The 108,111-nt window shown below is 46.3% G+C and overlaps 1 protein-coding gene and 1 long non-coding RNA gene across 11 annotated transcripts; one reads left to right on the top strand and one right to left on the bottom strand.

Moving 5' to 3' along the window:
• Positions 1-5,450: 5,450 nt before the first annotated feature.
• On the bottom strand, positions 5,451-105,013 carry FRMD4B (FERM domain containing 4B). Of its 10 annotated transcripts, none has more exons than XM_085516230.1 (24): positions 97,168-97,247; positions 57,460-57,525; positions 56,869-56,963; positions 55,850-55,942; positions 52,067-52,151; positions 42,628-42,684; positions 41,638-41,660; positions 30,529-30,612; positions 29,322-29,387; positions 28,316-28,373; positions 27,303-27,389; positions 18,288-18,364; positions 17,835-17,973; positions 17,210-17,351; positions 16,381-16,514; positions 16,177-16,296; positions 14,835-15,063; positions 12,990-13,046; positions 11,552-11,699; positions 10,614-10,739; positions 9,050-9,855; positions 8,382-8,514; positions 7,741-8,009; positions 5,451-7,118 (listed from the first exon to the last, which is right to left on the bottom strand). In XM_085516230.1, exons 2-23 carry the CDS (start codon positions 57,523-57,525, stop codon positions 7,742-7,744), a joined length of 3,093 nt encoding a protein of 1,030 aa, XP_085372356.1. In that variant the 5' UTR covers positions 97,168-97,247; the 3' UTR covers positions 5,451-7,118; position 7,741. The 10 variants fall into 10 exon arrangements, with proteins under 10 accessions (XP_085372356.1, XP_085372359.1, XP_085372360.1 ...); XM_085516232.1 differs by lacking the exon at positions 97,168-97,247 and adding an exon at positions 103,436-104,699 and having other exon boundaries at positions 6,914-7,118; XM_085516231.1 differs by lacking the exon at positions 97,168-97,247 and adding an exon at positions 80,237-80,483 and having other exon boundaries at positions 6,914-7,118.
• LOC146758344 (uncharacterized) lies at positions 37,138-39,224 on the top strand. The gene is made up of 2 exons (XR_014934561.1): positions 37,138-37,272; positions 38,509-39,224. It is a non-coding gene; the product is annotated as an uncharacterized LOC146758344 (long non-coding RNA).
• Positions 105,014-108,111: the final 3,098 nt, after the last annotated feature.

Here is a 108,111-nt window from a genome sequence, read left to right as displayed (position 1 = left end):
GAAGAGGCAGCCAGTGGTCAACATAAAATACTTTGCATCCATCTGGGGATGGATCCATCCCCTCTCCCAGCAGTGAGGGTTTCCCAGCACATCACATCCTGCCCAGCAGTGATGCAATGCCCCGCTATGTACATCCCCACTGGCCTTTCTCTATCATGGATGTTACTCATACTGTCACCAGATATTGGCTGAAAAACACATTTCAGGTTTATTCTTTTCCTACTTTTAACTGTCATTTCAAGGGCCATCAAGTCAAGTTTTCACTTTATGACTGTGAAAGCATCTTTCACAGGAAAGAAGCCACAGGTGAGAAGCTGTGAAACCAAAGTCCCAGTGGGTTGGAGCCCAGTCCCAGTCATGCTCTACTGGAATCTGGCAGTAGAAAAAGCACATCTGCAAGATAGGGCCTTGTGTTGCTGAGTTCTGTAACGAGAACCATGGTGTTCAAAGCCCTATTAACCTCAACTAAAAAGCCATAAACCACAGGTTGGTACATCACTGCAAGGAATTAAAAAATCCATGAATCAAATAAACGGTAAATGTCAAAATAAAAATAAACCAAGCCAAGTACAAAATGCTTCTGTTTGCCCCTTCAGTATTTCAGGGGCCATCCTTATTTTATATTATGCAGTAGCAAGCACAACAGCAGACCCACACATCAATCTATCTGCTCTGCAGCTCTAACCCCAGCAAGTGCTGTCCATAATAGAGTCCATAAATGGTTTCCTGATGTTATCAAATAAATCAGTGCGCTCCAGTAGCCGGTATGTTATTCTCCCAAACGATGCTGTTTGGGTCACAGAAGCTGTCTATTCAGTGGTTACAAATCGCTTGCTAATTTCTTGAGTGTAAATAAAGCCCCTGGTCACCTTCTTGTATTTCCACAATCTGCAGCCAGGCCCATCTTGGGTCCTGGTCTTGCCAGATCTGCTGAGTTAAGTAGGGTCAGCCCATGAAGGCCTCTTGAGATGGAAAATAGGGATACTGAGAACACTGATAAGGATTTAAAAAGCAAGCTTTCTTCTAAGCAGAAATATATCATTTGTCAATACTGCTGCTAGGAAACACTACACTTTTGGGAGCGGTGCCTTCTCCATTGGGCACGGGGCACAGGCTGCTCGGTGACACCTCTCCCAGTGGCACAGGTGCTAATCCCACAGATTTCTAAAGTGGGTATCACATTTTGCCTACTTTAGGTCTCCTCCATAAATTACACTGAGTACGGGATCCACTTCCTTTTCTAACACATTGCTTAGTGTTTTGGTGTACTGGAAACAGCACGCTAAAGCAACAGAAGACACCCTTCAGACTGAAACCATTCTTAAGGCCAAATCTAGAAGTTCTTTACAAGGTAAAACCCAACTCCTCTTCCCAATAACATTTTGCAGGCATTTCCATGAGAGCTGTCTAAAACCTTCCCTAGTGCCATCACAGTGGATGAAAGAGGAAGCTACTTCCAACAGTAGCACTCATCATTTCATGCCAATTTGACACTTGCTGGGGATTCCCAGCACTAATGAGCTGCTGCGTGAGAGGTAGGGATGTCAGAAGTGTTAAATAAAAGGAATGAACTCTTACCGTGATGATAGAAAAATAAATAAATAAAAGAAGCCTGCACTTTTAATGAACCATTCATACTTCCTGCTTACCATTCCTAAGACAAGTAATTACATGTGGATGCATTCTTGCATGAAACTTAGATTCCAGTGCAGGATGGTTCTACTTAAACAGCTTTTCTCTCTTGTGCACGTTCTTTGATGCTTCCAGACAAGCTTTCTCGAAAGCAAAAGGGTTGACAAGTTTTTAACTACCAAGACAGGTTGACTCCGGTGTCATGACTTGACACTAAGCAGGCCACCAAGCCGTGCTTCAAGTGCCTCAAATTTATTCTGTATTTAAGGTAATCGATGGCACACGTGCTGATGCCAAATACTTGAGAGGAATTTCTCTAATGCTGGCTGCCATTTTTTTGGTAATAAAGCCCATGTATTTATTTCCCTTTGCTACTGATCCATGCCATTTCCCAGTGCCAAGGCATTAAGTGGAAAACAGTCAGAGAATGTGCCCATGTAACATAACCATGCATTGCTTTTAAGAAACTCATAAGCTCGACGGGGCAGTCTAAAATTGACCAACAGAGGCATACACCAAGAATGTGCAGCAATCCCTGTAACGCAATATGGGGATTATAAGGGGTCAGATGATGAACAATAACAACCGCTGAGTAATGAGAGCGATCGTGGAGAGAAACCCTGTGAGAAAGTCACCAGGGAGAAAAAAACACCTGCACACCTCCAAGTGGCTACAGATACATGGTTAGACTGAGTTTGCTGCATAAATACGGCAGCAATGTCTGGCTTTTGAGGCATGTGCCCCAACTGCTTGAGGGGGAGCTGTGAAGTGGTGCTCTGGGGCAAAGTATGGGGACAGAGACCTGTTGTGGAGAGGCCTGGCTGCCACAATCTATCCCAATACGTAACCAGAAAGATTTATGTATTTATTTTGCAGTTCCCACTTTCAGATAAGGTTGAGAGCGGCTGAACCAAGCCGTTATTGTGCCATAGGACAGCACCAGTGCCATCACCCATGATTCTTATTTGCAGGGAAATGAAAATGAGATCTTGAGCAGAGGGGAAGGTGAGTGCAGGGCAAGCTGGGCCATGCCAGGAAATGAAAAGGGCAAATTTCAGCTCGAAGCAGGTCCCCAGCACCCCACAATGACACCTGCAAGGCAAGGAAGCGCCATCACGTCCGACACCAGCTCACATTGGGGACGAAGAAATCATCAGTTGCTGCTTCCTGACCCATGCCAGCTATTTGAAACCATTTGACAATAACCTGTCCAATCCCCATGGGCAGCAAGGAGAGGTCCATACAGGCTGTTGGTCCCAAGAAGGTGATGTGCTCTGCACCACCATCAATGCTATCACATCTCACGTCCTTTCCACCTTTGTGTGGCAGAGCCTCAAGAGCAACAACAGCAACAAAAGCCCAACCCTATAACAAGCAGATAAAATTAAGTTTTACAGTATCTTCTGCCTTCTTTGCCAAATGTATAATTTACCTCCAAATGGTGCATGTGAGGGCTGTCTGATCAAAACCATGATAACAAAGCACAAAGGGCTTTTGGACAAGTAACACCATCCTCACAACCTTCCAAATGAGTGAAGCTGAACTGCTGAATTCAACACAAACCAGACAATGAAAAGAATCAATGAGCCAGCAGATCAGCTATCAGAATCGGGAGTCCTTCAGGGTAGCAATGTCACCCTTTGCTTCAAACACAGGGGTGTATCTGGATTTCATGGCAATCAAACCTATTGCAGCCTCGTGCTCTGTATCACCCTGCCACCAAAACGTGCCCAGGGGAAGTGCTGCTGGGGCTACGTGATGGGTTCTGCACATGTCCTGCCCTAACCTCTGGCCAGGAACAGGTGGAAGGCTGCTTCTTGAGTTACTCCAGCTGAGCCCCTGCTGGCTGCAAACCCTTCTCCGCCTGCAGCTTGTTGATGGCACCCCAACCACGAACTAGAAACTGAGACTTGTGCCTGCTGCTGAGCCCTGGGAGAGGGTACACATCTCTCAGAAGTCAAGGGCTTGCTGAGGGATTTATGGTGACATGGATAACGAAGCTGGATGGAAGACAAGGAACTTCTCCTTGGCTAAGGATTCATCACTCTTTGACAACAATCCTACTGCCTCCATGTCCCCCCTGTGCTACCAGCACCAAACACTGCTTACACCATCCCTTCTTCCAAGCAGGGAATGTCACAGAAGCTTTACTTTCAGCACTGGGGCTTCGGGATAATGGTTTCCAATGACAAATCCTACCCTGGGACATAACCCACGTGGTCCCAAACCCACATCCAACAGCTGAAAAGTAAAGGTCTGGCAGGAGCAGTGCACCAGGGTGTCACCATCTGCATCCACTGGTGTCACAGTAGTGCTTGGAGAGTGGTTTTGACAAGCTCAGCTGGGCTTGTGCCTGAAAATGCAGATGGAAGCCAGGCGCAGCCATCCACACCCTGGCTGCATGTACTGTGCCAGGACAGAACCCATCATCCCATCAGTCCAGGCACCATCCATATCTGCACTTACCCCACTTACACTGAAGCAAACGTTACATGGTTTCCAATGAAAGCTGCATGAAGTGGCACAAGTTGGGCTGTATCCAGATTAGAGCCTTTGCCCTATGCCAGCTCCAGTGCACTGTGAATGAGCACACGGGACTGTTTATGCCTTTGCATATTTACAGAATAAAACAAGAACAATGGGGGGAAAAAAAAAAAGTCTTCCCTCAAACAGCTGCAACGAGTGCCCCAAACAATCTGAAAGCCACCAGGAAATTTGTTTACAGCAAGATAAGGACATCTCTTAGGACATGAAGTCCCCCCACCCCCCAAAACAGAACGAACCCGAGACCACCACGGTGTCTGTTAGTCTTTCACCTCGACGTGTCACGCTGTTCGAGTCCTGGCTTTGTTCCGGATGGCAGCAAACACCAATTCCAAAGGACACCGGAGCTGGGAAGGCTCCTCTCCTCAGAGGCACTGGCTGGTCGCTAGGTGTCCCTGCTCACCCTGCTGGAGAAAGCCTGCAGTAAAGTTTCACCAGCTGAGGCAGCACGTCAAACAAAGCCCGGGTCATTTGAACAAATGCGAGAAGTTATAACCACATCATCGTTACCTTTTCAGATGTGTTATACGAACCTGGTGCCACAATAGCCGTGCACCTAAGCAGCATGACAGAGCTCAGCAGGCTGGGAAGTCTGCTGGCCCAAAGGGGTGCAAGGCAGCAGAACCAGGCTGCCTGCTGGCCAGAAAGCACTCAGGGCTGGTCCCCCAGTTGCTGAAATCCAGCCTTGGAGGTTTTGTGCTCCATGGACGGTGCATGGACTCCATTTGAAGCCACCCACAATCCCCACATTCTCAATACATCCATTCCAAGTCACCCCAGACCATCCCAATCTCAGCGAAACAATGGCAGCAGCTGGGTGCCAGCCCTATGCCAACATCAGGCTAAGCAGAGCCCTGAGCAGGAAGGGAAAGGCCCACAAAAAATTCAATGGCTACAGCACTGAAATAAAGGAACGTAAACAATGCTTGAAACAGGGAGCAGATCTTGTCACACAACTTGTTTCCTTTTTTAAAAGAAAACCCTTTGTGAGTGCTGATGAATTGCCAGAGCACATGGACAGCATTTGTTCTGCACGGGGTAATGGATCCCAAGCCATGCAGCTGCCTGCTGCAAGCATCCACTCAGTGAGCTACGTTTGCCAACAGAAAAGGCTTCAGAACTACCTGGAGAAATGGAGCAATAGGACATGATGGGCTATCAGACCAGGCTGACTCATTCTTGTACTCCCAAAGCTGGATATACCACACACTGCACTCTCCCAAGCACTCAAGCAGAGACACCCCAAAGAGAAAACAGGAGAGATGCCCACGAGGTTTTGGTAGCACACTTTGCAGTTTATTGACCTATACAAAATAATAGGTCTAGAAATCCGTAAGTAGTAAAAGAATAAGCAAAAAAGAGCTTTTGTATTTCTAGAAGGCTATACAAATATGTAAAACCAAGGAAATAAGTTATTTTTTTATCTTGTTGGGTTGGGTTTTTTTTGTTATTGTTGTTCATTTAAATCCCAATTGCGACTCTAATACAAACGACTAAGTACCAGCTTAACAAGTGTGTCCTTCTGTATATATTACATGCTCTGGAATATTGGTAAAAAACGTCAAAAAAGTGTATCAGAAACCTTTTCTATTCACAATATGAACAGGGAGTTACTTATCCTTTGTATAAAAGAAAGAAGAGCACCATCGTATGGGGTCCTGAAGCACACACAGCTGAGACATGAGCGAGATTTTACAGTATGCAGATGAGTCGTCAATCACACAAGTGAACCCACGCTAACTTGTTCCTACAGGTGGATGATATGAGGTAGGTTTATCCCTCTCTCAGACCAAGACTGCAGTCACACTTTTTCCTAGACACGTGGCTTGGTTAAAATGCTGTTCTGTCACTTGGTGACTCCGCAGCACAGCAGGCAGTGCAGGTGAGCGCGGTGCAACGCTAATGCCCTCTGTTGTAAGGCACCCACTGGGCTGGCTGTGTTCGCATCCACCCTACAATACTGGCCATTATGTCACGTTACTCCTGTGCCAGGCAGAGCTTCCCATTTCCATCCTTTATTTGTTATGGCAGAGCAATACGGAGCTGCCACCCAGGAATGATGGGGTCCGCCTGCCCCCAGACAGTAAGGTTGTACCATGGAGAGGTCAGACAGTGAGGCTGTTTGTGACACTTCATCATGGAGAGGAGCAGACTCCTCTGCTTCCCAAACCCACAACCCAGAGTTTTAGGTGACATATTGTGACAGCTAATTGTTTTCAACCCAGAACTCCTTTGAGGTGCTAACAATCACTCTTAACAACACCCCCAAAACAGATACATCCATTCAAACCTCTGTAACAACAATAAAAATCCAACCTTCCTTCAAGTAATGTTCCAATACTGATCAAATCACCCTTTGCCTCATTCACACACACAGAATCAATCCTTCATCAGCTTATGAAAGTCCTTCTAGGACCCTCACAAGCCACGGTGGAAGAAATTCCCATTTGTTCTTCAGAATTGTGCTCCTAGAATTCCTGCCTTTTCCATGAGTTTCCTTTTCACATTAATTTTCTCTGAGGTTTGCTTTCAGCACCTTCCAACCTCTCCACAAAAGTGCTCGCTGACCATAAATACCCCAACCAAGTGCTGCATCTTGTCCTAGATCCAGTTGTGGCTTGTCCTTGCTTGTGGAGTCGATGTGGATTCAGAAAGAAACGCCGTTCTTGGTAAGACTTTGTTATTTTGCTACAATCCCTCTGAGTGCTGAGTTTCAACGTTCCTGGCGACATTGGTCTGGAAGGTGCACCCGAGATCTCCTTCGGAGTAACAGCATTTTGTGCAAGGCACGCAAGGGTACAAATGCGGGGCTGTAGGTGGTCTACACGAGCGTCCCAGGCTTGGAATCCTCATGCCAGAACAACCTCTGCTCGCTGCTGTGCAAGTCTTCCTCCAGCTGGTTCTCCTCATCACCGCCCAGCTGGCTGGGCTCTGGGTACACTCTGTAAGAGATAGGGCACCAGAGATAAACAGGAGCTCCCATTCTTCCCACAGCCCCAAGCGCCCACCGCCTCAGTGCAATGGGCACATGATGACCCCATAGGCTGGAAGGAGCTGTGGATGCTGCGAGTGCACCCTGGCAACATCTGGATCCAAATGCAAACCCTGGGCTTGGTGCTAGTTGTGTGCAACAGGAGAGCTCCTGCTCAATGTTGTCAGGAATATGAAACATATTGATTGCTTGATTGCCATAATCACGTTGAAATAGAAAAAAAACACTCACAGATTAATGATTGGCCAAATGATTCAGAACATGGAAAATGAATAGAAAAAAAAACTCCACTCAGAAAAAGCTGCCAAGATACACAGATTATAGAAAGTTAAGTAATTAGTACCAACAGCACTCTTAAATACTACTGTTATAGATCTCTTAAATCACTGCAGTAGAAACAAGGCATTCAGTTTAGCAACAGGGATCCAGCAGAAGCCTTTGCATCTTTCCTTACTCTTTAGCTTCTTCCTAAACAAACAGACAAACAAGGCGGTCCTTTCCTGCCAGGCAGCCTGGCACACAAGCACAAACCACAACCCCTGGTACCGGGCACACACATGCGCAGTACTTACACTACAGTTGGCTGTGCTTAGCATGGGGGCACTGAGACATGGCAGCATCTGTGCCACTTCTGGGACAGGCAACTGCTGTTCTCCTGGGTGATGGCTGATGTGCAAGCAGCGGGGCAGAGCGAAACCACAAAGCAGGAGCAGCAAGAGTCCTGCATGCATTTCTGTAACGCCCCAGCGGGATCCTGGTCTCCCTGCAGTCCTCAGGAAAGCCCCTGCACCCAGGGAGGCTGCAAGCAGCAGCAAGTCGTGCCGAGGTTGGTGGCTGAGCTCTGCCAAGCAAGAGGCGCTTGGTTTATTAATGGGCTGATCGATAGTGGCGTTGCCTTGGAGCAGCAGCACGCAGGTGTGTGGCTGAAGGGAGGTGAGCAGGGTGTTGTGCCCAGCTCCACTGCTGCCCTGCTGCGAGCATGAGGCTTTGGCTGCATCAGCTGGGAAGCTCATCCATTCCCATGCCTTATCCCCCCCTTCCCTGAAGGCTGCTGGAACAGTTAGACTGATCTATGCCAACAAGAAGGCTCCCTCTTAAAGGCAATTCTATAAGCGCTCCTTATCCCAGCCCTCTGAAAGCAAGCTGCTTGCTTCAGATGTTTCAGTAGCCTATGAAATGGAGGAGGAGCAGAAAATCTCAGCCTTTTACTCACCTGCTCTGCAGAGGAAGGTTGCCATAAGCATTTCCATAACAGCTGGCAAGAGAAGAATGAGATAACGTATCATAATCTGAAAGTCCCAGTGTGAGTGGGTTCCGCCAGTTCCCAGCAGTGTTTGCAGAAGATGCTGGAATGAAACATAAAAAATGGTACCGCTGTTTAGATCTTGCTGCAGCCCAAGGAGGTGAGAAAAATTACACAGTTCTCATTACTGATCTCTATGCTTTTTTGTTGGATACAAACAAAATACTGTCTACCTACAAGCACCACAGGGAGCAGAACAGTGTGCAGGCAATACTCCAAGTGAGAGAATCTCTCTTTAACAGACTGTTCACTGGTGCTGACTGAACTGTATTTTGGACAGTGTGACAGCAGCTGCATGTGTATGGCATACAGGTGGGTGCATTGCTTCTACCTGGTAGACATTCCTGCTCAAAACATGTGGCTCTCTATGCCTCTTCAGGTTATTATGCTTACAAAGAGTAAAATCAGAGAAGGCAACAAGCAAGTAATATTCTTCCCGAGCACAGAACAAAAGGAACAAAAATCCTGTTGAGTTCCTTATCTATCTTTCAGCCTCACTTATATCATTCATTACAGGATGAATGTGATGAACAGAAAAGCTGTAAAGAACATTTAGCATTGAACTAATGAGACATTACCCGAAGAGAAAGATGACACCCGACTGCTGGGAGAGCATGGCACCTGCAGACCAGCAAAGCCCAAACTCCTTTGAGACCCTCTGTCAGACTCAAAGCCTGCCTGCAGGCAATGACCCTGCTCCTTTTGACTGGAGGCACGCTGGTACCAACCACGGAGATGCTCTGCTACTAAGGCCTTGTGAATGTTTTTGGTTATATGCTCCGTTTTAGCAACTTGCTTCCTTGGAAGCCGTAGGGTTGCGTATGGGTTGTGTGGTACTCTGTCCACTTCGTCCTCATTGTAAGACCTGAATTCCCTGTAACGGTCGTATCCATAATGCGCCGATGAGCGATACGAAGGATTGACACTGTACTGTCCCTCTGTATCGCTCTCATAAACGTATCCTCCGTTGTAATAAACATCAGATTCAGTGTATGGGGAATATCCAGATATATAGTAGCTGGAGGAAGGCTGCTCCTGGCTTTTGTGATAGACACCATTCCGGACGTCCTTCTGGGCAAGATTTGGCATACTTCCTGAACCTGCAGCAGAAATGTGCTGTTTCTTTGACCGTCTTCGTCCCCTGGTCCTGTTGTCGAGTGTCTGAGTAGTGTAATATAGTTTGGGTGTAGGTGTCACACAGTAATATTCGGTGCTCGACTGGCTGGTGTAGGATGACCCATCATCAAGGATCTCAGTGCTGCTGCTTCTCTGGGACTTTGTGAGGGAGAAGGCAGTCTTCTCAGCAGGAACCTCGGACAGCAGGTGGGTCTGGGACTCCAGGCTGCCACTGCGCTGCCTACAGTGGTGTGGGGAAACATCTGGCCTGCAACAACACAGAGGTAGGTTGGTTAAATGTAGTCATGAGCAGGCAGAGAGCTGGAGAGTGCAAATGTGGACAAACCAGGCATGCTTCCTCCCCAGCCAAAGCAAAAAAATAAACCAGTATTTCCTTTTTACATAGAATTCAGCTTGGCTGAATTTTCCATTTGCTGCAGCGACAAGAGATTTTTCAGATAAAAGTTATGGTGAGCAAGGCAACCTGTGAGAGTGACAGATGCAGCAAAGCTCACAGCATCTCGTCTTGCAGTGACTTACAGGAGGGAGCTCACAGTTGAAATATGTAGCATCTACAGTATGTAACATCCAGCCAAGCAGCTGAGCGAGGATGGGAGCATGGGAAGGTGGGTTTCCTGCAGCTCTGCATCCCACAGCTGTGTTACCTCAGCTAAACAAACCATGAGGTATTTAGAGCATCTCTTCTTCGCACAGTAAGGGCAGTAATCTGGACCTCTCTCCTCCATCAGGTCTCTTACTTTTCAGGAGGCTCAGAGGACACGAATCCACAGATAATATCTGTAAGCACGCACACAGCTCCCATCTCACCCCTATATTGCAGGCAGACTCCCACTTGCGCAGCAGTGCATGCTGCTATTTCTGCTGCTGCCCAGTGTTTACACTCTTGTAAATGCTCTCACGTGCACGTCACAAAGCTGGTGCAGCACTGTGCCAGCAGATGATGGCTGATAGCAACCCAGTGCCCCACATATCCAGATGAGACATTCAGACAGCCTGGCCCCTTACTGTAAGTGGCTGCTACTGTAGGCATTGCGCGTGAGCACAGGTGTTGTAGGCATGCTTCTTCCTCCATGGGATGGGGCTGCTCGTTCCAGGGTGCGGTAAGGACTGCTGTGAGTGGAAAGTGGGTCCCTGCAGTGAAGCATACAAAGTTCCAGTTAGGTTAAGCACAATGCAAGTCACACAGACCGAGACTATGTGCACTCTGTCTTAAAGAGAAGGGAGAAAAACAATCTGAAGGCTTCATAAAAGACACAGAAACAAAGAGATCAGTGGGAATCCTTATAATGAGAATGACCAGCACTGAATCTGACCCACACAGCATGATCCCACAGCTGAGCTATTGCTCAAATGTGTTCCACGGAGCTGTTCCCCTGCATACAACTGCACAAATCCTATAAATCCATATAGGAACCTGAGCCACTCGCTGCAGCTGGCACTGGTGCTGGCACATGGCTCACATCCCAGTAATTCTCCTATTTTTAGACAAACTGCTTCTCAAGCCCCGGGTGAATTCTGTGTGTTGTAACAATGTACCTGCTGAAATACTGATAGGATCAGGAGGGATGGGTATGGTTTGGTGTTATCTGAAGCAATTACAGTCACCAGGAAAAAGACAAGTTGTTTAACACAGAAAACAAACCACAAAAATAGAGACAGAGAGTGAAAGTAATGGTGGGCAATTCCTTAAGCACAACCCTTCCCACTGCATTTCTCACCTGACTCACAAAGACAGCACTCCCCTGTTGTTTAACAGACCCTGATGACTACCCCTACACACATGTATTACTAAGCAGCAAATTAAATGCTTATCACCAAACTCTTAAACCACGAGAGAATCGTGGAAGCAGCAGCAACTCTGAGAGTCTGTAATAACAAATGTTTGACACAGACAGGACCAAGCTCTCATGCTGAGAGCCCAGCAGAGCTGAGATGCGCAGTACCTGGAATGCCTTGATTCCAAGAGCTGCTCATTCATGGATGACTTTCTGAGATGAACTCTCTCCAGCCCAAGAGACTTTGGTGGAAGCAGCCTTGGGGAAAGCTGTGCAGAACTGGTTCGTTGTGCTGGCACACTGAGGGATTCACTGCCTGTTGGAAAAGAATACGTGTTCAGTTAAGCAAAATCCATGCTATTTTTGCCCTACAGGGAAATCTGCAGCCATTGAGCAGAAACTTTGTGCCATGTAGACCAAGGAAGGAGCTGTGCCTCCAGGAAGCTGCAGCACAGCTGCCTGTACCATACTTTCCTGGCAGGACATTGTGGAGGCTCATGCAGGTCTCACAGCCCTGACTGCTGCCAAGGTTCCTGCTCAGTGCTGTGCAGGACCACCAAGTGGGAGCCCTTTGTGCAAGTGCCTGTTCTGCAGCTCTGTCTATCCCAGAGCAGAGCTGGCACATTCAGCCACACCACAGCCAGTTTTTCTCCCTCACCATTCAGCACTTCACTTAAAAATGACATTTTAAGGATTAGTTTAGCTACAACCTGAAAGGGACTGACTTCAAAAGCAACTGAATGAGCACTGACAGACAAATTTGGCTGAAGGCAGTTGGAAAGACATTGGGTTGATCCTTGTTCTCGCTTTGCTTAAGGCAAAATCCGGCAAAATCCCATTAGAGCCAAAAGGAAACTACAGCTAACACAGGTAAATGCAGGACAAGTATCACAGAGAACGCGTTCCCAAACTGAAACCTCAGCTCTACTTCTGCAAGCAGAAATCAGGTGCAACTCCTTTTTATAGAGCCAGATGGGTTGTACAAGTCTAAAACTGGGACAAGCGAGATCAGAATCAGGCCCGAACTGAAAAGTGAGTAATAATTTAGATAATGTTTGTCCCTGGATGATGATTATCCAGCCAAGGGAGAGGCAAGCCAAGTCCTTTCCACCTTGTGGAACAGGGTGTGAATGTGTGTCTGTGGGTGTGTGCGTGAAATGAGTAAGCTGAGCAAACACCAAACCCATGCAAGATGCAGCTCACTAGGTAACACTGAAACGTAAACAGATCATTGCTGTCTCTGACTCTTCCACTTATAGTGAGTTTTAGTAGCTCTGAGGACAGAAGGGCTGGGCAGTTACTCCCAGCTCCCACCTCCCCCAGCCGCTCATACACCTCCGGTCAGGTCCCAGGGACAAAGCATCTATTGGAAATTCACAGCAGCTGATCTCAGTACAACCAGATGCCTTCCCTGAAGATGACTCAAATCAGCCCACAGAGCAGAACCTTTCAATAAGTAACTCATTATGAACACCAACTCCTGACTAAGCTCTTTTTTCCTTCGCTGCAATTTGTCATTGGAAGACAATAAAACGGCAGCCTAAAGGGTGTTAAGTCAATGAGTATCTCCAAACAGGCAGAAGGAAAAAAAGGATAATCAACGTACCGTCATCATAGGTTGTTGTATCAGAGAGAGAGCTGCTCTCGGATGGAATTATATCATCTGTGAATGAAAACAAGCACTTTAAGAACACTCAACATTAATTTCAGAATATCACATTTAGTTTATTTTCTAAAGTTCCAGAGCCAACTGGTATCCACAATGCTGCAACCAAACCATTTCAGACTTCAACAGCCCAAAGACAGCCCTGCTTTGCTTTCCTCTCAGGACCTATTTGTTCCTATTGCAGTTCTGCAGGCTACCTATATCATTATCAAAGCAGATTTTTTCAGCTGTGGTGGGAATCGGGCCAAGATTCAGAAAGGTGTTTTCCATTCAGCTTGTAAGAGATCTCACAGGAGCCTACACAGACATGTAGATCTTGGCTGCTAGCATCTAATCTCCCTGAGTACACCTGAAATCCCACCAGGTAGGTCCTAAACACCTTTTGAAATTTGGCATTACATTCATCTGTGTGCAAATCCTGCTTCAATTCAATTACTATGAACTCAGGAAACTTGTGCTGATTTCAATCACACGCAGGAGCTCTGAATTCAAATCCCAAACCTGTGCAATTCCCTGTAAAAGGGGAAGAAACTCTCTGAAGGAAAGGAAAGGGAGAGGAGAATGTGGAGAGCAGGGGACAGCCCTGTGTGTCCTTTGCCTCCCATCCCTGGGGGCCTGGGATGGAAACAACTATGGTGTGATTCAATAAATCAGTGTTACCATTCAGTGCGTCATTTCCAAGCCAGACCTAAACTTTACAGCTACAAGAAACATCGCTGCCAAGCTTTGTGCAACCCTCAAGCCCAGAATACCATCAGTGATAGCAAAAAGGTTGCACATAAAATCAGGTACTGAAGTTGAAGCAAGACAGAGCTGCTTCTGGTGGAGTGAATGCACTGTGCTGCAGGAGTTGCAAAGCAAAGGAATACAGCTAACCTACTGCTGGAGCAAGACCCAAGGAACCTAGTCCTTTCTGTGCCCCCCTTCTCAGATGGCAAACAAGGATGCCAAGCATCAGTTATTGCAAAAGAATGGGTTAAATGGTGCTTGTCTAAAGACCAAGCATGTCCAACTTTGAAGTTCCTTGTTTGCACAATGGCAGAGAAAGCTCCATGCAGCAAACAGCAGCAGGTATGCATGAATGTTGTCTGCGCTCCTGCTGGCCTTCAGCAGCTTACCCTGCTGTTATTGCACATCATGAGCACCAGGTAATGCAGGACCTCCCACACTTAGTGCCCAGATCAGTGAGCAATAGCTGGAAAAACAGATGTTTTCTTCACTTCCGTCAATCAGGAACGAGAAGGGCCACATTAAAGAGTAATCATCCTCTCAGGATTATCGCCTTGTGATGATGGACAGCCCGGCACTGCTGCATTGCGTGCTGGCTGAGGACACACACTGAGCTCTCAGTAAGAGAGGTACAGTGAAGGCAGGAAAACTCACACAGTCTGGTTGTGCCAGAACTGCAGCATTGCAGAAACAAAGGGAGAGACCTCATGTGTGGCAGCTCAGCAATACACCTGTATCCAATGCACTACAAACTGGGACACCACACCAGTTTCAGCAGCAATGCTCCTGCCAGCCTTCTATCTATAGCACTGCTGGCCTGCACTCTGTGCTGCTACATGCCTGCACTTGTGCCCAGAACAGCAGCTAATCTGCCCTCAGCCTATGAACAAGTGCTTATTGTAGCAGATACAGCAATTACATCTCGCTTTCTTACTTAACTGCCTCAGAGAAGATAAAAATCATATAGAGAGATGTAAACAAAACATGTCAATGAGCCAAATATGACTTCTTTTTTTTTCCTGTTTTCATCAGAGCGCGGGGAATTCTCTTGTTTACCTGGCAGAGTAAGAGTTGATTTCTGGGTTGGCTTTTTGCCACACTTGATCCTGTATTCATTGATGGAGTTTTCTATCTCTTGAAGCTTTTTGACAGCATCAGCATACTCCTGTTTTCTTTTCTTCTTCACATTTTTGCAGAGGTCTGGCTCGCTGGCAAGTTTCTTTGCAGCTTCTACCAGCTTCTGCTGTATGATAAAATTGCTCTCCAGTTCCTGCAAAGTGGGATCCTGCAGATTTGAGAGATGAGTTATTCAGATGAGGTTACACAAAAGGCAATCTGGTTTTGCAGTAACAAAGCGGGATCTCGAGCACTAACCACAGAAACACCAAAGCTTATACATGAGAATCTCAGCACTGGAAAACTTCAGATCCTCTGTCTGTGACTTAAGATCACGAGATCTCTAGAGAGAGACCCGAGGTTCTCAAGGCTGAGTGGCTGAAGGTGCACACCTGACTTTTAGGGTAGCCCCACCTGTTACACAGGCAGCTCACAGACCTCCTGCTTTGAGGCAAAGCCTGAAAACATCTCTTTGAATTCTCTACATTAGAGAAAATAAGAATTTCCATCACCATACCTACATAACAGGGAGACTGGAGATTTAATGAGTTGTTTGTAAACACTTGTGAGAGGTTCAATAAGAGAGAAGCAGAGAAGTGGCACATTATTAAATCTGGTCAGCAGGACTTGGTTTCAGTTGCACATAAGCAGTTTGCTGCAGACAGAGGTTATGCCAGTACTACAGGAGACATGGCCAAGAGTTTGGGGTGAAAGATGAATGCAAAGTGCTCAACATCTGCTATTTGGAAGATACAGCCAGATAGGAAATATCTCAAGGAATGAGGGGAAATAATGCATGTCCAGAAACAACATACACCTGAATTAGCATAGCTCCTGAGTCAGGCTCTGCCAGCAAAATCCACATTAGCTTCTTGAGCAATATAGAGAGAGCTTCTACTTAGGTGGAACTTGCATTAAGCCAGAGATAAATCTCCTCCTGCTGTCATCTGTCACCCAGCTATGCTTACAAAGGGGACAACACACCTCTGTCATGCTCTGGGTTCAAACACAAGCTCTGTACGAAACAAACCAATGCTCGTGAGGAGGAAAACTCGCAGCCATAGGTTGCCAAATGGCATTATCAGTCTGCTCTTTTCCACTTAACAGCAACCTTTACATTAAGATATAAGTAACGCAGCCAAACCAGGGTTCAGGTTAGAGGGCTTTAAGGCTGAAATAAGGGCAGCACCTGTCTAAATCCCCTCAGCATAGGCACGCAACTAGCATTGGCCACCGGTCCGACCACCCCACCTCTGCTGTGCAAACAAGCCACAGCTCTCACCTCCTCAGTAGGGAGCAGGTTGTCATCCAGCTTGAAGGCTGTGCCGACACGTCTTCTGACCTGGGGAGGTTCCTCTCCAGCGCTCAGAGGATACTCCTTTGGCATCTTGCCTGTCAGCTCCTAAGGAACAGAGAGGGCTCTATGTGAAGGCCCAGTAGGCAAGAAGGGCTCTCACCCACCTCCATTCCCAGGTGCAGCTCTCACCGCCTCACGCAGGCAGATTTTCTTCAGTTCTTCAACTTTCTGGAGTAGTTTTTCCTGAAGGAGTTTCTCTTTTTTCTTTAGCTCCATAATTTTCTCCTTCTTTTGTTCTTCGCTGACCTCTGAATCCTGAGAGCCTGAAGAAAACATTCCTTGTATTAGAGAATTTGCAGGTAAAAGTCATTTCATTCTGTCCTACAACAAAGGACCAGGCAGGTGAACTGAGATCTCCCCAAAGCTGGCTGACCCAGTAACACTGCGTCACCTTTGAGGCAAAACCTCCAGCCCTTGTGCCACCCGGGACACAGGCTCTTAGGAAATCCACGCTCCCTCAAACCCCCAGCAACTGCATGTAAGCCTCAAGTATACAACCTGAAAACCCACTATCCATAACATTAGGATTAGCATTATGGATATCTATGATACCTGATACAAGCAGTGATGCTCCTTGCTTGGGTTTCAGCTTCAGGCGAGGAAGTTCAGGAGCATTCAACTCCTAGGGCAGGTGCTTGAAGCCTGCCTGAATTAAACTGCCCTCAAACCCAGATGAGACATCTAGTCACCCAAGGACAGACTAACCAGTAAACTGATGGCAAGTTACTTATGGATCAAGACTACGCTGTTGCTTATCTGCCTTCAGCATATTTTTATTTCTTTGTTAGTTATAGCAGGAGAGGAAACAGCGTATGATAACAACAGATGTTACCATCTCATATGTAAACTCATGCGTGCTGTCACAGTTTTGCTGTATTTATAGTCAGCTGGACTCACTGTCCCTTCCTACACACACAAACTCTGATGTATTCATGGCCTTGCATTTACACAGTGTTACCTGATGAGATTAAGCTGCCATTGCTGGCCATAATCAGCTGATTTTTTGCCTCCAGAGTCACCAGCTTTGAAACCTTTGGTGTTCCCATCTCTGTCAAATCCATGGCGATATCATCCAAACTTCTGGCTGAAGGAATTTTTGCCTGAAGGAGTTAAAAAAATAAAATAAAATCAAGTTACTTCTAATTAATTTCAGAACACAAGGTCACAGAAGATGTCATTTCACACCTCATCCTCCACAAAACCAAGGCCTAACACAATGCCCTCACACAAGAGCTGATTGCCCCAGCACTCCTCCAACCTGGCCCCCAACCTGCCTCTAAATCCCTTCTCTATTTGCACCCTGCTCAAAATGAACGTGAGAAGAGACAAAAGGAAAAAGGTAAATTAAACACTGAGACGTGGGAATTCCCTTTGCTATGATTACAGTTCCACAGCTCTTAATTGGAGGCAGGCCCAAATGGATCCAATAACAATCCCGTAGCTGATAATCTGCTCAAAAAGCAGATGAAAATTATTTGTGTTTTTTCTCCGGAGAGCAGTTTATCCATAGAACAACATACACTGAAGGACATGCAGGAGAGGTGTTGAAGCTTATGCCTACAGCAAAATGCCATGTAACTTACTTTGCTTTGTTTTCTGTCCAAGTAGAACTGGTGTTGACTGATGGCCATTACCCAGATGGATTTGATCAGGGAAGTGTTTGCATACCAGGTTTGCACTACCAGCCCGCTCTGACCAAAGGTCCTTCTTGACACTGAAATCCTGAAGAGGTGAAAAGAAATGCAATTTGAGGACAGCCCTGCAGGGTTTAAAGCCCCCAAAGCCTCTTTCCAAACCAGTCACAGCTTCGTGCTCGAGATCTGAGAACTTGGACTTCCTTCTCCCCCACCACCCACTGCTCCCTTTCCTCCCCCCTAAATCCAAGGAGTCAGCACCACAGCACCAAGCCAAAATTAAACACAGTTCTGCATTGACATCAGTGCAAGAGCCCAGCCCACCCATTGGTTGGCATGGACAATGAATGCCCACACTGGGAGAGATCCCCCCCCCGGCTCTGAGTGTCCCTCCAGCCTCACCTGCGGGGATCGTGCACTTCCACAGCAAACTTCTTCTCACGGAAATAGAGGTTTTCCAGCTGTTTCCATTGGAATAGCTAGAGGAGAATTGGGAGAGAGCAGCAGAGCACTGTCACTCCAAGAGGCACTGATATCCTCCCCCAGGTTATGCAACTCTAGCAAACTACAAGTTCTGTGCATCTTCAGTTATGTCATTGACACAGCACTAACATTCATAACAACAATTAAAACAAGCACACAAATACAGATGCTTAGAATGCCCTTCAAATAATTGCACACTTCTACAAGCAATGCATTGCAACTTTTGGATCTTGCCTGCTGCAACATCTGCTTGCACATACAGCACATTTAATGTCACCACTCCATGTTTGTAAGGACCTCAGGAAAGCAGGCAAGGTCCTTTCCTTTCTGATTAAATACAAAAGAACCACAGCAGCGCTGACGGTCTCTCCCCATGGAACAGCAGCAGCTGGGGGAAGACCAAGTTCTCTGTTTTCTGAGCATGAGGCTCAGCAAGACACTTCGGAGCAGGGCTATGACACACACAGCAAAACCACAGTGAGCAGAAGGAGCCACCCTGCAGCACAGACATGCTGCAAGGAAACCACTGCCTTCCTGCTGAATGCCAGCTGGGAGAACAGCACACCTCTGCAGCAGGGCTTGGGGATTCCTGGGTGTTACAAACACAAGGTGGGAGGGGACATTGTGTCCACACAGGTGTCCCTGAAGGCAGCCAGGCAGCAGTGACCCCTCCATCCCATCCCATCAACCCCACCAGTGCCATGTTCCAGCAGGATGTGGCCGAAACCAACACGCTGTGCCACAGCTGCAGAACTTCGTGTCTGATCAAGTTGCACTTAGTGCCATGCTCCGCTCTTGCTGCAGGCTGGAACAGAGACCCGACCTCATTCACACGTTTGTAGGAAAACCCCAGCACTGCTCTTTCAGCAAACTTCCATCTGCTTCAATAAAACTCCCCTTTCTATAGTACTACAACCTGTCATTCTAATAATAAATCTCTGCTCGACAAAAAACGCGTCGGTGGGGGGGAGGGGGAGGGGAATGTCATTGACAGAAACTCGTAAGTCATTTCCAAAAAGACCATACAAGTTTGCAGCTACAGGCCATTTATCTTTGGATCCAACGCTACGAGCGCACCGCCCGCTCTATCTTTGTCGCTGAACTTCCCAAACAAAAGTTTTCCCACGCAGCTGCTGCCTTAAGGCCCGCAGCAACCCCCCCCCCCCCCCCCCCTCAACTCACCTTCGCACGCAGCCGCACCGCATCTCTCCAGCAGCGCCTCGCCCCGCTGCTAGGCGGCTCCCGACCCCCCCCTTCCCCGGCAGCGGGCAGGGGAAGCCCGGCCGGGATCGCCGTGGCACCGGGGGGTGCACAACGCGGAGCGGCCCGGCGCTCACGCTTGTAAAAGCGCTGGGTGCGCTCGGTGCCGGGTACGGCGGCAGGTGGTGACACCCCCGGGTTCTTTGTCACTTCCTTTGGGTTGGGCCCCTCCGGACGCGCTCGGCGTTCCCGAGGGTTGCGGAAAAGCCGCGGAGATACGGCTTGGGGTTGCGGGGATGGAAACGGGATGGTGCTGCCCTAACCCACCCACCTCCCCCTCCGCGCCTCCTGAGCAGGGAGGGGTGCGAATTGAGCGAGTTTGAAGAATTGCGGAGAGGGGATATAAGGGGGGGGAGAAAATAACAAAGGGGAGGAAAGAGAGAAAGGGGGAGAAAATAAAGAAAGAAGAGGGAGATGAACGGGACGGGAGGGAAAAATAAGGGAAAGGAAAAGGGAGGGGGGGTGGACGAGGAGGAAAGGGGGGATGAAAGACGAAAAAAAGAGGTGAATAAGGGGAGAAATGGTGAAAAGGAGAAAGGAAAATGAGGGGAAAAGGGGGGAAAGGTAGAAAAAAGCGAAGGAAAGAAAAAAAGAAATTGAAAATGAAGGAAAAAGGAGTAGAATTAATAAAGGAGGAGGTGGGGGAGGGGAGGAAAAAGATAAACAATAATACTAAAAAACTCCCTTGCATTGTAAGATTGCTTGGAAATGGGTGAGGCCCAGCACTGCGCTCCCAAGGGCCAAGAAGTGCGGGGCTCACCCAGGGACAGTGCCTGGCATGGGGGGCTGCCTACAGCAATGCTACCCCAAATGGGTTGGCTGCATTTAGAACATCAGTCCTGTACTTGGGAAACTGTTCCTGCAGGTTTCCTGCTCCAGTCAAATGCTCCCCAACTCTACAAAGGCTCGTTTCAAAATCATCTCTTATTTCAGTTGTACCTGAACTACCCACACATTTAAAGAATAAACAGTTGTTAAAAAAATAAAAAAGGAAGTTTGAAACTGGTTTTTGAGGGCTGGAAGTACAATTAGGAATAATTACCATGTTGTCTTTTTTTTTTTGTGGAAGTTTTGCAATGTATGTTCCCTTTAACCAGATGATTAGGTCCACCTGAGTTAATGAATGTTTTCTCAGTAGCCTTCCCACTCTAGTGACTGCCAGATCCTTACTGCTCATGGAAAACTGCCCCTGAGCACACTGTGGGCCACCCATTTGACCCTACAAGTAGGATTTGGCTGCTCAGGGTTTGTTTGCACGTCTCTTTGGACAAGGCAGAGGTGCCAAATGACCTGATTGCAGCTCATTAGTCCTCCATGCACAAAGCCAGGCTTCCACCACCCAGCTGCAGCTTCTGAAAGCACCAAGAGCTTTAGCTTTCTGTATAGCAGAACTATCAAAAAGCTTGGGCCAGAAGAGACCTTAAAGATCATCTAGTTCCAACCTCACTGCTGCTGGCTAAAACAGGCAGTAGATCAGGCTGCCCAGGGCCTGATCCAGCCTGGCCTTGAACACCTCCACGGATGGGCAGACTGCTGGGGGACACCACTGGTCACTGCCTCTGTCTGAGCTATTGACAAGAACCCTCTGGCTGTGACCATACAATTCTTAATCCACCAAACAGCCCACTCTTCAAGCCTATAACCCTCCAATTTAGAAATAAGGATGTGGTGTGGGACCATGTCAGAGGCATTGCACAAATCCAGGTAGATGACATCAGCTGCCCATCCTTTATCCACTGATGTCATCACTGCACTGTACAAGGGCCACCAGGTTGGTGAGGCATGATCTGCCCTTGGGAAAGCCATGCTGGCTGCTTTGGCTCACCTCTTCATCTCTCATGATCCTACTCTCAACAGGGCAGAACACAGACTGAGATGAGCACCCTCCTCGCCCTCTTTCCCATACAAAAGGAGCTGGTAATTGTAGTCTAACAAGACACAAAACAGATACTGACAGCTTAAGCAGGGAGACACGTTAATAATAGAAGCAGCTGGTTTACAACCTGGCTGATCTTGCACCTGGTTTAGAATAAAATGCAGGTTTGTCTGGGCCCCACAACACAGTCTCTGCCTTGAGAAAGGGGCAAAGGGCGAGGTGCTCAGTGCACACCTCAGCCTAGTGCATTTAGTTTAATATTCTTTAAATGGTATTTTTTTCAAGGGGGGTGGAAACCCAGAGAGTGCAGCCATAGTGCTGCTGCCCAGTAGTGGCCCCAGCATGCACTATGGCTGTTTCCCAGTCCAAGGGTGATGGCACATTCTCACCAAAAGCTAAATTATCCCAGTGCTGGGTCTTCTACCCAAGGGATCTCACAGAGATGTGCGAGCTGTGCTGCTGCACTGGCAGTAATACTCCCTCAGGAAGAGCTTCCACAGGGCCCATCAGTGGGATGTGCAGTGCCTGCAAGGAGGACCAGCCACCAGCAACCCCAGAGCTCACTGGGAACAGCAATCTCCAGACAAATCCAGCAGTTCAGACCAAGGAAACATAAAAGATTTGTGCCCACAGGAATGCACCCCACCCTGATGAAGGAAATTACCACTCTGTGTTTCAGCCCCTCAGCTGCAGTGTGCTGGCTGGCAAAGTGCCTCCTTTTAAGTTGCTCTGCCTGGCTGCAAGGGGAGGCACCTGAGGAGATGGCAGGAGGGCCAGGTTGCCCCACCTGCAGCAGCTTCTGGCAGGAGGAGGCAGACAGCTCTCACCTGTGCCAGCATAAATTGACAGCGCTCACACCTGCAGGCATCCATCTCTCACATACTAAGCCAGCTGCCTAAAAACCTCCTCAGTCACATTCTTTTTGAATGCATTGCGACCCATCCTTGCCAGGTTCTCACTGGCACTAGTAAGAATCGGAGATGTTTCTGCAGCAAGCAACCCAATTGCCACAGAAGGCAAAGTGTCCTTTGGGGTACAGCCTTGGGCAGCTTTCTGCACATCTGAAAGGAACACAGTTTCAGAGCAGTCTTGTAACAGCTCCATGTTTATTTTAAATAATTACGCCAGCTTAGGATCTGATGTCTAAATCAATGGCTTCTACTCGGTGAGAAATAAACAAAGTGAAAGAAATCTCTGCATGATTAGATCCACCTGCTGAGAAGCCGGTACAAACTCCATTGTGTTCTGAGCAGCTCAGCAAAGCAGGACAGAACATTTACATTAAGCAAATCTTCTGCAAGGGAAAACTTTTAGCAGTGTATGTTGAGTTAAGAGAGATATCATAAATAGGAGCCTTTTTAAAACCAGTATACTCTAACAAAAACACTCCTGAGAACATAATGCATTCAAGACGACCAGCGTTAGGATTGAAATTCTTGCAGATTTGAAACAATACCACAGTGAGATTAGTTTTTCTCCTCAGACACCATAGTTCATTTATCACCAGGGAGTCGCCCACAGAAACACAATGAAGTGGGAGAAAAAGTTGAAAAGCAAGCAAGCAGCCTTCTCACATTTCCATCCCTCTGAGTACCCCAGGTCTTGGCTGAACGCAGAGTAAACCCAGCTCGCTCCACAGTGCACTCTCCATATAGGAGACAGTGCATTGTTTATCTCACCAGTGAGAAGAATATGGGTAGAGATGAAAGACAGATCTTATTTTGAAACAGTATATGAAGTTCTGGGCCCTGGGACTCATTTTATGCATCTCCTAATCAACCCAGAAGATATTTGGGGTGGGATCTTGGCGTGCCACACAGACACACTCCATAGTGAGCAGGAGGCACTGCTCCAAGCAGCATATATCTGTATTAAGTGCAGCCGAAGGCAGAATGCATTTGCAAAGCAGCAGGACGGCAGAGCTAATCCCAGGTATGAGCTGAAATCCCAACACGGGTCGCAAACTCGGTCTTTTTATGCCCTATAAGACTTGAAGTTTATAATCAACTGAGCCATAGCATAACCTCCAGCCAGTGTGGAGCCGCAGCTTTTATCCACAAAGACAATTTTCCTAAGTGACATAAAAATTGCTGTTTCCAGCCCATTACAGTACTGGAGCAAAGCTCCTCCCTCAGCTTCCATCACTTTGTCCAGACAAATCTGTACAACATGGGCCCACTTAGCTAGAAACCACTTCCAAAGAAGCACAAAGTTCCACGAGCAACTTACAGTGACAGAAATCCTCTCCTCAAACCATCGCAGGTCATCCAGGTAACTACCAGTAGCTGGGACCCAACCTCCCCAGCCTGCCTGACATGTGCAGGCAGACCTGGCAGGTTCACCGTGTCCGGCCCCACATTACAGACCATCTCTTCCAACAGCACCCAGGCAGATGGGCTGCATTGCTCAGGGTGACTGATGTGACGTGTACAAGCTCTGGCAAGGCCAGGAGATACATATCAGGAGATTGCTTCACCTGGTTGCCTTGCAAGTTGTTTCCTGCGGAGACCATTTGACACTATTCAAGCAGCAGTGTTGATCCAACAACAAAATCTTGGGATAACCATGGTGCTCCAAGGCTCATATTTAGGCTTCTTTGCCTAAAGACCTACTTGAATCAAGCCAAAAGATTTCACTCTTTGAGGAGGACGGCTGGGAATTGATGCTACATTAATGGAAGCAGTTGATTATTTACATATACACACATGTACATACATATATATATATATATATATATATATATATTTCTGAATGTGGAGTTATCTCTGGATATATGCTCACCATCAACACATTAAACAAATGCAGCCATGTCTGAGAGCAGCCTTTGCTGTTACACAAAGAGCACATCAAAGCTGCCAGGTGGGAATTTAAGAGAAGCACAGGCACCAGCTCCACATCTCCTGCCTGAATCTCAGCAGCTTTCCCATTTCAGAAGGGTTTGCACTCCCACAGATCACTTGCATCTTTAGAAATGGGGAAGGCCTGCCGAGTTTGGGTCCATTAGGATTGGACTCAACCTTTCCCTGTTACTGAATTAATCAGACCTATGTATATTTAAACATCACTAGCTGGAGAAGTGAAGCACAATTAGGATGTTCTCTCCCAGATGGCTGGGGATAAACACAACAGCACTTCTGAACCACAGTATAAACAGCAGGATAACACCAGCACATGGCAATTGTAAGTTTGGCTCCTTCTCAGAGAGGAGAGCAAGAAAATTCTGCTAAATCCAGCAGAACTAGCACTTCTGCTCAGACAAGCAGACATAATTGACATGCCTACTCCCCTCTTGCTGCTTTGGAAAGAATGGTAGTGCCTGCTCCCCAGAGATTTTGACAAGCTATACAGACTTATCTCTCTGGAGATAAATTTTGATACATTTTTGAATATGAAAAAAACCCAGCACTGGTTAAAGGCAAAGTTCTGCCTGCCATAAGCACAGACAGTGAGGCTGGGTTGGAAAAACCGCACTGTTTCAGCATCTTAACTCCAAAACCAAGTCTGGACTAGATGGGCACCTCTCTACACCCAGTGTGCTCTCACTCCTTGAACAGTGACCTAATTCCAGTTACTTCCACAGTTCACACTGAAGTGCACCATGTATTTCAAATATCCTTTGTATAAATAAGCTGAATGTTTAGTTGCATGCTAATCATAGAATGGCCTGGGTTGAAAAGGACCTCACAGATCTCATTTCAACACCCCTGCCACAAACAGGGTCGCCAACCAGCAGACCAGGCTGCCCAGAGCCACATCCAGCCTGGCCTTGAATGCATCCAGAGATGGAGCATCCACAACCTCCTTGGGCAACCTTTTCCAGTGTTAAACAGAGGCAGGACTCAGCACAAAAAGAGGTTCTGCCATTATTGTCCTCTCCTGTCAGCACCAGACACAAATCCATGACCCCATTGCAATACTACAGCTGTATCCATCCACGCTTTTTCCATGAACTTACTGGCACATTAAACCCTCACTCTGCATTTAAGCCTCTCTTCCCCACCTTCCCTTTTGATCTCCATTCTCCCTTGCATAATTATAATAATAATTACAGTACAGAACAGAACTGTTACAATTTCCATTGCAACACCTCTACAGAAAAGGCGACTTTCTGAGTGCTGTTTGGTTGGGGATATTTTTGGCTTATTTATTTTTAAAGTTTTTCCCCTAAATGTAACTCCTTCTGTGTTCAAAGACAACACCTCCTAAGAAACTGTAGCAGGGTGTGACTTGGTATCTGGGCCCTGCTGACCTAAAAAAGTTTCCTTCATCTGCCTGGTTGATGTTGTAAACCGAAATCCTCAAGCATAAAAGAAGTGCTTGGTAAAGCAGTGCTTCTAGCCAGGCAAGGCCATACTTTCTTGGAGAGAGCTGATGGTCACAGCTGGATATCTTGGCTGGAGAATGGTCTATATTTGGTCTGATAGGAAATTCTCATAGTTGTCTACAGGAAAGCAACAAAAGAGCAAGAGGAGCTGCTTGTTGCTCTCCTCTGATGATCAGTGCTATATTAACAGTGACTTGATTTTCTAGGGCTCCTCTTGTGTCAGTGTCATCCTTTAACATGTGTGGTAAGAGACACCTGAGGCTAATGCGAGTGTTCTACTGAACAAAGCACAGACTCGAGAGTTCAGTCTTAAACACACAGATGTACAAATATAGCACAAAAAAGACCAAGTTGTAGCCTGTCTTGGAAAAAGATGATCAAGTTGAAAACTTGAAAGGGAATTGCTCTTCACAAGGAAGTTTTGTTAAGCAATGTTTTTTTGGCACAAATGCACTAAACAGTATCATTTTGCAAATGTAAAATTCCCTGGCAGGAAGCATATGCTTTATGTGAACTCCTGCCCAGACAATTCCAGGGAAAAGAGAACAGCAAAACCCCATGTCTGCACCTCCTCACGGCTTCAGCATTCCAACAAAGACATGACCAGAAGGAAACCATTCGCATCCAACCCAGCAGCACAGTTCCCTCACATGCACCCCTGGCTCCTACCCACCACCAACTGTATTAACCAACTCCTCAAAGAGTTGCAGAGCTCGGCCCTGTGTCAGTCAGACTTATGCATCTACAGGACTGGGCGAGTTCCCAACACAGCGTGTGCCTGAGTTGCAGGATGGATTTCCAAGGCCGCCAGCAGAGCCTGTCAGGGCTGACTGATGGGTGGCTGAGGGGAGCCAGCAGTGGAATATGGGACCCTCTGCTTCATTTAAAGCAACAATTGAAATTGTTGGCAGAGTTCTGGAGAAGACACGCTGGGGAGAAGGGAAATGGAAAAGGAGAACGACCTCCACGATTTGGCATTTACTCTCAATTCCCCCTTATAATTCATCGTGTCACAGAAGCATACAGTTGCCCATGCAGGCCTGCAGCTCCATCCAGTTCATCTTGTATTTCACAGACATCTGTTCATCATTTCACATACGAAGCACACCTCCGACAGCCAAAGGAAACGCTGCCTGTGCAGAAGGCCTTTACTTTGGGACATGTAGAAGCCCAGTTGCTTCATGCTTCTGCAGATATCCTTGGAGGTTGCCAAGGTTCCCGTGGAGAATGCCCTAAGACCACCAAACTCAAGACAAAGCACCCAAAGGAAGCTGCACACTGTGACACATTAACTTCCAGTATCAGGTGGCAGAATTTTACTACCATGGTGCTAACAAAATTCTTCTGCCTCCAGCCCTTTGTATTTTGTGCACTAGTTTAATAAACATTAGCTTAAACAAGTATATCCCGGCATGCAACACCCCCCCCCCCCCATCCCCTTCCCAAATAGACAAATCTGATGCAAAAAACTTACTTTTCTGGGCTTAACTTTGTCTTGTAAGTCGTACTGGCCTATCCCTTTGTAACTTATTCCAAGCCACCAAGGGATTCCTTGTTTATCCTGAAAAAAGAAGCCTGCATGAACCAAGAGCTACTTAAGAATTAAGCAATTCCAAGATTACAGCCTGTTTCATTCACGTGACAAGTACAGGTAGGTAAGGAACAAGGACAATTTTTTGCAAACAAATCAATGTGAAGTGGATTGCTAAAGTGAATGTTGAAACTTTCTTCCATTGCCTTCTCAGGCAGAGGCAAGAAACTATGCGGTGGTTGTGCAAAGTGGACATTAAAAGTAACAGCACTGCTGAAACAAATGGGTGTCACTCCTTGCAAGAAGTGGCTGTGAGGAGGAAGGATATGGGACAGAAAAAAAACGTGGCCAATAACTGCATCCACGAAACTCAGGTGTGACACAGCTGCAGAAGCAGAACAATGCAAACCATCAGCTTCTCAGGTACCACTGCCATGGCCGTGATGGAAAGCATGGAGATACATCCCCCCTGCTGAGCTCTTCTGCAAGAAAACATTCTTGTCCAGTTTCTGCTCCACAAATGGGAATAAATGTTGCATTTTCCTCATTCTCCAAAAATACCATTCTACTACACAGCGTTACTCCCCTCTATATACTGATCACCTGTCACATAGAAGCTGTCTTTTCCACGATTTCTTTACATTAGAAATGTTCCTGCAGCAAACATTAATTGCTTCAAATCTAGAAGTGAAATCCAGTTTAGTTAAGCTGGTACAAATTTAGCTCCTGATAGTACTACAGGGGGTTTTGAATGGAGGTTCCTCCATCTTCTTTATCACAGTGTTTTGCTGCTCTCTGAAAACACGCTAAAAGTAATACTGAAGAGGCAAAAAGAGGTTGAAAAATGTGGGGTTTAATTCTTGATAGAAAGGTACTGAATCATCAAATTGCTCCTTTAGGAACGTAATCACGTGTAATAAGTGAAGCAATCACATTATCTATGGACATTTACTAACCTTTACTCCATAGTAATGGACTCCATATGTTGGCAAAGCTTCTACCACTCTCATGTACCTGTAGACAGATTTATAGCTTATCAGATTAATTTTTCTAGAGGAAATGATATCTATTAACATATTTTTTCACACACACATTCAGGACATATCATTTATCATTTGCATATTTTGAAAGCTGTAATGATTTAATGCCTATGTCTTCAAGAAAAAAAAAAAACAAACTATGACTCAGGCTCAGGAAAGATGCGGTATTTTGGCCCACATAAAATGAATGGGGCATTTCTCATACAACAAAGCATTCAATCTCTTATCAGAAATACAGAGAACGGAAAGCAAAGCTTCCAGTTCTGCACTGAACACATAAACCTTCGGGAAATATCTGCCTCTAATTATTTCATGATGGTGCTTTGGTAAAAATGGATAGCCTCCAAATGAAATTGTTTATGCAGTTGTACAATTGTTTCACAGTGTAATTCAGATATATGCTGAACAGATGATTTTTTTCCTCTGTTCCTGTTGAAAGAAGCCCCTGAACTACTGAGACAGAGCTGCAGGCACTGAGATATGTGACAAAGCCTGCAAGCTGTCTACAGCACACGGCTATGTAAGTCATCTTGATCCTCTTGGTCAGCCTGCAAATTCTCGTTTTTGAGAACTAAATTCTGAGTATTTGAACAAAGATGTGTTTGCCTTCCTTACAGAACATAAGATGTTTTTTCCCTTAGAGCTGGGTGTGAAAATTAAGTGGTAGCAAGTGGGGTATGGAGAAGGCGCTACAGAATGGAGACCACGTTGTTTCTTCTTTTGATATCTGAGGTATTTGAAAGAGAAAACTTGTCACAGGTTTCCTCACTAAGTATCACTCCGTAAAAAATAAATCTGATAGATATAAAAGATGAAGTTTGCAAGCAACAAGGACCAAAAGAACCTACACTGCCACTTCTCAGGGAAAGAAAAACAGCAGGTAGAAACATCATCTTCACAAGTCAATAAGTGTCATACTCACTGAACAATGGCTTGTCCTCTGGTCAGACCTTTTATTTGTGTATAATGTTCAATGACTCTATCCTCACTGCAAAATAGGCACAAATACCAACTTAGAGGCTCAATGACTGTTCTACACATGGCAGCTTATGCTGATATCTTGGTGCCCGCTCAGTGTGCAGCAAACTGCCCCTCTGTGCATTTCTCACTCTAGCTTACATTCTGTTTCTTACCCATTCCTTTCCCACCCTCCATTAAGCAGTGTGGAGCTGCATCTTAATCCCCACCATTGCATACTGCATTCTGGGCTAATTAACAGATCGTTTCAGATCTGCCGCAGAAGAATGGTACTAATTGTACAAATCCACTCTCATGTTCTAATGAACCAAGGCTTCAAAAGCCAGTTAGCGTTCCATATGTAAGGAGGAAGTTTCTCACTGTAGTGCACTTTTTCACCTGGCACTCCATAGATGAAGATTTGTCAGCAATGGCATTTTTGCTTTTTTTCTCTGCTATATACTTCAACACCTTGTTTGAAGCGGAACATAAATTATACATTTAAATAAGTGTCAGACACCTGAATGCAAAGAAAAACCCAACAGTACTCATTGTGAAAAATAAATCAAAACAGAATACAAGCATACTTGAAAATACATGAAGTACACATCAAGCCTGAAAAATGAAATAAATGAGGGAGTCAAACCCAAATAAGGGGCATGAATTACAAGGAAACAATATTGTTGATTCATCCCAAATGTTGTTTCCTTCATAGTACGTTCACGCCACAGAACTGATCTTGCCTTTCTGTTTCCAGCTATTCTACTTTGCCTTCTCCCCTCAGCCTGTTAAGGAGAATGAGTGCAGCTGGGTGGGCACCTGACAACAGCCAAGGCTGGCACACCACAGAGGCTCTGCTGCTTGTTGGTTGAAAAGGTGCTCTTCCCAAACAGAGACTTGGCTGGGGTTCAAATCATCTTTTTCTAATGTGTGGTACCCCCGCTTACTCTGATTCATTAATGTGACTGAACTTTCAGTGAGGGATTTGCATCAGCTCTTGTGTAATTCATAACCTCCTAAAACTGGAAATGCTCGAACACAAGAGATTAACTGGAAGTCCTTTATAACACAGGCTGAGGACTGTAAAAACAGTTTGCAAGACTGTCTAAGAGCCGTCCTGTCATTGCCATCCACAGCAAAGGTTTACATTTAAACTGAATTAAACAGCTCACCAGTAAGCAAGTGATGGATGTTCCTGCAGTGTCTTGGTGGGAAAGACAGGCAGCGTCTTCAAGTCTTTCCGAGTGTTTTCATCACTAAAGGCAAAAAAGGCACAGAGTCACTGCTGATGAATCATAGATGCAAATCATCAGTTTCAGCAACAGGAAAGGGCTGCGTGTGCACCCCAAGAACAGTGCATTGCCCCATATCAGGCCGTCATAGCAACGTAACTCTATCTGCCCTCTCACATGACAGTGATGTATGTGGTGTCATGCAAGCTCCTGTTGTAACTCATTATACACACACGTGATTATGGAGTCAGCCAGGCCACTGCGGCGGGAGTGTGGTATCAATATTTATTTTGCACACACTTGCTCTGTTTGCTGAGTAGGGAATGAACACTCAACAGCTGCAGGAGGAAAGCTTTCGCCCAAAGGCAATGCTTGCAGTGCTATTTTTGCTCTATCTTTAGCTAAAACCCTCCCCAAGAGACAACAAATTCCAGCATGGTATTTGTCAGATCTCAGAGTTAAACACTGATCTGGTTCACAACAAAGGATTTCAGTTCATATGCTAGGAAACATTTCTACTGAAAGGAGTTTTCCTGGGCTTCACATTGAGCAGAAAGTTCAAATATGTTGGACTTTTGGCCCAGTCTGGAACAAAATAAAGGCTGCTGAAGTACGCAAACGCCATTTGTCACAAAAGCAACAACAACAAGCAGCAAAACATTTTAAAACCTATTAGTGGGCACCAGTAAAATGGTTAATATTTTTCTCCTTTCATGCTCTGCTAATTAATCAGCTGAAAGTCGCACGCCTCATTTCTACAAGATTTCTGCATGCCTTTGCAGCAGCAGGAACAAGCATGAACACGACTGCTCTGAGAAAAGAACGCACCAGTCAAGTTCATCAGCATCTGCCTCAGCTTCTGCAGCCAGGTTTTCCTTGAAGGTGGTTCCCCACTCATGAGCTGTTTCCATCAGACTTCAGCATTACAGATTGTCTCTGAGCTGCGTCACCCATTCTCCCATCCTTGTGAGCACCTGTAGGGCAGCTGCAGCACGGGAGCTGCTCTGTAGGATGCAGGAAGGTGCAGCAAACCACTCGCACCTCCAGTCTCATGGCAGATGTCACACGGTAGGCACAATAAGCAAAAGCTTTTTGGCTAATCGCCCTCCAAGCTTCTCTCCCAATCCTGACAATGCACCTCAATGCTAAAAGAGGGACCACCTCTGGGGACAAAGAAATAGTTCAATCAACGGCCTCGTTATTCTGCAGTGTCTTTGATGATGTTGCCAAGAAGAGGTCAATTAGCACGCAGGAGCTGTTGTTACTGAGCTTTGAGGCCAGCAAAGCCAGGAATATGCACTTTTCTTTGCAAACTGGCCAGCACCCAACTGCCATGAACAGGGACATCTGGGCAGAAAATCAGGATTTCTTCTCTCAGCACTTATACAGTCCGTGCTCACACAAGCAGAGGGGTTTTGTTCACCCCTTCCAAAGCCTGCTGATGGGATCAAGATGCTACATGATGTCCCAGCTTGCAGATTACCAGGGTTTTGTAGGGACGTGAATCCTCCTGAGGCCTCAGAAACCAGAGTAAAAATAAAAACCTACCCCAAAATGAAGACCAAAAAAACCCATAAAGTCCCAAGTAACCTATTCTGATCTCATAGCTGACCCTTCTCAGAACAGGAGGCTGGGCTACATGGCCTCATGAGCCCCTTCCAACTTCAGTCATTGACTCAAGGTAATTTGTTATTAAAATAAAGTTTTCCTGCTTTTTTAAAGCCTGACTCATAATTGCAATGGCTGCATTAACCAGTCAGGGCTGGCAGGGAAATAGTGAAGTAGGAGAGAGTTTCACAAGGAAGCGATAAGAAAACAGCTCATTTTTACCAAACAAAAAGACCGCTCCTCTAAATATAGATTCTCAACCCCTAATATTCATAAGCAGAGGTTTAATAGCCGGTCTCTAAGTCCTCTGTTCAGCAATCTCATTGCCAGCCAAAACAAGGGCTGAAGTACTAGAATAACTGATGAAAATGAGGCTGTGGGTCTGCAGCATCCTCATCAAATTCTGCAGAAATGTCACCAGATCTGGCAGCTGGGCACAGAAATGCCACATTGTGTCCCATATGCTGGACTGAGGGGCTGCCACCACTTCTCTGATGCAAGGTGGGGTCCATCCCTCCAGTATCGAGCATGAAACATGGGCCCTGGGGCAGCTTGTTAGCAGAAGAGTCCAGGGAGCTGTGACAACTTTTAGAAGGGCTGGAACTCCTCTGATCTTCTGCCAATCTATGAAGGAAATCCAGTTTCTTGTAATAGTAGAGAACACACTTCTTTTAGGAGGCAAAGTTGGTTCTTGGGACTTTTCTCGCTAAAGGGATGCAATCTCCTAAATGGTTGATCTTGCAGATCTGCACTCTGCTCCCTATGAAAATGGATTTATGAAGTTTATGAGAAGCATAACTGCAAGATTAAACATGAAACAATCCTAGAAAAAATGTGAAAGATATGGAAAACAGGGCACAGGTCCTTGTGTGCTGAATGTCTCTGAAGCAGGCTGGCACTCCACAGCACAGATCTGCTGACTGTACACCCAAGGATTAGCATCTGGGATGATTCACAGCTTCACAGATAATAAAAGCCTCAAACAGACATCTTCCTTCCTTCAGGAGAGTTCATTATCACTCCATCTGCAGAGAGCAGACCAAGCACGTCTCCCCATGACCCTTAGGATCACTTTCCCAAGCTCTCTTGGGCTCAGCCATTCCTTAGAGGTGACAACTGCAGATAGGAGCAACAGGTTGAATTATTACCTGTTCCTGTTTAGCTTCAACACAACCAGCAGATGACCCAGACAATGCAGAGCAGACCCTCCAGGCCCAGATGTCCTATTGAACACACTATCCAACCAGACAGGTGGTGCTCCTGCCATGGGCAAAGGTGGTGATTCTCCTTAGAGCAGCAGGCCCGGCTGTTGGGACCACAAAGCCGACTTGTGTGCCATCTGACCTCTGCCATGAAGGGGATTCTTGGCTGGTGGGTCATGGCGTGAGTCCAATGCATAAAGAGCCCAAAGTCAACAGGACTGAACATTTTTGGCAAAAGGTTTGTTTATCTCCTAAGAGGGAAATCTAGGAGAACACTTATCTGAAATATTTTTTCCACTATGGAGAAGAATTAAAGAAAACAAGCCAACAAACCCTTTCCTTTCCATGCTCTACAGGGGAGCTTTTTTCACAGCAGGTACTGAGCAGAACTTGGACTGATTGTGAACATCTACATTAGAATCTCATCACACTGATCCTTGCCTCTCATTCTTGGTATCCTGTTTAATTTTCTGCTCATCAATGTCTGCTGTATAGAGACTGAAGGGAAGCTTGCCTCCAAAATAACCAGTCACAATATTTAACCACATGCCATACTACAAATAGAAGTTCCCACACCCAATCTCAAGCAGCAAACCAGTACCAATGCTATGTGCTTCCTACAGCCTATTAGCCTTCCCTTGACATTTTAGGTATAATTCTAAAAGCTCACCAGAAACCTAAGGAACCACATTGTGCTATTAGGGCACATATTACTGAAAGCACATAACTGAAAATTCAAAGGCATTTATGCTCCCTGAAAGTGCGTCTTCACTGCTTGTAATTGCATGACACAACACTCCTGCCGAGCAAAGATTTACAGATCTATACTAATTAGGACCATTTGTTAATGGCTGCACATGCATTCCGTTGTCACAAACAGCTGAGGCCTGTTGCTAACACAGTAATTCAAGGCAATAGAGGTAGATGTAACAAGATGTGGTTGATGAGATTAGCATAAAATGTGAAGAGCAATAGCCGCACCTACAGCAGAAAAAGCAATATTGTTGGACTATAGCATAAGGTTTATCAACCCACATCTACTTTGTAAATGTTAATACCTTGATAAGGACAGGACTTCAGACAACTTTTTCACTAACTAAAGTGATAGCAGGTGTGTGTCTCTGCTGAACTGTGTTGACAACAGTTTTCAAGGTAGGGATTTATCACTGGGGAAAGTTCATTGTATGGTGATATTCCTCTGTTCTTGAAGCCTCTTATCCTCATGTAAACACTTGTTCTTATTCTTCCTCATGATCACTAGCAAATTATTCCTGGGCCTTTATTTCAATTTCGGCTCATTCTAGTAGTGGATTTTGGCAACACTGTTGATGGAATTTAGAGTGGCCTTGTTCATAGAAAACACTGACCAGCTTCATGAATTAACCTGAAAAACACATCAAAAATCAGCAGCTACTTTTCAGAATCCCATGCAAGATAAAGATCTCACTCTGTTCAAGATGCTTAGAGCTACTAATATAACTCAGTAGATGCTCTTGGTGTGCCCATGCTACTGCCTGGTCCTACAGCAGCCAGGCTTAAGGTGGTATCACCAAGGTCTCCAAGTTGTTTCTCTCCATATGACCTGAGATGAGAGGCAGCAACATGGGCTGCTAGTACCACATGGCAGTGGGACTGCTGTGGCAGCAGGTGCATTTTTTGGAGGTTTCTGTTATGTTTTAAAGCAAACAGAAAGGAAGAGTGGGATGCCTTGCATGCTCCAATGGAGGTGGGTCAGCCTCCCAATGTACTACAAGGAACAGGTGTGAGAAGAAAGCAGCAAAGCAAGAGGGGGAAAAAAAATAAATTAATGAGCAGGGTTAAAAGTGCAAGAGAAAAAAGGGGAGGAAGGCAGAGCAGAGAAGGTAAGGGGAGAGACGATTGATTTAGTAGCTTTTGAGTATGTCAGAGCAGCAGGATCTTGGCAGCAGGAGTTTGAAAAGCACTCCTTGACAAATCCTCCTTTGTGACAAATGCCAGACGTTTCCCATCATTTCCCAGCCTTTCAGTTTATGGTCTGCTGGCACACTCAAGAAAGTTATTTTTTCCATTGAAGGACAACCAGGGACCTGGAACGCCTGTGCATACGGGGCTCCCATCTGCAGGGGCAGCCAGAGCACAGCTTCCCCAGGCCAGCGGGGAGCTTTGCCATGCAGGGCTGCAGTTTGCCACTTGAATACCAGATAAGAACTGCCTGCTCAGAAAGGTATTTGAAGGAGCATTTGTAAGAGCCTTCCAAGCCTCAGACATGAAAAGGAATATGATAAAGAGTGCAGATGGCTTTTTCAATGCCAGGGAGATGCTTGAGGCTTGCTGTGCATCTATGCTGCAGCCACGCTGCTGGCTCAGGGATTTCCATGTTGTCCTGCAACAGCAGCTTCACCTGTATCATCCGACCTCCAGCTCCAGCATTCAAGCTAATTTCTCAGCTTCCCGAGCCCTGCCTGACCCTCTGAAAAAGCAGCACCTGTTCTGGGGGCTTGGTGATCTATCCACTGGCCTCTGAAAGATGGAGCAGAAACATTACAGGAAAACATAACCTTTTGAATCAGCTATACACATGTACATCTCTCTCAGAGGACATAAGAGACCAGGCACGTAAGTGAGATGCACCTAAATTTCCATTGGCCAGTGAGACACCATTTAGATTCCCCTTTTGCAGGGACCATTTCCCAGGTTTTGAAGATAAAGCCCTTTGTAGCTTGAACCCTCTGGTGCTGAACACCACAGGTCTGTCCCATATCCACACATACAAAGATGCTCAGCTGCACCAGCAATGCATGTCTGTAGGTTTTCTGTTAGATTAGACAAAGCAGGATGTCTCTGCTTTAGCTGGGATTCACTGCAAAGCAAAACATGGCTATTCACCACTGCTACAATGCTTGAAGGATCCCCAGCTCTGCCTTGCAATGACTGGCTGTTATTTCTACTGCTCACGTTCTCTCTTCCTGTTCACACAACCATCAGATTATCCATATTAGTTGTGGCTTTTTAGCATGTCTGAGTGCAGCAGCAAAGCTTACAGCCTGTTATCACAGCTCTGCCTGCTGATACAGAGATACGGGCAACCACAAGAAAAATAAAGTATCCATGTAACAATGAAGGCCTGACAAGCCTGCAAAAGCAAGAGGCTGAAGCTGAAAAGCTGTCGTCTCATTTCCTCTAGGCACGGAACACGCACCACTGCATAGATCCCAGCCATCACAAGGGAGGAAAAAAACAAATGAGGATTTTCTCTCTCTCTTTTTGTCCAGAGTCAGCACAGAGCCCCCACTAGAGCTAGAACTGCCTTACATGAAAAAGGAGAATCTACAAGTAGTACCTGTAGAAAAAACCTGTTGCTGAGAACAATCAAAATAGAGTTAATGGTTCACAGGCAAGTGACCAGTGAGGTATTTAAAGAAGTGCACAGAGAGTGGAGTCACAGCCAAAAGGCAAAATACACAGTGACTCACTCAGCAAACAAGAAGCCATGGAGCAAAGTGAGTGCATGCACAAGAACAGAACACTCAGCACTGATTTCCCAGCTGCACAGACACAACCAACTGGGAACAGTGGGCTGTGCTGGAGAAAGCATCTGTAAACACCATCACACAGGCATTTAAACTATGTAACTGCATTAAAAAGAAAATCCCAAACTAAACCGAATGGGTGTCTATGACAGGCACCAGATCACCTTGAGGTGAATCCTGTTGGCTGTGCTTGTACCCAGCAGTACAGCCCATTCCCTGCTGGGAAGGACACACTCTGGGGCTGACAGAGGATTGCACTCAGCACAGTGGCACAGAGCTGACACCAACAACAGGGGCCCTTCCCTGGGCTAAGCACCATGTGGATCCACTACGAGCCCTCTCAGACCTCTCCAGGATGCAAACAGGTAAGTAGAGACAACTGGTGGAAGTGCTCCAAATCTGTGCTCAGACCACATCTGGATCTTTGGCCACTCAAACATGGTGAGGTTTCTGAAAACAGGCTGGGCCAGCTGGACCCAGCAGCCCTCAATATGTCCTCTCCTAGAGCTGGGCTGCTCTGCAGGCCAGCACTGAAGCTAGCAGGTGCCACACTGTCACAGAGCTGGTAGCTTCACCCAGCAGCTCCTTCCTAGCACTGCCTACACCACCATTTCCATGCACTTTTGCACCAATATTCTCCTGTTTGTCTGGCAGAATAACCATCCTCCCAAGCAAACACTACCCAAAACCTTAAGAGGGAGTGCTCACTCTTAATTAGGATCGTAGATACCAGTTTTCTGCCACTAGACTAAGCACTTATTCTGTTTAATGAGGTTTGTCACTGTAGGATCTCCCGAGCCAGTTTCCCTGTAGCTGCAGCGTGGGAGCCTATCTTGCACACAAACCTCTTCCTGTTGCAGGCTGCGTTTATCACCCACATACCGATAAACCCCAGTGTCTCACACATGTCAGCTATCAGGAATTCATTATTTAGTCTGTGTTATGTTACACCAGGCAGGAGTTATCTTTGCAGCCCACAAGGCCAGAATCAAAACCGAATGTGTCAGCTATTTAAAGAAAATGGAAGCCCTCCTCCAGCAACTTCATTAACCTCTAGGGAACAGGGCTGGGTTTCAGGCCTGGAAGTGTTATTGTGGAAAACATGGTCCAAAATTATCAGAAAACCTTTGTTTAAAAGCTACTTTCTCAATTCATTTTGATCTGATGTTAATAGATTTTTTTCCCCTCCCCCCTCTAGTACTGGAATAGCTGTGCAGCATTTTTAGGGTAGTCATTAACACTGGTTATAGGCTCTATTATCAAGCTACAAAGAAATCCTGTATTCTATTTATGAGGGCAGATGCTTACTCTGTAAACAAAGCACAAGTGAATCATTTATTTTTCAAAGAGACAAGACTTTATATATCGAGTGTTAACATGGTGAATAATCACCAGCCTGATCTGGTAACTGCTCTGATCAGGTCCTTTACAATCCACATAAAATTGCTAAAATAAATAACAAAATGTTTTTGATTTTCCCCTGTCCAAAATTCGACCATGTCAGAAGCTGCAACTTGAATTTCATTCTCTTAAAAATCCTTTCACAAAGTTTAAAATTGCAAGATTTGGGGGTTTTTTTTTTGTTTTTTTTTTTTTTTCAGGTTTTTCATAAAAATCAGAGAATCGTTTGAGTTGGAAAGGTCTGTTAAAGGCCATCTGGTCCAACCCTCCAACAAGGAACAGGGATCCTACAGCTCAATCAGGTTGCTCAGAGCCCAGTCTAGTCAGCACCCATGCAAGTGGATGACTGCATTTAAGGAACACAGAGCTTCAAAGCTACACTAACATTCACAATGTGCATTTTCCTTTGAGTTCTCAATACAAGAGCTGGAGAAGACAGAAAGGGATTCACTTCAAACAGAGAAGCAAACAGCCAAAGAGTTTGCTGCTCATGACTGATATAGGACATGAGCAAGCACCACTTCCCTCCTCTTGAGCAAAGTATGCCAAGCCAACCCGCAGGAAAACAGGGGGTCACCACAGCTGCAGACCTCCAGGAGAAAACCCAACCCTGCCCTTCACGTAGGAACAAATTGGGTACCTCTGCTCTTCACCACCTAGATGGGCTAATGAATGACTGTGGTCAGTATCACCAGTTCAGTAAACAGGAACTGGGTGCGTGGCGAGCTGCTGCGCGTACTTGTGGAATGTGACCATCTTTGCCAGTAATTTTAGGCTGCCTTGGAGAACCCAGAGCGATCCCAGATGATGTACACTGGGCATGACACGGATGGCATGCTGAAGCTGGTACTTAACAGGCCACAAAGCTTTCTGTTAATCAATATGTCTTCAAATCTGACATCTTTTCCAAGTGGAACTTGTGTGTCTTGTGTCATTCAGTGACAGAGTAAGTGACCCTGAGCCAGGAAGACCCACTACATGTCACCTGCAAGGACTGAGCCCTGGGATCCTCATGCTGTCAGTGCCACTGGGCTGGGGGGTGACTTCCATAGAAGTCAGCAGCTGTTACCATCTCCAAGTGCCCACATGTCAGGTTTTCTCGCTGAAAATGAACAGATTTCCAAGGAATGTGCTCACTCACTGAGCACGAGAAGACAAGAGGCAGCCTGTGGGAGATTACTGTGCTCTTTCAGCAAGGCCTTATCTGAGGAAGGGGTTACTGCAGAGCTGTGGGAGTTTATGGTGCCCTGGTACTGGCCTGCATATTCCCACCTGGAGCCAGCAAGAGAGATGTGCCCCCAACAAAAGCTCCTCACAAGGCAGGCAGAGATCACCAGTGCTGTCCAGACTGGCCCATCTTTAACTGACAGAGAGGTAATCTCCAGGACTTGAGGCAATTCAGCACTAATCCTATATAAAAAAAAAATTAATCACTCCATTCTCACGTAAGCAGAAATGGTGCAAGAGCTGCATTCCAGAAAGTGATTCAAAATAGAATTGCCAAACGATAGGCAACACTGAGCACATCAACCCAAGGCACCACAGTGGGAGGCAGGCTCTGCGCAGGAAGTAGAAGGGCTGCGGGACAGTGCTGGTGGGTTTGCTGGGTCATCAGCCACAGCATCTTCATAACACACACTGGTAATGAAGCCAACACTTTAACACTGGTGGTCCAAATGACACTTGTGCTATGTAAAATCAAATTCCTTCACTCTGGTGCGTGGGACAGCTGGCCATGCTCATTTGATACGGAGGCGTAACTTTGTTTTCTGATACAGTGGAAGCAATTGCTGCAGCTTATGATCTTCTGCAAAAGGCAACAGAAGAGTTGCACTTGGAAATCAATCTTGTAGCACACCTCTTGCCTCCCATGTTCTTTAAATACTTTGGAAGGTAACCACGCCTTCTGACCTGTCTGATGAGGCATGTGAAATAACCACGTACGCAGTTCTTGTGCTTGTGAAGCAATACTTACAAACCTATTTATTGCAAATGATAAGGAGTCAGATCTAAGTTCAACCTGCACAAGGGAAGTTTGAACTACAAAGGCAGTTTTAAACCTTCAACCGCTTTTCCTGAGGGCTCATACCAGGGTAAGACAGCCCATGCTACTGGGACTGCAGCTCAATAAGTTGCTCCTAGTCAAGTGAGCTGCAGTGGTGCGAGTTCCCTGTCCCCACACTGATAGAAGCTGCAGGAAATCAGTCAAGATGAGCAGACTTTCTAGAGTGAAGGGCAGCACACATTGTAGCTATAAGCAATATTCTGTGGGTCACAAAGCACGTCTGCAGTGTGAATAGGAACAGAAGTATCTGTACAGGCAGCCCATCCAGCTGATCTTAGTCACAAGGGCATCTCTTCCTCTTTGCAGGCGTGACAGCACAGCAACAAAAGGCAAAGAGGTCTGTGATGGGCTTTACAAAGCATGTCCTTCTGCATAAGAGAGACTGGCATAAGGAGAAGAGGCCAGAACAGAGCTGGCACTGGCACTGCACACTGAAAGAAGAGCAGAGGATGCCTCTGCTGCGGGCTATGGCATCAGGCACAACTCATATCCTGCATTTAGCAGGTAGCCCCTCACTGGGCATTCTCCATACGTGTCTGTCACAGCAGGAAAGCTGCTGCAATGAGAACATAACATCCTACTGTATGGAAACTCAGCAAATGGTAAAACATTAACACGACCAACACCGACCTTTTGAATTTGTTTGCTCAGCAGGCCGTTGCAAATTGAAGGTCTTTTCCCTGGGTTCTAACAGCTCTGAGTACAACCTCAGCTCCCCTAACAGCCCCCAATGCTGCTATCCAAACCAGTGCACGGAGGTGACCAGGCAGAAAGCAATTTCCAAGGGCAAGCGCTCCCTGCGTGTGCAGCCCCAGCACAGCACACAGCTCAGCACAAGTGTTGGGTCAGGTGTGGACTGAGGGAGGCCTGGGGGCAGCTGCAGAAGAAAGAGGCTCATTGACCTCAGGCAGGCAGCTGGCAGCTCCATGTCCCCCACACATGTCGTGGGTGGGCACGGTCTGCAGCACCAGGCATGGGCTGGCTGGGAGCAAAGGGCGGCAGTTCCCTGTCCCACTCAGGCATGCACATGATGGGAAGAGAGCAAAGAGGGATGGCCTGGAAAGTTGTTTTGATCCTGTGCCTGTTCACCAGAGGACTCACCCTGCAGTCAGATTCTATTCAGCCTAGCGGTGCATTTCTCTTTCTTCAGTCCATGCTCTCAGTTGGACTTTACCCCTCATTTCTGATTGTTTAAAATACAATGCAAACCAACCAAAACACATCCATCAAGCCCGTTAGTATTAGAAAGGAAAAATGTTATTACCTGGAATAGTCCCCTTTAGCTTCCTACAATTGAAAAACAGTGACAGAATTAAAACACGATCTCTTCAAAAGTCCTCGATTTTCCCAGCATTGTTTGCTTCCCCACTCCCACAGCTTTTTGGCTGGATCCCGACTTTAGCCACATTCACACAGAGCCCAGAGGCTGCCTGCATGCACTCAGGAACAGAGCTTGGCCCTTCATGCTTCCAGCTGTAGATTATCCACCTACACTGTACATGAATGTGCTTCTAGAAGGGGGATGAATTTTGAGATCCACATCCAATGTCACTTTTACTGTCCAAGAAGTGAAATACAGTTCCCTCTCTCATTGCCCAAGCTGAAGGTCAGCTCTAGGAGCAGGTCAGGCTTTTGGGAGGAATTGTGCAGCTCAAGCAAATCAGCTTTGCTGAGCATTTTATCAGTGACAATGGGGCAGGGGGTTGAGCGGGGAGAATGAACGTTTTAAAGGCAGATATTTATTGCACAGAAAGTGATAAATTGCCAAACGTTAAGTCTGAGGACAGCACAATGAAGGGGAGAAAAAAATAATATAATCTAAAGTAACAAAGGTATAGAACATACGCTCTGGAAACGTGAACAAACATAGCACAGGAAACTTTAGCTGCAGTACTATGCTCTTCTCAGATACCCAGCATATATTTAAATTAGAAGATTAAGTGATAAATTGAACGTAAATATGCCCAAATGAATTACTTCCCTTGACGAGCTTTTCCTTTTTCATTCTCTCCAGCAAGTTAAAATAGCTCAGATGCCTATTTCACCCACTAGCCTATGAGAAAAATAACAACTCCAGAGACGACAAACTACAAACGCTGCATGGCTTTGTCCTCATGGAGTGAAGGAAATTAAGGGAAAATAAATCTGACAGGGCAGCACACAGCTGAACTAACAAGTCAAGGGGCTGCCACGCACCAAAGCAGCAGAATTACAGATACAGTCACCATGCATTGACATGCAAAGAGCAACTTACCTGCAGGACTAGGGCTGCCAACTTGAAGACCGTCTCACTTTCGACCTCAATCTGCCCCTGTGTAGGGAAAGAGCAGAAGGTGAGCGCTGGGATCCGTCCTGTCCCCACAGAGTGCAGCAGAGCACCGCGTCCTGCCCGGCTGCCAGCACAGCTGGGTGGGAGCCCAGCTCTGTCCCAGCCCTCCACCCGCCACTCCCGCTTGGGGAGCGTTTCTCCTCCTTTCGTGAGCACTCAGTGTGTGTACACAGACACACGCAGCCTTTTTCCACCTCCCCCTGGCTCCTCTCCCACCCCTTTTTCTTGACATCACATGTTGTCTTTCTGAAGCTTTGTCATAATGCACGCACCCAGGCAGGTACCTGATCCCGCACACTTCGAAACACACTACAAACTTGCCGTGAACCAGGGAAAGGAGGGTGAACCAGAGGAATTTATGGCTTTAAGCACGCCATCTCCCTGGGGCAGAGACCTCAGCTCTTTGCTTTGATGGTGGTACGCACACCCATGATGCTAGATAAATGATAGTTATTAATTGTGAGGCGAGTATAACTAATTTTCTTTTACCACACACAGTCTGGAGATCTTACAGCCTCCAGTTCCTGCAAGTACACATGTCTTATTGCAGTGCTCAGAGTCACTCCATGTACTCAACCCTATAAATCTCCATTCTCAACCCCTCTCCAAAACCAGGCAGAGTCCAACCCTGAAAGTTGGTGATTTCAGTGCTGCAGTTAAATGCTAAAAGTCAACACTAGACAAAGGTCTTTTTTTCTTTTTCTTTTTTTCCTTTTCCTAGCCTGCAGTCTTCAGTGCAATCTTCCCAAGATAGTGTTTTGCAAGCAGAAATCATTTTGGTTCCATAGTGGGACCGGCAGTAATACTAGAAGAATCACGATGCACCTGCACACCCAACTCTCAGGTGGCCAAAGCCACCACTGATACCTATTGCATCCTGCAAACTACACATAAAGGACAAAATTTCCCCCAGGAGCCATCCCTTGAGTTTTTGTGCAAGGATTTGTTCTTGTTAACCATCTGCAATTGCAGACAGTGGACATAACGTCCCTTCCACTGAGACCACAGCACATTCTCCTGTCCCCAGAACTCAATGGCTGAATGAGAGACAAAGCTGAAATAGCGTCCAAACCATTGCAGCAGGAAGATCTACAGACTTATACAGATACAGGGAAATGACGTTTCTAAATATATGGGGCACATCTGGAGCTGGGTTAATTTATCACAGCTGCAGGTCTGGCCCACAGAGACTAAATTCAGAAGTGAACAAACAAATAATTCAATTTTCATGGAAAGGAAGCTTTTTGCCAGCTTTGTCAATAAAACATTCCAGCAGCAGCGCTCCCCCGGGCAGCTTCACCAGGGCAGACTGGGAGGAATTTCCCCTTCCCAACAGGTGTGGCAACAGCTATGCAGAAGTGGCCTCCAAAGCATTCCCAGACATTTCATTAGAAGAGGAGGGGCACATCACAAAGTAGGAGGGAAAAAAAAAGCTTCAAATCCTTCCTTCCTTCCCTCAGATCTCTTTAATGTTGATGCTCAAGAGAAAAGGCAAGGTTTGCAGCCCCATCTTCACGTAGGTGCAATTTTAAGGCACTTTGTTACTTCCAGGTCTGCATCAGGTTAGGCTTTGTCATGCACATCTGTGCTGCCTTCTTTAGCTTAAATTGCACCTGCTCCAACAGCCTCTGAATAAATCCACAGCACAACGAGGGGACATCAGGTCATCCCAGCACCAGTACATGGGGAACACAGACATGAGGGAAGCCATCACCCAGAAAGCTCTGCTGAGCAGGAAAGACAAGCTCTACTTCAGCAAAGCTGTTTCTGGACCACAAAATCAGGGAAAACAGGGCCAGAAGGGACCGTAAAAGCTCATCAAGGCCACCTCCCTACCCTGGGGCAGAATCGACTACCTGGGGCTCATTGCCTTCTTGCTACAAATTCATGGAGAGACTTAACTATCCAAATGCAATTCTCACATCAAAGGCCCTCTCTCTTTGTTGCAGGCTCCAAGGAAAACTCTGCAGCACTTGGGTGAGCCACTTCAGCATTAAGTCCCTGCTGACCCATAGCAGTAGGTGCTGCTGGCATCACAGCACTGTTTGGGACTTAATAATCCAACACCCCTTCACTTTTCATCTTCAAAGCACATCCCAAACATTAACTAATTAGCAATAGTAATTATGGGACTGCTCTTACGTGTTGATTTACTTAGTCCTAAATACAAGCTTGAGGAAACTCTGGTCACTTTAGCAGGCTGCTATAGGATTCTGATGAATGCTGAAAGTAAACACACAAACCACTTCATTTAGGGACTTAATGGGCTGAACAGGACTGCCTTCTTCAGGAGTTTCAGTCTTTCTTTCCTGGTGAGGCTTTCGCAGTGATGATGCCCTTGCTTACAGGTACATTTGCCTGGCAGCTGTGTTCAGGTGTGAGCAGGTAAGATGATGCTCCCTGGCCTGACTTTCACAGGTATTAAAGTCAAAGAAAAGATGGACACAGAGGTGAAGGTACCACCTGTGGTTAGGCAGTAGTTAAACAACAGAGGGGATTTTAAGCAAAGGATCCCAAAGCCCAGCACTGTCTTTATCTAACAGTAATGCTGTACAAGTGACAGTCTCTTGAACAATTATCTCTGAGCCTGGGATTATTTTCCATGATAATATAACCTTATTTACCATCTGGTGCAGCAAGTGGCCACTGCTATAATGTTATCCAACCCTGGGCTGTCAAGGAGTTGGGACAGCCTTTAACTGGATGCAAATCCACATAGCAACACGTGCCACTCAAACAGGAGCACAGGACCGGGGCTCCCTCCACTATCAGACAATATCTCAATTTAGTAACAATTCTTCTGCCTCAAGGCTGGCGAGCAGGGGTCTCTGTTTTAGCATTGCTTTAACAGCAAGGTTGAATTTCAAAAATAGATGGGGAAGAATGGCTGTAAGAAAGCTTCACGTGCAAAACCTGCAATTGGCAGGGTAATTCCAGCACAGGTTTCAGTGGGTAGGGAGACAGGTCAGCAAAGCCTCTTGTGGCCATGCGTTTTAGATGAAGATGGAAGGCTTTCCTAGATGTTTCCCAAGTGGGAACAAGGTCACTAGCACAAGGTTAAGCAGATGCATGTAATTCGGATAATGGAATCTGAGTCTTATACCTTTTAGATGTAAATAAGTTTAAACAGAATAGAGGGTGCAGATCTAGGGAAGGGATGAAATTGATATTTTTCCATTAGAGTTTGCATAGGAAACAATCATTTTAAGCTGGGAGACAACTTCATCCCTCTCTGTGTCTCTCTGAATGGCCGCTTATCTAAACACTGCATTTGGTCCAGAGGATTCAGGTGGCTTTCATCATTCTGACAAATATCAAAATAACAAAATGCTGTGGCAGATGTCCAGGAGTGGCAGTGATGGCACTGCAGGAACACAGCAGCACTGCAGTAGCTAGCAATGATTTGCTCCTGACTTCAGGGTCCAGGCATAGAACTGAGCCCACGGTTCAGGCAGGAGCTCAAGTCTCTTCCTGCACAGAAACAAGCCTGGTGATTTTTATCACATTCGTAGGCCTAGCTGTGAATAGAGCAGTACACCCTCATTAAATACAGAACCAACAAGAGTTGATTGGCAGAGATGCAAGCCTGAAACCCTGAAGAAAACACAGAATAAGATCGAGAATAGCCAGATGAGCACTAAATGTGCTAAGCAAGTCTTTAGATTGCTTAAAGCAGGATTTTTTTTTATAAACAAACAACACAGGAACGGCCATCTCTAACTCTTCAGAACCAGAGCAATGAAAACAGTTTCTTCAGAGCACACATAACCTCCAGAGGTTGAAGACTGACAGCAGAAATGTTTCACATAAAAATATGAAAATTAAGATATTATAGCACCCCCTTCCTTCAGACCAACCTCTTAAAGAGTTTATATCAATCAAATACAGCCCCCAAAAAATCCACATTAGGATCTGGTAGCCTCAAGACAGCTACAATATTGAATGTAATTACCTGTGATTTCTGACAGGTGATTAAAGAAGGAGAGAAAGAAGGGGGCAATTAGAGGGAAAGGAGGGAACCAAACATCTGCAGGAGCATGTTTGGATTGAGGACAGCAATTAGCTGGGTGTGGGCCCAGCACAAGTGAACAAAGCCACGCCAGCTCTGTGTCCTTGCCCAGCACCACCACAACTTCCCCCAGCCCCCTGCACCCTCAGATGTGTCCCCAGAGACCCATGATACAATGCCAGGTCCCTGCAGAGAAAAAAGACTCATGGCTTTCCAGCATTCAAGGCTTACTTAGGAGCACAGGCAGCAGCAAGGAGGCTTGCACTGCTGAGATGGGCTGTCGCCCACAACCTGTTGCACCACACCATCAGCAGCTCTGCAATAAGTAGGTCAGCAAGCTCAACAACGCGCTCTTTCAGAGTGGTGCTCTCAGTTACACTGAGGAGACACAATGGAAGCAAGAGAATGCCCCTCCAGCTTGAAAACCTGAAAGTGATACCTCCAGCACCCATTCTGATGTGCGCACCCATTCTCATCACCTGTGTCCCCATCCCAGCAGCACTGCCTATGGTTCACATTGTCACACAGAACATCCATTCCCATCCCATCCCCTCCTAAAGCTCCAAACCTTGCTGGTCTCGATGTAGCAGCTTGTTCTTGGCAGGGGCTGTGAGGCTCAGAGGCTGTGGCCAATGCAGCCAAACAAAAGCTACGTCACCCGCTGCCCTGTATCACCTCACAGCAAGCCAGAGCTTCAGGTTTCTCTGTTACACCCTCTATTTTGCTGCCTTTGCCAGCCATCCTCATCTCCTTTGTCTGTGTTTTGTACCTCAGCCAAAGCTCAGTTGAAGCTCAAGGGATAGCGGCAGCTGCTTTGAGTCTTATCTGCATAGCTCAGCATAAGGCCTCCATCATATAATGCTGCTTACCCCCCATCCATGAATACAGTGTAGAAGTTTAAAGCAAAGAACAAGGGAAGGACACAGAAACACTTCTCTGTAAGCCAGAATACATAGCAAGCATCATTAGGCTTAGCATATAATTGGATCCTTTTGCTTTCCTACCACAATGCCACAGCAAGATACTCAACACACAGATACCAGAACAGGCTGAGCTGTCGCCAACAGCTTCGCCCCATGGCCAGAAGATCAAAAGTACAGAACTCTCCACCACAGTTAATGCTGGTAGTTAGGCTCAGAGGAGATGACTGACAGGAGATGCAAGGTATGAAGCTCTGTCTGCAAACCAGCTCATCCCTCATGTGCAATGGGCTGACCCAGCTGCAGCTAGGACAGGAGCTACACCTCCCCATCAAGAGCCTCAACAACCAAGTGCTTCTAGGGCATCATTACCATTCACAGCAGGCAGCCTTGGACCAATCTCTACAACCACCATGCAGGCCCTCAACTACACCCACCCCATAGCAAGCACCTCCCCATGCTACCAGTGAGGCCCAGAGGACATGCCATAGGGTACTAGTGAGTGGGGGGCTCCCATGGAGATCTGCCAGTTGATGTGGGTGTCCTGTCTTCTCCCAAGAGGCAGGGACAGCCAGTCACACTGCATTCACTGATATGACTGTGCTCCATCCTCATCTGCTGATGCACCACTGGGGGCTCAGTCCAAAACGGTGGCCACCAGCACCCACAATAGCAGAACACAGCCTGGAAGGCAGAAGAGCAAAGGGCAGCTGGTCCTCACCCTGCACCTCACACCTGCCATCAGGAACAGAACCACAGACGGTGTTTTAATAGACTTGGCTTGGATCAGACTATACAGTGTTACAAGGCTGCATGGGAACGCTCCCCTCTCCCCAGGGATAGGGGAGAATTAAGAAATATCCGTTATAAAACTTTCAAGGGCTATCTAATATACAGCCACATTGCTCTCTGCGAGCTGGAAGCCAGCCAGACGTCATGATCACACCAGGGGTCTGCTTCAACAGCTCTTCTCTCTAAGCTCTGGGCTTCAGGCTGCCAAGTGCTCACAAGCATCATTGTTCATGAAGCCAGCACAGTTACAGACTCCACCAAAAACTTTCATTTCCTTTAACGTTATGTTATTATTTTAAAGGCAATTCTTGTAAGTCCTTAAAACAAAAGCAAAATTAAATAAATAAATCCCCCAACACCCAAATATAGATGGGAAAAGGGGAACGCAGCCAACCTGACCAAGATCTTCGTTTACAGAACGTATTTTAAGGACTGGCACAGAGTCAACTGTATGGCTGCAGAGCTGTAAGGAGGTTAGCTGTAATGCACAATAAACTTGACAGTGCTTTGCTAGCCAAGTAGGGTGTAATTTTTTCAAACTAGGCTGTTTTGAAAGACTAATTTATCTTCCCAAATTTATCATCATCATGTGTGCACTCAGCTCCTACCCTCATTGAAAGCATCCCAGCTATGGCCAGAGGTTTGGTGCAACAGCATACTGAACATGTACCAAAGCAATCCTACCCCCATGCAAACATTTCAGTACTGAGATACCCATTTCACCTGAAAAAGCGTGCTGAACTTTCACTGTTCAAGCCTCTGCTGTGCAGAAGATTTCACAGATCACCATCAATCTAAACCAGCTTCTTAAATTCATTGACAGGAAAGCATGTAAACTGAAGTTATCACTGCTGAAGGCTTTCAGGCACAAGTTCTCAAAGCCTTGAGAAGGCGCAGCATGTGTGAAAACAGTGTCACAATGAACATAAAGTGAGCTTATAGCCATTGCAAAATATACACGAATAACCTCATTTATAACTAAATCACTGAGAAGCTCTTCCCTACACATGGAGATCTAAGTTCCAGCTCCTGCTTGTGGGCTCACACTGCTCCTGGCAGCACACAGCTTCTGCAAGCTCCAACCCAAAAAAACATGGATATTGGAAAGCAGAGCCAGCCAGCTATACTGACCACATAGGACCCAGACAGCCATAGGAGAGCAGTGAGACAACGGGCAGCTTGACATGAAAAAAGAGTAGGGCCCGAGAGCTGGTAGCATTTGTTGTCCAGGCTGGAGTCCAAGCTGCATGGACCCACTAGCAATGAGGAAACACAGAGTGTTCTTAAAAGCAGAACAGCAAATGTTGCATTCAGTTCATGTGCAATGAGAAACAGGGAGAGCATGGCCAGCAAACCCTGAGTGTGTTGGCAGATCTAACAGAGGAAGTTTATTTTCCAGGTGCATGAAACAGTTTTGCATTACAGTGCACAGCATGCACCAGAAGAAAAATGTTGCTGTTGCAGTGGTGGATTAAGATAGGAGAAGTGGGAAGGAGCAGTTCAGTGCAGCAGCAATTCTGGATGCAGATGTCCAGCACTGGTTGAACACGACTCACAGTAGCAAGGAGTAAAACCTCAGTCCTCATTGCCTGGGAACAAGGGCCTCTCTCCTGGCTGCCCAGCTGCACTCAGGGGATGAGCACAAGGCAAAGGGGATGTGCAGAGAAAGTGGCAGGTCATACAGCATGCACCACACTAGCACATGGGCAAAGGGCAGAGGCACAAAGGAGCTCTGATAGAAAAGCACGGAGGTGGTGAGTGGGTGGGAAGTAGAAAGAAATACATTTTTTGGCACCAGAAATCCCATTGTCTGCCTTGTTTTCCCCTTGTCAAAATGACTATGGAATTTGCAAAATAGGCAAAGCCCTAATTCTTCAAACCCTTGTTAGGGCAACATGGCACCCAATCTGCAGAAAAAGGGCAAAAATGGATTGCAGGATTCTGGAGCTGAGAGGTAAAGAAGGACAAGAGGGCAGCTATTACACCCCATTGAGAACAGAAGTTCCAAGAAAAGAAACAGGTTAGGAAGCTAAGCTTGAAGTTTACTACATGGGGGTAAAAAGTCTTTGAAAAGAAACTAATGTGAAGGTTAAAAGCTACTGAACCAAACAAATATTGAAAGTAAATGAACTTTAAATAAACAGCTTGAGTCCTGCCCATAGTTGCACCCACTCAGCTGAGTTCCCATTGCCACACATCGCTCCCTTTGCATAACCAACATGGGCCATTTTGGTTCAGTGCACTCCACATAATTAAGGTGTCAGAGCACTGTTGGGGCTCAGGGAACAGGGTGGCATGAACTGCTTGACAACACACCTATGATCAGTAATGGCGTTTTTCACACCTCCCTTCTCTCTCCTCCCTTCATCCTGTGCTTTATGCATCTACATAAACACACACACTGACACCCAAACATGCAACCAGTATTTACTTCAATAGCAGACTGCTTCTGGAGGCAGCAGTACCTTCCCCATTGCAGGAAGAAAACCAGTCCCACTTCCCAATTCCAAGTTTCTTTTTGCTTTGTCTGAACTGCTCCAGCATTCCCTGAAAGGATCAGTGCAAGTTGCCAAGACCCTTCATTGAAAATGGCAAAGAAGCCAAAGGGAGATTTGCTTTTTATTAAACTTAACCAGCAAAGCCTCAAGTTCTTCAAACATTTATTTCAAATTTGAAGGCTTTGTGAAAAGGTGCAAGTTCCTTCCACTCTTCCAGAAAGCAATTCCTGCGCAACCCACAGCCACAACTTTGTCATTAATTACATTTCAAGTAAGCTTCCTGATCCCACCAGTAAAATAATGAATGTTGGATACAGTGAGACTCTTCCAAAATATGAAATGTATTAAAGGTGAAAAATTTGGCCTGCAATTCTGAGCTTCAACACCAGCTAAGAATAAACAGTTGTTTTCCAAGAAGTACCAAGTGACCCCCTCAGGCAGATTAAACCATGAGTATAAAACACCCTGATACTCAAGTTTGATATTAACTAGGCTTTGCTGGAGTAAAGTTCACTGAACCTTGGCTGCTGCTGCTCCTCTGGTTATTAAGGACACAATCAGGCTGCCATACTGCCCTTTTTTTTTCCAGAACAAGATGAATTCGCAGCAGATAAATTTTACTTCAATTATACTACACACACACACACGTATACATACACATACACATATATACGTGCCATATTATGTACTACATATGTATGTTATGAATAACCAATTTACACATTTAACAAAAACTGGAAGATTTGTAACCAGAGTAAACACAAGAAGCACTGTAATAACTGCCTTTGATTGTGAACTTTAGGGATTTGTGATTTTATGAAGTGAATTAAGGCATGAAATCAGAGAACTAAGAACCACGTTTGTAGCAGATGACTTTTCCTCACCTTCCTCAAATGAATACTATGTAGCACACAGAGATACATCACTTTGAGACAAAGCCTACCCACAAAGCTACAACTCAGATTTCAAATGACTTTTAGGCTTTTCAGCATTTAAGTTGTTTCAGTGTGGTTTGCACACAGTAGGGCTGTGGAATCATGACCAGGAAGCCATCATCACCCTTGCCCATAGGGTCTGCAGAAGGGGTGTAGGGATGAGTAATGAGAGATGGACAACATGGAGCTCCAGAGGATGCTGAGCCTTACCTTGTGTACACAGGACTTGGCATTCAGGAAGAACAGCTCGACTGTTGTTTTATCCTTGAGGAAGGAGATGCTTTCAATGTAAAACCTGATAATTAAGAAAAAGAACATAGTTACTTTCCTGTATAGGCTTCATCTTCCTTTCAAATCATTGCCTTGGCATTTTGTTCTCCAGCAATAAAGTGGTACAGAGGAACTACAACCACTGAGCTTTGTTTCCTGACTAGTAGGAGGGAACAAGTAGAAAATCATGGACCAACAACATGTAGGGTACAACTCCTTCTGCTCAATAGATCATAGAACATCTGATGACTTCTCATCTCAAGGTTTAAAGGGGCAAACCTCACAACCAAAGGAAGCAAGTCCATGGCTGGTATGCTAGCCCAGCCAAGGTGAACAGATGTGTCCTGGTTTGTTATACAACATTATGTGTGCAGTTGGCACTCTACAAAATCACACACAACTTGTCTGTGCACTTCTGTGACTCACTTGGGGCATCAAAGTAGGCAGTGCTGAGATGCGCTGAAAGGTGCATAGAAAACATGTCTCTAATTTAAAGAGCACAGAACTGCCAAGTCATTTCAAAGAGACAAGTCTGTTTAAATGTGGTCCTGACAATCTTCCTTTAGCAGGATACCTGTGCTTCATTATCAAAGTCAGCTCCTTACAGATCAGATCCAGGCTCTCTCACTTGATGCTAGACAGGGGTTATACTCTTTTCAGCTAAACAAAAGGCTGGGGCAACCACCACCACCACCACCCTGGTAGTGCAGATCCCACCACTGCCTCTGGCAGCAGAAGGGCTAGATGGTTCACACACAGCCGGCTCTGTGTAGCCCTGAGGCTCCCCATAGCCTCCTGCTCTGCCCACTGATGTCTTTCTATGGAATACTTCTGTAGGGTAAGTAGAAAACATTCTCATTTCACACTCAAGCAGCTTTGGGACAGACCCAAGCCCAGAAGCTTGCCCCAGACATCTACAAGGGGCTTTTCCATGATTTACCTTTCACTGAGAAAAGCCATTGCTATATCCTTTCACGATCACACCCAGTACCATTTTAGCAGTTCTGCTAAACCATACTTCAGATACAGTCATGATTCTCTCCAGAAATGCAGAGCATCAGCATGCAAGAACCTCTGCTGGTCCTCGCCCAGCACACTGCTGGACCAACATTAGAGGCTAGTACCTTAACCCAATAAAGCTTCCCTCCAGCCTGTTGAAATGGGAATTTTCTTCAACTAATGGCTTCATTTGCATTTGCAGTTTCTTTCAGCTAGGAACACCAGACATGGCTTATAGTTACCCTGTAGCAGGAGACTGTAGGAGCCATTGGTCTGGGGAGGGCACTCCTGTACAAGCAATACCCCTACTCTGAGCAGACCTGGGTGCTTCATTTCCTCTGTGGCACAAACTGTATGTTCTTATCGCTGCAGTACAGATGGAAAACACAAGGCCACAGAGAAAAGGATGTCTGAGGGATGACAGGCATGTTTGGAAATGCAATGAAGTGTTCTTTTATTTCTGATGCTGTCAGCATCCTTGAAAATGGAAAGATGCTTTTGTAAGTCCTAAATCTGCACTATACAGCCCTTCAGCAGCTGTGTGTATCACATGAAAATTTATGTGACTGACTTGAGTTTATGTCAACTGAAGAAAAATAATTAAAACCTGAAATAATTTACCATGTGTTTCATTAGTGAATGGCAAAAGCTCAGGGTCTGGGAGCTGTGAACCGAAGGAGAGGTATAACTAGACACCTGGAGATACACCAGTGCTGCTCTGGAAATTGCCTAGTGCTGCACCTTAACAAAGGACAGCTCAGGAGGGCTCCAGGTACCCTTCTGCATCCCCATCACAAAATGGGCATCCCCACTCAACTGTATGCCACTCACCCAGCCCTGCTGTGCTTTCCATGCCAGCCTCCAACTGTGCAGCAGTTCAGCTGCTCTCAGGAGAGTTTAATTAAAGAACAGTCAATGGCAAGGCAAATGTGTTTGCATGTGATAAGTGTCTGAACCAATCATCCAAGGCATATGCCATCCAACAAATGCCTGGAGTCATTCACTTATCCAAAAGGCTGCGGCAAAAATAGTGCTGTACATTTTGAAGTGACATTTCATATAGAATATGTATATTTTTACCTTGAGATAGTTTTTATATTGCTAATTATCCTTCTGCTCCTCACAGGCTTCCCATCCACTGCCCACTTCTGTGGGCTTTATTTCTTCTTTTAGAACTCATGATCCTCAAGCAGCCAAGGCTTAAGATAAGCCTCTAGAAGTTGATCTTCCCAAGCCCACTCTTCTTGCATCAGCTCTTGCCCAGGTCTCTGCACACCCTGTCCTACAGAAGATCACCTTGCAATGGGGTGGGTAAAAATGAACATCTCAAGCCAACAGCATCAACTCCAGCCACAGAATTGCTCAAGATATATGACTGTCTTTATGGCTTTCTTGTGCTCTCCGCTCCTGAAAAAGTCTGGCATACAGTTTAAGCCCTGGCAACTGTCACAGGAGTCAAGACCATCGGTATCTTCTGAGAAGATCCTTAGATCGACCCAAGTCCTTTAATATCCCTGTGTATTATCACATATTAGGAGGTGACAACATAAGGCTATTGGAGGGATGTACAAAAACAACCACATCCAGTCACAGACTTTAGCCTTCTAGGTCCTCAAACAGTGAGCATTTAAGACTGCACTATACATGAATATTCATTACTATTAGAAGCTGGATTCAATGACCCTTACAGGTCCCCTCCAACTCAGGCGGTCCCATGTGGAGCCAACAGTTGGATTCAATGACCCTCATGGGTCCCTTCCAACTCAGGTGACTCCATGATTCTATAATTCCTTTTTAAATGTTCTGTGTTTTTCTTTGCCCCCCCCCCCCCCCCCCCTTATTTCTTTGTTGTTGTTAGAAGAGAAAGAAGAAAACAACTCCATCACAGATTAGCACATATTCAGCAAAAACAAAGAGCCATTTGTCTAAACCATCCCCACAGTATTTGGGGTGCAGAGGACATGGTGGGGTGACAATGCCAACTGACCCAACCACACAACAGGCTCTGCTTTGGAAATGCTGTAGATAATTAAACACACAAAGGCCAAAATCTTGATATGAAAAGTGAATGAGGTCAGTCTGCCCTTATTTCCCTCACAGACTGTAAGGAAGACAAAAATAAGAACTCCAACAATATTAAGAAAACGATGCTTAGTCTTCCCTGCCAGCAAAGCTCTGTCTGGTTTGGGCCTGAAAAAACTGCATCCTAATCAGTAGAGCTTTGCTAGCTTAAACCCTGAAGTAATGCAATTACTTTGGCCAAAATCATCACTTTGTTAGGATTTTGGTCTCTCCTGGGGACTGGTTGGAGCTGTGTGAGCAAAGAAGCCAGCAGCAATCCCTTTCAAGTACTGACAAACTTTAAGTAAACATGAGATCAAGTGTAGCTGTTTAAGTAAACTATCAAAATATAGCACTACTAAAGACAAGTTGGGCCAAAAAAAAAGATTTAAAATTGAGAGATTTTAAGATTTAAAATAATTCCTAAATAAGAACAGGAACAATGTGCTAACAACAGCTTAAAAAGTAGCAGGTTGCAAACCACCTTAATTTGCAGCTAAACAGAAAAGAAAGCAGCACTTAGCCAGGACTTAACCACCATCTAAAAATAACATACCACTTTGACATTTATATCCTCCATCAAATCAGTAATTTGTTCTTTTAAACAAAAATCATGGTGATAAATGAGCCAAAATGGGTTTCATCGTGGAAGGAATTACTCACCTAACAGCAAAATACAGCGTTGCTGGGCCTGGTTTCTTGGGCAAGTCATGATCCAGGACTCTGTGGTCCAGCTGCAGCCAGACACTCTGACCTCTGCAGGAACAGATCAGGGAGATGGTTAAAACTGGGAAGGAAAATACAGAAACATGGACTTTTCAGTGCTCACTTTTACTCCAAGTGCGAGTCCTTTTTAGAACTGCAATAGTCAGCTCTGATGCAGGCAAGCGGTTCAGCACCTTTTCCTTGTTCTCTAAGATGTTGACATGGTTTGCTTTTGCACACTCAGGAACACCAGCCACAGCTTCACACATGACTCCATCTCTGAGCAGAGAGCCTTACCATAGGCACACTCATTAATGAGACAAGTGAAACAGTGCTCTGTACCATGGCCCCCTAAATCAAACTAAAAATGAGCCAGAAAAATGAATAAAATAAAATTAAAAAGCCCTCAAGCCCCAGTAACTTCCCCCAGGACATGGGGGTCAGGGCAGCCCAGGAGTCACCTGCTGTCTCACAGCACTGGGACTGGCCAGCCATAGAGCATGGGTGCCCTCCAGAGGCCACAGCGAGCACCCATGCCCAGTTTGGAGCACCCAAGGGAGCCTCGAGAGCCCAGGGCCTTTAGGTAATCCCTTGGCAGCACTTTACCAGCAAATAAAAAAACACTAAGAACTTCATGGCAGCTCTTCTTGGGGAAAAAAGCCAAGCGTCAACAGTGCTCTTGAGGGATTTTATAGGCGAGATGGAAGAAGGCACCTTCAAACAGCCAGGATGTGGCAAAAGAGATTCAAGATGTGAACAACTTAATAATACACTGGTGCTATAAGGGTTCCACAGGTAAACAGCTCCTACCAGCCCCTGTGAGGCCCAGCAGCCAGCCCTGCACCTGTGATGGGAACTGCCACATGGGAAATTATTTCTGAATCCATTTTTTCCACCTTGCGAGACAAATATGAGAAGTGAAAGTGTCAGCAAGGGATGTTAGAGCACAGCTCTTTAAAACAAGTGACTATACTTACGTATCATCTATAAATGTTATCCCAAAGTACTCCTTTTCCTTCAGGTTGAAGTGTGAAGCCACCAGATCCAGCAACTCTCGAGACAGAAGCTTGGGCTGTTGAAAGAACCAACACCACTCAATTCATTTCAGTTCAGACTTCTTATTAATAATGAAAATGTCCTCTGGAAGCACCATGCCCAAGTGGAAAAAAGCAGGTCTGAGGAAGGGCTTGCATGCCTGAGAATATGTCCATTAATCCCACCTCTATTAGTAGCTATAGTAAGAGATACAACTTCCTCAAATATCTCTTACAGCTTCAGCCCCAAATTGCACTCCTTAAACTACCAAGCAGGGAAATCTGGCACAAAAACAACATTTATTTTTAATCAAATGAGGGACAAATCAGAATCACGCAGGGGAGCGTAACAAAGTAGTTTGGAGCTCTAATACAACCTTTTCAGTGGGCTCATTGCATGGTTTAAGACTTTGCAATGGTCAATGCTTTGATGTCATTCCCAGCACAGGTACACATCACTGGAACAGAATGAAAATGGGGTCAGCACTGGGCCTAGCCATGCTATACACTGGTATACACCAGGATGGTCTTTACCTGAACCAGCAGCTCCAAGTTCCTGTCATCGAGGAGATGCACCTGGCAGTGCCGGCCCTCTGTCATCTGCAAAGACACCAACACAACAATGTCAGAACAAGAGGATCCCAGCTGATACTATAGCCATTGACATTGGCAATGGTCTCCTGCACTTCTGATGAGTGGGTATCACCAGGAACCAAAAAACCTCCATCTATGCAATGCTGCAGCCAAAACTCGGCCGGCTGCCCAAGACCTGGTTTCCATTCTGGACGGGTTCCCACTGGACAGTATGTGTGTGCATGTGTACATATCAAGAGTTGCTCAAACCAAATGATTAAAATGGGATCAGACTGCCTCAGTTCCTACTCTGCATCGCACTTATCTATTGCAAGCAATCTCTCTTCTCTTTGCAGAAGACATCAGAAATAGCTGCACATTATTATACCCTTTTAATATCTGCCCTTTGAAATACAATACATTTCCACAGAGCTTTTACATTATTTAAACTCTGCTTTAATTCTGGGCTCCTGGCAGTGCAGACAGAGGGATGGCAGCACAGTTCTGAGGCAAGAGATGGTGGAGGGAACCTGGATTTGAATGTCTCACCACCTCAGAACAATTTATGAACCTGACAGCACTAGTTTCTCTTCAACTCTGTTTTGAGCTCTGAGCAGAAGTTTGCTCATGGGGGCTCCCAGAGGGATTGGGAGCAACACACACTCCCCTGCATGGGGACAAGGACAGGAGCTATGCTGCAACACACCCAAAGACTCAAAAATGAATAAAAGGGGATCCTTCCTTCAGCCAATTCCACTACAATTGAACAAATCTCATCTCCTCCCAGTGCTGCCCTGTTTCAGGGCCGCAGCACTGCCTCTGTCAGGAGCAGCCAGCCCCTCTCAGCTGAATTAACAAAGGTTTACTGTTTGAACTAATTGAGTTTGTTTGGAGCAAAACCCATGAGGGAGCTCCTTTCTGAACAGCTTGGCAAAAAGACTGGGGATAAACAATCACAGGCAGAACTCTGCCATATGCGGAAAACCAGATATAGAGCACCTGCATCACCAGCATGCTAAGATTACTGAAAATATAGATTTGTGTGATGATATGTATCACGCTTCTCACCAAAACAGCAATAGTGATGGAAGGATCATTAGCAGAGCAAGTCTAGTCCAAGAAACAAATGATTTCCATTTCTTGTGTTGGAGTGAATGTGAACTTGCACGCATGCACCAGGTGAAGAGGGACTTCAGTCCCCATGGGGACATTGGTGTCCATCTCCATGCAAACCACAGCCACATCCCTGCAAAGGACTGCTTCTAGCTTCCTCCCCCAGGCTCTGAAGCAAGGCTACAGCATCCCAGTGTTGGCTCCCAGTGCCTGATCCACCTGCTGAGCACACTGTGTGCTGCCCTTCAATCCATTGCAATCCCATTGTAGGTCCATGTGTTACCTGGAGCTGAGGGCCTGCCTGTGTGTGTGCATAAACAAGCCACACGCTCCCACCAATTAAGCACTTTATCAGCGCACCCTTTGAGGTGGTGCATTTCTGGCTCCTGCACACAGTTACCAATCTGCCCCTGGTGCGAGGTGTCAGATTCAATGCTGTTTCTAAATCATTCCCCATCTGTTGCTCTGAGATAGCAAAAGGGTTGCCATTATTTAACTACTAGCTGTTTTAGCTTTCACCCAGTGCAGTCACATTAATCACTTCTGACTGTTTTAATTGCCTCGGTTGGCTTTTGTTGAGTAAAAAAGGTTTCTGTTATAGCAAATGGATACACAAAGCCTTGTGCTGAGCAGAGAGGAAGGTTGCTGGTGAGACTAAAGATGCACCAACTGTAACCTGGATTCTATTCAGCTATCCAAGGTGACAGCAGTGTACCCTAAAACAAATTGAGCTGCATGGCACTACTAAAGATAGGTGAGATATAATTACCCCCAGTTTTATTGATGAGGCAACGTAAGGACATGGTTGAGGAGTGATTTTCAGAAGGGCTGAGCACACACAGCTATACTGTGGTTGAGAGGAGCAGCTGCAGATGCCCCAAGGATGCTGGGCTCACACAGGAGCCAGAGCCAGCCCTGCTTGCAGTACAGCTTCTGCTGCACTAGTTCAGCTGGGGAAAACCTGCTAGAAGGACAACCCCACACCCCAGGTCCTCAGCAGGGCTCACAAATGAAGCCCAAATGTCAGCCCTCAGCTCCTCTCTCTCACAGACTCACAGCTCCAGCACCACACAGCTCCCTGCTCAGCAGGTGCTGGGTTCCCCCTTGCCCAACACCCAGCTCCCTGTAGGCCCCTCGTGGTCACACCATCTTTAATTCAGTGTGCCTGGCTAATCTGAACAATATAATTGATTTTCTATTTAGCTGAACTGATCAGTCATGGGACGAGCACAGCTGTCTGGCTCAGCTAAGAGGCAGCGTATGCACTCCAGAGATATATATAGACTCACATCTGTGTTTTCAGCTCATTCCCATTGATTTTACATTGTCTGTGCAAATGAGCAATTTCGTTATTTTTGCAACATAGACCCAGGTTGGCCTTTTCAGCAGTTATTTTCTAAAAGGATCCTAATATTTAAGCTATTATCCAGTGAAGAAAGAAGCAGTGTAATGTTCACTAAGAATCCCCATCTTATCCCATTCCCAATATGAAGCCAGCAGAACAATGGAACACAAACATCTCACTATTACATTGGCAAAGCTGTATCAAGATACTGGATTCTTAATCTTTCCCAATGTCACCCATATACTTTGTGCACAAGCAACAGAAAAATGAAAGAAAAAATGGAGACTAATAAAAAGGAAAGGAAAAAAACCCCATTGAGTGCAGTACTTTGGTATCACTGCAGGTCTACAGCCCTCCAAACTCACAGTTGACACTGGGTTTTCAGCAAGAGCCTTTTAGAATCATTAAGGTTGGAAAAGACCTCTAAGATCATCCAAGTCCAACTGTCCACCTCATCTACCCACATCTCCAGTGAAGGAGAAGGAACGCATCTTAAAACACACATGGAAATTAAGCACAGAGTGAAATCCATTCTCTGCAGTGGGCTGAAACACAGAGGAAGATCTCATATGGCTGGGAGTTCTCACAGAGTAAGAAGGAAGTTTTGGTCTGAAGAAGTCCTGAAAACAGACACAAATATTATTTAGGTTTATATTCCTTTCATACTGTTTGCTGAGCAGAATGTTGCAAAAAAGAAAAATACATTTTCTCCCCTGCCTCACTTATGACAAAAATTAAGGTAAATTCTCTATGGAAAATCATGGAAGCCAGACTTTCCAAAACCCTGGTCCTTTAACAAGGAGAAATAGGAAAACATGTATTAAATAAAGCTGAGAGAAAAAACAATCTTATTTCTTGGTTATTTAAACCAATGCCCTGCAATATCCTGAGTCCAAATGTTAATTTAGGAAAGAAAACCTGCAGGATATTTATGCTGCTTCTGTTCAGCACTAACATCCTCCCTGTCTGAAGCCAGTGGTTACTTGCAGTATTTTTAGACACTCACGTGTGTCATTGGGTTTGGAAAAAAAGGAAAAAAAGATAGTAATTAGGGCCTAAACAGGAAATCTCCTATAAAACAAAACACATAGGCCAAAAAATTACTCCTCTCCTGAAGAACAGCCCAGCAAAGCTCTTCCCTTCCTCATGAAGAATCTGTGCTACTGCAGCTACAGTGCCAAGGGGCCCCCCAAAATCTCAATGTCTGTCTCAAAGGAGCAGAGCCTCAAAGGCACTGCACAGGTGTGAGCCTAGGGCACAGTAAGGATTGCTCTCAAAAGAGGATTTCACCCCTAAATCCCCACTGGAGCTGCAGTTAACCAGCTCTAAAGCTACACCAGTAATTTCCTGTAAGGGTGCTTTTTACCCCAAACCTCTCTTCTGTAACTCATAAGGTTCTAAGAGATTTCAAAGCCTGCTGCTGAAGCCCCTACACTGACCTCGGGTTTTCATCAGCATTTAGGGCTCATTTTTTCCTTCAGTCATGAAGGCATTTTGGATCCAATCCTCAGCTGCCTTAAATCAGTGCTGCTTCATTGCCTCGATCCCAGCAGCCAGCTTATGTTTGCAAACGTGCTCTGCTTGGGAAAATAGGGAATACGATGCGAGAATATGTTGCAATAAGGAGATACACCAACCAGGTGCATCCCAGGGAGATAAAAGCAACAGGCTGTCCCTTTGGAAGAGATGAACTACATGCTGGTGAGGGGGAAAAAGTGGTAATGCTTTAGATGACCTCAGAGCTTCTTAGGTTGTCTGCTGGGAGAGCAAACCTTGTCATGGTCCAGCCCCTGGAGTCATGCAAAGCTTGAAGGAAAAGGAGAAATAGGAAACAAAAGTTGAGTTTGGTATCAGTATTTCTACAAAAGCCTTTTAAAGGATCCACAGAAGTCTGAAGAAAAATGCCTGGCACAGCTCTTAGCAGCCCATAGGTCACCCAAGCCCACAGTGGGAAATGGGCACAGATGGGCTGAGAAGCAACACACGCCTTTCCACTGCTGCCCCGCTCACTCGAACAGGGCCAAGATCTTGCCTTAAATAACTCCTAATTGTGCTGTTAACAGAAGCCAGGATCTGCCTTATTTTCAATAGCCACCAGTGTATGAGGGCAGCTGACTGCATCCTCCACCCTCCATGCTTCAAGACAGACCCCTCAGAACCAGTCCCATTCTGCCATCAGGACCCCAAGCACTTTCCCATCACTCCTTAGGGCTGAGGACTATCTTGTGCCTCTTGTCCCAGTAGACAGAGACCTGTAGAAGCCTTGTCTTTGAGTATAGCATGCACTGAAGCCATGCTTAGGTTGAGACAGGCTGAGACCACTCACTTCAGCACACACTGGTACTGATGCCCCTTGGATGATGCTCTCCAAAGAAATGTTGGCACTGCTGAGAGTCTGGCAAAGGGTTCGGGATAAAACACACTGCTTGGAACCAGAGCCTAAGGGATCTCTGGATTGCATGGCACCTTCCTAAAATAGTCCATGAACTAGAGATGGGAATCAAACTTGGCTGCTGCAGACTGACTGATGGCAGCAGCTCAGCCAGGGGGTGATGGAGCCCGACTGCTGGCAGCCCCACTGCTCTGCCCTTCTGCACTGAGCATTGCTTTCAGGGCCAAATGTTGATTAACTTTCCTCAAGTCTCCTTTCCCCAATTAATCTGCTGTTTCTTACTGCAAGGAATGGCACATCTAAAACAATCTTCCAGTTCTCTATATTTCACTGATCATTTGCCAATTCTCAAAGGATGACAAGCAAAGCTTCATAGTCACTGGAATGATGAAACTCCCTGCATAGAGCCACAGGGCTTCTGAGCACATTCCCCTCTCCCAAAGGGCTCAAATGTGAATAACCAGCATCAGTTCTCTGATTGGGGTATGCTGAACCCTTCTGGCTGAAGGGAAAGAGGCCAGCAGCTTTCTGAAGGGACAGCTCACTTGCTGCAGAGGTTCCCTCCCTTAAATTAAATCAAGATCTTAACATCAAAATGCTTCACAGAGGCTGTGTCATTCTGCAGGCACCACTGTTCCCATTCCTACCACACTGCAACATATTTCAAACAAAAACAAGGGAAGAATGGACAATCAACTTATACACAGGCCTCAGAACTCCATGGTAAGTCCTAAAACTCAGGAAAATTAATAGGAAGGAATCAGCACAGCTCAGCTGTAAATATGAAGTCAGTGAAAGACTCCATCCAACATCTGCTTTCCTCAGCAGAGCATAGCACACCGAGTGCTGCAGGCACACTTACTGCACAGCACTGGGTCACTGCCACCAACTCACTGCTGTGAATGAGCCCGTGGGGGGGGATCTGTTCCTCTACAGCCTCCTGGGAACAGCAGGGAAAAAGGATCCTGTACAGTCCAAGAGGTTTCCTGGCAGTACCTAAGGGAGACTCACAGAGCACATGTAGTGCGGCTCTGCATCCCTTTCCTGACACGGTCCTTGCATGTCACTCATCCATCCTCCCACCCCTCCTCACCCTTCATCCCAACCCCTTCCTCCTCATCCTGCTCTGGCCTTTTCCAGCTGCTTAAAGCTTGGCAGGAGCCCATCAGGAAACCCGGACTCCAGCCCTGACCAGACATGAGGTAAGCAGGAGGTGGGGGGGAGGAAAAAAAAAAAAAAAAAAGCAATATCACAAGCCCATCTGAACCACCTGTAATTTCTTGTCATTTAAAAAAAAATGCAAAGAGCAAGCCAATAAAGCAAAAAAAGCCCCAAACTCTCAGCTTTCTGCAACCTGTGCATGGGCTGCACACAGCACCAAGCAGCATTGTTGAGGTAGCGCTGGTGGAGTGGAGCCAGCACCCAGTGCCAGGCAATCACACCACTATGCTTCAAAGCACAACGTCTTCTCTGATCTCTGCTCTTCCTCAGCGGCCGTTGATGAGCTCTATGTGCACTTGGCAGCCCCGTGCCAGCCTCTCCAGGAGGGCTTTTCAGTGTGAGGGGTAGAGACCTCATTGATGAGACATTTAATAGTTACATGCTGAAAGGAGCCACTGTACCAGGCACTGGCTGCCCCACCCGGCAACTTATGAATTTGGGCTTTGTTCAGTTTAAATCATATTGCAAGCAGCCTATAAGGGTAACATCTGAAAACATGTTTTCCCTGTACTCTGAAGTGACAGACCTGCTTTCCAGCTGCAGCAAAGTTAGCAGCATCAGGCTTGGTTTAGCACTTTTCTAATGCAGCTGAGAGAGCACAGACAACAGAACCAGAAACAGCAGCTGTAAGTGCTGAGAATAAACACACAGCCCTTATCTGCACAACAGAGTGCAAAAGATGCATAGAAGTTCTTACAGACTCATCTGTCAGAAGAGCAAGTACAAAGGGTTCGGCCAGCACTACTAAAGCACCCAAAGCAAACTTACAGGACACTTGCATGTTTTCTGGCTGTCCTCCCTCCTACAGACACCAAACTCCATATTACTTTCATGCAATGATAGTTTAAAAATAATTAAATAAATAATCATTGTCTGCCACTGCTAAGCATCAGAAATTAAAATACAGGCTCTTACCTCCACAACCACAACCTCGCTGGTTTAAAAGGACTGGAGAAGCCCAGGAAGCACGCAGTAAGAAGCATGTACTCAGCCTTTGTATTTTCTTTACATTCGAGCTTGGGAAGAAGGGAGACACGATCCAGGCTCCTTCCGTTGCCATAATCTCAAGGAAGTGACCTTAGCAGTTGTTGCTTTGATTACAGAGTCAGAAACAAAAGCCCTTCCAGCCTGAGTCAGGGGATGCAAGATGTTAAAATGCGATTGTTACAAACAGGGGTGGGGGTGAACAGGGAAAGCACTGCAATTATTGTTTCTTCTCATTGTTAACCCCTCTACTATGAAACAAAGCCAGGTCCAAAAAGCAGCAGCTGACCAAAGGTGTTGCACTTGGTGCTCACTCTGGGGCAGAGGACCTCAGAAGCTTTCACCCAAAATTTGTAACAGAAATGGAGCTACAGTTTCAGAAGCAGTTTCCCAGCTCAAGTTTCAGCAGATGACATTCCTGGGCCCAGCTAATGGGACACACAACCAAGGCAGCAAGCTTCATACACTCAGTTCTTCACTGCCCCTTGTTGCAAGAGGCACCCCAGGCACTGCATTCCACCGCATTTCCCATGTTCCTTTCCAAGGCACATGGCTGCAGCCTTGGGTTGGGCTCAACAAAAAAAAAACTGGTGGGCAGCTGGTCTGCACAGTATCAGCAGGAACACAAGCTTTTAGATCACAGCACAGACTCACATCCTCAGGTGGTAAAAACGACTGAGAGAGCAATGCCAAAGGAACACCGCAGCCCTGTACAGCAGCACCCAACATGGGCTGGGAGCAATGGCCCCAGAGCAGGCTAATATTATTGTATTGTCTCATGACTCCAAGAGTTGTCCCAGCAGTGCTCAATATCACAGAATCATAGAATCACTCAGGTTGGACAAGACCTTAAAGATCATCAAGTCCAACCATATTACCCTAACTAATAACCCTCCGCTAAATCCTGTCCCTGAGCACCACATCCAGATGGTTTTTAAACACATCCAGGGATGGTGACTCAACCACCCCCCTGGTGAGCCTATTCCAGTGCTCAACAACACTTTCTGTAAAGCAGTTTTCCTGATATCCAACCTAAACCTCCCTGGTGCCACTTGAGGGCATTTCCCCTCATCCTGTCACCTGTCAGCAGTGAAAAGAGACCAATCTTGCTCTGCTCTAAGCATCTTTCAGATACTGGAAGAGAGAAATAAGGTCTTCCCTCAGCCTCCTTTTCCCCAGACTAAACAGCCCCAGTTCCCTCAGTCACTTTTAGTTGGGCATATTCTCCAAGCCCTTCACAAGCCCTTTTGCCCTTCTTCAGACCTGTTCCAGCATCACAATGTCCTTTCTGTACAGAGGTGCCCAAAACCGAACACAGTACTCAAGGTGGGGCCTCACAAGATCCATGGAAAAACAACAAGCACATGAGCTGCAAGGATCGAGGATGCAAGTTCAGGTCCAGCCTGCTGCTCCATACCAGCAAACTGAAGGTTGGCAGCTGAGGCACTTTTGGAAAAGTATTTCAGAGTCACAAACTTGTGTTCATCTCCAAATACAGGATCTAAAGCCTCAAATTAGGTGGAAAATAGAGAGTGAGTCATTTTTCCTTAGAGACATGACGTGAAGGTTACTTGGGTGGTGCCAGGCTCTGCCCCACTGGAACGACAGGGACAGGCAGAGGGGAAGAACACAGCTCCTTGGGAATACACAAATACAGATGGAAGTGCACAACTGAGCTGTGCTCTGAGCCACAGGCAGTTTTTCTAGATGGGTAAGCTTGGTTTAAAGGAAAGGCAGCATATTATAGAAAGAGGTTCCAACTGCTGGAGGCACTGAGTTGGTGATCTGACTGAGTGTAGCACATCCCAATCTCTCTACACCAGCTCCTTTGGAAGTGAGCAGATGCAACTTGCTTGCTGTTAGAGAGGAATTACCCGCTTTCACTGAGGCTTAGTGAACACACCGACTTAGATGCCCTGAGTGCACCTGCCCAACAGGACTCCAGTGGGCTTCTTCCTCATTAACACACTTAACCCTCCTAGATCTGCTGCAATCAGCCCAGCACCTGCCTGACAACTCCATACCTAACACCTGTGCTACACCCAACACCCATCCCCAGGGCAGCCACCTCTCCGAAGTGACTTCAGCTCTTGTTTTGCTGTCCACCTACAATTTACTCTCCCAGTGCCACTCCTCCTGCCTTCCTCACACAAGCCAGCCACCTGCATGAGGGACCAGCAGTGTTCTCATGCATCACCTGCCCAACAGCCTCGTTCTACACCAGAAAGTCACACAGCCTGAAATTGTGTTGCTTGCATTGCCAGTGATGGTTTTACACAGCTAAACAACCACACACATCTGGACTATTCTCAATGTTTCAATGACCCTCACGAGCCTCACCTTTCCAACCCCAACACACAGAGCTGATGCACATTTAGATGGAAGGCAGAGCATTAGCAGGGAAAAGTGTACGTGTGTATGTGTGGGAAGGCATTTAAGCTAATATTTTCCAGTGCTGATAGCTTTATCCTCTTTGCAGCTTCTGAGAATGAACCGGCCTCCATCTGCACAGAAGATTAGAAGAATTACTAACCACTAATTATGACTCAGAGGTTTTGAGAGCAATGTAGACTGCGCAAGGATGGCCTGATTTTCTGAAAATCAGGAGACAGAGATAGCACGGTGTTATTTTAAGCACACGGACAGTCCATACGAGGTTGCCAAGAAGCACAGTGGCAATGCTAGCAGGAGCGATAGAAAGCTAAACGCTCAGAAATGAAGTGCGGAAAAAAGCAGCGTGAGCCTGACATACTTTTAAGTTGCCTTTTCGTAAGTTTCTCGCTCAGCCAGTGCAAGCTGCCAGACTCTGCAGAATGCTGTAATGGTGATTTATACCAGAACATTTGTGTGGTGATACGTCTGCAGGAGATGGGTTTTGAAAAGTGGCGCCGGCGACATTTGAAATCCAACGCGTTGGGTGAGCTGCGTCACGCTGAATACAAACACGGACGTATGGGCCAAGGGTAGGCAGTGAATAGAAGGCACTGTTTGAACCTGGCACTGGGACACCCTGGAGGAAATGAGGTGAAGTTCAGTCTGGCTATGGAGTTTGTCTGCCGAGGAAGAGGGAGGAGCAGTACAGAAATCATATTTTTGTTTCAACAAACTCCAACAGAAAACACTGTTCTATGAGCTCAAGTGGAAATATGCCTGGCAGTAATAGTTGGAAAGTGCATTTTGGAAGACTAAACATGTAGAAGTGAGCTTAACTTCCAGGCAGAGGCTCCCTGTGAGCCACAGCCATGAGAAAATCACAGTGGGACTTCACCAGTGGGATATAAGAGGCATCACAGCACTGGGTCAGACTATGTATATACAGTATTCAAAGAGGCACATTCTGCATCCTTGAATAAGGCCCATAAGCTATTTCAGAAAGCCCTGAGCTGGTGAGAAGGCTGAGATGGTACTTCTGGGCTCTGCCCAGTACAGAGCCAGGGGAGTCATGCCCCTCACTGGCCCATAACTATTGGCTTATGATTGTGAAAAAGGAAGAAGGAGCCTCCAAGTTTGTCGTCAGCAGTTTTATAAAGAAAAGTGAAGGTGTGGCAGCAGAGGAAGTGCGCTCCTTGCTGTCCAAACCACCCCTATTAGCACCATAGGAAACAGCAGCCAGCCGCTTCCTCTCTGCTCCACCCAGGCAGGTACGGCGTGGACACGGACAAAGCTGATTTTCTGTGCTTCATCTGCAATTTCTTTTCCCTTCTCCCAGAGGAAGTGACCTTTCAGAGGTTAAAAAGTACGTCATCCCAAAAACCACATGACTTCAATTTACAAGTCTGTAGCCAAAACTGTTTGCCAAATCACCAGCATAACCAAATAGCCTGAGCTCAGAGATGCCTCCCATCCTCCTCCTCAGCTTCCCATCCAACAGGCATTCATCACGTCTCCTCATACTCTGCACAGTTTGAGAATGCTCTGCTTGGTTTCTCTTCCACACCTTTTAAGGAGCACACTGATGGGTATTTCTACTACTAACAATCTCAGTCAACCAACTTGCAATTTATAGAAGTGAGTAGGACTGTTTTTGGCTTTGCCAACATTTAACAACATCACGGATATAAAACAACTGTAGTTGGTTTCACTGCTCTGTTCATTAGACTCAGGACAGGCAGCCTAAGAAGTTGCAAGGAGAGAACCCAGATGAGGGATTCATTCTGGAGGAGGCACCTGGACACTATGGCACTGAATGTAACTGCTGTACGCAACACAAGGGGCTTGGGAAAGAGTCCCCTGTCCCCCCCCCCCCCCCATGCCACAGTGCCAGGTCAGAGCTGCACATACAACAAAATACAGCTCCAAGATGCATCTCTTTCCCTCTTCTCATAGGATATTAGTTACTGTTGCATGAAGACCTCTGTGCTGGACTCTCACCTCAGACTTTTTCCCCTAACAGCATTACTCACAGTGACTTGCTGCAGTCACAAAGGAGATCTTTGTGACAGCTCTTCCACCACCTCTCTGCAAGTCTGCTTTCTCCATGCTTTCAGATACTCTCTGCTGCAGACAACATTCCCTGGCATACAACCCAAGCATTCAGAGAGGCCAAGTTCCCTCTTGCACAGGTTCAGGGGTTATTTCAGAGAGAAACAGGACAGCTCCTCAGCATCATGGCTCCAGAGCAACAGCCAAACAGGAAAGCCCACCTCTGGGTAGGTCTCTGAGTATGAGACAGGAGATGGTGAGCACCAATGTGGGTATGTACCCAAACTTTGTGCTCCCCGTACTGATTTTAAAGGGAAAGTGATGGACAGAAGCTGCCCTGTCCTTGGGTTTTGGACTTTGAGTCACTAAGGCTTTATGTCAGCAGAGAGGATTGAAGCAGGACCAGAAGGTTTTCCCACGTGATAGACCCAGCAGCCAGCAGCTCCAAAAGATGAAGGTGAACTGATGTGTGAAAGAGAAAAGGGAAATGTTTTTGGCACAGCTTGGATCTCCCATCAGGTTAGCAAGCATTTTATCAAAGGACAACTTAATATTCAAGGAAAACTTGCCAGCCCAGGGAGAAGCAGCCCTGCTGCCTTTCCTTACCCCACAATAATTTGGTGGTGATTAAAACAGGGAAGAGATCTGTTCAGTGTCACCTCACCTGAAAACAGCCCTGGCCCCCAAAGCTGTGTGAACCCCCAGCATAGATGAAAGGGAACTGCAGCCCTCAGGGTTGCACAGCAACACAAGGACCTGTCGTATCACCCCACCTGCACACCCCTTGCACACAAAGCTCCATCTTGTTCCCCAAACCATTAAATCACACACATCCCTGGGGGATGAAATCAAAACCAGAAATAATTTATTCCTCTTATAGGGCTGTGACACCAACTACTATGTGCTCATTCTGCTGCCACCAGTGTCAGGAGGGATCCCACCAGAGTTTTCAAACAGCAAAGAGCCAAGAGCTCAGCACAAAAAGCAATGTGTTGCACAACCCAAGGAAGAGCTGCAGGGCATTCTTTTAGACATCGCTGTTTAACGCACCCCAAAATGACTACTAGGAAATTCCTGACATTAAGATGTGAGAGCAGCTTTGTTCCTGCCCGATCCCACCACAGAGAGGATCTGGCACAGCCCAGAGCTGCACAGGGCAGTGAAATGGGTAGCATCCAGGTCCCCACCCAGCACAAGCACTGCCTGGCATCACCCATCTCCTTATTTTGCCTATATTCACATCCCCATAGCGACAGGGGAGTGATGCTACTTGCAGAAAAAGGACAAACTAAGCCCCACCCCAAGCCACAAGGAGACGGTAACATCAGTCAGAGTCAGAGTTCCACTTTGCCTTAGAAGAATCTTTACACTTTTTGAGGCAGCCATTGGTGAGCAGCAGCTGAAGAGTTGAGCTCAGCTGCTGCCAGTGGGTCCTTGGCCAGCCCAGCAGTGCTGGTGGGGCAGGACAGGTCAGCAGGGAGGGAGAACAGCCAGGCTATGCATTCCCAAACTATCCACAACCCATATTCAGATGATATTCATCTGCATGCAATCCAAGATACATTCAAGCACCATAAGAGCCATCAGTTGTATAGTCGCTCTCCCACCATTGGGCACACCTGCACCTGGGCATGCCTTACAGCTAAACAGCAACAGGTCTCTTTGGGATTGCACAGGTACAGATGTCCCTTTAGCCCTGCTTACATATGCAAGTGATGCCTTGATGGTTATGGAGAAAGAGCAGTTTTGCTGGGAGCTCTGTAGCTCCCCACGTTACAGAACACTAGAGAGAGAGAGAAGGAGCAGCTTGGAAATATCCATAATAAACTAACAAATAGCCCAGCGACACTTACACCAAGATTTATCATAGACAGAACCACTTTGCAATGCAAATTGCAAATATCCTGCTGTGACAAACAGAACCCCACACCCCCATCCCCAATGGCAGCTCCACAGGTGTCCCCTACCTGGTAGACGTCCCCGAGGCCGCACCATGCCCGCAGCGCTTGCCGACACGCCCGCAGCCGCCCCGCGTACCACCGCCGGAGCGCCGTCACCGTCAGCGTCCAAACGCAGCGGCTGCCCCCGAGCAGCAGGTCCTCCACCCCGCACATCAGTACCGAAGCCATGGTGCCCAGCACACCTCCGCGTCCCGCCGGGCTGGGCGTTTAACAAGCTGGCATGCCGGCCTGCTGCCTTTATAGGGTTTGCGGAGAGCAGCGTCCAACCTCCCAACAAACTCCTCTTTCACGGCGTTTCCTGGGCAGGCTCCAGGCATGCCCCCAGAGCCAGCGGCTGCAGTAGCCCGGCCCCGCCAGCAGCTCACACAGCAGCCTTGTCCTTCCGAGCGGCTTACACAAATCTCCGTTAAGCTCCGGGAGCTGCCACCAGGTTTTCTAATTAAATTTTAACCCTTTAGCCATGTGCCCTGACAACAACCCCATTTATACGCCACCGTTAAGGGATTAAGGGAGCTGCCTCCCCGTGCTGAGCTCGGCTGTGCGTTCGTCCGCATCGCTCAGCTCCGAGGAAAGGACCCAGCGGGAGGATCGCACTGACACCTCGTTATCTGCCACGCGGGGAGCGGAGCTGTCAGTGCTTTCTCCCTGGGAATCCTATTTTAAAAAGCACCTTTGGGAATGACAAGTGGAGGGGAAAAATAGATCAGCCCAGCTCTCACAGAATGAAGGCACCGATTTCCTTAGCTTGGGCAACAGAAGCTGCCAAAAGTGCAAAGCTCCAGACACCTCGCTTGCTGTTTGCTTTCGGACCGGCTGAAATCTCAACACCTGCCAAAGAGACAGTGCTGCTCTCCTACACAACTCACACAGCTCCATTGACACAGCGCTTGTTGCATGGGAAAAACAAAGCTCCTTGTGCACAGAGCACAGAGAATAAACACGGAGCTAACAGCCCACGAGGGAACACAGCCTTGATGCTTAATCTTATACCAACTCCCAGGCAATTTGCCCTTCTGAGGCAGAAGCTGTTAATACCAGCACACCGCACCCCTCATTCATGAGCTCTTTCCTAGCAATAGCCAAGGGGAGCAGCTCTGGGTAGATGTCAAAAGTCAATTAACCTTTTTAAGATCCCTCACGGGATTTGAGGTTTCCTAAAGCTTTCTGGGGCCGGAGCTGCAAGTGACCCAGTGTGTGTGTGTGACTGTCAGCACCTCACTGATGGAACTGCACAAAGAGCAGACTTTGGTAAAAGCACCAGCCAGACCAACCCCATTGCCTTGTGCAATGAAATGAACAGGGCAAGAATGGTGTGGTGGATAAAAGCAGCCCACACTGGTGCTGGTATTGAGTGTCAATGCAGCTCCAGGGAGTTTAAACATCTCAGATGTGCCCTCAATGCAGGAAAGACTATGACAACTATTTCAAACATCTGAAGCTGTTATGAAGCAATATCTCTCCTCACTATTTCCACACCAGGGTGAAAAAAGGAGCTTAAAAACGACCAAGCTGCCTTGTCTCAGGGTCTATGCTGCAAGGTTGACCTCATCTGCCTCACACCAACCAAGGTGCTCCCCCTGCCTGACCCATGGCACCATGGCTTGGAGCCTGCAGCAGCTTCCCACTGATCCAGGGCAGAGACAGAACTTGTTATAACAGAACTCAGGCTCTGCAGTTAAAATCCAGCATCTGTACACCCATCTCAAGAGTTTCATTGCTCCTTTCAACACTGTCTTAGCCTGTGGACACAAGAAAAGCTTCCTGCACCTCGGGTGTTACTCATCACTGCTCTATATACTATGTTTAGGGCACTGGAATATCAGTAAGGATGTACAAAATGAGAAGTTTTGGTTTTCCATTGGGAGAGGCCAGTGGCACCAGGTGTAGTCACACCAGGCAGCTGAGGGTAATTGCAGCCTTATAGCACTGCTCAAAGAGCTGTCAGGAGCACCTCCCATGGCATCTGTGTATTGTGGTCAAGCCATTGCCGAAGTTAAACACAGATCAAAAAAGAAAATCCAAATTTGTCATTTTCAGGTTCCATTTCTAGACAAAAAGAGCAGCAGCTTCATAGTTAAGGAAACAGCACAGGGAATGGCCTCAACCTAAGCTAGGAAAATCAAACCGCGCCACTCTGAGAAGTTATAACGCTTGTTGTCTTTCATGCCTTTTTTTCCCTAAATAAGGAAAAAGATAAATATGGGAATTTTCTCCTCTGCTATAACGCAAGGGATTTTTTAACTGTGGCACAATCCATGGTATTTTTAAATAACACCTGTATATGGGGCAGCTACACTTTGTGCCTCTCATCCTGCTGTGCTGCTGGGACAGCCCCAGCCAGCTTCATTTCAGCCACAGTGCTCTCCCAAAGCACAAAGGTGCAGAGTTGATAATACAAAGAAAAGCTGAATGCAATTCAGAACATTGGTGTTTTAATTTGGGATCGATGAAGCATCCATCCAGAGTTGCTTTGCCTTCTGGACTTCCACTTTCAGAATGTGATTTCAAGTGTTTTAATTTGAAGCACGTTACTGATATTCATGTTCGTTATAGGGAGAATAAAGATCACAGAAAATTCACTATGGGAAAGCCAATAGGATGCCCAAAGGCTTTCAAAGGTCGCAGTAACCAAACCTTCATGAGGAAAAAAGAGCTATCTGAGAAAAAGACTTTGTAGATGTATGTACCGCTCTCAAGGCAGAGAGATACTACAAATCTATTTGATCTGCAGCTGTATGAACAACAAGGTATTCATTTCTGGTAAGGAACAAGCCCACAGAACAAGAATCTAAGGAGCACACTGCTAACAGGATAGAAAACATGATGTGCAGCAGATTCATGCTTTTCTTTGTATTATTGAGTGTATTCCTGGAATAATAAATGCTAAAAGGGAACAAAGGTTCACCAATGTAATAGGAAAAGATCTCAGAGGGATCCTCAGCCCTCCTTGCATGTTACATTCTGTGCCACAATGAATGGAATGAGGGTAGCTGAATCACTGCTTTTCTTTTCAAGGTACCTCATACAAAGTTCACATGGATACATAATTCATCTACCTGAGAAACCACAGGACAAAAGCATTGGTTTCCTGTGACATCTACAAAGTTGCATTGCCCCTAGATACAGACTACTTGATTAGTGGTACAGAAGAGGACACGCAGCCAGACCCTGGTGGCAGGTAATGACATTAAGGCTTTGATTCTTTTTGGTCTCAGCGTCTTCAGCAGTAAAAAGTGAGTTATTGTGAAGATATACCAAATAATTGTAAGGGCTAGCAAATGTCTGCCCTAGCCATCGCTTTAAGCCCTGACCATGGCTTTAGTCCATTGCCTGTCTTCTCTTACGCTGTCTAAGGATGACTGGAACCAATATTCAATCCTCTAAAAAGCACAAGGTAAGGTGCAGCAAAGACCAAGAAACCACTGAGACAACCCTTGCAGAGTCCTGAGAACCACTTCTGCTTTGGGCAAGTTACTGCATGGATATCTGCTTCTACTTCTACTCCATGAGTCCAAACCCTCGAGTCCTGGCATCCTGGGGTGGTTGCAGGGCACTGCCAAGCCCCTCTGTGCTCCCTGATTACCCATGCAGCTTCAGCACTGAGGAAGTCCTAACTCAGATCTCTTTCTTTAAATTCTTGTCTTGTAAGAAGCCTGTCAAGCTGTGAGGATTAATGCAATTAACCCCAAATAAAGATGAAGTGACTTTTCAAAAATCATTTCTGCTACACTCTGGCCCTTAATTACCAACTTAATAAAGATAAAGTGAAGTAGTCATCAGCCATCCTCTCTTTGATGTTGTAACCTCCCAGTGCGTAAGATGCTTAAAGAGCAGCAGTGGCATATGGGATAAGTCTGTAATCCAGCCTTCCCTGACTGAGAGTTTCTGAAGAGAGAATCGACTTCTGGCAAAAGGTGTTTGCAAAGCAATTTCATTCCTTGAGATTACTAGAAAAAAATCCAGAGATCTTTGTAATGTACATCATCTTTTAAACTAGCATGAATTTTGGGCACCTCTCAGAAATAGATCAATTGTTCCAAAGATTTGACTACCAACTTTCACATTATCAAGCCCATATTTAGAAAGCAAATGCAAGCTACTTGGCAGGATCGTGCTGTCCTCCTCTTAGCTAGAAAGAGGAGATGATGGACCTATCTGGAGCAGGTAGGTGAGAGATGCTAAAGAAAGGCACTCTCCATGGGCACCACCAGGCACTTCATGGGTTTCCAGCTCTTCAAACCAATGTGCTCCAAGCCAAGGGGCTGCCAAACCCGACAGCGAACTGCATCCTGAGCCACTCACACCTGCAGGACAGAGCCTCTCCCCTCTGCTGCCAGTTTAAGGTGCTGGTTTAACAGCAGTTTTCCAAACCATGGACAAGGTGCTGTCTTTTTGCCTCCTCTCTCTATGTATGTTTTTCTACAATAGCAATAAAGCAGTGACACACATTTTTAAAGACAGCACTGTGCCAGAAACACAAATTTCCCGCAGTCTCTACCCCACAGTCAGCTAATTATCTTTTCATGTCAGAAACGAAGTGCCACTGCATTTTAACTGCTCAAGTGATTAAAGCACTCACAGCCTGACTCCTCCAACAGCATCCCATACCCACGTACCTGGCACTATAGAATCAGGTCAGGTTCATCACAAGCAGCCAGTGCTCCAGTTCCACAAACTTGGGATTGTCTTCATTTGCCACTGTCCTATCAGCATGAGGCTGTGTCACCCAGTTTCTATAGCATAGCTCTCTGAAGGCTGACAGATGAGCAAAGCCACATTGCCCCTCTACTCCTGCAGGTTGTAGCTGCATACATCCACCTTTCCAAAACCAACAGGGAACAAGAGCACAGAATGCTTTCAACATCTTACTTCCTTCACCCATCTCACCAAGAGGTCACTGTGATGGGCATCACTGTTCCCAACCTGCTTTGCTTGCCTTCCCTTATGCCCCATGATGTTATTCCACAATGGGTGTAAGCATCACCCAGCTCCTGCTGCAGCCCAAAGCAAGCCGGCATGCCCAGCACTTAAATTCAGCAAGGAATATTAAGGGAAGCACAGAGAAATCAGGTAATGATGTTAAGTGAAGGACTCTGGTAGATACAAATACGTGAGGAGTGTGAAAATCCAGGGCTGCCCCAGCTTTACGATTATTTTATAGCCTCATTAATCCATGGCAAATGGGGTAGAATTACTACCTAACCTAAGTACTCAGCAGAGATCTACAGTGCTGTAAGAGGAAGCATAAATGGGATAGTAAAGATTAAGCATTTCACATGATATACAGGGCCAGGATGACAAAAATAACAACCCAAACCAATCAGTCACCTGACAAGAACCTTTAAAATAGTGAGAATTAATGATGTCCAACTATGATAATTATACCCTCAGTGCATTCATTCTCTCAGGATGAGTAACCTGGGATGCTGCAGCCTCCAGAAAAAAAAATAATGACTCAGAGCAATGCTCTGCCCTTGATCAGACTTCATGGGTCATGCCAAAAGCCCAGGAAAGCCACACACCCAGGAGAGGATTTGTCCTTCCTTATGTGTTAGAATGTCACAGTTCAGATCGCTGCATCTTAAGGAATATGAACAACGAGACCACCTCAGCCACCTTTGTGCTTCTCCTCCCCACCTGCAATTTCAGACCATAAACCCAGAGTCCATTCTTGTCACAGTACCAACATTGATATGAATTCTCATTAAAATCAGAATTTGAAGCCACACAGCCCCATCCAATGACAGAGTTCAGAGCATGGCACGAGCAGCCCACACCTCTCCCAGCCCCCAACCCAAACCACCAAGATCCAACTATATAGCTCCATCATGCTGCAGAGTACTGTCCTTGTGCTGTATTTGGTTGAGGCTTGATCCAACACAATGAGACATGGGCATGTGCTCCACAGGTCACAGGTGAGATCAGTTTGGACCTCTATGAGAGACAGCTGCACATCTTCATGGCCAATTTTTGCAAGACAACCACAAATGGGTGGGAAGAACATCAGCAAATAGAAGAAAAATTGGTAAGTCATAAATTCTATATAACACATTGCCAGCACTGCCATTGAGCAGCACTTCCTGAGAACAAAGGTCTGCTGTGATTCTGCTCGGAGGCAGAAAGCAAAGAAATTTCATAATGTATCATCTGCTGCTACAGCAATTAGTGCCTCATTCTACTAACAAAATAGCCATGCAGTGTACATTGGTCAGTTCTGGACAAATAAAGAAAGGGGATAACTATCCAGAATTTGGAAGGTGACAAATCAGTGCCTTTTGTTGTTGGAGTGAGGCAGCTCTGGTGCAAACAGTATGTCTCTTGATGGTGAGCCTTGGTGCTACCCCACCATTTGACCATGGAAAACGAACCAAGTCAGGCAGCACACAGCAGCTCCCCAGAGAGGGATTGCATTGCTTGTGCGGGGCACTAAACACTGCTGAAAGACCAAAGCAAACCTTCCAGAACGCACAAGCTGCCACCCATTCAGAATGCAGGGACACATCCAAAGCACCCAGTGATGGGGCGCAGGGAGCAACTGAGCCAAAGGCAAAAGAACAGCCATTTAAAGGCTGCTTTTATCCTCAGAAGACCTCCAAAACAAACAGCCAGCATGCCATGGGCTCAATCCAAAGCCCATTGAAAGCAATGGAAAGCCTCCAGCGGGCTGGCAGCGAGGTTGGCCACGCGACAGCCCCGCTGCCTTGCAGCACTGCCCTGCCCTTCCTCAGGCTTTTGGGGCTTTTTGCAAACACTCAAGCCAGCCAAGAAGCAATTATAGTAAAATTAAAACTTTTATTTTAAAAGCATTGTGATTTTTCTACCCAGCCCCTGGGAATATGGAAAGGTGGATCAGAACCCACACAGTGGTGGCACCCCCAGGACTCACCTGGGCACACACAATGCCTAAACCACATTTCAGCTTCCTTCCAGAGGTGTCCTTGGAAGCTGAGCCCCTCCAAGCACCAGGAGCAGCATTCCCACCTCACTGCCTTTTGAAAAAAAGCACCCAGAGAAAGAAGTGACGCCAGCAGCGGGTTTATCAGATGCTTGTGGTGGGAGTGGTGACATCGGAAGCACCAAACCATGCACAATGCAGGAGGAAGACAAGAGGGGAAATGTGGAGGGGCTGCAGAGCTGAGTCAGCCCCTTGGATGAGAGACCTCACCCCTCCAGTGCAGGATTTGTGCAGGTGCTGGACACAAAGCCCTGCCAGCAGGGTGGGAACATCCCAAATCTCAGCTGGTGCAGAGCAGAGTGTGAGGATGTGGGTGCAGGGGGTCAGCCCAGCCTACAAGGTGCAGAGCAACTGCAGAGCTAAAACAAAGTAGCCTGACTTCTTTCATAGAGCAATGGGTGGAGAAAAACAAGAAGAAAGGGCAGAGAGGGGTGGGAGGGGGAGCAGCAGTGCTCCCCAATGGGGGTCAACACGCAACCACTCCTACACCCAGAAATGCTATTCCTGTTCTAATGGGCACGAGTGAGAGTTCAGCATTTGTTAACAATTAGCACAGGCAATAACTTCATTCCCCCTCTCATGCTTGAAATGGAAACACTGCCATAACTGAGCAGTACCTGTTGGCAGCGAAACTTGTAAATGGATGGCTGAAAGCTTCCTCAAAGAAATTCTCATTTCTATTTTTCCCCTCTGGGATACGAAGCAGGCTTGCAAACTGCCCTTGCCATTATCAGAGCTGTGATTCAATCAGCATTTCATGGCCATAATTAACGGGTATTTGTTTTCATGGGCGTGATTCTTCATTTGCCAAGAGTGCAAAATTAAAATGCTTTTTTCCCATGCTCCATGATGTGAGCTTCAGCCAGGGAAAGGAAGCCATTTGGAGCAGGAAGAGGATGCTTGGAAACAGAGTTACAGAGTTCATATTAGACCCTTTCTGCAGCCATAAGACCAAATAGGCATTGGGGAAAAAAAAAACAAAAAACACCACACTGTTACTCTCACTCAGATTAATGGGTGAAGTGGTGGCACAAATCCCTTCCCCTGCCCATTTCAAGAGGTCACTCAGTGCCATATGGCTGCTCCCAGGAGCCCTGCTCCCATCCTAGTGGAAAGGATGCCCACTAGGGCCCACATAGTGGGAAGGGAAAGGGACAGTCACACCAAGACCAGGAACACCAATGCATGTGGCCCTCCATGTGGCATCAGGAGGAAGAAGGATGGTCTGCTGCAGAAAACAGGTTGTTTCATTATCCTCTGCTCTATACAGCTGCTTCTCAAACCTTAAAAATCATTCCAGCATTAGCTGGAGAAACACTGAGCTTGGGGGGGACACCAGACACCCACTGTGAGCTCCTTCAGCACATCATGGCATGCACTCATTGGTATGACTTGCACAGAAACAGCAAAGAGAATAAATTCAGGGATTCCATCACAAATCTTATTGATGTTATATTTCCAAACCCTCTGGGAAGAAAAAAAGTTATGTATAAAATCCTTTAGCAATCAGCAGGAGAAAGGGATAAATCAAATGCAAACCCTCACCAGAATACAGCAGCCACTGGAATACAATGCCTGTTTCTGTGTTGCTGAGTTATGCATTAGCCTTGCAGCAGGTAAAGTTGTAGCACAGCACCATCTGTTCCTCAATATGTTTGCTGCCACAGCAGGGATCTACTCATATATCCCTTCGAGGAGCATTGAGCTGATGGGCAGGATGTCTGTCACCAGAGAAAGGGATCTGTCACCTGCCTCCATGGCACACGGGGGATATTCCCTATCCCAGGCTATCTTACATAGCTTGGGGTGGGCTCATAGCTCCAGCCCTAGTGAATAGAGCTCGACAATTCCACATATCATCACAGTACAGCAGGAGAAAGCACATTTTCCAGCTGTTCGTGCCTTATGTCTCAGCACATTCATGTCAATAATTCCATTTCTCAATATCCACAAATTATCCATTATGAGGGAAGAAGAAGAAGAGTAGCCTGCTTTTCCCTACCTTTAGACCAGGGCATAAGGGATTTGTGCCAAGAAACACCTGAGTCCCTGCCATTAGCCTTGGAAATCCCAATGTGGATTTGAAGCAGACTTCAGAGCAGCCAAAGCACTTAGGAGCTCAGTGCAGTGCCAGCAGCAGGGTGCAGAACCACAGGGCTGAGACAGCCTGCAGAGCCCTCTGCTCCCTCTACTGCAGTACTTAATACAAAGACACTCAGAAGCTTCCTCACACCCTCTGTGCTAAGGCACTCCTGAGCTCCTGGGAACACCTCCAGACACAGGAACAGAACTGAACACACAACAGAAGTCTCTCATGCTCAGAGCAAACAATCTCAATCTCTCACCTGAGAGCTGATGGCAGGTACTTTCCGGAGCTGAAAGCTGCTTGCACGCTTCACTCCGTGCCTTGCTCCATAAACTCCTCAGCACTGTATCAGACCCTGCTTGGTGCCCTGAGCCCAGCTGCAGCCACTGCAAAGCCCTCCTGGAGCAGGCACCTCCCCAACAGCACCCAGAGATGGGCAAACTGGTTCAGCCTGTAAGGGCCCACAGGGCAGGAGGTGTGCGAGCTGTTTGCTCCTGCCCTGCCTTGGAAGGAAGGAGGAAAAAAAACAAAAAAGAAAGTGGTTTTACAGGATTTCAGACTTTCCCCCAGCCACGTTCAAGGGGGATGTTCAGTGACCAAAGGAAAACAAAGCAAGAGTCAGATTTCACGTTAACGGCAAACTCTTCCCTTTGCTCCCAGATTTTTAATATGTGACTGCTTTGCTGCACTTCAGCCATCTCTGCCCTACCATTAAAGCACTGCTGCTGTTCTGGAGTCATTTACGTACTTCCCACGCAACCCCAAGGATGTGCTCACAACCAAAGGAGCACATTGATTGGCCACAGAGTCCAGAACATGTCACTTGGAGAACATGACATGCAGAACTCAAACCATCTGAAAACACCTCCATGCGGCCTCACCACCAGAGGAGCGTCCACTGATTGGCATCAGCACCAGGACTGCAATCTCCTGCATCTGCCTACCCCCTCACTTCTCACTCCCATGTAAGAGTTTCGTTCTATCACCACTTAGCTTTAGTCTAAATCTTCCGTGGGAATCCACAGCAAAGAAATCAGCTTGCCCTCATGAAACCTCATGCATTCTTAGAGGGATACATTTTGTCTCCTGCAGTGCCCTCCCTTGTCCAAGCCTCTATCTGCAAACTGCCTACACATTCAGTCTGGTATGTTGCACAGACACTGGCGCATAGCTGGAACCATGGCATAGTTTCTTCGTGTTGCTGGCGCTCTCCTTTCCAACAACTACAGCTGCTGCATGCCTCGCTTCATTCCAGATGCAAACCCAGCCTTCCTTTACATCTTTAAGTTCATCTCTGCATAATTCTCCTCAACATTAGATTAATGAATGAAGTGTTTCCAAGGTACAGATATATACATGCTCCTTAATTACAGGAGTCAGGCTGAAGCAGGTCCCTTAAACACACACCTCCTGACTAAGCTCTAACCCTGCGCACCCAGCCCTCCCCATACACCCCTGGGTATCCCTGACACAGTCTGGAGCAACAGTGCTTCCCAGCAACAAGTGTTCCAATCTTCTCGATCGAAGTCATGTCTGCACTCTTCTCCAGTGCCATGCAGGCATCCTTCAGGTTAACCAATTTTCTGGGAGCTGGATTCATTGCTCGTGGCCCCCGTGGGATTGCTGTACTGCCAGCCACAGCTCAGTAATTGCAGCTGTCAGACAGGACTCGCACTGCTCTCAGCCCTACACACACCACAACATTCCAACAGCCGGAGAAATAAGGGATGTAAAAAACACCAAACAACCTGCAGCATGCATCTCACCTACCGAAATGAAGCCAAACCCTTCTTTGCACTGAGCCATCAGCACTGATTCACACCAGCAAGTGTCAAAAGTCACCCTGCAACGTTCCCACATTGAGAAATTCTCTGTACAGAAGCTTGCCCTACACCTGCAGCAGCCCTTCTTCCTCCCACAGATCAGCCCAGAAGTGCTGCAGATCACACCAAAATGCATGGGGCAGGGGTATGCCAACACAAAGGGCCACATCTAACAGCACAGCCTCCATACCTCCCCGAACCCACAATACTCTCTGGGTGTGAGATGTAAATCACCACCTGCTTAGCATTCACTAATCTCCCAGCACTCAGATTCCTACGAGGTAAACAGGGCATCAGTTTAAACTGAGATTTAGAGGATTAGTCTGCTCCCAAGTTTTAAAAGGCCACCAATGGCAAGCACACTCTCTGCTCCTGCAGTGCCTTGCTGCAGGCAGCAGCACGCTAGAGGGCAGCCAGTGCCAGACTGGGCTCCTGCTGCCTCCCAGCAGCCACCAGAGACCCTCTGCCAGAAAGCAGCAGGGGCTGCTGGCTCTGCTCCCCGTGGCCACCAGCTGAACACCAACCACAGCCATCTCTCATGAGAATGCCCACACTATCACATGCCGAGCTCCTTTGTGCTAGACAGGCAACTATAGATCCAGTCCAAACACTGGGAGATTTGTTTCATCTCATGTATTTATTTTCTTGACTTTGTATCACAATTTGTTATCAAAGGATCATTAAGGTCAGGAAAGACCTCTAAGAGCATCCAACCATCGCATCTACTAGATCATGTCCTTACACTACTAGGAAATGCACTCCCTTAAATCACTATCCCCACCGAAACTTCTCCCCATGAGGTTTCAACAACCTCCAGTGGGACTGATTTGCTACTACCATGACTTAATCAGATCCAGTATTTCAGACTGACCTCTTTCTGATGGCATTACATGAGGGAGCAGAACCCTGCCCCACAGCTCCCTGCAGTCACCTGGAGCCGCTCCCCATCCACCCATCTCTCAAACAGCAGCTGAGCCCAGTCCCACAGAGCCCAACCCCTGCAGCCAATGCTGCTCCAACCACTGTCTTTTTGGTGGACCAAATTCAGATCTGCTATAGACCAAGATGTGATGAACCAGTACCTAACAGAAAAAATTTGCTCTCAGACTTGAAAGGAACATAATTTAAAAGAAACAGCACAAAAAGAACCTTAACAGGATGATTTTCCTCTGTATTTTACAAGCCACTCTCCGCTCTTTCAGGGCCACCACGGTCCCAATTGCACACCTAAACAAGGGAGATCCAAGGTGTCTTTGTGTCTAAAGAATGAAGTAATTATCTGAGCAATTCCCTGTGAGCATTGGTCCTCTCTACAGCCACTATGCAATTAATGCCCTCCTGCTTTGTGTATTTTAAGAGCCCACTCTGTCTGTCTGCTTCTGAGTCAGCAGATTTTCATTGTGGGGAAGCCAGGGTTTGTTTCATAAGCATTTTGCCCATCTGTCCCTTAATTCTCCCCAAATCACAGCAAGACGACAGAGGTCATGCTCTGCTCTGTTACTAGAAAGTCAGCCCAGTGCTACAACACGGTTGGAAAGCACTCTCTGGGCACAGCAGCACATGAAGTCATCGTTTGAGGCACCTGCAGCAGCTTCAGTTCTTGGGCAGAATGAAATCTAACCCCTTCCAGAGCTATTTTAGCTCTGCTTGGACAGGGATTTCCACTCAGACACTTACGTATAGATTAGAAATGAAAAGAAAAAAAAACACACCGAGCCCATTTGAGTTAAATTGCATCCCCCCCGTTTTTAAACAATGCTCTCATGCCAAAACCTCTGCTGGGATTTTTGTTTTATTTTCCTATTCCAGTAATGCAGCAGTGTGTATTGATTGAGAAAGACTGGACAAGGCTAAGTAAGCAGGATGCAGGGGCAGCCAGGAAGAGCTGCAGAGAGAAGGGACTGTGCAAAAACACCACTTCATTACTGGAAGATCAGAGAGAGCCCATCTCCTCCCTTGCTTGAATGGCAAGCTTCCCATCAGTTTAAAGGGAGCTTGAACCATTTCTGACATAAGGAAGTCTAGGCAAGTCTAAATACAAAAGAAAAACCAGCCCATGTTATCTAGAGGATAACTTCTATTCCAAAGAATGTTACGCAGCATACACTTCATACACCTCACTGAAAAATGTGGCTGCACTCCAGGTACACTGAATCTCTTCAAGTTCCACACATTCAGTGTGGGTTTCCTGGAAGTCCCCCCAGCACCATCCATAGGGCAACAAAGAACCTCCCCAGCCCTGGGGTACACAGCACCCAAACCTCATTTCTGTAATGGTACAAACCACCAATCCTCTGCCTGGAACAGGACTATTTTATTATCTATAAGCCAGAAGAGAAAAAAAAAAAAAATAGTCCAGGGAAGGGATTAGTGTTAGAAATTAATTAAAACATAATGCCCAAACAAATGAGTTACATCCCAGTTTATTCACTGCATCCCAGAGGGAGAATATTCTTCTTATCAGAGCAGCTGAGAAAGTGAGGACAAGTCTAATAAAAAGGCAAGCTGGGCTTCCGAGAGTTGTTATTTTTAACTAATTCTCCCTTTTTGTTCCATGTTGTTTTAATTAAAGGGTTGGGATTGCATTAAGAGCCCAAGCTTGTAGTAGCATTAATCTGCAGTGCCCTGCAAAGCAGTGAGGGTTTGGCTGAAGTTGCCAAGCATGATATTTAAAGAGGCTGTTCTGGTGCACAGAGCAAAGCACAGCCAAGAGAGAAAAGCATCTCCTCAAAGCCAATATCTGTCATCTCCTTACCTGCCATTCCCCCCACTGCCACCGCACATTATGCACATTTTGCATTTCATGAAGTGCAAAGCGTTTGTTCCAAGATAAAGCAAGATTTCAATTTCAAAGGTCCTTGTAAGAAACACAGCACTCTCCACAAATGACAGAAGAGAATCTCAGAAAACATGCAGCTGAAATGGAAAGAGGGAAGAGAAAGGTAGCCACAGGCAGCAGCACCTAACCACAGTGATAGCAAAGTCAGAGCTGTTCAACACAGTCAGAGCCCATCTCCTTGACAGCACACTGAAGCTGCAGGAATCTGCCCCCAAAGCTCCCCAACATCTATATTGGAGATCATACAGCCATCTAGTAGATCAGATTAGCACCACCCAAACAAAAAACAAAAACCCCTTTCTTTGATTAAGTTGCTTACAGGGAATAACATAATTGTGAGGTAAAAGACAAAGCTTTGTCTGGGATAAGAACACAAAGAAGCGAGAGATTCATGATAAACTGTCACTTGGGTTTATTTCCATTTGCCCTTGGAGGTTCACATGCCCAAGATTTCCTCAGCTACCCCGAACACCACAAACCTACCAAACAGGAGAACATCTGCTGCAGTATCAGAACTCCCAGCGTTTGGAATTCAAGATGCACGAAGAGAGAACGAAGTCAGCGAGGTCTATTGCTTGGTAAGACAGCAAATGCTGAAGGTCACCATTCCCCATCATTATCAGGGAGGGCGGGAGTTTGAGCCTCCAGAACAGACAGTAAGGGCGTATAAATATATTTTTAGGGCACAGACCAACCACTAAATGATGGGGTCAGGACAACAACTTCCTCCAAGGACCGACCAGCCCATAGTTGATCTGTATCAAGACAACTGTCAGCTGGCTTCCAAGATGTAAAATTACTTCCATCTGCCTTCACCCGGACTGACAGCCAAGCTCCTGGCACAAGTACAGCCCCCACCCACAGGCAGCCCTCCCTTCCTTCCACAGCCCACCAGGCATTCCCCACTGGGGGTGCACATTCCGGTGCTGCCCTGCAGCCAGACTCAAGCAGCCTTGCCTCATTTTGTGCAGCACAGAAGAGCATGGGGCCAACAGGATCTTTCTTCCCATTAGGGGAACATGAGAGAACTGCTTCACTGCTTCCTCCCTAAGCATCACTGGGGAGACCAAGGGCTACCTAACCTTGCAGCAGAGCTGATGAGCACCAAGGAAGGGCCCAGGTGTTTCTCACTTAGGGACTGCTCCCAGGAGCTGCTTCCATCCCACCCCACCTGCTCCATCCCCTCAGAGAGTAAAGCTCTGTCCTTGAGAGCTTCTCCCCCAGCTGCAACACCTGGTGCTCACCAAGGACTCCTGCTGCATGTTCTGAAGCACTCAAGAACCAGAGCAGAATGAGAACAGGAGCTGTTCTGCACCAGAATGGCAGTCCTGGAAAGCAGGACATGATGTGAACAGGGCTGAATTATATGCTGATGTTCAACTTCACTGCTCCATAGCACTTCTCAGAAGATCAGATTAGAGTTAACATTTTGCAATTGAATTGTCTCAAAAAAAATAGTAAGAACCACATTCAACAGCTTGTCCTTTTAATAATAAAGTATTCACAACAAAGCAACTTTCCTACTCCATTTCCCAGACACATCACAGGCTGCCACATATAAAACAGTGGCATAACAGAGGGACAACACCACCTGAATGCATCAAATGCAGCTGCATGTAGTAGTGCTCAAGAACACAGTCCTTCAGCTGGTTTGTACATCATCCCTCTGCTGCTCCTCCCACAGCCAGTTCAGCAGTATTTGATCTACAGCAATCCCTGAAGGCAGTTATAACCCATTCAGTAAAGGCAAACATGCTCATCTTCAGCATGTGAACGTAAATAGGTTTGAAGAAGCACTAAGCCAAAACAGAACACACTTCTTCCAAAGATAGGCTGTAAGTGCTCTTCCATCACTTGGAAGACCTTCTCCTGGCCCTCCCTTCTTCCCCTCTTGGATGAGCTGAGGCAAAGGCAGCCTGGCCCAACACACAACATGGAGTCAGGAGCACAGCCACATCTGAGCCCACTGCCCTATCCCAGGAGCAACAAAGACCTCTAAACTGTGCTGCAGTAGGGCTGAAACAGCACAAGCAAGACAAAGCCCGCAGTAATCCTGCTTTTGCAGCTTGTTTTGTTACTCTGTGTGCCAAACGCTGTTGGAAAGATCTCTGACGTAGGTTCTAGGTCCATTTAACAATCCAACTAATCGTTGTATTTCATTTCTCAGGCTATTAGAATGTAATGGAGCTGTGGCTCCCTGAGCTTCTGGTGCCCAGCAAGAGCTGGTTTGTGCCAGCACAGCAAGCCCACCACCTCCACCAGCCAGGCCTCAAACCCAGCACATATCTCAGGAATGGGATCCCTGCCCTGCCCCTATAGCCCAGAAGGAACATTTGGCCACTTTTTTCATTTCCCATTACTCTCAAATAACAGAAAACCACTTAGATGAGATGTGTGTATGCATAAAACAAGCTAATTAATGGCCTCAGCCTGGATCAGTGAAATCAGCATGCCTCAAGCAGCGATGCAGCAGCTCCACATGCTGTGCTGCCAGATTTTCTCCTTCCAAGCAACCCTTAACCCCCAACCAGCAGTTAGCTTCCTGCTGAGGAGACCCTTCCAAAATCCAAGCTCTGGGAGGACTTGGTTCCAACCAGAATCACCCAGAGCACCTGCAGCAGGGCAGGAACCAGCACTGCACCTGCAGCAAGGAGATGAGCATCTGCTCCAACAGGCAGAAGGATGGGCAGGGCAGCACGGAGATGAGCTCCTCACTCCCACTCAGTGCCCATCCACTCTGCAGGCACAGAGCAAAGGCTCACCAGCCATCCATCCACCTGTGCTTCATACAGACACATAGTCCCAGAGGTCATCATCTTTAAATTCAATTACAAGTCTTCCAGCTGCGTGGAATATTTCTTCCAGACAAGATAAAACAATTGAGTTTTAAGTACTCATTTTTTGTTCACATGTTTAGATATGGGAGCAACACTTTGCTGTTCCTCCATCTCCTGCCCATATAACCCATCTCCGGAGGGTCACAAAGCACTGGGTCAGGGAGGGTGCATGGGGGCAGCAAAATCAAATGATGTGACAGTATTTTGGTGCTGCTGGGCTTTAGCCACATTCTTCGTTATCTACAGATGCATGGATCCAGTTTGTATCTGGTTATGGGTTTTTTTTTCTTCTAGAAAAGGTTTAAAGCAACAAAGAGAGCACAAAGGGAGAGGTGGGAGGACTGCAGCAGCACAGGGGAGATGAGGAACCTGGGCTCCTGCTTTTGATGCTTTGATGATCACGTCATTGCAATTACTATGTTGAGGGCTCTGCTGTGTCACTAGTAAATAAATCATCTAAGGGAATTAACTGTGAGGGGAGCTTGCACCACAAGTCACTGGAGGTAAAAATGATAAGAGAAGTCACAGCACTTCAGAGAGGAAAAATTCTAATGTACCAGGAAAACAGAGTAATGTATACTTGGAATCATTGCTCTAACAAACACAGAGCCTGGGTAGGTGCCTGAGCAGGGAGGATAATGGAGGCTGCTCCAGACACACAGCTTTGGGGAAATGAAGCCATCAATTAATCATGTGTACTCGACCGCAGACACAAAGAGGATGAAGAACCAGAGAGAATTTGTCTCCTATAGGGAAATGTCTGGCACTCAGCCTTCTGAAAAAGCCCCTTCTGATACTGAAGACACAATACAGTAATTATCTTCATTAAAAAAATAAAAATCTACATAATATATTGCCTCTTCCCCCCTTTCTCCTATCACAATAAATGAACTGACTCATAAACACAACTATTACACAGCATTTCATACCTGACTGTGTCTGAGTGATCCAAAGTAAAACACTATCCTAAAATACCTGAGATTGATCAGTTGATTCAAGCCCCCTGCCATGACTAATGCCTGTTTTATAGGAGAGCAGGCAAACCCACAATGGTTAAGCAACTTGGCCACAAGCAAGCCAGCACTGAGGGCAGGGCTCAGGCTGCCCCATAGACCTTTGGCCACTCTCGGCTCCGCAGCTTTACCTTCTCCTCTCCCTGACCCATCTGCTGTTCCCCAGCCTCAACCAGGTCTGATTTACTGCTGCCCTAAGAACCTCCATCCACCCTTGCTTCCACACACTTCCAGCCCACAGGCTCCAGAAATACTTTCTGCACATCTACTTTGCAATTCAGAACATCCTCAAACTCCTCCATCAGCTTTGTATTTGCCTATAATCCCCTCTGGATCCAACGTGTTTATACAGTATTACTTGCAAGATTTAACCCAAAGATGATTAATTGGGTTCTGTGATTTTTGGCTTCATTTTGATTTTCAAGGCAGTAACAGGAAGCCTGGACTTCACTATCTTATAGACCTTGCCTTGAATCAAAGCACTTATGAGTCTGATGGACTTATAGCCCTGAAGGAGACTCAAGGCTTTGTTCCACTTTTACCTACCCCTCACTTAAGCCCATCTAGCATCAGTGGGAGCACACATTCTGTGGTCATATTCATGATAACTGTATCATAGAATCATAGAATCATGTTTATTTCAGAACAAAACCCAGCTTGTTCCACATGCAACTACTTAAATCTCTGTCCTACAGCAGAAGAATGAGCTGTAGCAAGGCCAAAGTGACAGCACCCAGCACTGCAAGCAGCACAGCTCCTGGCTCTGCACCCACCTGGCACAGGGATGCAAAGGGTTTGTAAAACGCACACAACTGATGCAGTTTCCCTTAGTCCTCCCAGGGAAGGTGGCTTTGTATCTCAAAACCTGGCTCCTGCTCCACATGAAACCTTACACCTGGATGGAACCCAACCCACTTGAAGCTCCCTCTGGGCAAGAGCCACTGGCTAATGCCATCATCTTCCCTTCTAGAGTGGTGTTTAAAGGTGATCAAAGGTGCAGTGATATTAATTCCTCAAAGTGATGCAGCAGCAAAGAAGCAAGTCGTTCCACTCCCATGACCCTGTATAACAGAATGCTCCTAAAGAGTAATTTGTCAGAACAGTCAAGAAAACCTTCCCTGCAAAAAGCCTTACCATATTCAAAGTCAACATGTTAGTGAGCTGTACCCAACATGGCAATCTGAGGACATTTTTCATATCACAGTACAATTTCCCACCCCACTATAAGCAACATGAGAAGCTGCCCACCAACCCCACCAACACAAAGCCTGAGATGTGACCCAAAGCAATTCCATAGCAGCTCTGCAAGGTGGTTGCATTGCACAGGTCCACGCAGCACCACTGCATAACACAGCACTGCACAGCCCCCAGTCACAACTCAAGGACCAGCAGAGCAGGCACAGAGCAGCCCAGCTGCAAGATGCATTAGCAGCTCCCAGACCCTGGGAATGGCCTTGATCAGTATTCCCTGCAGGGACTACTTTTGCCGCAGAAAATGAGTTTATTATTTATAGTAGGAAATAAAGTGACTCTCTGCAGCTGAGAAAGCTATTTTCAGTTTTAGAGATGTCTTGATACAGTGTGTTATGCAAATGCCTTCTACACACACACACAGGATCACCACCATTAAAAGAACTCCCCAGTGTTTAGCCATAATGACAAACTTTTTCCATTAACTTCAACAGCATCAGGGTCTGAACTCTAAGTCCTCTATATGTATACAATGGGTGACAGCCAAGTCTGCTGTTTCTGCCCCAAGTTCTCATCAAAGCTCCGTGGGCCACACTACTTGCCTACATTCTGGTCTGTCAGCATGATTTGATCTGCAATCATTAATTCTTCCTGCAAACAGAGCCACTGGATGGCTGATGCTCTTAGATTTGCACTGCTGTATCATACATAAGCAAGAGACATGGCTGGCTACAAGTGACTGCACTTGTGTAGCACTTTGTGGAATAGTTTAGAAAACTGAGCACCTATTAAGTTCCACTGGACTTGATGTGAAGGTTTAAACTGTTCTTACAATTGAGAATGAGTCAAATAAGTAGACACCAAGCCACAGCGCCTTGCCAAGGCTGTATCACCTGCTGCCATTAGCTGTCAGTGAGATCTTAGGTCTTTCCACCAATTTAAGAAGCATTTTGCTCCTCCATCACTTAAGGCACAGCTTTGTTTAAGCATATCAACTCTCCTAAAGACTGCTTGGATCCTTTAGAAGTTAGCTTACGTACCACCCCTCCCTTTTGGAAGGATCAGGGAACCCAGGACAGCACACTGACCATGGGAACACACCGAGGGCCTCAGTTACTTAGAAATAAGTGATAGAGTGACTGTGGATTTCTAGACTGGACAGGACATTTTGCAGGAGAAGGAAAATTTCCCAAAGTATCATTCCCCAAGGAAAAAGGGACCTTAAAAATATCAGACAGACCATACTGATACTACTGCTGAAAAGAAATAAAGCAATGCAAAGCAGCACAGATACATTCAAGAGAGCCCCCAAACAAGGATCAAGTCAGGAACGTTAAAATCTGACCCCTCTTTAATGCAAACACTAATCACAGCCGGGCTAATAAAGACTTATAAACTGCAATCCAGGATCCTCACCTTATTTTAGTGTTGGGTGGCACAAAGCCTTAAGGCTCTATTTCAAACCACCCTTACTACAGGGAATTGTGACACAACATTTAATAATAAATAGCGATGGGAAAAAGTCAGATGACTTCACAACTCCCAGGCCAGCAAGTGCAAATTGGGCCAATGTCCCCAGTTCTGACCCAGAGAAAGGCACCCTCTGAAGTATATGGAAGCAGAAATCAACTGAAGAGAAAGAAAAACACAGTTAAAAAATCCACAGCTACTGGCAAAAGAATAGGAGGGAAAAGGACAGGGCATGGCTGCGGTAGAGGAAAAAGAGGAAATACTTCATTTTATTTTAAATGGAGAACATTAAAATACATACAGAATTACACACAACATTCTCCCCTGGGAAACTGAAGTTTGTGCCTGGTCTGCACACGAGGATAACACAGCTGTGACAGCGCAGGCCTGTAATTAGGTCTCTGTTGTGCCATCAACAAACACAGCCTTTATGAACATGCATCCCCAGAGATGTGAATCCCACGCATCCACAGCTGAGAGCTCATCCATCTCCCATTTACAACCTTACCGTCCTCTGCATTTCATTTTGGGTTTGATTATGAGATGCTCACAAGAATCTATTAAGTAGAATAAGGAATGAACGGCAGAGAAAACCAGCAGCAAGGGTTGTATCCATCTTTGCTAACAGCACTGCAATGCTCTGCTTCCCAGTGGGGCACACCAGGTGTCCCATCACTGCTTTGGGGGTCTTACAGTGTAATTTTGCATTGCTCTCACTGCAAGTCCAAGGAGTGGAATGATGCCACTGCTGAGAGTGCATGTGCTGCAGCAGTAGCATACAGCTTGTTTTCCACCAGCAACACAGGGAGGCAGAGGCTTCCCTGGGAGCACACTGTGCCTCCATGCAGTGCATTCCTGCTGCTATAAACTTCCCCTCCATGTAAACACACAGCTAGGCACAAAAACAACTATTTTTGTGTCTACGTATGTTTTGGCTCTTTCCTCTGAAGGGAGAGCCTAAAATGAGGAGGGAAAAGATGACTTAAAACCAAATACAAGAAAGCAATAGAAAAACCAAAGATACCAAGGGAGGAGGGCTGTGGATAAGCTGTATTCCAGCAGTGGAGCTCACAATAGCCAGTAGCATCCACAGGAGAAGGATGCATGCACCAAAGTAGTGTGGCCATAACCCACAGAAACACCACCAAACAACTTTTCTGCTTACTGCAAATAGCTCCTAGAATAATCCAGCAGAGACACAGAACAGTCTATCATATTTCTCCTCCTACAGAGCAGCAACATTGTTTTATTCAATGGCTGTTCATTGTTGAGCTGGAGCTGACTTAGATTTTCTGTAATAGAGCTCACAAGAGCACGCTGCTTGGCCAGATAGCTCCAAATTGTTTCAGATTTCACAAAGCATCTCTGATGATAGCACCTCAGCAGCATCCCCTGTAACAGCACCGACGTGCCCGGAAAGCCTCAAGATTTCATATTCCATTTAACACAACAGGACATTAAACGATCAGCTTTCAGAAACACAAGGAGACCAGAAGGCAGCCTCCTTACAATGCTGCTGTGTCATCACAGCTGCCTGCCCCAGTGGCTGGATAGACAAAAAATCCCACAGGCAGCCATGCAGTTATTCCTGCACACTGTGCAGCCCTGACATTGCCTGGTTTGTTGTTTTTCTTCCAGTATTTGAGTCTACAAAGATCTATTTGCCAAAAGAATACTGACATGATACGCATGTGATTGAAGCTATTCAGTCAAACCTTTAGAAAGACTGGCAGTGTTTATTTCATGCACGAGGTCTGCTTTTCCCCCTTTATTCGGGGATTAAGGCTTCTTCCTGCACATACAATTCTTACCTCTCCAAAGCAAAGATGTGAGAATATTGGATCTTTATCCAAGAAAGCTTTAAGTAACTCAGTACCTGAGCCCTCAGCCACTCGACACTTATGACATGAGCTCATTTCTATCTCAAATGAGAGCTGAGAAAAACTTTCTAGGCTAAAAACACCCAAATGAAAACATACGGCTTTGAGAACAGCAGCTCCTGAAGCAGCCAGCGCTGGACGCTGTAGGAGACAGAGCGTTGCTACAGCTTTCGTTTGGGACTTAATTTTGTGGGAAGCTTTCATCACCTTCACAGCAGCAAACGGGAAGGGCATTTAAGATGAGAAGCACAAATTTCACGGTGCACTAACACAGCAACACGGGGCTCACTGCAGCCTAAGCGTGACAAATCTCTCAAGTCTCTGGGCATTTGCACAGAGGTAAGAGTGCTTGTTGCTTCCCATTTAAATTACTCCCTAATGGTAATGATAATGGTTCATTAGCTAAGGAACAGAGCGCTTTGCTTTGGTACCGGCATCCGACATTCTGAACCCATAGGTAAAGTCACCAAACCCATTCCTAGCTTCATTCATCCAAACATGCCTTCACACCACCCCTCTCCTGCCAGAGCCCACTGCAGGTTAGGAGCTAATTCATGACAATTCATTCGGCTGCTGTAACTCAGGCAGCAGCAATTCCAGCTGTAACCCTCCTAAATGAATTCTTCAGAGACACCACCCCACCCTTGCAAAAAAGCTAATTAAGGATTCTTTAGCCTGCTCCCAGAAGATCACAAGGCAGATGCTGTCAGACAGGTTTGCTTTCTGTTATTACCAATTTCAGTAGCAATTTTTTTCCTCTCCTAATCCCATTTTGAATATCAGGTGCTCACCCAGACTTGTATTGAAATGAAATAAAGAGGATTACTGTAACCACCCAGGCAGCAGTGCTGCTTGAGATGGAGCCTGGAGGACGAGGCAATTAACTACACCAGGATTCATTGTTCTCCCCAAAATCTGGAGGACATATTCCTCCAAAACCCCTCATCAGCCCTCCAAATATTTGATCAAGTTCTACATTATATTCACAGTTCATTTCCCAAGGGAACGATGAGCATGCAGAACACATCCCACTGGGTAAATATTGGCACATTCCTGCCCAGCTCCATCAGTGTGGGTTCCACTCTCACAAGTAGAGCTCAAGGAACAGCTGGCTCTCACCTTGCTGCCCTGCTTTCACTTGGATCAGAGACACAGAATGACTGATTTTATCCTCTGCTTGCCAACATTGTTAAACCCTCACAGGGGATACAGTCATCCCACTCAATGATTATCCAAAAATGTTATTTAGAGAAAAAGGGTGGCTGTGACCATGCCAAGAGGTTCAAGCACTTAAAAAAAAAAAAAAAAAAAAAAAAGTAAAAAGCCCTTATGTGAAAGGACTAAGCTTTATATTAATGAAACCATGTTTGTGCTCTATTACTCCATTCTGAGTTCATTTACATCCACAGCAGACTTAACCACTTTGCAAGCAGAGATCCTGTACTGAACAGCACAAGAGGTTAAAGGTACCAGAGTGCGCAGAGCTTGCAGTTCAGTTACAGGCCAAAAAAGCAAGATACAACTCAGAGGATTCTCTGCAGAACTTCCTAACATACAGCAAATCCGTCAGACATGTACCTGTTTTCTCAGCTCTCTGCATTATCACTGGGGTGCACAGAGCCTCCATAGGACATGGCTGCTCATGTCCAGACCCCACAGGGCACAGTTCTGTGTCTCCATTCAAACCCAGCTACAGACTATTTTTAAACAATCTTTGCGTCTCTATTTTGTATGAAAACAAATACAATTCAATTTAACACGCACCTGTTAGGAACGCTGGGAGCGCAGTGGTTAGGAGCATCACCACCTCATTTTCAGAGGAGGTATTTCAGTAACAGTGATATTGCTTGCCTGTAATAACACTGAGAACTCATTGCACAGTGGTTGGCTTGAATGTAATTTTTGCTCCCATCTTGCCCCAGCTCTCCCCCTCAGGTACACATCACAGCTTCAGAGAAATTACTTGCTTGGAATAACTGCATGCTGAAGGGACAAACAAAACTTTCAAAACCTCCTATGTTTAAGAAGGGCATAAAGCACCACCAAAAATACCTGTGAACCTCCCTCCCACTTGAGTCACATACCATACCTTACGCATAAGGAAGATGTGGGATAATAAAACAGGATGCAGCACAATAAACTAAGCAAAAAAGTCACAAGAAAACAACTGATGTGCACATACATACACAACTACATGGACAAATGAATGGCTCAAACCCCAGGCCAGTCCCTAGGAGTCAGACACTAATGCTGAGAAACCACCTGAAGTCACATAAGTCTGCCCTTGTGGATCTCTATGGCACATCTGGTCCCAAGCACCATCTGCTCCAAAGCCTCGGATATTCTCCTGCTTGCTTTCAGCCACTGTTCTGGTGGCTGGCAGGGACTTCTCTCTGCAGAATTCCCTAACACGGAGCAAATCCGGATCAGGCAAACACCCATTTTCTCAACTTTCTGCACTATCACTCCTTATGGTGCACTGAGCAGCTCTCCCACGCTGATGCTTGCACCAAGGATTGCCGTTATGTTTCTTTGCAGTGCCCTTCTGAAGCCTTGCCTATAGGGAGTGAATGCCAGGGATGGACTGAAAAGAAAAGGCCCACCAGCCTGAGGCAATGGGCTGCTGCTAAAACTGCTCTTACATCTGTCTTGCCCCAGAGGCAGAGCACAAGCTACAGCCAGGTGCAGATTCATCTGTTCCAGACTTCTTTGCCAAACAACCTCCCCTCCTGCAAAGCCTTTCATTCTTTTCCAGTAGCATTAGATATCAGTGCTCTGGGAAGAGCAGCACCCGGCACCTTATCAGCCATCTCTTCCTGCACAGCGGGAGTTTCCACCTCCCCCAGGAGGCACTGCTGCCCCACAGCCTCCTCCCAGAGCTGGGAGAAGCCCAGGGAGGTGAAGATGTAGCACCCAGGCCAAGAGCTGGGAGAGGTGCCTGGATATTGCACAGATCTGCCCTCCTCTCCATCCCTCACTCAACCACACATTCCTGCATCTCCTCTCCCTCTGGAAGAAGCAAATAAAATATTTCCTGTGAGAAAGAAACCAGCAACTTCATTTTTGCCAATGTTTCATTTGTCATTTTACACTCATTGCATCTGACAGCTCTGCAGAGCACTGCTTTGCAGCCCAATGTCACGGACCTACGTGGATAAAATGAAGCTCCTACCCCTAATCCTGCTGGAGGCGTGGGGAGAAGCACACAGCCAGGCACACAGTGCTCTCCTGTCTTCCTCCCTACATGTGCTTATCTTGACACCAAGCAGTGAAGACACTCAGCAGCTCCAACAGTAAGCAATGCGTGCTGCTGTTGTATCAGATTAGCTGGCACAGGCCAGAACACCAAAGCACCAGGCAGGGACTCCAAGCAGTAACATTTAAGAGGATGGACTGCAGCTACAAAAGTTACCAAGCTTGTTAAAAATAAAGAGGAAAACATTAAATGTGATTATTCATGCCTCCAAGCAGAGGGTTGATCCTGGAACTACTGCTCTCTGCATCCCTGGCACATCTCCTCCAGCTTTCACAGTTCAGGTCTCAGCTGAGAGAACACATCACATCTCCCAGGCCTGTTTTCATGCTTCTAAGCAGGTTGCAAAGCAAAGGAGCAGTACAACGTCTTTGTTTGCTGAGACAAACAGCCACAACCTGCTCCCACGCTGCCTTCAGCAGGACCACACAGCACAGCGATGGGCTGGGAGCGCATTCAGGCTGATCCCACTTACCTGGAACTACCAGGCACAGCTTCCTAATGACAAATAGTCACTCAGTCTGTTCCCTGCAGCATTTCCATACTTGCCACTCACTGTGTTCATTTTATACTTAGCTTTTCTTCTGGCTGCTGCTCCCAGCACAGCCCCACCCCATTGCTTTTCTTAACCTTTTTACCCTATGTTTTATTTTAGCAGGACAAGACTCCAGAACAACACCAGCATGCAAAAACAACAACAATTACCACTTTGCAGAGGAAGCACCAGACAGACAGTCTGCCACAAAGCACAACCAGAGGAGACAGAGCTGGAGACAGCAACTGCTGGGCAAACTGGGAGCCTTATTCCTGGTGCCACCAAAATCCCATGCAGCCACGTTTTAGTCAAAAGCAAAAATGACACTGATGTGTTGGAATAAACATACCGTATCTCAGCTGCTGCCTGCTCCAGGCTTCATCCAAGCAATGTGGGAGAGATTGGGAGTCAACAACAAGAATAACAACCACAAAAAACCCAAACAAGAAACAAAACAGGGAAGGATTCCTCTGGCAGGAAGGAAAGAGGTGCAGCTTGCCCTAACAAGCAAATGACGCTGTGGCAGGGCGTAACTTCTGAAAGAGGAGATGTTAATGCACTGCTGAACACTGCTTCCACCAGGAATCAAAGCTGTATTGGGTTAACAAAAAAATACCACCATGACAGATTCAGGCTGAGAATGATAGGGTTAAAATTACATCAGCTCCCCAGTGTTGAACTGAAGGCACCACGTTAGCAGCCAAGCTCTGTCAAGTCAGAAAGCTCAGTAAACTGAAACAGGGTTAACTTACTTCAGCTGAATGGTTTTTACTACAAATTTCTTCAAATACCTTTGTTATGAGAGCTGTTTATTTAACAATAAATCAAGACATATCTTAAATGGCAGACAGCACAGCAGGACCCAGCAGGTTTCCTTCTCTCTGGTTTATTTTTTGTACTTTCCAACCTACCACAGACCCACCTCCCTCTTGGACTGAGAGAGGATAGTGAAGAAATTCCCATCCCTAAAGATGAACCAAACAAACACCTTCATACATTGCATGGCTTCCTATACAACAGTAGTAATAGACCAGTAGACATTAAGATTTAAAAGTTAAGCAACACTTGCAAGGGAGAAGTAGAGTCTTCCATCACTCAGTGATGCCAGCCCATACAAACACATCCCTCTTTCCTCCCCTCATCTGCTATCAGGTAGAGTTGAAAAAGCCTCTTCTCCTTGTGCCAACAATAATCAATTCCAAGTGACAAAGTAGAAAGCTCTGACATCAGACTTCTTATCAGGTTCTTGCTCCTGCCTATAGAACAGCTGTGTGCACTGAGCTTGCTGGCATCACCAGAATGTCTCAAGTTCACCAAGACCCATTTGCTTATTAGATTTCAACTTCCATTCACCTTCTGTTTCACAGAAAGCTGTTATTAGATGACTCCCCTGTTGTTGAGCAGAGACTCAAATGCAACCCTTATGGCAATTTACTTGTAAGCGCAATGACGGCTAAAATGTGGAAAGTGAGTTATGCTTTTTGCCAAGAGAGGCAGACTCACATGGTCACCATTAGGAAATACTGACAGATAAGCACATAACATTGCTCCGTGCCAGATAATACATCAGCCTCAAGGCTGCCAAACAGACACCTCTGGAGCTTCCTACTGACTCTCATACAAGCAAAGTCAGGTTGTGCTGTAGAAGTGATTAGGAAAGGTTTCTCCTCCAAGCTTTTTTCCCTGCACAAGATCACAGACATTTAAATCAAGAGCTGCAAATGCATTTCAGTGTAGAGACAACAGGAGTTGAAGAAATGTTCTGTTCATTACCTACATCAGAAGTTTTTATTTTGGAAGACCAAAGAAAACAATGGAGTCCAGAAGGTCCTACACAACACGTACACATCTCTTCTCCATTCCATTAACAAGCATGTTCACAATAAATGCCAGTTGTATTCCAATTGCTCCATCAGATTCTATGAACTCAAATACTGTTGATGTTGGGGGAAGGAAGAAGCATTTACAAACCACTGTTCTTCTTACAGTACAGATACTTACAGTAATGTTATACAACTAGTGTGGTAAAGGTTAGAAAGACTTGTACTGCAGCACATCCTTTGAGTTGCCATGCTTCACCCTCCTGCTCCATACATGGCTTTCACATGTGGTGCAGTCACTTTATTGAAAGTATTAGCAAAACATCAGTAATTCTGAGTTTGCTTCCAACCAGGTTCAGGCGTCATTCCCACAAAGAAAGATATTTCCTTTGTATTAGGCACAGGAGGAAAATCAGTGTCAGAGTTAAATATGTTCAAATTGCTGAATCTACAATCTGGAGGGGTTATTAGTTTGCTTTCTAAACTAGGAACATAAGTCTAGACTTAACAGAAAGAGCAAGGAGAGATTTGTCTTAGAACCAAAGGAAAGCAAGCAAGGAGAAAACCACCAAACGTTCATGCAATCACAGCCATCTCCATACATTAGGGACTCACTTTCGGAGCTGCTTCTCCAACTCCAGACACATTTTCCTCCACTACTGCCTTTGGGTACAGACAACGTGACAGACCACGTCATAGCCTGTAATCTTATTCTCTTTTAAAATCTTTTGAGATTTCAGATGTTTTACCTTTAGGAACTGCTTTCTTTATAGCTTTGATTCAGACCAAGCTTTCTTGCACAACAGCTACCGAACATGTACATCTGCTTTCCATAACAGCCAAGAGGGATTCTTGAGACTGATGCAGCAACCGCGCTCCTATAACCTATGCATTTAGCACAGCAATGCCTCGAGAGGTATTATGTCACATAAAATCCATCAATATGCTATGATCTCAGCCTGAGGCTACATTACAGATGGCAACTGCCTTTTGCACAATGCCCGGCCAGGACCAGAGCAATGACCCTGGCAAGATGCTCTCCTCTTCCTTCCAGCTTTCTAGGCTCCTTCCCCCAAGCTCAATCTGCTTCCTGCTCTAAAGAATCCCCATGTTCTTCTACCACGTTATCACCCTCCACCTCTCTGTTACCTGAGCCTTCAGCTAGCAAAGAGATGAGTAAATCAAGTACTACCATATGAAAGCACTCAGACTCTTTCCTCAGCAATAGACCATGCTGTGTTCTATGGGCCAGGGCAGGCTGAGTCAAATGAACACACTTTCCAAAACGTCCAATAATTATTATTACTTACAGACTTCCTTCTAAACAAGAGAAAAGAGTCTCTGCACCAAGAGCACTTGTCATATGTCTCCCTCTAATTCTCTCAGGGCTTCTTAAGCAAGATGGAAAAAGGATGCACAAGTTTTGTTTTTTTTTACTGATGCCCATTTAATCCACCCATTTAAAAACAATCAAAATACACCAAGAGATTGTTTGCTAATGACACTGGGCTTCATTTTAAGGGGAAAAAAGGAAAACCAACTGGATGATCATCTATGAATAAAGCTGGAACACATGGGAACTGTTATTTCAGTACAACCATGCAACTCTACAGTTCTGAAGCACACCAGTAGAGTATCTGAAGGAAATTTTGAAGTAAAACTCCAGGCAAAACCCTGACCTGAAGATTCCAATTACTTTCAAGAGGGTTACCAAGATTTCACCATGGACTTTGTCTCATCATTGGATTTTCATACAGGATCTTTCAAAACTGAGACACCATGAAAGTTTTCTCTTTCTTGGAATGTCTGTGGGGATGCAATAATTTCCCTGCTCTACAGATCATACAAAAAAAGTATCTTATTTTTTGCTTTGTTTCTGCTTTAAAGAACAGGGGAGTTGTTAGTAGTGCAATGCAAGGTAAGTTTGCTTCTTTCTAAAGCCATTTCTCCTGCATCGGGACCTGAAAAAAAATAAAGGATTAATTGCATGAAAGACATTCATCTATGGGGAGATCAACCAACCCATGGAATTCTCTTTCAAAGCAATTAAGCACAACTCAAACATTAGCATGAGAAAAGCTGTAGGGCTGCACGTTTTGTACATATTAGAAAGGGTTTGGTGTACCCATGTGCATCTACAAAGGCAGGGCTGCAAAACAGCATGGGCAGGCTGTGACAATTTGAACTGATGACTGCCAATCAATACCAGTTTACTGAGCACATGCACACCCTTCAGACCAACTGAGCAGTGGCTGAAAGGATTCTCCTGGCACGGTACCCAGACCACATCTCCAGCCACACCCAGCACTTACAGGATGCTGAGAATCCAGCTCCAAACTGGAGGTACATGCAGTGACCAGCACCAACAGAGGAACAGAAGGACTTCGGTGCCACAGTTTTATGTATATGAAGTTTTGGCATCTTTTGAGCAACCACTTCTGTAATGGTTTGGTAAACTGACCAACAACTCACAAGTTTCCTGCCACAGAACCGCTGCTTCTTCTGCATCTCTCTTTGTGCTGAAATCCCCTTCCTTGGCACTGAAGTTTTGACAGCTGCTGTAAAGCTGAAACTCATCTGCTCTAATTTCAGATGACCTACAAAGAGTTTATTCTCTAAACAAAGAAGCCATCACAACAGCAAATCCTTCCCCAACTTTGCAGAAGATATCTCTGTAGGCAGGCTAAGCAAAACCAGAGGGCTAACTGAAATCACAGCTTGCATGTTTACTATGTGCAGTCTATGTCCTCCAGAAATCACAGCAGTTCTGAAGAACCCATATTTTGGCGGTTTGCTGTGTTGCTTTAAAAAGCAAAAGAAAACAAAACCCTGCTTTCTGTAACCGTCTTGTGGTTCAGCGCTATAGGTTATCAGTTGCTGAAAGCACTGATGCATTATGACTGAGTGCAAGAGGAAGACTTGATGCTTTCAAGTGGCTGCAACCAAACAACAGGTTTGCCAATGGCTTTTCATTGTTTTGTTGGATACAAATTGCTTAGTCTGCTTAGAAAATAAACATACATGCTCTAAGCCAGCCAAGGAATTGTCATACAACACTAATGGTGAGGTCTATGAGATTAAGGCCATAGATCATTTACCAATAATGCCCAGCAACCTACTTACCGTGCTAAGCTCTAGACTTAATATTCTCAGCATAGTTTTAAGTATGGACCATTCTTTCAGTGTATGGTACATTGCTGGTTTATCTGATGCCCAACTGCAAACACAGAGGTGCAAGGCCTCAGTCTCCCATCAAGCAGCCATTCCTGCCACTATATGGTGAGCTAAACCTTGATCTTCCTTTATCTAACTTCTAGTTAGGCTGCATAACACTACACCTAAATAAGAGATTGCTATTAAAGCTGGGCACAAACTGTTTCACCTGACAGTCAGTGCATGCAGCTCACTGAACCCCATAATACCCCACCCATGGCAGGAGGTTGGAACTAAATGATTCCTATGATTCTGTGAATCCAGCATTTTATGCTACTCAGCTGGTCATGGCACCAAGACCCAGACCCAGGTACACAGGGTGCTAAGCCAGAGCTGCCTTACTCTGCCCCAGACTGTGTGGCAGCACACCCAGAGCTAAAAACAAGGTTTCCCAAACACATTTCCCAGTTAACCACAACTCCCCAGTCCCTTTTGCTGCTCATTACATTCACGTAGCTGTTGCAACACAGCATCCAAGAGAAGGGCAGAAAGCAAACAAAACACAATGCAGCCAATTTGTATGGAAAATCAATTTAGTTCAGACATCTCATTAACCTCTTAACCTGTTCATCTCCTAGCTTCAGTTTATACCACCACTTGCTTGCAAATACATCTGACTCGTTGGCCCGCTATCCCCATTGGAAGATGGAGCAGACACAGACAGTCTTCAGATTGCAGAGGACTGCATTCACCCACTTCCTTGCACTCCCTTCCATCCTCCCTATCCTTCAAGATACACTAAGGAATACAGTGAGAAAATAGGATAGTGGATACAAGATCCTTGAAAATTACACAAGCCCTGCAGTGGGCCTCCCTTCACTCCCCTCTGCTGCTTTAATTATCAGAAACTAAGGGCAGACTTGCAGGTGTGGATGGGCATCAGGAAAATAAGTTACAGAATGTGTCATAGAACAAACCTACAAAGAGCAGCTTTTAGAGATGAGGCGCATTCACCACTCTTACTGCACAGAACAAGGCAGCAATTTCACTTCACCAGCCAGAAAATAACCCAGCTGCAGTGAGCACAAAGCCAACATCCCCAGCAAATCACAGAGAAGTGCTCACCTGCACATTAGACCTCAGGAATTCATTTATCTTGCCGTGTTTTCAAATTTATGGCATTCCAGGGCTTAATGGATTGAAAGGTTTCTGTACAATTGCTGCCTTTTGACTATGATGACATTATATATATCTAATGGACTGAAGTGCACTTTTGTAGTAAGTTTTTTTTTATGACATGTTCCATACATCAGAAGCAAACTAAGTTGATCAAGTCTGGCACAGGTGCACCCATGAAAGTCCAAGGAAATCAGCAAGACAAGTCTTGGCATAAAACAGACCAACCACTGAAGCCTATTCAGTTGCAGGGAATATAAATCTTGAAGGCAAGCATTGCTAACTCCTGCAGGATAAGCTTTTCTTTAAGAAAAGGGCAGCATAACTCAAGAAAGAGAGAACACAGATGAGAAGAGGCAAAAATCTCCTGGATGCCTTCATTCCATCTCTGCGTGAACCAGGCACAAGCACAGCACTGCAGCCCTCCCCAGGAGGCAGAATAGATCTCTAGCTGCTCCAAGGTCTTACCTGTTACAGTCAGGTGAAAACTCATTAAAGGTTGGGCTACATCACAGTTGAGAGTCCCGCAAAAGTTACATCTGCTCTTTGCTTATAGGGTGGTGCCCTGGAAAAAGTCAAGAGGTCCTGCAGATGAAAGCCATCTGTAGGTCAGCACAGACACACAAACCCATCCAAATGGGCATGAGACCCAACCAGTATGATGCAGGAGCTGCAGATGGGACACCTTCAGACACAAGCTCCTCTTCTGACTTCCCTCTATGTCTCATCCAGTTCCAACAGGGGCACTGACTTTTCCCCCTTTAAGAATAAGACATTTGATATGCTTCCAGCTACATTCAACACAGCTGTAGAGCACCTCATCCCACATATGAAGAAAAGGGAGCAGTATGGTCAAAATTAAAGCCTTAAGTTATTTCACATCATTAATAGTGGAGTTAGGAAGCCCAGTTTACAAGCACAGTGTGTTATATAAACAGACCCAAGGCACTGCAGAGGCCACCAGTAATCTCCTCCTGACCATGTAGCAGCTTCTAAATGAAGATGATTTCATCACAGTTTAAACCTCTTCATGGGCAATTGGAGTCAAATTGAATCAAGGCTGCTGCACTTTCCACAGAGAAAAAAGGAAGATTTGCTCAAGTAGGAAGCTCTGGACTTTAAAACTCTCTCTGGAGGAGGGGGATGGGGGGTGGAGACTGATGAGTAGGGCGACAACACATGTCAGGAGGGCTTCTGTGCTGAGAACCTGCAACGAGGGCTGGAGGAAGAGCGAGGCAAGAGGAAGCGCATCAAGAACAATACAGGGAAAGGGGCTATTCTAGGAGAGGGCAGGAAGCAGGGCAAGCCAGGAAGGCAGCCACGGGTAACACAAGCAGAGGAAGCCAACGGCAGGAACGTATTTCTGTCCAAACGTGCCCTCACACAGGCTGACGAGCCATGTGCCGGGCATAAACACAGGGCTGCAACTCCTTTCTTTTAAAAGGAAGGGCAGGCACGGGGCAATGCAGAATGACAGCTCAGCGTGTCCCATCCCGCTCCGCAGACTGTAAGTTAGCGTGGGAATATTTCTCAGACCACAAGTGAACAAACGGAGCTCATTGTCTGGCAGCGAGTAAATATTTGCTAGCAGCAAAGCCGAGAGTGAAATTACGGCAGCGACGCTAAATTTTTCATCATTCTCGGTAAGGAACCCAATGCTACCGTGCCCATCCAGATGTGCATCCCGTGACCCATCACTCCACCGGGATCCAGCGCTCCATGTAACGCCGAACTCAGGCTGCGGGAGGAACCGCCGGGCAGCGATATCTCCCCGCACCTCTTGCCCCGCTCCGGCCGGGCGTGGCAGTGGAGCAGCCCCACGCACGGGGATCCGCAGCCCCGCGGGGGCACCGCTCTGCACCGCACCCCGTGCAGCCGCCGCCCCAGCTCCCCGCTCCGAGGGGCTCCAAGGGGCATCCACCACCCCGCTCGCCGTCCTCCCTTACCTTGGCTCCGGCGGGGCTCAGCGTTCGGGGGCGGCCGGAGGAGCCCAGCCCGGCCCCGCCGCTCCCCTCGCATCCACAGCCGGGCCGCCCTCCCTGCGGCGACTGCTACGGGGGCCGGGCTTAGTGCCGAGCCCTCCGCCCCCGCCGCGGGGTGGGTGGGTGTTGGAGGGGGCCGGATCCGGCACGGAGCCGCAGCCGATGCTCAGGGCATGCTTACGGCCCCGCCCGCACTGAGCCCCGCAGCCCCCAGGCACGGCCCCGCTTCCAGCCCCTAGGGGTCACCCCTCGCCCCTCCGCCGTACCCCCTTTCCAGTAGACGTGCCACCTCTTGGCTGCACGGCTTTCTAAAGGACAATGGGATTTGCCTAAATCCAGCCGTATCGGTTCAGAAGGGCCCTTTGTCATCCTGGCGGTGCGAGACAATGAGACGTGCCACACTGTGCTGGTGATACAGCTTCTCATCGCCCAATGGAAATTTGCTGCCCAAGGTGCAGTAGTGATAGCAGCCTGGATGCTGTCTGGGGGTTGTCAGATAACACGTAGGGCTGGATAATAGACCAGAAAGCAGACTTCATCCTGGAAAGGAGCAGCACCACAGCAAGGTCTATGATTTTAAGTCCCACCTATTCCACAAAGGAAACCATTGCAACTAAAGTGTAGCATTTTTTGGTGAATCAACACCAATATTTGATCACAAAGAACATGCAACTGTTTTTCCAGAAACTCACAGAATGACTGCGAGTTCAGAGACAAAATTAAGAGGACCTCACGATGCTCATAGGAAAATCTGGCCATTTTCACCTTAAAATTCACCATTAGTATGAAACAACAGTGATTAGTCCCAGCTTCCCACTGGTCACACTTACAGACTGCAGTACCCAACTACTTGGTGCCTCACTAAAGCAGAGGAAGAAACACAGCTTATGTGGCTTACAGGTTTGGCATATATTCCCATCTACACTCACACAGTGTACTCCTCAGCACTACTGCATCCATTCCAGGCCTGTAGTGATCTGCTCATGCTCTCCTGGTACACACTGCACCAGTCACACTGGTGCTGCTCACCCAACTCATCCTCTCTTCAGTTCTCCATATACCCACAGGTCTCCTTGTCTGATTCTTACCACCATCTGCCTTCCCTGGCTTTTAATTCCTTCTCTTTGCCCAGGGTCCTGCTTTGAGGACCCAGAAGCGCTCCAAGATAAGTTTCCTGTTGCTGTGAATGTGGCAACACCCACCTTTCCCTCTCAAGCAGCCATGAGCCGTCACCATCTAAAGTTTTCCTCTTCCTTATACCCTGCACCTCCACATTTACCACTATATCAGCAGCCTCATCCCCACCCAATTTCCAGACAGCCACCCGCCCCAGCAGGCTCCATACTGGGGAACATGAACAACTACTGCTCATACAGTCTCCCTAAAAGATTGTTCACAAGTAATTCTAACACTACTTATTTCAGCCAGTGGAGTTCACCACACCCACCTTTCCACACACAGTGCTTTATTAGGGGAAATCACATTGATATTTTGATGTGATGTATGCATCCATTTGCCTCCCACAAATAATCCTAAATCAATGTCTAGGGAGAGTAGTGAGCTCCCTTTGAAGAAAGAAGGTCAGCCAATATGCATAGTAGATGGAATAAATGCTGTTTATCTGCTTTATAGCAATACCATAATGAAATCAAAGGCTTGCAGGAGACAAACAAGTGTATGCAGAAAGCAAGTAATAGCAGTACATGATAGAAGGGAAGATCTGGTGTGATGAACGCTGGCAGGGAGAAGTTCTTCAGCCATGCAGCCCCTCCTGGCTTTGCACTTGATCCCAAGAGGTAGGGCCAGTCTGCTACAAGACCCTGAATTACCACCACCAGAACATTATTTTCTGGGTATCAGCTTCCTAAGAATCTAAAGTCTGAGTTAAATATCTAAAGCAGGTTGGGTTAAAGAACTCAGCAAAAAAGAAGTTACTACATTTGTGCTTCTTTCCTCGTCTGGAGGGCAGATTGTGGCACTGACCACAGCTTTTTGCAGAATCCTTTTATAGCAAAGGAGGAATATTAATGTTTTAAAATGTACTTTGCCTCTCTGCTGAGATCTGTCAGGGATGTTAATCTGTACAAACTGCCAGAGCGGGTAACATTTATTATTCAGAATGAAGAACACTATGCCAGGCTAAATGGGCTTCTAGTCTAACTCACTGCAGCATTATTTTGGGAGACACCACTAAAGGCACAGGCTGTTTGTGGAGTCTGGCACTGACATTATACACTGATCTTAACATGAGCATCCCTGGAGCAATGGCAGGGCAGACTTCAGGCTGTATTTCATACCCTCTGCACAGCAACTCTTCATCCAGAAGTGCCAGCTGCACCTGCCCAGGCTTTGGTGGAAAAGCAGAAATTCAGGCTGAGGCCAAAACCCCTTTTCCAGGTTCTTCAAGAGGATGAAAAAGATGGTCTCCCCAGCAATAAACCAGTTGATGTGGCTAGAGGTGCCTTCTCTGCAGTTCATCCAGTAGAACAGAGCAAAGTCAGCCAGTACAGCTCAAAAAGCTTTTGTTGCTCCATCCAGCTAAGCTGGCTAATTTGGTGCTGGAGCAGGAAACTCCAGAAGAGAATGATGGCAAACCACTTGGAAACGATTCAGAGTCACTTTGCAAGCAAGGTGGAGGATCAGAGCTGTGCCTACACCTTTGCAGTGAGGGCACTCAGGATGCCAGAAACAATCCAAGATGGACCACAGTCAATGCCAAACCCCTACTGTAGGCTCACATAAGCTCTAGAAGTGCCACAAGTCAGCTGTCAACTATAATCAAGATTGTGCTGGGCAGCCTCATATGTAAAGGGTGCTCAATTCTGAGAAATATTTGGGATGCTCCTGTGTGAAATGCTCTCTCAGTTATAAATTCTCCCCTATCAGAACACCTCAGCTGAGCTGGACAGAAATATCTTGACAACAAACATCCCTCCTGTGCAAAGCAGCTTCCCATGTTGTTACTCTGATTTTGCTTCATGAGATCTGACATGGACCACAGCCTGTAGGGCTCCATAAGGCAATCTCATGAGCAGAACCTTCCTCCAAGAGAAAAGAAAGCTGTAGTCCCTTCTCTCTTCCCTGATTTCCTTCTCCCTTCCTTTGCTTCCCAAAGCAGCCTGGGGTCTGTGCCTCATCACAGCCTTTCTCAAGGCAGCACCT

This window comes from Coturnix japonica, chromosome 15 (genome assembly GCF_054131305.1).
Source record: "Coturnix japonica strain WE chromosome 15, WE-NBRP24, whole genome shotgun sequence".
NCBI lineage: Eukaryota > Metazoa > Chordata > Aves > Galliformes > Phasianidae > Coturnix > Coturnix japonica.
Note: the sequence above shows the minus strand (reverse complement) of the source record. Positions and strands in the feature narration are given on the sequence as shown.

Bases quoted from the DNA above. Each gene is read 5' to 3' on its own strand.
- FRMD4B (XM_015875309.3), bottom strand. From the start codon at position 71,104: ATGGCTTCGGTACTGATGTGCGGGGTGGAGGACCTGCTGCTCGGGGGC. The intron at 18,365-27,302 runs GTAAGTTTTTTG...ATTCTCCTCTAG, and splicing joins ACAAAGTTAAGCCCAGAAAA to CTATTCCAATGGAAACAGCT. The intron at 11,700-12,989 runs GTACGTTGATTA...CTTTTCCAACAG, and splicing joins TACAACAACCTATGATGACG to GCAGTGAATCCCTCAGTGTG.